Source organism: Centruroides vittatus, unplaced genomic scaffold (assembly GCF_030686945.1).
Source record: "Centruroides vittatus isolate TY-2023 unplaced genomic scaffold, ASM3068694v2 contig_962, whole genome shotgun sequence".
Lineage (NCBI taxonomy): Eukaryota > Metazoa > Arthropoda > Arachnida > Scorpiones > Buthidae > Centruroides > Centruroides vittatus.
The window spans coordinates 519,051-663,229 of record NW_027122638.1 but is presented as its reverse complement, the minus strand read 5'-3'; the positions used below and the strand labels follow the sequence as shown (position 1 = coordinate 663,229).

The following is a 144,179-nucleotide window of genomic DNA, read 5'->3' as shown; positions in this document are numbered from 1 at the left end:
CTTTTTATAGAATAAAAGAGAAAATGAAATATAAATATATTATCAAAAGTGGATTTGTGTGTTTAGCCAGAAAAGTAAGCTGGATTAAAGTTTGAAAATTTATTCTTAAAGTTTACAAATGATTCAAATTCGTTCTAAACTTTTAAAGTTTTCAAGACAGCCTTGTGATTTTAAATAATATCGCATTATAGTTAAACTACTTACAGATAATTACAATCGGATTAAAGAAAGGTAATTTATATAAATGTAAAAATTTGCAACTGAAACAGATTTTGATACTGTTTAATGTCCAAAGTGGGAATTAAATTACTTTTTTTCCTCCAATTTGTGTTTAGGTAAAAGTAAATTACTTGTAAATTAATGAGTACTTTATAAATTGCATCCGATATCTCCAAAACATTTAAAACACACTTTAATTTTATTGAATTAATATATATCTAATATTAATTAAACGTAATTTTATCGAGTTAATCATATTTAATTTAATTTTAAAGAGATTATTAATTAAAATCAATAATGATTAATAACTTTATTTTTATAATGATTAAATTTTATTAAATTTATAGCGACGTTACTTTAGAAAAAATATTAATTAAAAGCATCCATCAAAATTAATTTAACTAATATATACATAAACTGATTAATCGAATGTAGATCGGAAGAAATATTACACGTAAAATTTAAATCTAATCTACATAAAACCGTGTTTATTATAGATCTATTTTATTGGACTAGAAAATAATTTTTTATTAGTAAATTTTGTCCAGAATGTGCTGAAGAATTTAGTAATTAAAATGTTTTTCACCTTTTCTTATGGAATATTTCATATAGTTTTCACTTTGATCTCAACATTTGAGTATGATTGCAAGAGACTGCTTATATTGTTATAATATTCTTTTATTAAAAATCTCACAAATTTTCTCGTAGAGATAAACCAGGAAATTTAGAAGTCCAGGATAAAAAATTCACAACTATTCCTGGTGATAAGGATAATGTTGTAAAAATATACTTATTTTTGCATTATCTTCCAATTATCAGTAGATATTTTTTTTTGTCTTTACTGAGCTCATCGCCTAAAATGAAAACTCGTACTTAGTGTGTTTAGATCAATTTTTTGGTGTGAAAAGTTCAAGTGAAAATGTCAATTGTTTAGGTTCTAGTTTTATTTTTCTTTTATTTATTCGTTTTTTCCACTTAAATGTATAAGTGGAAGGTCATATTAGTGGGAATCATTTATCTGTAGAGGAGGGGTGAGAACAATAAGAAGTTAAACGGTTTAAAGTGTAGGAAGTTTAAAAGGGTTGTACAAATACGAAGTTAATCAATCTAACAACCTAATTGTAATGAACTATAAAATTTAAACTACAAACAAATGAAATTCGTTGACAATTTAAATTTTAAGTTAGAAATCGTTTAACTCTTGATACAACGGAGTCGAAGAGATTTTCTTGGATTCTCGCCCATTTAACGTTTGGAAATTGAAATTAAGCTTTGGATTGGCTGAAAAATTTTAACTGTAAACAATTTTAAACTTGAAATTACATCATTTCAAAATTTTAAATTTACTCCCAATAGTATTTATTATTAATGCGAAAAAATTGAAATACGAGCATATATGAACTTGACTGGTTACGGGTAAATTTTCCAAGCCGCGATGTTTTAATAATTATATCACACACTGCAGAATTCCACACAGAATTCCACGCAGAATTTTGCATACATAAATAAAAATGTTTGGGTAACAAAAGAAATATTTGAAGAATGGTTAAAGGCAGACGAGTCTAAATTAAAAGAAATTGTATAATAGTATTGTTTCTGGATCACTGTCCAGCACGTTTCCCGATACAAAACACTTCTTACAAAGCATAAAAAATAGAAGTGTTTTTTGTAATCAATCATAATTTTAAGACCTCTTACAGAAAATTGCTGTTGAAGAGATGAAAGGAAAAGAAAGAAACTGAAATAAACATTTTGCAGGTTAGTACAGTAGATTTGATATTTTATTGTACAGTACTGAAAACTGTAGTAAAAAATTTTTACTTTCAACTTTAAGGAATTAAATTACTTAGCATTGTCATGGAGAAAAGTCAGTCTAGAGACAATCAAAAACTGTTTTGTCAAATTAGGTTTTTCTAACGAAGAGACTCAAACTGAGACATGCAGAAAATGATTAACATTGGAAAGATATAGAGTACCCTAATGTTACTTTTGACGATTATGTAGCAGTAGACGATGAAGTTCCGACTTTAAATATGTTGAGTTTGGCCCAGACAATTAAAGAAATGTCATTATTTTAAAAAGTTAGAGATGGAGAAGAAGATGATGATGATCCACTACGAGTGCCAATTTTAAAAAGTGCGCTTGATAGCTTAACCACTGTTAGACACTATGTATTAAGCACTTACGTGGTTCAAGAAAAGTTGAAGTGTGTACACCACTTAAAACTATTAAGGAAAGGTAGTTTCCAGTTACACGCTTTTTATTTATGTATTTTTTTCAGGAAGTTTCTACAAAAACATAACTAACTACAGTACAACCTGGGTTCTAAAGTCTAATATAAACTTTTTAAAAAGAATTACTACGCATATTAATATCTCTGAAATATTATTAAAGTTTAATTTTTTATTAATAAAAATTTTACTGCTGCAGTTTATTCATATTACAGAATTTTTATTTCTTAAGAAATGTATTTAAATATAAAAGCTTCTTAAAATAAAGGCGTTTTGTGAAAGTATAATGAAAACGATATTATTATGTAAAATAATGTAGCGAACAAAACTCGAAAAAATATAATATAATGTAATATAAAGAGGAAATTAAAATACATTTAGAACACAGAATTTTTCTTGTAGCGTTTTTAACATTCATATAATTCCATGGATAATATATTTATATGGAAAATATATATAGAGTTGTCTTACTAGTCGTTCGGATTACTGAAAAGATCGAATTAGTGGGATTATTTTAGGTCTACACACAATTGTTTAAAGGTTTTGTTGAGTATATATAAACGCTCTGTTAAGTAAACCCAGTAGCTGAGATTTGAAACGAATTTTCTGATCTTTTTTTTTTTCTCGAAACTTTTAAACTTGAGTGTAATTGAGAGAGTACACGTTGTAAAACCAAATACGTTCTCTGAATTTATACTTATTTACTTCCTAACAAGGCCATAGATTTGGCTTCATTAGTGTTTAATCTTAAACTTTTTGTCTGTCTAATATCATGCCTACAGTAATTCAATCTCAAAATTGTGTTGCATTAAGAAAGTGCATTAAGCAGAAATTACAAAAAAGAAATAACTAATGAAGTTTTCACAGAATTAGGAAGCGACATCCTAATTTGAAACGAAAGAAAATATAAGGAATAATTCTGTGAATTTATACACAGCGAGGAAAGCAAAATCATTGACTTTTTCTACAGTTAATTATGCAAAAGAAAGATGTGTTATTTGTTTGTAATACTGTATCTCTCTTGAAAAGTTAATCTAATAATATCAAAGTGATAGACGTGATATAATAATATTAAATACGCAAAGAACTTTCTCTCTTTAAATACTTGTTATTTTTTAATCAAAGAATTAAATATAATGAAGCTAATTAATACAAGTGAAGTGAAAAATATGTCATTTGCGTTTTTTACCTTAATTAGAAAATAATACAGAATGCAATCGTTATGGACGAATACATCTAATAATATTTAGAAGAAAAAACCTGTTAATAATATTACAAAAACATTGTAATAAAAGAAAAATAATTAATCCGAACACTTTACTTAATGATAAAATTGGAAAATATAACAAATACTGGCAATCATTTTTTTGAGGATGGAATAAAATACAGGACGATGACAAGCAGCCAAGAAATTTAAAAATCAATTTCTAGTAAACGTACTTAAAGATGATTAATTATCCGTGTACCCAACGTTAAATAAATGGTTTTGCTTTATTAAAAGTGATAGCTTTCCACAACAAAAAAATAAAATATTTCATAAAAAATTAATGAAGCGAACTTGACAAAAACTTCGAAACCAAACAATTTTTCTAATGTGATAAATCGTGCATATTCATATTTGGTACAAAGGTGAACATGATTCATTAAATATGCCCAGTGAAACGTTATTTAACTGATTTATTTAGAATAATTCATTAAATAAAAATACTTTATATTTTCTAAGAAAGATGGCGTATCGTTTTTACTTTATTATCAATCCATTCGTCTCTCTCTCTCTCCATTAGTTCTTTCAATTTGTCAGTTTATCTGAATATATAAGTTAACGTCTGTCCAACGACTAAATTGGATTTATAGCCTACAATTTTGACCTATAAATATCAAATAATCAGATTATTTATACTTATAATATGCAAAAGTTTCTTGGAACTTCTTTAGTATTTCATTTATAGGCAATTATTTCAATTAGTTAAATTGAACAATTCCTAGAATTTTCATTAGACTTAATTGGAGATTTAATTTAAAATACTGTAGTGAAATTATTCGTTTTATTACGATTAAATAACATTTAAAGTTTTGTTATTGACGTAAGTTTAGCGTTTGAATAATTGTAAACAATAATAGATTATGTTAAGATATAGAGTGTTAACATCTGTTCGTGGACAAAATATGTCTAATATTACAAAAGTGTACACGTGGTGCAGGCTCGTTCCATCGCTAAAACGATCGAAGGGAATCAATTTAAGACGATTTAGCATAAAATATAAATAATCTCTGACTGTCAAAGATAAAGACGAGGTTGCAGAAATTCATACAAAAGTTGAGTTTTATATTCTTACAGAACGTATTCAAAACGTTTAACTTCAGTGGCAATACAAAAATGTAGACGATCGAGTTTGGTGTTACGGATGGCACAAAGCTTCCCTGCTGTCAACCGTGTCACAGGCCTGTCGTATACCTCTCTCCAGTTCGCCAACACCACGCAGCGTTGACGGATGCGCATCGTACACCGTTGCTTTTAAGTGATCCCATAGGAAAAAATCCGAAGTGGACAAGTTTCCGGAATATAGTGTCCAGGGAATAGGGTCGGATTGTCTTATTCAGTTGCCAAATCGCTCTGTGAGCCGCTGACTCACATCTGTCCGGAAATGAAGTGGCGTGTTGGCATCAAACCTGTTGTAGTTGCGCCAAAGGCAAGACGTCGAGCCATTCGTCCACCGTCGTGTTTAGTATCTTCAGATATCGGTTACTATTCGTGATACATGCTCTGTCCAATAACACTTTTTAAATGAATTAATCTTTTGCTCTAGATAGATATTTAACTATTAGTTATTTTAGCGCTGGAACAACAAAGCACCGCACAGATATGCTATCGTAATGCTAGAAAGATTTCTTTTGCCACTGGACAAATGTTTAAGTGGACATCCCGAATATCAGGCACCTCAAAGTAATTAACAATACGATGGTAAAATATACAGGATTCGATTGAATTTTTAACCATAGAAATTATGTTAATTTTTGTTTTTTCTTTTACGGGTAAAGTATGGCGCTGAGTAAGAAGGAACATATATAAGATATTACCATAGTAGAAACCTGAGAAGTCGCAGAAGAGTATATTCAGATTGTTGTGTGTATGATTAGTTAGACCTCTAGTGCAACCTGTTAAATTCTTTGATGACTTCACATTGAATGAGACCCACTGAATTTGTTCCTTCTTAATCAGGGCCATACTTTACCTGTAAAAGAATAAAGATATGTATAACTCCTATGAATTCACACTTATGGAACATTCTGTATGTAAGCTAATCATTTGTTTTTCATTAATAAAGCAAAATATTAGTCAAATAAATTTCTCTATTTAATTTTAAGACTGATTAAAAATCGAATAAGTATATATAATTCAATAAATTAATATTGTTTCTTATAATGGAAAATATAATTGGCAAACTGAGAATAGAAATGAAAAGAAAAATATGATTTTCCCTTTAAAAAGATTTTAATTTTAATAAATTAATATTTATTTTTTTAGTTTTTGACATATTTTTATTTATTCTATAATTTTTTTAAATATCGTGTTTACAAGTCATAAATTAGGAAAGTACATCTAAATAATTTGTCTTATTTGGATTGCAGCCAGGCAAACTGGATTAAATCCAGACGTGATAAATTTTAATTTAAGTACAGTTATCCTGTATTAAATGATTGAAATAGGACCACCTTAGTGTAACTCAAATCTACTGACGTGCATATTGACGCAATAATATAATTTAATTATTATATATTTAACAATATACATATAAGTAAAGAAATAAGACAGAAGATTTGTCTTATCATATAAATATCATAATTTATTTCAGTGTACTTGAAAATCAAAAGTCTACATTAAATATTCAGGTCAATTAATCTCGTGAAAAATGTCCGATGCAGAAGCAAACTAATTTTTCCAAATTTTATTGAGCATGTAACTTCTGCTTTGATCATTCTTATCAAAAATCGACAAATATCGGCCATGCTTCTTATCTGAATAGCTTTGATAAGAAAGAAAGAAGTGAAGTTATCGCTTGTATAACGTTCCTAAACTTAGAAAATTTAATTATAAATTTCTGGAGAAAATGTATGGAGATTTAAAAAACAAATAAGTCATAAATAGCTTAAGGTTAAAGTTATCTGAATATCAAATTTAAATATTAATTTGGAAATAAAAAACTTGCTGGAATATATAGAAGTTGGAAATTTATAATTTTCATTATTTTTAAAGAAACTGTAAATATAATGAAATCAATTTTAAATATTTTAATTTATTTATTAAATTTTGATCATTGAGTTAATAATTCAAAAGTTTCTTATGCTTATATTTTAATGATATTTATATATCATTAACATATAAACTGTATGTGGAAAAAACATCCTTTACAATATTTCTAATGTTTCTTTTGTAAACCTAATTTCAATGGCTCTTTACTAGATTATCTTAAGATAAAATTCTATTAAAATTATATTATTTAAACGTTAAATAATCAAAATAATTAAATAATTTCGTTATTTGTATTTCTCGACAGCAAAACTTTCGGCACATAATCAATAATATACAAAACTGTTTTCAAATATTTTAGTCTTTGTAAGTTTTAAGAAGAAAAGCTATTTTCTACTACTGACACATATTGATAATTATTGGAATTACAATAAATGAAACTATTTACAGCACCCATTTATTCTATTAAAATATAATATCAATGATATAGTATTTTATATCATCATATGCATTATACATTTTAGTGAATTAGACTTTGTAAATGTAAAATAATGGAAAATGTATTTCGAAAAATGAATTAAACAAATAAAACTAAATTTCATTAATCTGATGCAAAATAAATTAGACATCAGGTTGAAGCATTGAGTTACGTACTCGAATACATCATTGATTTCTTTCATACGATAGGCTGATCACGTGCAGTTTTCCGGGCTTTCTTACCTGTATAACACCTAAATAGGTGTTAGTTTTCCATAGAATCCTTTTAAGAGGCACCCCGCTTTGGAAATCCTCGAATGTTACATTGCGTATTCCATCAATTTCATCCTCTTATACGTATTTGAGTAGCCTCTCTTTACAAATTTTCGACAACCAATCAAAGTAATGAATAATGACAATTAGGGTAAAAGTATAGCGAGGTAGACCTGATAGTGACACTTCTGGTCGCCATTTTGTTTGTAAACGCGACGTTTACAAACAAAATGGCGACCAGCGTATTTAAATAAAAACTTTTTCACTCACCGTTAACATATTTCTAATTCCTTACCTCCAATTTCATCTTTGGGTGTACTATAGATTACCACCTATGGAATTTCAGGACTTTGAATATGTATTTGAACTCAGGGGACCGAACCGAGTTCAACGGTACCCTACTTTTGGACCGAAGACGAAAAATAAAAAAGTTATCATACTTTTTAAGTTACCATACTTTTTTAATGCTCTCATACAGACGGCACCGTAGTTGCTAGTACTGCCATCTTGCGGTAAAGTCTGCAAACCATGACGTCGGACTACGGTCATCTCCAGTAGGGTTAAACACGCGATACGAGAGCGAAGAGAGCTACGCGACTTCCGATCATCGCACGATCGCCATTTCGGTTAATGTTACTTATGACAGCGAACATGGTGGCCGTTCCCACTGTTCGTGCTTCCGACTGACCTCCCGGAGGTGAGCCGCCGGCAGGCCGCCATGTGCTAAACGTCACTAGTTATTGATTCACGGTAGTTCTTGAACAAAGTAAAAAAAGGGGGAAACGTCTACTAAAGGCAATTTTAACGGCAAGCGACGCGACTCTCGATCGCGATAGCGAGGCCGACTCAGCGGAGAGAGCGACGCGACTCCCTATCATCGCGCGATCGCTGGAAAAAAAGTATGATAACTTTATTATGTTTCGTCTCCGGTCTAAAAATAGGGTATCGTTGAACTCGTCTCGGTCTCCTGAGTTCAGATATATACTCAAAGACTCGAAATTCCATAAGTGGTAATCTATAGTATCCCGTCATTTTTTACCATCGTAGAAACCTTTTCCGCGTTATGTCTACATTCTTCTTCTTACGATTTTCGGATTTACTGGTACTTATTTTCATGGCTAAAGGTACAATTCCTGGTTTTCTCCAAACTGAAACACGTCTCTTTCCCAGATAAACCTTATTCGATGCTGAATGAACATGTCAAAACTTTCTTCTGGTTTTGTCCTTTTGCTCACATCAGTCTCGTCGATTTCGACCACCTTTCCGGATCCACAAATTTTCATTTGGGACAAATTAGCCTATGAAACCGTCATAATGTGTAGTATGAAATCTGCCCGGTCAACAGCTGTTCGATTACTCACGCCCGCAGCCGAACGTATTATACATTTCATGAAAATTAGATGCGAAATAAACGAAAAAATAGTTCTCAAATTTACGTTTAAATGTCACCAAAAACAACGAACTGTTCATCTTGCATTTATGACATCTAAAAGAAGCAGAATCACGATCTTTTCAATAATTTACGACGACCGTTACATTTCGTATAATCTGCATGTGCATTTACTTTACTTTACTTTACTTAAAGGAGGTAGAGAGCTGTCTGACCTTTATGTCAGACTTTTGTCCTAAAGAAACGGAAAGAAGAAATTAGAAAAGAGAAGAAGTTAGGTGGAAGAGGAAATAAGGAAGATAGGAAAGTGTGAAGAATAAGAGCAACTGTGGGCCCCATGGGACCCCACGGGCGTTTGCATCGCTTATGATAATCATTAGAAAAATCTGCATGTACAGGTTGCAAACTTAATATCTGAAGAAATTTTCTTATCAACGTCGATTTCAGGAAATTCAATTCTAAATAATAGAAAAAATCCTTTGAAGTCCACTTAATACCATGATGACTGTTGAACTTTAACTAATTCTGTCATTACAACAATAAAAATGACTAAAACAATACCGATTAAAGATTAAAATACAAAACAGACTTGTCGAGATTCCGGAAGTGCCATCATCATGTTTACCTTACTACACTTTAACCGTTATATTTTTTTAGTAACACATGGCATCACACGCGATTTTAACTTTGATCAAATGTGATAGTATTTGAATATTCATTGTTTTTATACCTAAATACATTATGCACACCAATTGTATGAAAATTACAGCATTTTATTTTTCAATAAAACAGATTAGAAATGTACTAAATTTTTTATTTAAAAAATGCCTTTGGAAAACGAGTACGTCTTATACGCCGCAAATAATGCATATATGTGTGTGTGTAGAAAGATAAGCTACAATGATTGCAATGTAGAAAAATCGTTTCCTGTTTTAGTTGATAGTTGTCTTAAATAGAACTGATGGGAATCATATTTTAAAAAAGTATTTTGTTGAAGACAAAAATAATGTTAATGGCTAGCAAAAAAGGTAATTTTATCAACCGTCCAATTTTCATTTAATGAAGAAAGACTAATAGACCATTTATTCTTCATTTTTACTAGTGTATTATCTAAAGAAAATGCTCAGACGACCTTTAATGTTCTTTCTAACAATTCAGAAAAATTTGACCTTAATATTTACAAAGCAAAATAAATAATTTGAATTTTAAAATATATCAAACGTATGACTTAAATTAATGTATATTTTAAATTAATTTATATAATTGTAATTCAATTCCTGTTTGTAAATATTTAAATAGGAAACAAATTTCAAATGCTTTAAGCACTGCGTATCGCCTTTTGATATGTATCAATGTAACAAAATTATTATGTTAATATCAACGAATTGTGATGACGATGACAGATCTTAGAAGTAATTAAAATTCCAGAAGTTTGTATTTGTTACTAATTAACATTATGCGTTTCAATTATACGATTTGTATAAATAATAAAGCTCGATAATAGATCTTTGTCTATAGATTTTCCAGAATATTACTTTGTGGACTATTCAAAAGAATAATTATATTTACAAATTTCAATAAAATATTTTCACAGACATGAAAAGACACGTGACATTCCAATTTTTAGGACGAGTGGATAAAACTACTGAACATTGGTTGTTGTTCAGGAATTCGTGCTAATCAACTGGCTAGCCACGTGAGGTTTTCATGGTTCTCTTCACGCTTCTAACATCTAAATAGGGACCACTTTCCCATAGAATGTCTTCCTGGGAAGCATTCTTTTAGCACTTCCCTCCATACGTTGCGTTATCGTATCCCAGAAACAAAACTATTTGCTAGTCTCATGGTTCAACAATATTATTCAGTATATATGGTAAAAAGTTGATTCAGATGAACTTTATAGGTGCCACGGTAAAGGCACATCATATATCAATGTTAAATAGATAAATATTATAATAGGAAAGAAGCTGGATTGGATTTAATCGATTGCATTAGGCATTGCAGTTCTTGGGCGATCTGCCAATGGGGTTCTTCTGAGATAGTTTTCTAGTGAAAACTAGCCCTTATTTAGGTGTCAGACACCTGAAACTCTGGAAAAACTCCACGCGGCTAGCCTTTGACCTGATGCAAACCCGCGACCAACTAGAGTCCAGGTAACCTAACTCAATAATGTTATCCAGTCGGCAACTGGTGGACGAAAAAGTTGAAAAATGACACAATTTTTAAAATTAAATCTATTATTTATAAAATAAAATAATGTTAATAATAATACGGCATGATCCGTTTAGGTGGGGATAAGTCAAAGGGTGTGTCATAATAAGCATTAATTGTATAAAGTTGAAATTCTGCTACAACGATAAGGAAAAGTGGGCTTCATTGGTCAATTTATTCATGTGACAAAAGTAAAAATGGCACTACCATGTCTTTTACGATATTTTTAAGAACTTGTCTTTTTCCTCAAAATTAAGTCTGTTTTTTTGCCATTTATAATAATTAATAATATAAAAGTTATTTTTTAGTAACACTTTTTTACACATGTCGCCACACACGATTTTAACTTTGATCTAGTGTCGTAGTATTTTTCTAATTTAAATATTTTTTTAAATGGAGATTTTTATAATAATTCGACAAAATTATCCCTTTAAAGCTTTTGTTATTACCTAAACTTTATATCGAAATATAATTGAAAATTATCGAACTTCTTAATGGTCCCCTTAACCTTCTGTTCGTGTGCCGTGTGTCTGTTCGAGCAAGATCCCTTGCCAGCACTTTTTAAATTGTGAAGTCTTTTTCCCATTTAACTGTTTGTCTAGAGCAAACTGTATAATCGTCCCATTTTGAAATCGAACGTTTGAAAAACTAAGTTCCGAATTTTTATGAAAGAGAAAATCGGTAATTATTGATTTTACAAAGATATCAATTGATTAAATTTATCAACTGAAAAATATATCTGCCTAATTATTTGGATAAATATATAAAAAGAAGAGAAGTTTTATTGACAGAATTTCTGAAGTAAAAATCAAAATTGGCCGATCACATTAGTATATCCAAATGTCTTTAATAGAAGAGTGGTGGGAGTAAAATAAAAATAGTTACTTCTGCAATTCGTTGATGAAGAAATTCGACATTATTATTGTTATTATTCAGTTGGACTTCATCAATATTTAATTCTACAAAGTGAAATATTTATTGATTTATGAAAATTAACTGGCTTCCACCATAGATGCAAATATCGAAATAAAATTAGTCTGTATATCCGTCTTTAGTGTTCTCAAACGATTAATCAATCTTTACCATTTTTTACATAATCGAATTGATAAATGATATATTTAATAGACGATGACATTTTAATTAGGCATCACACGGAAGTTGGAATGTAGCCTAATTCCTTTACAACACGATTATTCGCTTTATAAGAGAATCGATGATTATTATTTTGTATATATGCTCAAATTCTCATTAAATATAACTAAATACGGCTTTGCATGGTCGGATGGCCAAGAAATTAAGTTGGTAACCTACCTCTCTGTGGAACCCGGAATCGAATCCGGACTAGTTGAAAAATCCAGAAATTTTTCGGGGGTGGTCCATCCGAAGATTTCGGGTCCCGTTTCCCTCTACCAGCTCTCCATTATGGGCTTGGCTGAGAATGGAGAGAGATAGGGTCCGTATGTCGAAATTTTTCCCTCAAAATCTTCAAAATACACAAGGTTTAAGCACTAAAACGTTACTAAGACTAACGTTTTTAAAACTTGGTTTGGGTTTGGTTTTATTCGTATACGACAACGCGACAAATGGGCGATCTGCCGGGGGATGCCTCCCGGGAGGTCTTTTATGGCAAACTGACCTCTATTTAGATGTTACTAACGTGAAAAAAAACAAAGAAAATCTCAAGTGGCCAGCCTGTTGGCGAGTCGCTAACTCACGAGGGTTTGTTGCAGGATCCAGCCATTAATTTTATTGTTTTTGCAAGATTGCGCATCATTTTATCACATTGTTAACATTTTCGGCTAGTAGTAGATCAAATATGTTAAGTATAGCTGTTCTTTTTATCACTGTGTCTAAATTTGTGGCGACTGTTCTAGTAATTTGAGTCTCAAGTTCTTTATTACGTAGAATTTATGAATTTGTTTTTTGTTTTTTACACAAAATTCGTATCATTCTCCCTCGTACATCCTTTTGGTAACAAATTATGAGAAAATCCCAGTTAAGACTTAACGATTTCCTTTAAAAAAATAAATAAATAAACTGATTATTGTGAAATGTTCACAATTAATATTGAATTCTAGGGTTGAATTTCGAGGTAGACAGTCTGCTTTATCATCTCTCTTCCTGCCTGATATTTGATCTCGAAACTGTATTGATTGAGTTTTAGTGACCATTCGAACAGTCTAGAATTTGATTTCTCGATAGATTTGAGCCACTTTTGTGCGTGATAGTCCGTTATTACAGTGAACTTAGTATTATATAAATAATGGTCCCTCGCCTCTACAATTACCAAGCTCTATTATGTGACAGTTGGTTTGGTAAGGGCAATAATTTTCTAGAAAAATATCCTATTGGGGGAATTTTCCATCTTTTTGTTTTTGTATCAGTACTCTTCCTATCTCCACTTTCCTTATATCAGTACAAAAGTTGCATTCTTTCCTTGGGTCGTATATCGAAAGTATTGGGCCAAACATGAAATGAGTTTTGACAACTTCGAACGGATTTTGACAATTTTCTGTCCACATAAATTCCGAATTTTTCTTAAGCAGTTGATGTAGGGAAGATTACAATTTCGATGTATCACTTTTCCGAAGTATTTTTGTAATTGTTTTACAATTTAAGAAAGAGAATTCCTGTATTGTATTATTATTTAATGATATTAATTTATTTTTAGAAATAACGTGGACCAAGTATTTACATTTACTTAGTTTTAACTTCATTTTTTCTTTTTCGAGGACATTTAATACAATTAAAGATATACAGTACCAAATGTTGACCATAAGGTTTAGTATGTATCAGAATATCGTCTAGATATATAATTGTAATTTAACTCATGCAAATTATATTTATCCAATAAAGTATATATTACACATTGCAATATGGCAGGAGAATTTTGAAATCCGAAGGACATCGTGTAATTAGTAATCGTGACAAAGAAGGTTTAATGGGTACCTTTCGGGTTAATCTTCTGATTACTGAGATTTTTAGGGTCTTTAATTTATGGTATATTATTCGTTAGCTCAATGTTACTCTATTCTAGTTCTAAACATCCAATATCAAATTTTTTCGTGGAAAACACATTATGAAATCTGTCTTGAAGTTGAACTAACTGTTTGTTTTCGTTTCTGTTCACTTTATCTCGAATATATGTTTGATCTTTTCTCTCATTGACTAGTTCTAGTAAAGAGACATTTATTTGGTCTTGTTGATTTATAATTTTTCTCTGGTTGTGCTTAATTCGTATTGATGTCCTATATTATCTCTTCTTATCTCAAAAGACACTTTGAAATACTCTCTATATATTGTTTTATCTATACTTAAGTTAAAAAGCTTTAGTAAATCTAGGCCCAATAGGAATGAGTCGCTACATCTCTCTAATGCCAACAGTTTTAACCGATTCGTTATGGTTAAGTTTAACTTGACTTGACCCAAATACGTAATGGTGGTTTTTCTTTTGTTTTTTCTGTTTCTTATTTGAAAATCTTTTTGTTTAATTCATTTGTAATGCGTGCGTTTATAATAGAAACATTCCTTCCACTGTCGTAGATTCCTTGCAAAATCAGACATAATAAGCGGGGTTTGCTTGGGTCAGTTCTCTAGTTTAGGATGATATTTTAATTCTTTCACACGCATTCATATCGAAATAGTCTCTTCTTTTGGTTGCATTTGTGGTATTTATTGATTTATTGAATAAACCATCTTCGTTTTGACATTTAAAACTTCAATGATATCTGCTTTTATAATCCATTTTCTCCCAGATACGACAAGGATATGGTGGTTTCCTCTGAGCTTAGAAGTTTCAGGTTAAAACGGTCGATGGTATTATATCTATTCGTCTTCCTACATTTAAGGTTATCCTGTGTCGATGTACTGATTTCATAAAATGCGAACAGGAAGTGGGTTTAATTGCAATAAAATATTCGTATAGATTCGAAGATAGTCCCTTATATCATCATGGATAAAATTTGCTCTTCTACTAGTTCAGCTAGTTATTTACCTAGCCATCTTTCATCCTGAAAGTAAACTTTCATATCCAACATAAGTATTTTGCCATCTTAATTCTACTCAAAATTTATCTATCATCTTTAATCGTTTTATAAAATTTTCGATATGTACAGTACATTATTATTGTTTCACGTAAAATATCATAATTTGGGCTTATTCTGATTTCCATTTTCTCTTCTCTCAAATCTACTTCTGCGTTCTCTGCAATCTTTATTGCAGGGCCCCCATTTATGTATTTTGCCTCAAGCTCCTGCTACCCCTATATATATAAAACACCATGTTATATGACTCCATATTATATGACTATAAAACATCACATTCAGTAGTATATCTTGTAGTGATGATTTGTTGTAGTGTTGAAGTGATTAAAAACATAGAGGAAGACATTATATTGATATAAGATGCTGCAATGATTAATTATATGTTTTCTTATTTAAATCCACTTAGAAATATAATTCTGCGGCTGCATAATTATCAGATCAGTATATACTTTAATAAGATAAAATGTATGTAACTCAGTGCGCTTCAAATTGAATAAATATTTATGATTTTAAATATTTTTTTAAAATTAGTTTTATATAGGCTATTATATATAAGGCAAAATAAAATAAATAAATATATTTTTTAATATTAAAGCTGTGCAGAGATCATCTGTTTATTATAAAACGTATTCAGTAAAAATATAAATTAAATTATTATCAATTTAATCTGGACACATACAAAACAAAATTGATATAAAGTTAAGTAATTTGATAATAACAACACAAATCAGATTTCATACTCTTATATCTGTTAAATGTCTGCAATTAAATCCCTTGAAAGTATAGACCAAGCTTTTGTCTAACAGGATATACTCTTAAAGAAAACTTGTAAATTATACTGATTTTTTTTCATACAAATATAAAAAGATGAGGAATTTAATTTTTAAAATTCTTTTTGCTATCTCCTAGACTATTACTTATTAGATTTAATCTACAACAAATCTTTCTAGAATGAATTTTTGGCAAGAGAAACTTCGAATAGCTGGATTAGATGGCATTTTAAAGCTACCGAATTCACTTTAAAAGCTCTTTGAAAATGGATAAAACTTCTTTAAACTCGTATAAGATATTCGAGAAAGTTTCGTCATCCATCTCTGTATTTTCAGCCGATAAGTAAAAGTTAAATAATGAATTATCTATAATTTATTTATAAATAAATTATGAATCACTTTAAATATTTCGAGTTAATTTGGAAGTTTTTTAAAATTAATCAAAATTTTTGGCATCAACAAGTGAAGTACAATTGAATAGCATGAATAAAAACATAATTGACTATATAAGCTGCAGGTTACTCAAAGGGGTAGTAGAAGGCAGGAGACAAAAATTCATTTTAAAATGAAAAAATCATAACAAATATATGCACTAAAAAGGGGGTTCAGAAATGTTTTGGAAACACTGAGTTATACACAACTTAACTACGCATAGCCCTTTCAAAACCGCTTAAGCTCTCGAGTCTAAATAAATACAAAGGTATAATCAATTACAATAAGACGTCAAAAATAAAACTAGCAAAATGTTATTTTATACGATTTTCAATCTTTTAAAATACTCTAAAACGTGACACTCTTTTACTTTACGATACTCGATACTTTACTAGAATATAACGACTAAACTATAAATCAAAAGAGAACTTCGTTATAGCTTAGGATAGTTTGAAAAACTCGTGAGTTTTAGTTTTAAAAAAAACCTTCTGTGTTTACGATTATTATAAAAATACACTCATTAATAAAACATGTAGCACTAGACTTTATAAAACGTAAATAATTATAAAAATAATTTAAATTCTGTAAAAGATAGAAACTGAAGAAATCATTTTAAGTATTCGTGATTAATAAAAATTCTTCCATTGAAACAAAATTATTGAGTTTATTCCAATTATAACAATATTATATATTATTTAAAATTGAAATTAATTAATTGGTTAATTAAAGAAAGAAATTTACTTCAGTATTAAATACAAAAGTACTATACTTTCAATATAATGCTTCACTAAGATCCGATCATTTAAAATTATTGACGGAAACCGTTTATATATTTGTGGAAATTTTTAAATAAATAAAATTTTATTAAGAACAGCTTTGAAAAGCATCTTGTCTTTTATTATAAACATTATCTTTTTTTTTTCAGAACAAACCTCTCGACTTAGAAGACAGTGTCAAGTGCATATTGTAGTTTTCATTATTCTTTTAAAAAGTGGCGTGAAAATAAAATGAAAGAGCTACGTATAACAATTTATCAAACTGCATCATATTTTCATATATTGCCAGCAACGATAGTTTTGACAGACGTTTTAAAAACTTCTATAATTATCCGCAAGTCAAACACTCCAACGTGTCATCAATCAAAATATTTTTCCCCATTTTTAAAACAGTAAAAAAAAATAAAAAATTTAAATGCTGCAGGGAAACCACGAAATATTTTTAAAGGAATAAAAATTCGTACAATAATATTTTAGCTCGGGGATAAAATGCATTATTCTTTTATTATATTTGAAGTATCAATAAATTTAAATTCTTTAGAGATTTATTCTCCGTTTTTGAAGTTAATGATTGCTTAAACTTTAAATAAAAATTTAAAAAATTAAATCGTACTGAAAACAAACAAAATATAAAGAAAATTAACTTAAAAAAAATCTCTTCTAATTTTAGTTTTAAATTATCTGATAAAGTTTATCGAATAATTAAGAACAGTCACATTAAGGTGACGTGAATTTTAAGTGTATTTCATATATTTATATATATTTATAAATAATATATAATTATTGTTTTTGGAAATATATGAAGGTATTAAATGTGTTGCACAAATATTTAAACTAAATATTTTTATCAATGTTTTATGGAATCCATATTTATAGGCTTGTGATGGGATTAAGAAACTGGGTGGTCTTCATTTTAATTAGACGATAACGTTAACATTTAGGAAAGGATTCAATTAGGAGATGATAACGTTTCATTATATTCCTCTTAGTTTCGTTTAAAACATTTTCCAGATGTTTATATTATCGCGTGTATTGTGAATTGAATTAATGATATGAAGTCTGCTTGAAATATCAAATGTATGGTTGAAAAATAAAAATTAGTGTTTAATTTTTTTCGATTTAAAAAACAATTCATTGTAAGAAAATGTTTTTAATAATCGGCAAAAATATTGTTATAATTGTATTATTACTAATAAAAAGTAACAATATAATTTTAAAACATTAGGGATGTCCTCATCCCTTTAGATCTCTGCGCGCACACGCACACACACACAAATGTGTCTCTAATAATTCACTGTCTTTTCAGATAAATGTGTCTGGTGGGGTTGACCGAAGGAAAAAATATATATATATAATCTAAAGCAAAATTCGAATTTCATTCTTTTAACGATTCCATTCTACCCCATGAGGACCAACTCAATTCGAAAGAAACCTGTCCAATTGACAAAATTCAAACCAACCGTAAAGCCCATTGTGTGATACACAAATCTAAATTTCTCCTGGTGAAAACAAGTCGTATTTCACATCTTTATCTAAGCAACTAACTTATATATGTTTTATTATATATATAGACTTTTTCTTATTTATTTTTGAATTGAATATTAAAATTTTTCAACTTTTCTTCTAACTAATCCCAGTTAAAATGCAAATATTGAATAAAATGTTGAAGAAATTTATTTCTTTTTGTGACAATAGGGCTATTATTTATAGTTACTTTTGAAACAACAAATTCAATATTTTTCAAGTTAAACTATTTATTTGATAAGATGAGACTATTGAGGACAACTTAAGTACTATTTAAGAACATTCGAATTCTTGCACAATATATATCAAATGTAACCTGACAGAATTCTTTCGTTTCGTCGAAGATTATGGTAAAGATTTATAGTTTAGTAATGCGATATATACGTTATGTTGAAAAACTTTAAAGTAGATTTTATTAATGTAAAATTATTATTGTTTACGATGCTATTTATATAAATGTTTATAACATTTAGAAAGAAAACAGAGTTTTATTATCTAATACGGTACAGTATGCCCATTTGTAACTCAGTGCTAGAGTAGATAAAACCACTGAAAGTCGTGGGTTTGCGGTTGACCAACAGGCTAGTCATGTGGAGTTTTTCGGGCTTTCGTCACATTTGAAACACCTAAATAGGAGTCAGTTTCCTGGGTGGCAACCCCCTGCGAGTTGTTTTGCCGTATACAAAACAACTTATTGCAAGACAGATCAGCAGGTCTCATATTTTTACAGGACTCTTGAGAACATTCGTTACAAATTTCTTATTCTAATTCATTCTTTATGTATTAGGAAAACATGTAAAAGGCCCTACAAATGTAATTGTCTCATGCTTCTTCCGACTTCTAAGATGCCCTGCGTATGCGTTAAATGTGCAATAATTTTAATTACTTTTAAGTCTTTCTAGCATTAATTTTAGATAAATTATGATTGGTTGAACGGTAAATGATATAATCCGAATTACAAAATCGTTAAATTAATTTTCTTGTTTGAACAACGGAAAGAATTTTTCCGTTTATCAGTTCTTATCGCGATAATTATGTTGACTATTTTTATACGATTTAATAAACTAAAAATCAAATTTTCAATAATTAGTTACGGTTTTATTTTTATTTTAATTATTCACTTCGTTCTATTTAATTACAGCTAAATTCTTAAGGTAAATTCTTCTTCAGTTGCAATTAAGAAGTACTAAAAGGTAAAATAAAACATTACAAAATTAATTATTCAATTTTATTTTAATTTAATCTTGGAAATAAGCACAAAATTCACATTTATCTATAGATTTTTATAAATATTTTTCATGTTTCGTGTGATGAAATTGGTTTTTTGTTACGCTTTATTATAATGAAGTAAAGGAAGTACACATCAGTGGAAAGGAACTATCACTACTTCTACAACGAAGAATGGATTCAGTTTATATCTGATCTTCAGATATGACTTTTTTTTTTTATCTGTAATAACAATAGCTGACGATCAATACCATCAAGAATCTCTCCAGAAAATATAGACCGTGAACAACTTAGTCTATTAATATCTTGGAAATAAAGCAGTAACTTTCTTTCCTGGCATTATTAGAAAAATTCTAGTTTTATCTAGAACACTTATTGATTAACTGAAAAATTTTTAAACATATCTATTATAACTATTTACAATCTAATGTTTATTCTAGAACTTAATTACATTTAAATTTAATTACATATTCATATCTTAGTATAAAATTTATATGAACGTTAATTATAATATTTTTAATTAATTTAAATTTCAAGATATTTAAAACATTCAACAAACATTTAGAATTAATTTTATTTTATGTTAATTTACACGTAATATACGAAACTTCTATAGGAAATATTGATGTAAACAGCTGACTTATCTTTAATATTTTTGTGTAAAAATGATTAATTTATTAAATATATTTAAACCAGGAATTCTCGATTTATTTTAAATGCAAAAATATATTAAATATAAGAACTGTTTATGCACATAAATTAGAGATAAGTTGGCGTGATAAGAAGATAAAAGTGAGAAAAGTTGGGATGATTGTTGATAAAGAGCAGTAACGTTGGCATCATGATAAGAACCGAGCTCGATAAGATTTATTATAAATTCCTCACATTAATTAAGTGTATTTAATTTAGTTAAATTTAATATTTAAGATTACTTCCAACACCAGAATCATGGCTTAATATTAAAAGCAAGAGAACAGAGAACATTATAAATTTTGATTTTCTTTCAAGTCTTATCCACGCTAGAAAAATATTTTTATGCTTAATAACCTCATAACCTTTTACTTATTTATTTAATAAATTAATATTAGTTTTAAAATTAAGTCCAATGACGTAGTATAAATATAAATTATATTTTAATTATAACTTAAAGCATTTTGGAAAATAAGTTGAGTAAAGTAAACAAGTGTGGCATTATTTTAGAGTTATAAAATTTATAATATTTATATTCTTAAAATTTTAAAGTACACAATTTAAAGTTTATTATAAATAAATATGTTAAAATTTTACTTAATTAACATCTCTATTAATGATACGATGAAATTAATAAGTAGTAATTTGATATTTATTTTTTTATGTGCTACATTTTTATTAATAATAAAATAGAATTATCTCACTTTTATAGGATATTATGCCTTAAAGGTTTATTAAAAATGTAATTTCATTTTAATAAAATTTGATTTATTAATTTATGAAAAGTTTTATAATACTCCTTAAATTAGAGTAGCCATTTTTATGTCAAATTTTAAACCTTTATTGGGGAATAAATAAGCTATAAATATTTAAAGAGAATGAATGAAAATTAACATATTTAAACATAATTAATACCTAACTTTATGTTTTTGGGATGCAGTTTTTAAATTTCGGACCTGTGCATTCCACCATTGTCTGTTTGTCCTTCGTTAACCTCGAGAATCTCTCTTCGTTATTTATGTATAAGCCCTTATATATAAGAAACTGAGCTTTTCATATCTGATCTCGATTTTCATCCATCTAACTCAGTTCTCGAGAGTATAATGGTTTATGTACGCCTATGTTATTGACTGTAACCTGCAGTCATTCAACTTCTTTACTTTAGGAACAGATAAATATTTATGGGGGCAAGATCAAGGGAATAAATAAATTGAGTAAGTGTCGTCATGTCCTTGTCAGATATTCATTAACTTAATGAGAAACAACTGATGAAAGCTGAAGGGGAAGTGCAACGACGACGTTACAAAAAATGGCTTTCAGGACTGCTTTGACAAGTAATATAGACGTTGGCAAAAATGTGTAGCTACTTTAAAGGTCATGAAAGAGTTTCTGAGTGTTGTTTAGAATTTTACAGTAATTAAGAATTAATGTCTGACAGTTTAAGACCTGTGTGAGAAGCCGGGGGTAAAGGGGAACCCTTTAGACCGCTTAGTCGGTGACAAGTGGTTAAATCCGCTCACTTTGTCGTCGGATGGCTTGATAGGAGGGTGTTGATGCATTCGAGTGGAAAGCGTGATGGGTGCGCCGATAGGGTGTTCAGAGAGACAGGTAGATCGTTTAACAATTAGCAAAAGTTTAATATAACCATAAGCGAGAATTCTACAGAATTCTACGAAATACAACTCGCGTCAGCACGTCACTCGCGAGGTTCTCGGGAAGTCGTTCCCGTTCTAACCACGTGGAGTGAGAGAGTTTACATAAGGCTAACAAAATACCTCTGAGAAAGAGATGTTGTTGTACTCGATTTCCTCTGGAAGAATATATGAGGTACTAAGGTGAGCCTTGGTTTATGTCGATAATTGGCGGGACAGGAGTCTTCTTCTAAGGGGATATTCACTCCGAAATATGGCGAGTGTGTGGCGAGGCTGGAGATGTCTGCCTTGTGGAGGTCTGCTGAGTATGGGCCGACGGGTAACTGGTGAGTAGAGCTCTTCTATGCTCTACGAAATATCCACCCCGACTCGAGTTCCATCCTCCTTTTTTATCCGATTTAGCCTGGAAAAACCCATCAGGTGATCGGATGTTTAGCGACGAATCTGCAGGTGTGCGGTCAGAGGTGAACCGTTGATGACGTTACGATGTCATTATATGGAGCTGTTATTACCATATTTGGTTTGAGACTTGTATGATTCGTCTTGTTTACTTATTCGACGCTTGGCTTTCTCCTTTAACAATAGGTTGTTTAATTTGACACTCGATTATTATAATTCTCGACCAGTTGTTGATAGTAAGTGTGATATTCAATTCATTTTCTGTGCGATGTTTTCTTAACGATCGCGATGGAAAGATAGATCTAAAAATTTCCTTAAATAGCGCAAAATCGCTCTGCAATCTTCACACGTGTCTACGTGATCAGATTTTTTAAATGTAAAATTGTATTCAAGCTACCTTTATAATCAAGACCAGACAATTTGTCCTTTCAAAGTTCTTGAATTCAAGAATTGTAAAACAGAGTTCTAGATTCAAGATTTTGAAAGCTCCAACCAATCGAGCTAAAGGATTTTGCTGATGTGCAGGAAAGAAAACATAAAAAAAATAAAATAAAATGGTTGTTAATTATGGTCTAATTTCTGAAACACGGCTTTCAGATATTATTACAAGAATAATAAAAATATGGAGTCACACAACTGGCACAAGCATTCTCATCAATGACAATAAAACAAACGACTTTGAGAACTCAATGTTCGGTTGGATATTCGAAAATTTCTTAACTCCCGAATAAAAGTGGAACAATCGACATCAACGGTGTTGATTCTTGAAACTTTGCTACTTTCTTGGCGCCATATCTAAAGTACAAAATCTGGAGGGAAGCCAAAAATGCCATCTGCAAGTACTGTCAAGTGTGGTGTAGAAAAGTTCGTCAAAGTATTGTTCATTTATTGAATTTCGAAAGTACTGTGTAACGTGTAAACAGAATATATTTTTCAAATTTTTCTGATTCTAATTTTTTTATGAAAGAGATTTAATCCTGTAAACTTTAAAATTTCTCATGCATGAAATTAAGATAACAGAAGGTTTCTGAGGTAAATTTTATTAAAAAACCTTCGGTTTGTTTTTGTTTTATAATACTGTCAATATGTTTTTTGGGTCTCGCCATTGTTAGATTAAGGATTTTAAATTTAAAAATATGTTTTATTGTAAAGGATAAATATTTTATATAGCCATTGTTTACACTTTCACTTTTTGTGTTATCTGTTGCTTGTTTCAAAATTAATTTCGTGCTTACTTTCGATTTTCTTCTGGTGTACAGCCTACTTATGTTATATTAAAACACACATTAATGATCAGAAATACCCACTTCACTTTTTAATTTTAAAACCTAATAAATTTATGAATTATAAATAACTTTAATCAAAATTACAAAATGAAAGTAAATATTTTGTGTTTTAAACATTTAGTAACAAAATAGTTCTTTATTTAAATTTTATTTGAAAAATTAGTAGGTTTGATAACAATTAAATTATTTATTTTGATGCCTTAAACATTTCATCACATTTAAATTAACTATTTGGTAATCGTGATGATTTATAAAATTTTATGAACTTATTAATATTGGTAATAATTGTTTAAGTAAGTGATTAAATTAAATTTTACGAATTGTTGAAATATATGCTATATTAAACTTAAATGAATTTAATTGCTTATCACACCTTCACATAAATTTATAAACAATTACTTCAATAAAAGCAAAATATTTTTGTGCGATTTGTTGAAAATTATTTAATACTTAAGTAAAACTATTCTTTAATCTTTTTTGTAGATTTAAGGATGAATTTGCATTAGCATCGTCCATCACTTTTCCTTCTCACAGAGGGATTGAGAATTGACGTGCTAGCTCTCCAAATTGTCCTATTTTTATTAAATTGTTTGATTGATTTAAATTATATATTTTCATCTAACTGCAATTAGTTTACATTTTTTTACTGCTAATTTCCAACTTTTCTTTAGCCTGCTTCTACTTTGCTTAGTTTCTAAGTGTCTATCCATCGACTAAATCTTTTTCTCATTTTCATGCATCTACCCACGTGTACAAGTCACCTAAATTTATTTTTCATAAAGTTTTTTTAATGTTCCTTATTCTTAAACTTCCACATAAATTCTCCTTCCTAATTCTCTCAGTTAAGACAATCCTACACAAATCTAAACTTCCTCTTTTCTAATAGTTGCATCTTTTTCTTTTACCTGAGATTTCTTTCATTCCCTAACATTCAGATCCAAACAACTTTGCAGTTGTAACAAACCGTCTTGTAAAACTTTCCTTTTAGTTTAACTTTTACTTTTATCGCAAAGAATTCACTTACATTCCGCCATTTTTTCTACCCTATACACCTCCTAATTTCTTTACTATATTTGTGTCTGCTAACTCTCCTCTACCCACTAACATTGATCCTAAGAACTTAAATTTCTACACTCTTTCTGTTTTCCGATCTTCAGTAACTAATTTGCAGTCTTTCTTCTTACTACTAAAGTTAAAGTGTATGAACTCTATTCTTTCTGCAAATCTTTAACCTTCACTCTCTAATCTATATCCTTGTCTATCTCATCTATTAACTCTTCTTTACCTTTCACTAACTAGAAATATATCAACTGCAGCAGTTTCTACCACGACTATATTCCATAACATTTCATTTAATACTAATATAAAAAAATACCTTCCCGAACCTTGCTGGACTGAATCTCTATAATCTATCTTTACTTGAGTTTCTGACTTCTTACGTATTCCTCTCATATTCTTCCCTTCCTCCGAAGCATATAGTGATACTCTCCATATGAGACTTCTAGGGGCGCTAACATAAGCTTTTTCTATATCTATGAATTCCACGTTGAAACTTCTCTATAATTTCTTTACTAACCGCAAAAATTGATTCCGTGCTCTGATCTAACGGCATAAATACAAACTGAATTCTACTTATAATCCTAATCTTATTATCTGTGATCCTGTTCCACAACTTCATTGTACGACTCATTAATTTAATTCTTCAGTAACTACCACATTCCATTACGCATTTTTTCTCTTCATTGCTCTGGCATTTGGTTCCCTATTGCTACTCTAACCTAATTAATTAATTAATTAGCCTCTTTATCTTTCACTAAACCTATCTTTTCTATATAAGTTTTTCCTCAAATTTTAAGGTAAATCTGCACTTCATAATTCAAACAAATGACTAATATTTTGTGACTTTACATAACGTTATTTAAAAATTAATGATTTTTACTACTTTCCGATAAATAATTTGTGATTTAAAAGCGATAAATTTGCATTATATGATACTTAAAATGTAGATTCGTATTAAAAAAATCTTTAATTTAATTAAATATTAAAGAATTTTAAATGAATTTTCAAAGTAAAATAAATTTAAGTTTTAATTATGTAAATACTTTGAAATGTAGATTATTACATTAATATTAAATACGCTATTACATAATTAAAAAACAAGTTAATTCTTAATATTCTACATATATACTTTTCAATAATATCGGTATTATATAATCATGAATTAAATCACATTAAAGTCGAACACAATTAATAATTAAATTACAATTTCCCTAAGTTTTTTAAATATAAATTTTGAAGAATATCTCTGGATCAAAAAAATAATTTAATAGTTGTATTTTTACACAGAATAGAATTTAAATAAATATCAGGGTCAATAAATTATACGACATCATTATATATTGCATAATAAACATTCATTTATTTTAAAATATATTATTAACGATTAACGTTAAGATTTGAAATTAATTTATGTATTTAAAGCTTAAAATTCATTTAAAAATCATTTACGTCAAATATTATAAATCATTTTCTTATGAAGGGGTTGGAATCATGTTATGCTTCAAGTAGAAGGGTTTAAATTATTGATACTTGAGATATTCCATCCATTTTTCCTCGTAAAATGCATTTCTATCTGGTGAAAAAATGAATTAAAAATTAATTTTTAATTAATTAAAACGTTATAAAATGAATATGAAAACTTTTATGATTTTATAAAAAATTACCATCGAGCCTAGGTAGGAAAAGATTTCTAAATCACATATAAATGTATATGATTAAATTTTATGCATTAATATTAAATTTTAGTTAAGTTAAACCATGTAGAATAAATTCTTTTTAATATCAAATTTCTTGAATTTAAAATTACGAACAATTCGACATCGAAAAAAATATATTTTGAAGGCCTTGAAATGTCTTGGTTAATGAACTGAGATCGCTTGTTACAAAGTAATCTCAAGCTACTTATAATGCAGTTCTATAATGTATATCATTACTGAACACGAGAATAAGGATCTATTTTTTGAATAAATTAAAATTTGGATATATTATTATATCTATTTTACTGATTTTTCAAAACAAAGTTTCGAGCAATAAAAGAAATAACTAATTCTATTTGTATTATTTTATAACTGTAATTTAAGATAAATGCATTTATTTTTGATTTTGTATATATTTAATCATTTATTGGGTTGAGATCTAAAAATTGCAGACATAAATTCCCACTGACATTGTCTGACATTGTCTGACGATGTCTGTTCTTTCTTAATCTCCAGAACGAGTGAGATAGATGACCAGCATGACTCTGTTGTTAATAGGTAAAGTATGATGTACAGGGGCAAGACACTAGTAAAATGGAGAGCATATAAACATTGTAACTCGGTATTGTGACGATGTCACAATAAATAATTGCTCGATAATTAACATATTAAAAATACAATAATTATAATTTTGATTAAAATGAATTGGTCACTTCAAAATTAATAATGTTTAATCTTGTCAATCTTCATTTCGGAAATCAGGTTTAAATAATTAACAAATTTAATTCATACATGTTACAACTCAATTTAAACCCATTAATTTAATGATGATTAAAGCCTATAATCCTGTATAATATAGTTTGAAATTATATTTAATCACATGAACTACAGCTCGAATTTAAATTTCCTTCTTAATAGCAGAAACTTATTCGTGTTAAATTTTTTAATGACTCCAAAAACTTAATCCAGTATATGTTTTCTAAATATTTATAGCGTAAATTTTAGTATTGAATCTTGAAATTTATTAAGATGAATTCGAGTAATTGTTAATTATTATTAAAGATAAGACTGAATTAACAAATACATTAATCGCAATTAAAGTATTATTGTCTAGAGAAGTATTTAGCAGTCGAAATGACATTTCAGACATGCGGAAGACAGTTCCTTAAAAATTAGTGCCAGAACTCGCCACTATGGTTGTTTTAGCGCTGCAACTAACGGAAAAGTTTCATTGAAAACATGTTACAAATTTATCAGTCTTCACACTGAAAAGCACCAGAAAGAATTATGATAAGCTGTTGAACACACTGTTCATCGCCTATAGGTGTTACACATTCAGCTTGGGGGCAAAAATTGATTTGTATTTTTTGCATTGCTAAGGTGTAGCGTCTTGTAGAAATAAAATGTTTCTCGCAGCACCAAAAGTGCTACAGTTGCAAATTTTGCTACTAATTTACTAAATTTTTTGTGGAAATGTCTTTCATATGTTCTCAACTGTTGCCATACCAAATTTGATTGCATTTTAAGCACAAAATATCTCTATGCAGCGTTGAATAGGGGTATAAAACATTTTATTAAGAAAAAAGTATTAAAATTAGCAAACATTAGTTATATTATAATTATATTAAACAGTGTATACTTTTATAATTTTTTTGAAAATTTTTTCTTATGCAACAGCTGTAAATTAGATAACTATTCAAAATTTATGGCACAATCGATAATTATTATGTATTATAGAGTAGTTAACAGAGTTATAAAAATAATCTTGTGTAATTTATTTATATTTATCCTTTCACTCTCTAAACGAATTAACTTTTCAGATCATTTGAATAAATGAAAGTCTTCTTTGAAGTTTTAATAATTGATCCAACATATTACAGATTAATTTTATTTCCTATTCTAGTAATACATTGTAAATATATTTACAGCAACATAAAGATGAAATGTTTGTTAGTAATAAATGTCAACTGCAATTCTAATATATTAGAAATTTACTGATTGCTTCTTTTACTAAATTAACAATAAAATAATATAATTTATTGAGAAGTTTTATTAATTTCAAACAATGAAAGTTTATCTTAAAACAAAACTACACATATTCGTGTGTTAATATAACACAATATTAATGCTAAAGATCACAATTTGTGCTAAAATAATACAACAAAATGCCATAATTAATGCAGAAAAACAATGAAAAATGTAAAGAATGCAATAAAATGCAGTAGATGATACCCGTCCCAAACTCGTATCAACAGATTTGCATTGTCTTTAGCTCCAAAAGTAGTCTATAGAGCAAAAATAAAAACTAACCCAATCTGGCAACACTGCATTATGAGTACCCGTACAGTATGGCCTCTTTGTGTTCGTGTTCCAAGAGAAGTTCGACTTTAGAGGCAAAATATCCTCAAAGAAATTGCTCGGATTCCAAGTTGTTCAACTTCTGGGACGTTTGAGTTTCGAGGTACCGCTGTAAATTCTATTTTTAGTAGTTGGCAGTATAAAAATCAATCATCCAATCATATGAATAAAACAATTGTTTATAATAATATAATAATTATTTATAATATAAACCCTTGTTCTTTATTATTTGATAAAAAGTGTTTTAGTGATAGAGCGCATGACACAACTGTTCACTAAACCCTCAGACATTATCTAAAAATAAGTGAACTCTCTTTCAACACTTGATATAAAAAATGCGTATTAATCAAGATTTAAACATTGATTTGTCCTATATAAAACAAACTCTCTTATATATTGACGAAGGACAGACAGGCAAACATCCAGACAGACGAATAGCAGTGGAAATGTATAAAATTGTAGCCAATTAAAATAGACACGTTACTTAACAACTACTCAATCTCAATAAAAATAAATTCAATTTTATGTTTATATTTCGTTATTATTAAAAATAAATGAACAATTTTTAAACAATCTCAAGAAAGAAAATTAAGATTAAAAATTAAACTGTCTAAAAAAAATTAATGGAAGAAAAACTAAAATAAATTGATAAAATAACGAACATTTTAATAAATTTTAATATGTAAACTTTTTCTGTGGCAAGTATAAAATTTTTTTATACTTTTATAATAAATAATCCTTCTTCGTTTAGTTGAAGTTCTTATTAGAAGAATTTTAAAAATAACCTGTAGATAAATTTTGTTACGATATTCTTATGAATAATTCTACAAAATTTAAGAAAAAATGTATTACCACGATTCTTTAAAATGTAAATAAAAATTCATAGCAGAATTTGCTTATCACTTTATTCTTAAATTAAATTTCACAATGCGTTTTAAGTGAATGAATATAAGATCAACTTACATTTACAATAATAATCGTGCATTTTAAATATAAAAAGTTTAGAAACTTATAATACTTTTAAAAGTGTTAAATATTTCAAAATACTATGACAAACTTATGAAATTTTGAAATCACTTTTATAATATATATATATTTTACGAGAGATACTTCAGAATATAAATATTAAAAATCTGCTTATACTTTATACTGAAAACTTAATATTTTATTTAAATATTTATATTATATTTTAATAGATTTCAAGCTGTATAGGAAAGTTGATACATTAAAAAAATCCTTACTAATGTTTTAAACATAACAATTATTTATTGTGACGTGGTCATAATGCCGAGCTGTAATTTTTAAAGATATTTTAAATTTATTTAATTTTAAAATATATGCTCTCCACCTCAAATTAGTAGTATCTTGTCCCTGTAAATCATACTTTTCCTGTTAGCAACAGAGTCGTGCCAGTCATCTGTCTAACTCCTTTAGGGTGAAAACTTTTGAATTGAAATAACGTGACTTTTGGTTTAAACCGAATGTTTGTTTATTGTTAATCGGGTCTCCTGCCCTTAAGCCTTTAAAACCTGGCCTTCACTTTCATACTCCGTTTATAAAATTTAAGATTTTAAAATTGTAGCCCAATAAAATATTTTATTATAATTAAGAGTTAATTTTAGAAATATTTCTTATGTATTTGAATTAAATAAGACAAAAAAAATAATTTTAACTGTTTGTGGTATATTCCAACAGATATGGAGAAGAGTAATTATTATTTTACTGAGAGGGGTATTTTTTTCAAAGTAATCATTACAAGTTTGTTCAGATAATAAAGACCGGAAGAATGTTTGGAATTGTAGAGTTTAAAATAATCTTTACCAGAAAATACATCACTTCATATTTCCTGACAAGTAGGGACTAAAGAACAGCGTGTTATAAATTGCATGGAGTGAAATGGGTCGAGATAATGACTGTTGCAGTCTCTCTAGAATGCAAATGATAAATGTATAAAAACTAACAAAAAACTTAAATTTACACTCCAGTCAGATGATCACATTTGGATCGATTTCGTTTTCTTTCGTTACCATATTTTTTATTTTTATTTTTTTTGAAGAGAAATGTATTTATAAATAATCCCTAGATGCTTCTGGCACATTTCGAAAATTGACAATTTAAATGGCTCATTAATTTACATTTCTTTTGAGAACACTGGAGGTTTCTTGTAAACATTTACTGTTGTGATATTGAAGATTCGATTTTAATAAATTAAAAAAATTTTAAAGTAAGTTTTAAGAAATTAAAGATTAATCAATTAATGGTCTGGAGCCCTATTATTATATGGCTTTAAAGTTTATAAACTTTCTTCGACTATTCCGGAAATTAACTTTGTCAATAAAATATGTAGAAGTAAACTTCGGTAACGGATTGCCCAATAAGCGCGTGAATAGGGCCTTATCGTCTCGGGGAGCCTCAAAAGTTACATAGCATAGCACGACGATAATATGCCTCTAAAAATTTAGTGAACATTTATTAAGTGTATGTTATAAAAGAATTTGTTACTATTTAAAGATTATATTATCTTTTTAATTTAAGAAAGCTCCTTTACATAAAGGGCCTTATAACAAGATTGCGCATAGGTCTTCAAAGGAACATTATCTACTACTGATAAAATTTTATACGTTCTTTTACTAAATATGAATAATTAGAATTATATTGAATAAAATTGTGTTATTGTTAATTAAACACATTAATTTATTAAAATAAATTAAGTTTTTAAATTGAAAATTCATGTAATAAACCTAATAAGTTTTATTTAAATAAACCTGCCAATAAACAAGCAGGCGTAGCAATATGAAGGCTGAATAGATTTATCTTCTTGTTTACCAAGATTGTTACAATCGTGTTTCTTAAAATTAATCTAAATGGAATTATATTATTTGTAATTTTAAAAATACTTTTGCAATTAATGTTGTAGCACTTAGTATTACTTAAAAGGAATTTTTGTCATGAAATTTTAAAGAATTTTAAAAGAATGTTTAAAGTTGAATTAAAGTAGGTACAGAATAAAGCAAGTTCCCTGTTTCGCTTTTTCTCTTCACAAAAGGAACATAATAAAATTAGAATTAGTTGAAGCTGGAATATCCCAGATATAAACTTAATTTTGTGCCATTTAAACTTTTCTCCTTCTAGTTTCTAAAATGTTAATTTAATTTAACTATCTTGTAAGAAATATTAAACAAATAGACTTTAATAAAATAGAATTTTTCAATAAATAAATTTACAACGTTTATAAATAAAGTAATAAATAATTTTTAATTTATTTAAGTGTGTTTTCTCCAATAAACAACAAATAAATTTATTTTCCTACTGACTGTCATGCAAAATATCAGAGAGTTAATTAAATACTTGGAAAAACAATTTTTGATAATTAATTTATATAATAATTTATACTGGTTGACATAAAAGATATTTGTCGTCTATAGAAGAATTTTACATGTATTCTTTTTGACTTTTTTCCAAATTATCCATCTTTTCTTTATGAATAAAATGTATTATTTTTCAGTTTATGTTTGTATAAAATATAAAATAGTTTCAAGAAGGCATTGTCACATTTTCTCAAGCTTTCTAGAAAGTAATCTTGACTTTGAATGATATACTTGTATTTTATTCATAAATTCAAAGGAAAGAGTATTAAGACTGTAATAAGAGCCATCTCATTAAAAAAGTAATACATAAAATATTACATAAGTAACGAGAAATTATTGTGACATCGTCACAATACCGAACTGCAATTTTTAGTCATTTTCTAATTTAAAAATACCATGTGACTTTCGGAGCCTCTAAACCCTAAGCTTTTCATATCTGGTCTCGATTTACATCTAACTCTGTTCTCGAGATTAACGGTCAGACATACAGTAGGAATGTATATGTCATTAATTTGAGAATTGCAACCAAACATTAGAAAATAGACTTGCTATATTATTGTGATTTATCCATTACTTTTCATATAAACTGTATAACTTTTTAAATTTGTTAAATTAATGACTGTAAAAGCATTTTAAAACATAACTTATATAACATCAAGTAAACACTTTATATAACAGAATAAAAATATATTTATTTATAAAAAAAAATTTTATAGATAAATGTTAGATGACGCGCCTGTTATTCCGTTTATAAAAAATAAATTAATTTAAATAAAAGCTGCAGTTTGTCCCAGTAAATTGCTTTCATTTATATCAAGTTTCCCTATAAATAAAAACCGGTTAAATAAAAAGTTAACCTTAATGTCATCTCTTGTTACACAATAAACAGACTCAGAAATAAAAAGTTGTAACTCAGTTACTTCAGATGAAGTATTTTATAGAATATATATATCTTTTCACGGAACCAAGTAAATGTTATCGTTCTTCTTTACACAATACAAGTTTCCTTTTTATGTACTTTTTTTACAGTAATTTTCTTCTATTTTGATGAGATATAATAGCTAAATTAGTTGACCTTTCATTTCTAATTAAGTGTAAAAATCACTTCTAATAGGTATATGTTGTCTTTTATCATATATATTATATAATACACCAACTGAACAATGGGATACTTACGTATATTATAAATGAAGATAAATAGTTATAGGTCATATCATATATTTCTTTTGAATCGATAGTTTCATAAGATTGTTTTTATATTTGAAAAGGGCGTTTACTTACTGTAACATCATTACAATGGCAGGCAGCAATTTCTAATCATCTGTTTTTTAAAAAATGACGTGACTTCCAGTCCTGACTGGAAGTTCGTATGTAGTGGGCAGGTCTACTTAAAATCGAAACCAGATATGAAAAGCATTGTAAGCTTTCCATGTGAGATCTCGTTTCTAATATTATCTTGTCCCTGTACATGAAACTTTTCCTAACAACAATCGAGTCATGCCGGTAATCTATTTAACTCTGTTCTTGAGAAAATTTTGAATTTAAATCACGTGGTTACCGGTCTAAACCGAAAATTCGTACATAGTTCCTTGGGGCCTCCAGCTTCTTAGTTTACTTTATCTGATTTCGATTTCTCTATGTATCTCTTTTCTCGAGATTAATAAAGGATGAACGAACAGGGACGACAGTGTGAACGTAGGTCTGCAATTTGAAAACTGTAGCCCAACAAACAATTTTACAGAAAAAAGTTGAATCGATTTTATTTTATTTAAAGAAGTATAATAAATTGAACCCATCTATAATTAATGAATTTTATTTTAATATAGAACGAATACACTTCTTTCTTTATATGATAAATTACATAATCAATAATAGACAGAAGGAAAATTCTGCTAATTTTGTTTAAATAATTATAGAAATTCTGCAAATAAATAATTACAGTTTGACAGATATTTTGTAGATAAACGTAGATAAATATGAAAAAAGAGTTTTTACTATTATACGTAATTTCCCTCTGGATTTGAGCAAAATGTTTTATTTTATACAATATTTGGCATTGTTATTCTATCTACTGATTCTTCTATAATTTACCAGAATTTATAATATTTAAAAAAAATCTTTAGGAGAAAATAAATAAACATTTTAATACTGTAGTGTTAAGAAGTGAACGTCCTGTTGACAACTTTTAATATTAATATTGGTCGTAATTTAAAATATATTTACTTAATACACAAAAATGTCGGTATATATTGCACATAAAGAGAAATACAATATGACTTGATTATTCCTTTACATCTTTAGATTATATAAAATCTCTTAAACATGAAATGTTTTCACAAGAATGGATATTCAGAATTAATATTTTCCTACTTCTTCCATATATTACTATTAAAAATTAATTAATTACTAAATAAATTTATTTAGACATTTTTCTCATAAAAATTTATTTCCAAATTTTTCTTCTAGAATCATTATTCATATTTATAATATTTTTGAATAAATCTTAAGAGAAACGTAAACTGCAAGAATCCTTTAACAACAGATACATGAATTCACAACAGTGTTATTGAGACTCAATATACCTTAAGTATGAGGTTGCCAGATACATGGGGATAAAATCTGGAATACTTCAATTCCAGGACATGCAATAGATGTGTAATTTTACTCTGCCAGTGAGAGAAATAAATTTAAAATGTTAAAAAAGAAGATGCTTTGTTGTAGGAACAGATTTCGGAATGAAATCCTCCTATATCTAGAAGGCAGTAGGGAAAAATCCAGGACAATCCCGGAAAACCTGGCAACCCTTCAACACAACAATAAAATCAGGTTCGTTTGCCGATATATTCAATATTGTCAAGTAATATGTACAAAAAAATGTAATTTAATATTGTATTGTAAAATATATCGTAAAAAATTAGAAATTTAGAAGTCGCAACGTAAAATTTACTTAAATTAAACTCACAAATATTACAATTAGATCTAACAGAACGTGCTTTTAAAACACTGTTCATATACAGTACACAAAGGTAATCAATTGCATTACAGTAATTATACAAATTAATCTTTAATTTAAAATATAATATTATAATTTAAGATTGATTTAATAATTGAAAACCTCATAATCTAATACATAATGTATGTTTGGCATTATAATTAAATATCCGAAAATTTATCAATTTAAGACGAGATTAATATTTAATCTTATCCAAAATTGATGAAGATTAATATTTTTCCATTTATTTAATATCAATAAAAATTACTTTAATTTAATATTTAAATTCGTTTTAATTATGTATTTAACTTTTGGGCGCTTTTCCAGGCAACTTGCCCTTTGGTATATTGAAAATGCTCCAGAAATAAAGCAAATTTAGCTAATGTTTTGAAATTATGAGAAATTATTCACTTGTATTTTTTAAATTTATAACATTTTATACAATTATTTTTAAAAATACGTCAAGTTGATGAACTTAAATTTTTAAAGTTGTGCTTAAATTATGTCTAACTGATAAGACTTAGTCATGTTTTAATTAATTCCAGAGATAATGTATGTTTTTAAGCATTTAATTGTATTGCACCGGAAGAGATCTAGCAGGCAAATTTAGTGTTTTAAATGAAATTAATTATAATATATATACATGTATGTATATACAAATTACACACATTTAAAGTAGGAAAATTTAATTCTTTCAACCTGATTTTAGTTTAAATATTTCATTTTCAAAACATCATTACCTGATATAAACATATCGAATTTTAAGTTATATTATTTATTTGACATTTCTACAAAGAATTCTGACAAAAGCTCTACGGAAATCCAAATTGAAAACAGTATATATGACCGGGTTCAAGGCAGAGTTAATATAACCTAACCACGTGATAAAATTTACAACTCGATCTGAAATGAAACAATTGTTACAAAATGGTAGAATAACATACATTAGGAAAAATGGAAGCCAACATAAGACGAAAACACCCATAACGATTCCTAAAACTTGAGCGGCTCTCCTTTCTTTAGCGAGAGATATTCTTTGCTTTTCTTCCATATATTTTTTGACACTCGATGGAGCAGACTGTACAGAATTTCCTTTAGTATTACCGTTTACAGAAAAGGCCGTTTCTTTGTCCTGTGGAACATCAGATACTTCGTCTTGAATTGATATCGAACCGGGATAAATCGAAGTGGCTGAATTTTCTAGTTCCTTTTGAACCATAACGGAGAGAGTTTGAACAACTTTCTCTTTCGATTTATCGCCTTTAGTGATTTCTCCCGCATTTCGAATTTTGATTCTTAATCTTCGTCTAGCAGCTTGGAATATCTTACAATAAACGCAAGTCATGATTATGAGGGGTATGAAGAAGGAACCGCTAGCTGAATATATGACGTAACCTCTTTCTGCTGTCAATTGGCATGGGGTGTCTTCGGTAAACATGTCGGGCCAATCGTTCCAACCAAACAGAGGAGGAACCGAAATTAATCCACTTATTACCCAAACTAAAAATATCATAGTCATCACTCTATTTAACGTCCTCTTCCTAGCGTAATTAAGAGGGTCGTGTATGGCCCAGTATCGATCGAGAGCTATGGCACACAAGTTAAGTATTGAAGCAGTACAGCAGAGGACGTCACACGTTAACCACATTTCGCATACTCTTAAACCAAAAACCCACTTTTTCATTATAGAATAAGCCACGTTGAATGGCATTACGAGTACTGCTACGGTAATATCTGCCACAGCCAGGGATACGAGAAACATATTCTGTACATTCCTCAACGGTTTGTACGTGAAAACAGATATTATAACGAGGATGTTACCTACAATTGTACAGATGATTAAGATACCCAAGATAAACGCTGTAGTTATGGCTTCTGCTATAGAAGTATCGTTTATCAAAGTGATCGCAGTTTCTTCACTTTCTATTTCTGTACTATTTTCATTGAAAGTGATAATATAAGTGAAATTTTGGAAGTAATCAGCATCATCCATTATTAAATGCGCACCTGAAATTAGAAAAACAAACGAAGAAATTAATATTTTAATACAAAAAAATTTTACTTAATTTATATTATTAAAGGAGAATAAAATAAAAATGTATTTTTAAAATATATTTTTAAAATAATTTTCCAGAAACTATAACGTTTCTTTTAAATTTATATTAAGAAGAAACGTTAATTTGACTATTTTGGGTGAAAATAAGTGAACTGTAGCAGGAGTTATTAATGTGCGTAATTATGGATTAAATAATAAGAACATAATTAATTTTCAGTAAATTAGTTTTAAAAATTACCTATTATATCATTTACTAAAAATCAAATTACTTTAATAGAATTGTCTATTACATACTTAAAAAAATCTCTTTATTTTAAATTAATACCCATTATTTTATATTATTATTTTTTCGTTAATCGTATAATTTTCGTACTATAATTGTAAAATTTAAATATGTGAAATAAATTATAAAACTGTCAAATTTACATTCGTTATTAATTTACAACGTGCAATTATTTATTGTGACATTATCACAATGCTCTCAATTTTAGTAGTGTCTTGTCCCTGTACTGTACATCATACGTTTCCTGTTAACAATAAAATCATGCGGCCGTCTATCTAAATCCGTTCAGCAGAAAACTTTTGAATTGAAATAACGTGCCTTCCGGTACAAACTAAATGTTCTTATATAGTTAGTTGGGGTTTCCTACCCCCATACTTTTCATATCTGGTCACGACTTTCTTCTATTTATCTCCATTTTCGAAATTTAAGGAAGTACAGACAAACAGACACAGAGGCCAGTAGGACTTTATAGGTGTACAATTTTTGAAAACTGCAGCCCAATTATCTCTTTCTACGTTAAATTTTACACGAAATTCTTCATAACGATAAATTTAAAACAATTTTTTAACTTTAAAAACTGTTGGTAGAATTTTTTAATGTATTGAACATAACACAGAAATTCAGTTCATATTATATATTAAATACAATTTTTTACTATGACAATTTTTCGACAAACTCCTGAACTTCATACGACAAATTTTTTAAAAAAATAACGTAAATATAAATGTTAACGCTATTGTATAGCAAGACACTGTGATATTTTAAAAGCTTGATTAATTATATATAAAAATAAGTATAGTAAATTTATCATTTTTATTTGTATTTTTTTTATAACGACATTTATATAAGGTACAGTACATACAGAATCGTTTAAATGGCACTATTTCCGTTTAAAATAGAGAAGTAAACCAAAAATAGTTTGATTAATGTCCAAAAAATTCCCTCAATGGCATTTTTCTGAAGTCAGTTATTCTCTGCATTACATGGCGTGGGTTAAAATGTCTTTAATTTAAAAAATATTCACGATGAAGACATTTAAATTCTTTTTCTTTTCCTATGAAGATGTATAATTTTTTTGGTGTAAAGTTAAAAGCATAAGCTTTCTATATACTTTTTAAATGGTGTAAATTAATACCATTTATAGTGAATTTATAGTCTCATTCCTATTTAAAAATAAATCACTACTTTATTTTCTAAACTAGAAAATAATCAAAAATATGTTTTCGGGTGTCTTCTAAAATATAAACAAAACGACTCAACTGCTTTTTGATAAAGAAATAATTTTTAAAAGAGATTGTAGAGTGTCACTGACAGACATCATATAGCTAACGTACACCTACAGATATCTTGAAAATTTATATTTATGTATGTGGTGTCTATAGATGGCTGGGCAGGGCGGTAAGAAGCATATGCAGAACGCAGTTTAAGAAAGAATACGAAGAGCTTCTTATGACATATAATGATGTATATTTAATATGATATAGAAAACGTTATATGTATACCATTATATGATATATATAACGACAACAGAATGATGAACTTGATAAAGGATGCTGCCATTTTCAATGAACTAACAATTTTATATCGATAAAGAGTTTTCACAGTTATAGCTGAATTGTGTAACAAAAAAGTTATTTATAATAATATTTACATTGCTGATCTTAAATTCATATTAAAAATAACCATTCTGACCAATACAATAGACTAGAAAATGTTTTTTTTTATTAAACAGAAGGGTTTTAAAAGCATAGACTGTATTGTTCGAATCGAATTTTTTAAATTAATTAAATACACTTAAAATTCTGATGTCAAACAGAGATTAGTGTGAAAATAAGGCCTAAATATCCAGGAAGAATATAGCGGTAATTTAAATAAATTCAAGTCAGTTCAATCCGACAATACATTAAAAAATAAAAAAAAGTTTGAATTTCTTTCAGGAATTAGAAGAATGAGATTAAATATGATTAACAAAGTGAGATTTGTAAAGGAAAAATCAAAGTAAAAATGAGTAAATAAAAAATAAATGAAAAATTTAAATAGGCTTACGAGATTTCTGTTTCAATTAAGGGGGAAAAACAAGTAAAACGTTGGTTGGAAAAAATATATTTTCATTAAAATATTATTATTATATTCTTCTGTGATTTTAATTAAACGATCAATTACTCGATAATCACTAACGAGTAAAGTTACGTCAACTAAATGTTTGACGTAACTTTACTCGTTAGTGATCGAAGAATAGTTTAATTGAGATAATAAAGGAAGTTTAATGATTAATATTCCATACAGTTTATACTAAAATACAATTTATAATTTAATTTCAATTAGTTCATTTATACATCTTTAAATCAATAACAACATTCGTTTATAGCACGGAATTATTGTTTCTCGAAATCTATATATATATATTTAATAATAATAATAATAATCAGTTAATGGGAAAGTAAGAAAATATGTAATATTTTCAAATAAATTTCATGATTGCCTTGAACTAAGATTCTTGGAAACTTAGAACCAACTCTTTTATTGAGTGAACTGATAAAGGAGACTGCAGCTGCTGTCCTCGTTTACACAAACGATATATTGTGAAGTAAAATAATTTATGTAGTATATGGATTCTAACGAAGATAAAGATCGATTACTTTATTTATTCTATAGATTGTTCGCAAAGTCCTACTAAAATGAAACCACAAAGTATGCCTTGCAGTGCGAAATTAAAGTAGAAGGTCAATGAAAACAAGTTAAAAACTGTGGTTATAAATTTACTAAACGTAGGAAGATCACATTAATATTAAACAAAATTAAGATATATATATAAATAATCATATAATATAAATTTGTATATATGTATATTATGGGTGAATTCAGATATGTATTCATTAGTTCATTTAATATAAGCTTATATTATCAAGATTCAAATTATATTAATTAAGTGGAAAGCTCATATCGAATATATATTGCAATTTATGCAATTTGATATTCAAGATACTTAAGTTAAATATTCCCAAAGGATCATATTATAGCTACCACCAATTACATAAGAATCGCGATTAGGAATTTCGGATCAATATCAATCAATTAGATAATTCATTTTATCTCACCCCACTATTTTAGCAAATGTTAATTATGTTAAAAGAAAATAATTAAAATTAATATTTTAATTGTGGTAATTTATATTATTAGGCCTATTATATTTAAGTCGATAAAACATTTTACATTAATAGAATTTATATGATTTTTTACACACTCGTCGCCTTACTTTAATAATGTCACTTAATGGATTATTTCGGATTTTCAATTTAATATTTTTCTTAGAAAGGTTTTGTGCTTATTAAATGTTTTCATCTCATTGAAAAGTAGCAGAAGAAATCCAAAGAAAATACAGAAAATAAGATGAAAGAATTATAATGAATAGGAGGATTTTCCGTTTGTTGAACTCTAATAAATATTATGATTTCTCCTCCCCTTACAATTTTTTCCTCCTTGTTTAAATAAGGATTGCAAATACATAATATTTTGTACTTGCATAATATCTAATTGTCTATTCACTGAAAATTTCATGCTAAGTTCTAATGAAAAGATTAAAAACTTTTTAAAATACTTCAAATTTTTGTAGTATTAACAAACTTCTTCAAGAATTTTCATTTTATTTTTTTTATAATATAAATTTATTTCCGAAAATAATGTACTGTAGATCATACTATTTTTTTTTTATTAGAAATCAGCTTATTTCTATATGTATCTGTATACATGTGTGTGTATGTTATACAATACTTTATATATAACTATTAAAAAATAATTATAACTAAAAATAATTTATGTTATTTATATTGTAAATGAGTAAATGTTTACATTATATTATTTACAATTATAAATAAATAAATAAATAGAATTTAAATTGTAAATTTCAATTTATTTAGCACATTAACTCTTCCAAAAAATTAAGTACAATATGTAAAAAATAATGTAAATAAATTTACGTCTTAACTAGAAAATTTGTTAAAGGAAACTCTGCTTATTCGAGTGATATTTATTTTACAGAAAATAAATAAAATAGCAAACATATTACAGAAAAATACGTATTTTATTTATGTATTATATATTATGGAAAAATACGTATTAAAATACCACGTTTTTCTCAGTCTATTTCTTGATTTCTTATTTTGATAGGCATATTTATACACTAGATTTTCCATTATAAATTTTTTCTTTCACGCTATTCCTTGTAAGAAAACAAATTGTAAACAGTAAGTACTTGTATTTCTCAACGAATCAACAGATTTGCGAGACGAAGTTGAAGATATAAATTGATATTATGAGTATCTTTTCTGGCAATATTACATCTACAAAGAAGTTATGTCACAAATGCGAATCTTTTATTTAAAAAATCCCGTGTACGTCACCTTAGAGACTATGTACGAGATGAATAATCGATAACTTATTATTTATAATGTATAAATTATGTTAAAATCGATGTTTTTCCAACGTCAGAAATGATTTAGGTCATTAAATGCTTTCGTTTTAAGATCCTATATTAAATATTCATTTTTTCCTTTGAGATATTTGCTAGGTTTTCTTTATGTTTTAGCGCAGAATTTTATTTATTAAAAGTAAATAAAAAGGAAATTTTAAAATAATATTTAAAAAATACTCGAAGGGAATAAGTCAATAAAATAAATATAATGTAAAAATAATCATGAAATTTAATATAAATAAATTCAAAGTAGTTTTACGATTGATTTGTTTCCATCCTGACTGTTATATAACAGAAGGAAAGTATGGCGATCAGTCAAAAATGACCCTCTCCAAAATTTTTACATTTCTGAACTCAGGGGACCTTGAAATGTCGAAAAGTGGAAAAAAGAGCTGAGGAGTTTCTGTAGGTATGGTTGTTAGTGTGTCTGTGTAGGGGGCACAAGTTTGTTCACGAAATTTGTAGCTTAATACGTCCTGTGTGTTTTGTCGAAAATTTCTGAAATTTTGCAAGAAGGTTTGCCTATTAGGAGAAAATATTTCTTAAAATTTTCAAGAAATCCGGATCATTGGTTTAAGAGATATGGCTCACGGGATAATATATCTCCCGAACCAACCTGAAAACTTGTGAAGATAAAGGTAGCAATTATTAGGAATGAAAACAAATAAAGAATGCGAAAACGTTCAGCAACAGCGAAGCCAGCATTTTCTTTCTTTTTCTTTAAACACAAAGATATATAAAAAGAGACGTTATTATTTTAATTCAAATATTTTATCCATATGAAACTTATAAACAATAATTATTTATTTTATAATTACTTTAAAATGAAATAAGAAAATAAGCTTCCTGTAAAAATATAACAATTTTATACTTTTTAAACACTTAAATAATGTTCCTAATACATAAGCTTTTATCTAGTGTAATCCTACTGTAATGCATTTTCTGAAAGTAATTATATTGCAGAAAAATATATAATATTTATCTTAAAGTATGTGACATTAATCCTGTCTTTAATACTTACTAAAAATTTGTACTTTACCATTTAATAGTAATTTCTATGCTATAAATTTTTGTCTACACTTACCATTAAAGAATTATTGAAATTTCTTTTAAATTATATTTTTAAACTTCGAACCATGCAATTAGATATCATTGTCAAAGTAATCTAATAATCTAACGAAATATATATATATATATATATGTACATTTAAAATTTATATTAACACCATAGGGACTATTATATAATCTATTTTATTGTTAACAGAAATTATTCTATTCTCTTAATGCATTTTCCACCTTGTAAAAATGAATCAATAGTTTCATATTTCGGTAATACTTTTATCAAATACGCCCTCACATTTTTAAAAATAAAAATTTATTGTTTTTCTATCTTTTCAATATAAAAGCTTGCTGAATCAATAAATTTCTAAAAGTATTTGTCATCCCTTTTAGCGATAAAAAGTATTTTTTCCCTCCTCCATTTTAAAAAAAATGATATGAAGACATTTTTATAAATGCGACGAGTTCATCTAAAAAGAATTAATAATTAAAATTTATTTTTCCTCTTTAAAATTGCTTAAATATTTTAAGTTGTACCCAAAACATTTTTTCCTTATATTTTACATTCAAAGGATCGAAGACATTGATCACAATTAACAGATGCCAAGGAAGCGACCATTTTATTAAATATCGTCAATTTTAAGAAGGAAAAAAATTGATAAAGTTGATGGTATTTAATATATGATTCTTGCTGTTAATTGCAATATCCTGACATTTTGACGGATTTTTCGCCAGCGAAAGTAGAAAATGGATTTTGGAATTATTTTCATAAACTTAGAGTTAAGAAAAATAGTTTAAGTTTAAATATCTTTTGAAATTAGTTTTTTTGAGTTAAAGTATAAAAAAATTTAACAAAATTTTTAAAATTATGTTGTAATTTAAATTAATTGGCATCTCCGGCTCCAGATACTTAAATCGATCGGACATAGACAGTTAAATAGGTGAAAATCGAGACCATATACGGAAAACTAAGCCCCTAAGCTTCCATATCTGGTCTTGATTTTAATATACATAACGAAGGACAAACGACTAGACGAACGGTGGGAATGCTTAGGTCTGCAATTTGAAAATTGAAGCTTAATTAAAGAGGCTACTATAGATTGGTAATTTGCTTTTTGTCTATATGTCACAATATAAAACTAAAGCTTACGGAATAGTTATATAATATAAATAATTTGTATAAAGTAAATATAGAAAAAAATAATTATATAATTTCTGATTTTTACTAATTTATGTGACCAAAAAAAAAAAATTACTTCTTGAAAGCTCTGAAAATCACTTAAAGTGGCAAATATCTTCAATTGTCTTCAGAATCTGAAAACAAAAATGCCAGTAATAACTCTCTTAATATACAAATTAATATTACTGGAGGATATTTATTTAAATTTTCACATTTTAGCCTTATACAAGCAGATCTATTCTGTTTATTAAACGATTTGGAAGGTCATGTTATTAAACAATTTAAGAGTATTATATACAATATTTATTAATTGAATTAACTCTATTCTTTAATCTATAATTCAGAACTTTTCATCATTACATTGATTTGCTAATCAAATTTTAATTTCAAACATATCAATTTTAAATGTATTGTTAAATGTCAAAATCATTTCTCAATATGTGTCAGTTATAAATGTATTCATTTCAAACAATTCACACAATTTAATTCTAATTTAACAGATTATTCATAATCTATATATATATATATATATATATATAATCGAGACAAGTTGATAATAATAATAATAATAATAATCAGTGCAGAGCCCAAACGGTTAGGAGTTAAAATTTGAAATTTGGTACACAGTTAGGGTACGTCACGAGGACGCACAGTAAGAAGGGATTTTTCGAAATACCTCCCCACAGGGGAGAGGGACAGGATTAAGTCTTAACACTTCCATCAACAATGGAAGTGTTAAGTAACAATGGAAGTGTGAAGTAATAATGGAAATGGTAAGTAACGATGGAAGTGTCAACAATGGAAGTGTTACGTAACAATGGAGAACAAAAGAAAGCGACGTGCAAGATTTACCGGCGCTGGAGAAAAAAAAGAAAGAAAAAGAGTAATATGCTAGAACATATTCAATTTTCAAATTTAAACACATTAGTTCGGTTTTTCTGGACCTTTCTTCTTTAGAACATTCGATGAAAATTGAACGATATAATCAGAACAAGTCGTGAAAATCGAACAATATTAGAACATTCGATTTTCAAATTCGACCTTTCTTTAGAAATACTTAGTTCGTTGATGAAATTACTCTTTTTCTTTTGTGACTATAAAGTAATAATTTTAATCTTCGCTATCGTTACTTTTGCCCGAGCAACGCCGGGCCTACCTGCTAGTAATTACATATAAATTTGTTTTCTCATGTTCCATCTTGTCAATGTTCGTGTATTCTTATTATTTTCCTACTGTTTGAGAAACTTTAAGAATATATTCCACTTCAAAAATCACATAAAAGTTTCTTTCTTTTATCTCCTCTTTTCAGAAAAATATTTCTTATCATTTTTGAAATATCTTAAGATTTTACTTTAAGATACGATCTGACTATCGCTATGGAGGACCCGGGTTCGAATCCGGACGGTCCAAAAAACCAACCTTAATATCTCATGGGCGAGCAATTCTGGCACAATCTCTTACTACTCACATCCCGTTGTGGGCCTGGCAAATCCCACGATAAGTATAAGAAAGGGTCCTCTTAGTATCTGCAGGGTGGAAGGTATTAAAAAATAATAGAACAGTGTAAGTTCTTCCATATTCGAAGTTATTAAATCTGTCTGTCTTTACATGTGTATTATGTATATATTAATTGTCTTTAGAACTTCATATTATTCTTTCTAATTATAAAATTTACACTAATATTGATATTACATTTTGAAATAAATTAAATTTTCCGTATTTAAATGTATTTCAGTTACATATACTTCAGCACGAATTCGCCTGGAGAGATATTTTTTAAAGTTAACAGTCAGGCATTATTCTTTTCAGTTATCACTATCAATATAACAGAAGAGAAAAATTATGCAGTCGGTGGAAGAGCATATATTTTATCTCGTATGTATGGTAACAACTTTACTCTTAAATTTAATGTTCGGAGATGATTGCTCTTAAAATGGAAGCAGAAATGTAAACCATTTCGTAATCTCTGCCCTTTTCACGTTTGATATTTCGAATTTTCAAAAATATCCAATTTATTTTTTGAAAGTGAGATTCGATACCTAAAGAATTGAATATTTCGCGTGGAAGTCGTTTTCTTCAGGCATTCAAATTCAAAAAATAGGTAAAAATTGTTCTTTAAATTGTACTTCAAAACAATATTTGAAGTTTGAAACTTGTGTAAATAAAATATAAAACACGAACTTCCCCGAAAATATATATTTTATAGGCTTTTAATTCAATTAAACTAATCTTTTAATATGAAGTATTCACCGAGAATTTAACGAAAAAAAAAATGATTTTTATTTTATTAAAATGAAAAACTTTAATAACAATTTTGGTTTTTTAACCGAAAAATCAATTCTTAATATTTTTTTTCCGATTAAAATTGTTTCTCATAATTGAAATTTTACGATAAATCCTTGAAAAAAGCAGTCATTTTAAGCATAAAAATTTAACTTATTAATATAATTTTAACATTGAAACATTAAATTATAGCAATGCCCTTAAAAATCACATCAACATGGTTACATGATTTTATTAATTATTTAATAGTAAAGTTAAGGAATTTAAGCCTATCATGATGAATTAAAAAAAATCATGAATATATTATGACAATTATTTAATTCATCAATATTTTGTAAGTAAATTTAGCAGTTTTTAAATTTAAAAACCATCAATAATAGTTAATTACGTTTAGGTAAATACAGGAAAATGATAAATTATTTTAGGATTATTTTAAAGATAATAAACGAGACAAAAGTAATTAATTAACTTGCACTTCATAGAAATTTCAGCTTATATCCTAATTTATTTTAAACAATTCTTGATGAAGGGTTCGAAAATATGTTTATGTACGATCAGAAAAGTATTGTTCGCTATCTTCTTATTGTTAATCATACACACCACTTAAATTAACGTTTATATTGTGAGTCATACGTTGTTTTATTCTTTAGCTTAAAATGTTATATCCCATTGTAGTTTTTAATTTTATTTTCTAAAAAATAAATTAATACATTGTATTTTGTAATGAAGTATTTTGAAATGATTTAATGATGAATACCTTTAAACTGCACTCGTTCAAAAAATAAACATAACTTACTTATCCATAAATAAGTTAATAATCTAGATAAAGACAAGTGAATAATTTTCGTAAGAATTGAATTCGGAAAGAGCAGGAGCCATACAGTTTCATGAACTTCACGGACACCAGTTTGCAGGCGTGGGATCGCTCTGGAGTGGCATCATGCTTAATGATGCACTGAGCCCCATTAATGCGTGAGGTTTTGGTACTGTAGGAGCAGAGAAGCATACAGTTCCATGAACTTGTGGTAAATAAAACTCTATTTATCCCTCCAGATTGCAAAAATACCAAACACAGAAGTACTGTGTTTGGTATTTTTGCAATCTGGAGGAATAAATAGAGTTTTATTTACCACAAGTTTAATGGAAAGTATTTAAAATCTGATTAGATTATTAGTTCTAGTAAAAAATATAATTTTTATTAGTTTCATTTCGTATTTTCGAAAAAAAGTAAAGTCATTTAAGCGCGGGTTTTTTATAATCAGTACATTCAGCTTGAAATTTGATTTTAGCTTCGTTCTTAGTTGTGAAATCACGAAATGTTTCTTTCTGCGTATTTATTCTTCTACATTTAACATGTATTTATTAAGATACATTCGCTTTTGGATTAGTTTTTGTTAACTTAGTTGTATCTGCTATTGATAATCTTTTACGCTTTTTGTCATGTAGGTAACTTTTTACATATACATAGATATACAGAGCAATTAATAGGCCTAATTTAAAAATTATACTAAAAATTTCTGCAAAAGTTTGCATGACTTTTTTAAAAATAGTTTTTAGAATGCGCTGCGAATTTCTCGTCAATTTATTTTTGATAAATAGATGGAAAATTCAAAACTGACAAAATTTCATGCTATGGTGTTATAAAGCTTTTAAGAATTTATAGGTTCCTAAGAGAAGATTTTATTCATTTATTTCTGAAAAATTCAGAAAATAGCATTTATACATAAATATTCATATACAGTGCTAATATAACCTTTAATATTTGTAAGTATTTATTTAAAGCAAAACACTTATTAGACAGCTGACTTAAAAACATGGCTAAGAAATTAATTAACATTTTTCTAAATTCGATATCGTTTGTGGTTAATTATTATGAATTATTATTGTAACTATAATCAGTAGTTTAGTGATGTATTGAGTGTAATTTTATTACTAAGTGTAAATAAAGTTACAGAATATTAATATTTACGTTATACTTTTGCTATTTCCTATCATTATATTTCTATCTTATAGTTTTTATACTTAATTTAACAGTTCAAAAATTCGTCTTATGGGCTAAATTTTCAGAAAAAAGTTTCTAAAATTAATAATCTCAAATATTTATTTTTACACGCAAAATAAGTCAAAAGTTTTGAAATAAATTTTTAATCATTTAATATATTGAAAAGAAAAAAAGGAAAATGCAGTTGCAACTTGAATGTCACCAGCAGCATAGGTCGACTGTTTACAGATCATGAATAAAATATTAATTTATTATATTTTGACGAATAACAGGAATTTTTAACTTGTTTGGAAGAAGTTTTGAATCCTAAAATCTTTCTTATATCTACCTGACTAGATTTCGTTATATATTTAAATTTGTAATTTCACATATTTCACAAAATAGAAATCTTTAAATTGGCACAAGAAGAATATATAAATATCAAATTTCAGACATTATCAGGTGTAATTTCCATTTTGTTCGTAATAGAAAAAGATAAAAAAAATGTACTTTAATATATCTTGTGTACATAAAATACGTTTATTATATATAAGAGTACCTTTTTTATATATCTTGTAGTTTAATAATCTTGTTAAAGTTTATATGGATTTCAAAGAGGAAAAATTCTAGAGAATTTTTTTTCTTTGACCTCCATATAAACTGTAACATGATTATTAGGATATTTCTGTTGCAGTTATTTGTTTGATGAATAATATACGGTGATATATTAGTGAGAATTAAAAGAAAACCGATGTGTTTAATAGAGTATGAGGCATATTGTTAAACAGTCATTGCGAAGAGTTCTTAAAAGACTCCACCGTGACGACAGGTTATTTGGTGATTTAATGTATTTTTACTTCCTTATTCACTTTTTATTTTCTCCAAATTGTCAAAAATACAATGTGATAGATAATATTTTACTTTCGTTTGGAACAATCATGTTATTGAAATAAAATTGCAATTCATTGGAACTGTATTTGGGTTATTTCCAACTCTATTACACTAAGTGCATTATACTGTTTGATCACTTAGAGGTTTTCAGAAATGGAAAATCTAAATATTGAATTCCACGGGTGTACCAACTGCAAATTATCGAAGTTTTGTTCACATGAGTTTATATTTTTATCACACAGCCTGTTGTTTTATATCTTATTATGTGACAGTTACAGTATAAAAATTAGAATATGTGAAATTTCTTACATACCTTCCAAATTAATACAAAATCAATAGAAGGAGAAAATATTAAATGCAAAATTTACTAGAACCGAAAAAGAGAATCTCATATGTCACCTACATATGGCAGTGCAGAAGTTCCTTCCTCTATTTCTCACAAAATAGGCACAACACTACTTTCAAAATTTGTTTGGATGACGTTGTGACGAAGTACCACGCAATATTGATTCCAAATAAAATCAACTATATAAAAAATTCTCAAACATTTATCTATCACAGACACAGAGTAGATCACGTACAAAACTTAACATGATAAGTAGTCACAATGTAAAAATATGAATGATTATATTTTATTTATTCATCATAATACATTACATTGTTAGAAGTTTTGGCGTAAATTTATGGGCAATTATAAATTAGTCAGTGTAACAGGTAGCTGTAAAAGTTATCGACTGCCAGTTTACTGCTTTGACCATTACATAATTTGCTCCTGTAGTTACTACTTAAACTATCATTAACTAGTCATGATTATACATTTACTTTATAGTCATTATCATAATTCGATTTAAAATTTTTACCCCTTACCAACATCATTATTCTATTATTAGTTGTTCACACTTTGGCTTTTTATTCATATGCATACTTTTCGCACCATCTAATTGCTGTTTCCTTATCGCCTGTAATGAGATTACAGGTACATTTGCACGTTGATGCCAGGTACTTAAGCAATTCTCTTTGGCTTCTTTCCTCCTACTAAGTAGACTAGTGGTTTTCAGCCGAGGTGCCGCAAAGAAACTTTAGGAATGACAGAAATACAATGGTAAACCCTTCTTACATGTATTGCTAAAACTATGAAAAGAGTAATAAACCTAATAAAGGAAAATGGGTGCTGCGAGAAAAAATTTCATGTAAAGAGTATTCCATGTGACAGGGTACGTGAAGAACATTTTGTAAAAGTTCACACGTCGCATCGCTTGATTTCAGCAAAAGGCACGTATACGATTTTATTATTAAATGAAATTGCCCTATTTTTTAATTTTCGCATTGTTTTAAACCTGATCCATGTATTAAAATTACATTGAAGTTGTTTAACGAAGAAAAGGAATGTACAGTATGATTGTTATTATTTTAGGATGACCTCGGATTTTTCTTACTTAACACTCGGTAATATATTCACTTTTTAAATATAACCGTTTTTAATATTCAATTTGCACCACAATAAATAAACAATTTTACAATATACTGTTTATTCATTTTCACCCCAATTTTTCACTCACTCGCAAAGTGTTCTGATTGTGGAGAAATAAAACAATTTGTCCTTGTGTTCTTAAAAAATATTCATAAGCCAAAATTACAAAAATATATAAACAAAACATTACATTAATTATTAACTTATATCCATATTAGTTATAAAACATCAATATAGTAATTCAGTTCTCCATGAAAATGTTAATGCATTAACAATTTTCTTATTCTAGTTTCGCTTATACATAGCTTTTAAATGCCTACTTAGTAAGAGTATTACTTATTTTCCTAATCTGTAAGTTTTTTCAACAACACTACATGGAAACCAATGCTAAATATATTTATTTATAGATTAAATTTTTATTTGCATTTGATATTTATAAGTAATTATATTTTAAAATTTTCTCTAGTATCTAGTAAGCTAATTGTCTGAAATACTTAAGCAGAAGTATATGTAATTGTTTCGGTTTTATCTATAATGTATGAGAGAGATTAATTCAGAACGAGTGCTTAATATTGAATATAACTTCAGAGAACTTTCATTTCAATTGTTTGAAAGTATGATAGGATTATCTTGTTTATTTGTGTATTTTTAAATATATATCTTGTGACGTAATTGCTTGTACAAATCATATTTTATCTTACATTACGCTGCACCATATCTTAATTAAACTTTTTTACTTGCGACTTCTTTAGACAATGAATAATATATTCTGTAACTTCCGTTATTATCGTATACTATAATACAGTAAACTATAATACAAAGATATAATATAATGTAATATTTACAGATTACTTCAAAATAATTCAATATAAACACAGAAATACGTCAAATGAAATTTTAATGATTAAAATAAACTTTAAGAGCCGTAAACGTTAACTTTCAAAGAATAGATACAAATGCCAAAATATTCTTTCATAGAAAATAATTATATAAATGAATTTATTGTCATGACTGTAAAAAGGCACCTTATTAAAAGCAAACATACCCTCTATCTGTCGGAAAAAATAAGGTATGTGTGTTTAAAAATTTATTTGTAAATAATACCTGAGCAGGCATTATTGGTTACTTCTCATATAAATTAACAATAAAGAATTTATTTATTAATTTGGTAATCGTATTGATTAAATTAGAAAATGTTTCCTGTAAGAAATTGCATTTATGAAAAAGACAGACGAGAAAAAGAGATGAGGAAGCGAAATAAGAGAGAGAGAGATTGCAGTGCTACCTGCTCGATTCTGGTATAAATACACTTTACATCTTGTTTAATTGTACTTTTGAACGACAGTAAAAATTTGCTGGCATTCAATAGTGTTTTTAAAATAATGTAGGCAATACAATAGCATGAAGTTGACGTATTATAAAAATGCATGTAGATGTACAAAGTTGGATTTGGAAATGAAACTTAAAAAGTTCATTGGGTCATTACAAAAATCCTAAAATATTTTTGCTTTTTTAAAGTACTATTCGTGTTTCATTTTAAATTCCTCGTAAAATCTGTTTTGTTTCTAACTCATAGTGTATAAAAAGGAATCTCAGATTTCAAATTCTTTTCCACTTCGACCAAAATTTTGAAATATTATCTATTTATTTTATTTAAAAATAGAGTAAACGATTTAGCCAAAAACAAATTTAGTACTTTATAATTTCGAAATTTTTTCTATTAGAAACAGTTAATACACCAGATTTATTTTAGTTGAGCTTATAATACACAAGACGTCTTATATATAAAAATTTTGTTTTCGTCCATTTTTCTAGACAAATTAAATATAAATATGAACATAATAACATATTTCTTTAACTGAATTTATTTGGATAATTAAAGATACTACCCCAACAAGTAGGCGACTATTAATGATTGCAGCAAGATAAAGAGAACGAGCAACTGTTTATTGTGACATGATCACAATACCGGATTGCAATTTTTAATTATATTTTTCTAATTTATGTAATTTAAAATATATATAGTCCGAAATCGGCCAAAGTGGGAAGTGTTCGGCTAAATCGAGAAATGCCAATGTTGCTGTAAATTGACTGGCCAATGTCGGATCTTGATTTTGGGATTTGGCCGGCCAGTTTGCGAAATGGTATCGGACGATCAGAAGAAAAAGCCATGAGCAGATTTTGGTAGGTCTGTATAATTGCATACTTTATAGTAATTATAAATTATAAATTATCAAATTCAATTATGTGTTAAGCTTATTTATTAATCATAGTAAATTATCAATCTCTACCACACTTGTTACGACAGGATGAACTTTTATGAGATTTCGAACCGTTTGTTATTTTCACATTTGCAGCGATTTGTTGCACACTTAATAATGCAATTGCATCGAGTATAGCCTTGGTCGTCTGTTAACGATTGAGGAGATGCAACAGTTTGTAGTAACTTTTCTTCTGCGCCAACGGATTCCAGTCTGAGCAGTTTCTTGAGCAGAATGGAAAATTCACTTCTGGACTACAGTTGTGTGAAACTCCAGAAGTAAACTGGAATCTATTCATAAATAAATTTTGTTTTTTGTCTTGAAAAAAGGGAGAAAGAGGAAACTTTTTTTATTTTGTAAAACCGATAAGAAAATAAAGATAAAAAATGTATGTCCATAAAAGAGCATGTTTAAAAGTAATTCTTAGAAAACTGAACTTCTCGAATTAAAACAATAGAATGATGCATGTCTGAAGATCGACCATCTTCGATTGGGATCGAATGAACAAGCGACGTTGACTCATCCTGCGATCTGGGTTCGGATACACTAGATAATGAGTGAAGATTAATTAGAAAGTGGGGATGTGGAGGATCGACCAATCGAAATGATCGATCTGGGACCCAAAAAAGTTTATATAAATGACCAATTTAATGACACGAAGAGCTTCGCCGGATTTTTTACTGTATGGCATCCTCCGTAGTGAAAATATTCTCCGTTTCTCCGACGCTTAAACAACGCATATCTCTAGATACGAACTATTACAACTGGACAACTATACGGTTGTCCAGTTGTAATAGGGCGTAACAGTTGTCTAACTGACCAACTGTCCAACCGTCCAACAGCGCAGTCACTCCACCGTCATCATCCCGTTCTCGAACAGAAGATACTGTTTTTGTAAGCATTATTTATACAATAAATCGGGAAAATTGATTGAAACTGGAGAGTTGTCTCTGTCATCAACACTCCCGTATACGCTTTTGCACTGCTCGGATAACCTGTCACCATGCTCGGTTCAGCAGTTATTTGAGAACACCATCATAGCGAAAGCAAAAGATGTGCGCCTACTGGACAGTCTCGCATTATCACATCGAATTTTGGCCAGGGATTATCCGCCCCCTCCCGAAATGGCCGGTCAAAGTAACATATAGACTGGTCATTTCAAGTATATCGGACCGTAGCCACAGCTCTCGGCCAAAGTACGATATGGACAGCCAATTCGAGAACTGGCCGAACTTCGGGCTTTGGCCGTAACATATACACTCTACTTCAAATTAGTAGTATTGCCCCTGTACATCACACTTTTCCTGTCAGCAATAGTCATGCAAGTCATAAGCAATTTTAGTTATCATATAAAAGCCTTTAAAAAACTTTTCCTAATTCAAAACTTATTCAACAGAATATTTATATTAACCAAAACACTTTATACATGATAATATTTGATGACATATTTTAAAAGCGTTAAAAATAAAGTTTTAAGAATTTAAATAAGAATAATTCATTTTGTCTTCCCATAGAAGATATAAATTAATTCTACGACATGATATAATGGCATTCTGTTAATAAAAATATTATTAGGAAATATTTTAAATTAAATTTACTTCCAAAAATTACAAGAAGTTGTTACAGTTATTGCATAAAAATATATTTATATTAATCAATAAAAAGTTTGACAATTTTAGTTAGTATTGACTCTTATAATCTCGAAATACACGAAATAAAATGAAAAAAATGTAGTACAAAATTATTATCCTTTATTGCATTCTAACGAAAAATAAAATTTACATAATGACTGCATGAAATTTTATAACACTGCAATAACATTACCTAAATTTTATTCAATAACTTTATGGAAGTAAAATTAATTAAATGGAATAGTTTTGACTTTAGAAACTTAATCGATAATTAAGACTTTGTTAATGAATAATGATGAATAATAAAATTTTCAATAGTCCATTATAGGAGGAAATTCCTATTTTTTGAGATCGTGGAACATTCATTCCTATTTTTTCGTTCCTGTTTAAATTTAATAGATTTAAAAATATTCGTATTATCGCTCCTTTCATAGCTTTAGTTTTAAATAAACAGACGAATAAAATATGATTAAACATTAGAAGTAAGGTTTGCATTAAAATGCATTTTCTCCTATTTATAGTTCTTGTTTTTATATTGATATGCTTTATCTTCGACAACATGTTTCTGTCGTCCTAAGGATTAGCTTTTTTCTTCCTTACATTTATTCTGCCACACATTATTCTGTCCATTCGGAGTACACTAAAGTTTCTTCAATAGTTGTAAGTGACATTAAGCCGTCTACTCAAAGTCTTATGCACAATCTAGACACTAATTTCTTAGCATTCAATTACTAAATTAAATAAATAATTTATGACTAAAATTCTATTCGTCACTGAACACGATAAGAAGTTAATAAAATTATCATTAAAGCACGTTCTATTACAATTGTATAAATTCAAATAAAATTTTAATTATAATTGATTAAAATATGTGTAAAATTAATATAAAAGTTAATTTTTTTAATTGTTATTTAAATATTTAATCAATATCTTCACTGTTGAATCATATGTTGCCCTCTCTTAACCATTCAATTGTGAAAGCTGTATGAAGTGTCAAACACTAAAAAAGCTCTTTAAAATAAGTAATATTATACATTGCATGCAATTAATAATCTGCCAATTAATTCGTTGTTTTATACTTATTAATTAGTAAAAATGAAGTTACATAGAAAACTGTCAATGACACCTGGAATGTTAACACTTAGATGTGAATAATCTGCTTGTATATAAAAGAAGATATTATGTTTTCACGTTCAATATTTTAAGAAAACAAATATTGAGAAAAAAATAAAATTTTTATATAAATATCTATAAATAAATAATATAAAAAGTAGAGAGGAAAAAGTAAAATTTATCTTATTGTCGAGGGTAAAAGAAGCATTCTATTGTGAGGAATATCACTTTTACTTTTTATCCATGCCAGTATGATTGCAATGGATAAGAAATTAAAATGACATTTTTCACAATATGCAAAAGTCAAACTTATTACAGATACAAACTTGTCTCTTATAATGTTACACTAAGAAAATTTCAATTTTAATCACATCAAATATTTATGAATACTCAGAATATTATTAATTGGATCAGAAATTCGGTAATTTTACGACAAATATTTGTTATTTCATATGCTATGTCGTAATATAAGATGAAATCCGAGATAGGAAAACACATTAAAATAAATGAATTCAAAGCCGGATTAAAAATAAACAGAAACTGTCTACTTTATTGTACAAGGAGGAGAAAGTTATCCTTATTGTATTTAGTATTTTTATAAAAGGTAAATTATTATTAATTTAAATTGAAAGTGTATATAGAAATAATAATATCTGGTATTTCAGTTTAAGTAAACAAAAGTCTTATTTTAGTATTTTATATATTATTGTCTTTATATCTAAGTTATACAAACCCCACGAGAAATTTATTATAGTTAGGAAAGAAAATTTAATATATTAAAAATATTGACAATTTAAAATAAAAATTATAAATAAATTAAATTTAACGTTATAATTTCTATTTTTTATTATGAAAAATTTCAACAAGATAGAAATTAATTAAATGATAGGAATAAAAACACCGTCAAACTTTTTAAAAAAATGAATTTTCACTTTGCAAATATAAAAATTCGTTAATTAAAGTGAAAAAGTATTTTCTTATGAATTTAAATTCATATTTTATTTATTTATTCTAAAATACATTACACAATATAAGTTATTTAATAAAATGAATTATTTAATTTGTTTTCTGTATACATTTACTGCAAATGCGTAAGAAATTATTACTTCACATTAAATAATATATTTTATTTTATTCTATGTATTTTAATTTTAATAATTTAAAACTCTTAATGTTTTTGGTTGCCGAAAACAAAAATAATAAACGTGAAAAGGTCGTTTGAAAAATTAAATAACTATAAAAATAAAACAATCCATCAATTTTAATACGTGAAAATAATGAATATCTACGTAAATATTTTTCTGCAAAAAAGAAAAAAAAAAATAAATTCTGTCAGCAAATAGTTTTGATTATAATCACTTCGGATAAAATAAAATTTATCTTTTAAGTAAATTTTTCCCCAGGTGAATTATCTAACTGATTACTTTCCTTCTTTCATTTCTCTAGAACAATTTTATTCCTTTTAAATCCTTTCTTGTTGCATGCCTGATTAATGAAAAATCATTTTTGTTCTATCAAGTTAAGAAAAAATAAATAATAAAATATCCAAGACAGACATTACCGTTTGTTTATGTCAGGAAAAATCGAAGGTAAACTTATCCTCTTCCGCAAAGAATTAAATCCTGGATTTTCAAGGGAGATATCAGATTTAACTATATACCGATACTTTATTCTTTCATGTCAGAGGTGGAAATTCGCTTTTCTTGTTTTGTTGAATTCCCAACTCTTCGAATCAATATAACTGTTGGTATAAGAGATAAATGAAAGAACGAGCATGATATCGTCTTTTCTCTATACTGATTGATGTGTTATGTTTCAATTAATAAATGAATTACTTTCTAAACTATCGTTGTTTCTATTAACTTGTTTGACAAAGTTTTGTAATATGATACAATATTTTATTTGAGTAAAATATAATCGACCTTTAAGCAAATCGAAGAAACATTATATATTTGCAATTTAATAAATTCCATCGATTTTTTTAAAAGAATTTCTATTTCTTTTATAATCGTGAGCATATTTTTTTGCATCAGTAAATCAGTTGTTATGAATACTTCTCAATGATAAAGCATAAAATATTGTTAAAAATAAGAAACATTAAAACTTAAAAAAATGTGATAAGAGTCCATTCAATTTATGGATTTATTGATTTTATGTCTATTGTGAGTAAATAAAAATTTCAAAATGATAAATATATAATATGATAGATAATTTTTTGCAAATTTGACACACAGCTAACTCTAATATTAGTTTTAATGCATAGAGATATGATGAAACTAATTCTAAAATATTTTATTATGAAATTTTAGATTATGATAGCCCATAAAATATGAGATTAATTCTCTTTATTGATTAGTTAGAAAAAGATGGAAGATACCAGAGTAATACGATATGCATATTTTTTACTGTTCTCTGGGTTAATATTTTATAAAAAATAGAATAACACTAATAAAATAATTTTCAGTAGGATAAGTATCCTTACGATAGTATCAGTAGGGCGTATGTCTCCTGTACTGCCCATGAATGCGCCTATGCCTGCCAAAATGGCATCAAATTATGCACATTACTCACAGTACAGCGGTACCAGGTACTTCGAATGACCCTTGCTTCAAACGTTCCAGAGTTCGAACGCTAAATTCGAAAGAAGTTCGACCTTTATCGTACTTACTGTACTTTTACAATAATTATTATACATATAAAAAATTAGTTTATCTTATTAAACTAATTCTAAATATAACTTTAAAAAAACATTTTTAATGTAATTTTATGTAGTTTTGCTTATAAACAATATTATTTATTAAAATAAAGTATGAAAATTATATCAAAAATATAAATTGTCAAGTGTATATGAAATTTTAATGACGTCTTAACAAACTGAAACATAGATTCAAATCTGTTTAAACTTAATAAATTCATCTGTGAAAAGCAAGAATTTACCATTAAGAAAACAAATTATAAATGAAAATAAGAATAATTTATAATTTTAAATTAAATTAAAATTTCATAACTTTTAATTATATTAATTTATTAAATTGCCAAATTTGACATTTAATTTTTCTAAATTTATTTGTTGAACATGCAAAGAAATGTCTTAATTTAGCAAATTTTATTTAAAAAACGGAAATATAAAAACAAAACCAAGAAGAATTTATCTCCAAAAAAGTTGAGAATGAGAAAAACTCGTAATAACAATCTTAATTACGAATAAAGCAAATAGTTTTTTTTAATATTAAATTTAACGTAAGTATCTTGTGTAACAATTTGAAGCATGTATATTTATCTAGAAAATTAAGTTTAAAAAAATATTTTAGTGAAAGTTAATGCTTGCTCATTTGTTTAATGCACTTTCCATGCACGTTAACTTTCATATATCTTGTGAGTATTAAAAAAAAAAAAAACTAAAATGACATAAAAATAAATTTTATATCTTTTCAAAATAGGAAAGAATATCGATTATATCCTTAAAAACATTTTTATATTTATATATTAATGAGAATTTAATAAATTAATTTAGTTTATACACTTAGAAAATTAATAGAAAATTTGTATCACTGTAATTTAATCAGGTTATTACAACTGTACAATATTTATTATTTTTTTATATGATAAAAATATGTATCATGCAATCTGGTTAATCTGAACTTATCAAATTCGAACCAATTTTGTTTGTTTTTTTCCTCTAAATTAATCTACCAAAACAAAAATAAAGGGTATTTAATTTGTAAAGTGATAAACACGTACACATTTTAACATAAATTTATGTAGCAAATAACATTGTTTAAAATGTATTTTTGTCATGCTTCCTTTGCTTTATAACATATAACACAAATAAGCCAAACATTTTTGTAGTCAATAATTACGTCGGATTAGCGAGAGAAAAAATAATTCTACAGTCGAACCTCCAACAACGTCCACTTCTAGATGGGAGCTAAATCAGAAATGTTTCTTTTTGAAATGCGTACAAAATAACCTGTAAATGACAGACACACCTCCGAACAATTTTACTCTTTATGCTCTGTCGGTGGTCGTTGTTCAAAGGTTTGACTGTACTTGGATAATTTTAAGACAAGTGAAAAGAAAAAAAATAATATTTGGTATCAGAATTTGCAACTGATGAATCTCGAAAGAAAATTTGGTGTAAGAAGATATTCCGTGTAACAATAAAAAGAAATTAAATTAAATTAATGGTCGCTATGAAAATCAATTCAGAAGATTTATAGTACTGCTGATGGTTGAGAAATAAATTTGATTATTTTGTAGAAGATTCAGCTTTAGGAATTTGCCATTAGAAAAATAATTTATCACCCAACTTTTTGAAAACTTCAAATTTTAAAAAGCTCAGAATATAATTTAAACGAACAGTATAGAAAAAAATGATTGCTGTATTGACAAATATAAAGAGAATGTTACTAAATCAAAATTTTATATCATAAATTTGCAGAATATTTAAATACTAGCATCGACATATCTTACGATAAACGGTTTAAAATCGTATTAATTTATAAGTCAGCATTGTATAAAAGTATTTAAAGAAAATTATTATAAATTTTTATATGAAGTATCAATCTTTAAGTATAATGATAAGTACGAGCTAAAATTATTGTGACTTCGTCACAATTCCGAACTGCAGATTTTATCATATTGTTAATTTATTTAATTTAAAATATACGCTTTCCATACGAAATTAAAAGTGTTTTGCCCCTGTAAATAATACTTTTCCTGATAACAACATAGTCGTGCAGACAATCTATGTAACTACGTTCTGAGGAAAAGTTTTGAATTGAAATGAAGTGACAGGGCCTTCTTCTTCTACTCATTCCATGCCTGTTCTTGGCATTTATATATCTCTCGCCATTCTCTAGATTAAGAAAAGACAGACAGACAAACGGACAATTTTTTTAAAATTGTAGCCCAATAATTTTTGAAACATTTAAACCTTAAAAGACTTGGAAAAGTTTTTGTGGTATCTTAAGAATAGAAATATAACGCTTTCTGTTCTGCTCCGTACAACCAGAAAAAAAGTAAAAATAACTATTCTTCTATACTCAACAGTGAAGATAAAAAAAAAATAAGATACAGAGAAGAAAAGGATAAAGTTTAATGGAGATAGAAAATAAATCATGACCTCAACTGAAGACAACAAGAACGATAAAAACAAGTTTCCCTTTATTTCATTTTCTTAATGACAGCGGATATTTCGGGAATCTTGTTTATAAGGTCTAAGTTATAAATAATTGCAAATTATTAAAAATTAATGTTATATAATAACAATTTTAATATCATTAAATCTAAATATAATAATTCGTCGATTGAGATCTTTTCAGAAAATAAAGAATCTTTTATTCAAGAATTATTGTTTACATTCACGATGATTTCTCTTTATATATCAAGAGTAAGCTTAAACGCTTCCATATATATTTTATTTTGAAAATAGGATATTGATGAAATATTTTATAGGTTTCATTTGTATTTTGTTTTACAATATAATGTCGTTTATTTTATTTTGAATTTACTCTCATTCTTAAAAATAATAAGAAAATTGATTAACGTATACTATCGTTAATTGGAATTGAAATTTTCAAATTGCAGACGTATACATTCCCACTGCGGTAAGTCTGAATGTATGTCCTTCGTTAATCTAGAGAACGGAGTTAAATGACTGGATTATTATCAGGAGAAGTATGATGTACAGGGGCAAGGCACTAAAATCGAGACTCGACATGAGAGACTCTGACTGTACACGATATTCCGGTCTGGATCAGCAGTTACATGTTTTTTAAATTAAATGACGATTAAAACTTGCATTACTGCACTGTCAAGATGCCATATACTTTTAACTAAGTTTTTCTTTTATTAATACTCAGTAAAATGAAATAGTTGTAAATTTAAAAAAATAATTTAGTCATTATTAATATAATTCATTTACTAAAAATTAATAATTTTTTTTTGATAATTTAACAATTAAAAGTTAAATAGCAAAAACATAGTTTAATTAATAATTCTTACAAAATAAAGAAATAAATATTATTACGGAAAAATATACGAGTAATATTTCGGAATATATTCCGAAATATATACATTTTTATAATATTAAAATTTCATAATTTAATATTTATTGATTCGCTCATAAAAATAAATAGAGACTCTCGAGTTTTGAATAATGTATTATTATCAATTGAAATGCTTTATCTCAACTTTAGTTTCAATAATTCATTTTTCAAATATGTTTGAATTAAGAAACGAAATGACATAAAACAAGAATTCGACAAAAGTCAAATGGCCTTAGAAAAATATCAAGAAATCTCACAGGAAAAAAACATATTTTAGAAGTTAAAAATATCATTTTACAAATAGAAAAAAAATACAGTTTAGTCTGACATTACTTCCTATTTATTTATAATTCAACAAACAATAACGGTTTTCTGAAGATAACGTCCTATATTATTTATACTGTATATTGTAATTCCAGAATGCCATAATCATCATCATCATTTCTATCTACATAATTTATAAATATATTTATTAAATTTCATACATTTCAGTAGTTTAAAATGGCAGTTATATATAACAAAGGAGAAGTATGGCGATCAGTCAAAAAATATCCTCCTAAGATTTTTACATTTTTGTACTTAGGGACCTCGTAACGTCGAAAAATGCAAAACAATTTTGGAGTTTTTTTTCAGTACGTAATGATGTATTGTGTGGGGGCGATTTTTGTTCCCAATTTAAAGCTTAATAACTCCTGTGCCTTTTGTCGAAAATTTCTGAAACTTTGCAGGCAGATTTAGATGTTAGGGGAAAATGTTAGTAGAAATTTTCAGGAAAATTGGACTATTGCTTCGGGAAATATGGTCCAACTCCCTTGATACCTCACGATTTCATCTGAAGAATTATGAAGACAATGGTAGCAATTATTAGGGATGAAAACAAATAAGAAATGCAGGAAAAAACTGGCAAGAACATTCCCAGTCTTTTGTTTTAGATTTCGGAGATACATCTTTTAAATATAACACAAACAGAAATATCTCAATATAAAGTTAAAACTTTACTTTCAAGTAAAAAAATATAAAATTGAACTAATAAATATGCAATATATTTCTAAATGTACAAATTAAATGCATGATTTGTAACATTAATTTTCAAAAACGTCGTTTCGTTTAAAATGTATAAATTTACTAGTTAATGTAATAACTTAAATTTGATTTGATACATTAACTATAAAAAGTTTAAATTTATATAAATATTTACAAATAATTATGCAGAGATTTCCTTTAAAAATGATTAAATAAAACAAAAATTTTACAGTTATGTTTATTTATGAATGATATCAAGTTACTATTGTTAAACATTTTATAAATAAATACAATAATAAATATGGCGATAATTAAAAGTAACCGGGTGATGCTATTTTCGCCATTAAGTGATCTTGTTTAAAGTATAACTATGAGATGATGTTAGATAAAAATTGTTTCAAAACTTATCCGAAACGAACGAGCACTTATTTATTGTGGTGTGTGACAATGCCGGGGCAGCAATTTTTAATCTTATTTTTAATTTACTTCATTTAAAATATATGCTCTCCACCTCAAATTAGTACTGTAGTGTCTTGTCCCTGAAAATCATACTTTTCCTTTAACAATGGAATAGTGCCGTTCATCCATTAACTACTTTCAGGGGAAAAATTTGAATTGAAATAACATGACTTTCGGTTTGCATCGAAAGTTCGTATATAGTTAATTGAGGCTTCCTGCCCCTAAGCTTTCCATATCTGTTCTCGATTTTCATCTAATTCCGTTCTCGAGGTTAACAAAGGACGAACTGACAGACGAACGGCAGTGGAAATCTATAGGTCTGCAATTTTTAAATTGCAGCCAAATCATAAAAGGAAGTAATAATGTAGCATATATTCATAGATATTCGATGTTATAAGTATTATAGAATCACCATTAAACTCTTATGTATGTTTTATTAGATTACTTATTAGTAGAAAAAAATTAAATAAATTGAAAATTTTCTAAACGTAACAAATAAATAATTAAATTGAAAAGTTTATAAATAATGTAACTTTAATTTAAATTAAATTATTAGAAATTTATTTATTCTTTATTTTTAAATACGAACCACTTTAGAATATTTAGATAACTTTTTGTTTTTGGCTATCATCATCAGTTTCCATTAAATGCATTAAAAAATTAATTTATCCCCACTTTTTTTGCACAACCAACCGATAGAATTGAAAAATTTACAGACACTAATAGATGTTCAGTATTGATTCTGAAATGCTGCTAAAAACAAAATAAAAAAAATAGGACTAGTGTCATTGTGAAGAGTATAAAGTCAATAAGATAAAAAATGAACGGTGTTCAAGGAAAAGAGTATCCAATAATAATTATAAAAGAAATATTACCGAAGAAAAAAGTAACTGGATCTTTTGCAAGTGAGTATTATTGGCTTAAGTAAAACTCAAATGTGACTTGGCATTGCAATCGCTTATTTTTTGATAGTGGTTTTGTTTTCTTTAGTACGGTTAAATTGTCCCAAAGACTTTAGAAGAAAAAAAATTAAAATTTTGAAAGATATAGTTTAATAACAAAGATGGCTCACTGTAAAAGTTCTAGTTAAACAATATAAATTTAATTAAAAAGTATTAGATGACTAACAAACATTGCTGATTTTCTTGTATTTGGTAATTAATGATGAAAAAATATTGATGTATATATGTAATTTTACCATAAAAAATTAACAGAAAATGTAAAGAAACAAGTAAAAAATCCCCGAAGAAATCATTTATTTTAATGTCAACCTCTGTAACAGAAAACAGATAATAGGTACATCAGATTATATTATGAGACAACATCGACCATAACCATTACTCACTACAAGCGAGTTGTTGTTTTATATAAATAAGTTACAACATCTTGAAAGTGAAATAAAGATCTATATAATGTATACTTTCGAAACGATATCGTTTTAAAAAATTAAAAAGTTTTAACTATAAATTTTGAAAATATCGAATTTAACATATGTGACTGTGTTCGATAACCTACAATTGCTGTATATAATATGAAAAATAAATTAAAAATTATGCTTTTGGTGATCATAAATTATAGTGGCAATTTTTTATTCAATATTAAAAATAAGCTTAAAGTAAAAACATTATAAAAGCAAAGGAGTTGTTGTTAGGTTGTTAGGTTTTTCCATTAAATCAACTGCCAATCTACTTCTGAAATCTTCGATTAGAAAGTATTTGAGAAAGATGAAAGCTATATATCTTGAGAATGTGGGTTTAATGTGAGAATTACTTAAAATAACTCGTGAATTGCAGATATATAAGAACTTGGCACTCTCTACGTAAAGAATGAAAATGTTTTCTTCGTTCCACATCGTGCCAGAATTTCCAAAATAAATTTTTTGAAATACCATGAGAAATGAAATTTAAAGACTGTAGTTTTTTCTTATATATTTCGTCAATACTTGATAAAAATTTTTATTTATTATAATTTGCCTTAGATAAATTTTTATTTCGTTTATTGGGCTGCAATTAAAAAAAATTATACCTATAAATTTCCTCTGTTGCCTGTCTGACTGTATTTCTTTAATCTTGAGAACAGTGTTAGATAGATGAAAGTCGATACCAAAAATGGAAAGATTAGGTGCAGGAGCCCTGAGTAACTATATACGAACTTCCGGTCTAGACCGTCACCTCGTTTCAATTGAAAAGTTTTACCCAGAATGGAGTTACATAGATGACTGGCAAGACTGTTATTATCGGAAAAAGTATAATGTACAGGGGTAAGCCAGTACTAATTTGAGATCGTAAGCATATATTTTAAATTAGACTGATTAAAAATTGTAGCCCGGCATTTTACAATAAATAAAAAGAAACTTCATTAAATAATAAATAAATATTAAAAACAATGGGATCAGTTATTATTATAATGTTAAAAAACAATAATTTCCAAAAAATTATAAAAATTCTTTAAAAATAAACGAGTTAAAACCACTCTTCTTTGTCCGATTTCGAATGAATTAAAACAAAAGATGGACACTTATTATGAAATACTTCTTACTTTATTAGCCATATTATCCAAAAAAGAGTGATTTTAACTCGTTTATTTTTAAAGAATTTTTATTATTTTTTGGAAATTATTGTTTTTTAACATTAGAAACTTCATTAAAAAATATATATAAAATAGTCATAGACTACTTTTTAATGTGATAAATAATTTTCATGATAACAAAGATTTAACAACTCTTTAATCAGTGTTTTGTGCTGAAAAATAAAAATCAAGCAAAAAGTTTCTTAAAAATAAATAATGAGATAGAAACTATTGCATGGATTGTAGCTTGCATGGAGGAATTCAAACGAACGGGAATAAGCATCATTAACGATTGAGTGAATGTGTCTTGTATGCTAAAATCAAAGCTGAAAAATAGTTTCAGTTTGAAAGAAATTGATGATGATAAAAAAAAATAATTCATAATACAATCTAGATTATTTGAAATTAAGAAACTGTACAAGAACGTTATTATTTTTGACTGACAAGATCTTTCAAAATAAAGATTTAGCAAAAGTGTAAATAACTTGTTTTATAAAACTTTAATTGTGTCATTACTAAAATTAAATTCACAATCTCTTCTGTTACAAGTACAGTATATAGAAGCTCCAATTAAACGATACCACATAGCAAACAGAGACAGAAAGAAAAAGGTCACAAAATCAACATAAACATTTATCTTCCTTATTTATTGTTATTTTCTTCAGATTAAATAGAAAACAAGTCAAGTTTGTCACCAAGAAAAGTAATTTATACAGTTAAAAAAATTTTAATAACCACACATGTTATTTAATTCTTTCTTGCAAAATATTATAAAATTTCATTTAAATATTGCATCAAATATTAGTGTAATAAAGCTACGTTACTATACTTGAAACACTCTAATATGTAATTATACGGTATATTAATTATAATAAATAACAAGCAAAAATTATTGTGACATCGTCAAAATGCTAAGTTACAATTTTAATCATATTTTTAATTAATTTAAGTTAAAATATATGCTCTCGATCTCAAATTAGTAGTGTCTTTCTCCTGTACATCATACTTTTTCTGATAACGACACAGTCTCCAGTCATCTATATAATTCCGTTCAGGAAAAAATTTTTGAATTGAAATCACGTGACTTCCACTCTTCCACTCTAGACCGGAAGTTCGTATATAGTTAATTGGGATCTCCTGTCCATACGCTCGCTTTCTACTTCTCCTCTCGAATTTAATCTATTTCACACCATTCTCCAGATTAATGAAGAACAGACAAACAGAAAGACAAACAGACTGATGACTGGGAATGTATAGGTCTACAGTTTTTTCAACTTGAAGCCTAATTATATATTGGTATGTTTTAATTTAAATGTTACTACCTGCGTGTGTCTAACATTTCTCAGACATTTGAGAGATGGGAATTGGTAAGGTTGGTTTGGTGGAGGGTAATAGATACAATAGTCTTAATAAGTAAAATATTGACCCGAGTATTTACAATAATGAAACATCAAAACACAAAAATATTATCCAGGGTAAAGTGAAAATGATGTGGGATTTAGGGGTTTTTGGAGAATTGGAACCCACAGTATTTTTCCTCGTGTTTTGAAGAATAATCTCGCCAAATTTGGGTGGGACTATATTGAACGGTATAGTACTTTTTACCTACAAGCATACATAAAAAATCAAAAGAGGACGGACTTTTGGAATGGTTGGAGACCGTCACATTATTTTTCGTACGTGTCAAATACATTCATGCCAAATTTAGTAAGGATACGTTAAATCGTGTCATTCACCTAACAAACACATACAGTATTATCTAAATTAAAGCAATAATATAAATGGCACGGTTAACGGCAAGAAGGAAGTCTATTGAAATAATTAAAAACAATTAATAAAATGATTATTTTCCATAATATAAATTGGATTTTTGAAGTTCAGCCGGCGTAAACATGTTAAGGCTTCAAATATATCCATTAAAGATGAGTTTGAATTGCAATACCAAAGGAATTGAAGAATGATGTCCCAACAGAACAGAACATGAAAAATCATGAGAATCTGTATTTTTATTGTGCGCCATCCAATAGACTTTATAATTATTTTCTTCGATCATCTGCACATTAATGTCAAGCCAATATTTTATTAAAATGGGTAAACTTTAATTAAAGTTGAGTACTTTTTAAGGAGCAGATCTAGTAACAAATAAAAAAATTTTCTTCTATATTCAGCAGTGAGAAGTTGTGTAGAAGCTGTAACAGAATTACTAATTTGACGTTATAAATAGAAACTCGTCCTTTATCTTTGTTTTAAAAGCAATTTCCTTCATCATCACTCAATTAAATCTTTAATAAATGTATATATTTTTTAAAATATAAGCTTTATATATTATTATTATTAATATACATTATTTAATAGCTTTTCACTAACTATCTTGAATATTTTTTCATAAACATCAATGTTTAACTATTTTAAGAATTAAATATGTATTGTTCTTTAATCCAATCACAACAATAAAATTTAATAATTTATATCATTTTAAACAATAATCATTAAATAAATAAACAACACAAATAAGAGATTGTTAATATTTTTTATTTTAATAAATTATTAAAATTAAATTTTATAAAAAGGTTATGTTATAATCACTTAAAATCATAATAATTTATTAAAGATTAAATTAAACAAAAACAAATTAAATTAAAAGTAAAATAAATAATTAATTGCTGATTATGAAATTTCAATATTATTATATACAAAATTAAAAGTATAAAACAATTTATAATTTTTTTTAACTTTGTAATTAAAATTTAATATCGTTCAGAATTAAATAACTCAATATATAGTTTAAAATGAATATAATATTAACCTTTCTAATTAACGTTAAAATGAGGATAATTAGTGATAATGAAAGCTGATTAAGTTCTTCAACAATACGTCATTACAGTTATGTACTTTTAAACTTTAACGTTATCTATTATTAAGTTGTTTTGTAAGATGAAGTCAATAATAATGAAAATATTTCTGGCACCATTAAATATGTTTAAGAAAATTATAACAAATTAAACTTTTAAACTTTAAAATAATTACCGAGTAATGTAAAATTTATATATAAAAAAATAATTATTATGATGTTCACTAGACAAGATAACAGCGATAATTATAGTAATACATCAAACATTAATTTTTTCAGTTAAAAAATTGATGAGATGAAAGAAAGTTTATTAATCCAAAAGGAAATTTTTTACTGTATTTTTTTATTTTTGTCTTAAGCAGTTTTTTTTAAATTCGAAATTCTATTGGGAAATAGCATTTTTCGATCTCAACTAACTTGCTATTAAGAGAATCTTTTTTTTCCCTTCGGCCTCAGGACAAAACATTATTTTGAAATATATGAAGTATCCTTCAACAGAGTGAAAACGTAAGTTCCGCTTCAAACATACTTAAATTTGAAACGACGAAAAAATTCATTTTTTTATGTTATTTCATTAATTATTCTAACACATCTAAACCCAATAATTCTATAGAAAATGTTAAAAAGATCTACGCTTACATTAACGTCTAACTAGACCTGAGAGGATTCAAAATAAACAAGCGATAATGGCACTACTTAAGTAAAATAAAAATAAAAATATTAAAATAAGAGCTTTAAGATTTAAAGTAAATTTTTCAAAATTTACAGAGTAAATTATTAAATCTACTGATATATGTATATTTATTAATGAATCTCTTTAAATGTTATGAAAATTCCTAATGATTTACTCAAAAGGATAAATAATTCATTACTAGTTTTATAATTTTGTAATAGTCAAGTAGTTTTATTAGCATACAAAATAGTGTTTACAATAAACTTGTGATACGATTGCTGGCCTGTAGTGTTTGTGATTCCTTTCTTCCTTGACGTAGCGATTCTTAATATAAGTAAGTAGTCGTGGACGAGTTAAATTACTAAAATATACTCGAAGGACAAAAAGAAAATAATATAATATAGTTCATTACTATTTTAGGATAAAGCTCGGAAGTAAAACTGCTTATAAGATGCATCATATTTATTACGCATTACTTTCCTTGAAATATAAATCTTTTAACAATAAATATTTTTAAAATAAATGTAAAGAAAACAATTATTTATATTTAGCACGTGCTTTAAACTCCAATTTTTTTTCAATTTTCTTCATAATTATATACAAAATTTAATTATTTTTATTTAGTTTTCTTTCTATTAATAGTCTGTAGCCAAACAGATTAGCACTTTTTTCTTAATTCTGTGCATTGTTAACTTAGTATGGGCCATTAACGAGTACATAAAAAGAAATTCGCTTACTACGGCTAAGTAATAGAAGCTTATCTTGCTACTAATATAACTACAAAATTAATGAGTATTACCATCAAATTAATTAAAAATTGAATATTAAAATATATTTATTGTTTTCAAAATTATTATAAATATTACAACAACCAAAAACATTTTTTAAATTGTCATTAAAGGGTGTTTAGAACAATTTTCTTGGCATTGTTATGAAATTTATGCTATAAATATTAAAAATTCTACAATAATACATGTCAGATCTATGAATTATTTACTTGAAAACAGATTAAAATTTCAAGATGATATTTTATTCTGATAAAGAAATATATTTACGATCGAATTTTATGATAATTTTGCTAAATTACCACATGCGTATTATTTAAATAATTATTCAAACAGCCGTGGATAATTATTTGAAAACAACAATAATTAACAATGTGTTAATTAACCGACAATTTAACGAATGAATAATTTTATTTGTTAATTCTATTCATTTTATGTATATATTTTTATATTTTTCACACTATTTCCATTAGTTTACTAATTATTTTCGTTTTAATTAGTTTGTTTTATTGTTAATAGATTTAAGATTTCATGCTCAAAATTCTGTTAATAACGTTAAATCTATATTTGAATTAAGATTTTGTAAAAGTAAGACTATTTTAATTACGCTTCTTTATATAATGCGCATTTTATACTTTAAGGAGAAGATAAATTATAAGATTTTATCATTTTTCAATTCATTTAAAACTGTAACTATCATTTAAAGTAAGATTTGAGCTATTAAATTCTTAATTTAAGCTTCTATTACGTAATAATTTCCTATTGTCCATTGCACGTGTGCTTGATTATAACAGTTGATATAAGAGGAGTTTTCACATTGAAGACAATAAAGGGAATGAAATGGAACACGAATTAAATTGTCATTGAATTGAAGTCGAAATACACACTTTCTGGTGAAGTCTAAAATGCTTCGAATCGTCATTTTATCATCCAAGAATTACAATACTATAGAATAATTAAGTTACTCGTATATTTTCTTTATGGAGAGTAGAGTGTCTGTAATCCGACATATATCAGATCGGCATTACAACAAATTGTGGGATTACTGGATTTCGTATGTACAGTATGCACTGTACGTACTGGACAGTAAAAATGCACTTGGTTTACGGGTTAGTTTATCGTACTAATCACAGTTGTGACTGTCTTGCCGGCTGCATGTGCAATAAACATCTAACGAGTGACAGTATACACGTGCATCCGTCGTTCGTACACACCAACAACGTCTTACGTACAGTACATACACCAACAATGGGTAACACGAAAAGTTTGTGTGCGCAGCGCTGAGCAATGTCAGATTACTAGATGTGTCGCCGAGTGACAGACTATAGAGACTCTACTGTATATATATTTAATGGGTAATTACTAATTGTAAAGTCGTCATAATGAAGGGCCGCAATTTTTTGTCACAATGCTGTCAATTTTAGTAGTGTCTTGCCCCTGTACATCATACTTTTCCGTTAGGAATGGAACCATGCCGATCATGTAACTCCGCGTAGAAAATATATTTGAATTGAAATAACGTGACTTCCAGTCCGAAACAGAAGATCACGTATAATTAGTCGGAGCCTAAATGAATTTACCTTTTGACATCTGGTTTCGAAATTCATCTATCTGACACCTTTCTCGTGATTAAAAAAAGACAGGCACACAGAAGAATTGCAGTAAGAATTTAATAAAGGTCTACAATTCTTAAAAATTTCAGCCCAAAAACATGTATTGCATTCTATGAATAGCCACAACTTCTAATAAGTGTGATTTATCAATAATCATTACGAGAGTGAAGTGAGTATATATTTATGATACATTAATTAAACTTTCATCAATATCAATTTTATATTTGTTTTTACAATTATATCGGAAGTATTATATTAATTTTTTTATAAATATTCTCTACGGGTGCTTGTTGATTTGAGAAACAAATAAAAATAGTTATGCAAGAATAACAATTATTTTTCATTTAACAGCATAGTTAAATGAAAAATAATTGTTATTGTATGACATAGTTAATTGCTGATTGTAGACATTATTTTAAAATTATTCTCATCATATTTAGTAGATTTGAATATAAATTTTTGATGAAAAATTATCATAAAAATACAAAAGAAAGTAAAATCAGAAGGGACAGTTTCCAAGCCTGATATGTTGCTGGAGAAAATGGAAATTTCTGACGGAGTTTTCGCTGTAAACACGCCATTAAATGACAGCAAAGAAACCTTTTGTAGGAAAATTTTGATTTCTTTTGTGGAGTAAACCCCCGGGCACTCCTTGGATTTAACGTTAAGAAAAAAACACACACTCTTTGCCGTATTTCAAAGCGTATGTTTATTTTATCAATTTAAACTATAAATAACCCTTAGTTAAAACCATCTTTTTAATTTAACATATTTGTAAATTAATCGAACCAATTTACTTAACTGTGAATAATGTGATAACTAATTTTAAATTTGAGTTGAATATACATAAAGTATAATTTTGTTAAGTATAAAATACCCAAAGATTTCCATAATTTATTTAAATTTCTCTCCAAAGATTTATAGTTTGAAAGTCTTCCTGTTGTTCTATACATTTTTTTCTGATTACGATTCAATTTTCAAATTCCAGGCCTATAAATTAGGTCCGTTTTTCCTTAATGATACAGATGAAAATCGAAACCAGATATGAAAAGCTCAGTGCCGGTACCACTATTAACTATATAAGAACTTTAGGTTTAATCCGGAAGTCACATGACTTTTTAAATTAAACATTGCAGCTGGCATTGTGACGATGTCACAATAAGTAATTGTCCGTTTAATACATTAAATGCGAAAATAATAATTTAAAGAAAAACTTAATAGCTAACATCAATGGGAATTAATAAATAATATTACACTAAAATTTTGTTTAGTGTTTTTTTAGATTAAAGCAGCCATTTTTGTTGTGAAATTTTTTGGTAATTTTAGTAATATTCGGTAACATTATTCTTATTAAACGTATATATTTTGTTATTAATTAATATTAATCATAAAACTTTACAGAATAAATATTTAAATTGAAGTAGCGATATTTGATATTTGGCACAGTTAATGTTAGGTATGTTTCCCTCCTAAGAAAATCCCCTAAAATTAAATTAAATTTATATTCCTTGAACTTATTTATTAATTTTACATACTGAAAACTTACATTTTTAAATAAAGATTGATTAATTTTAAAACATCTTTACGTATATTTTAAAATAAAATAGCGTTAATGAAAAATATATTCAACTGTTTACTTTTACACAAGAACTACTGTTACTCAAGACATTATCATTATTATTTAAGAAAACTAATTTCAGTTGTATTTGGAGTTTTTCTGCTGCTATTCTTAATTTCCGCTTGTTATCCCATCTCATTTAAAGGAAAACACAGGATAACAAATTTCTAAGTCACGTTAATTGTAAAGTTACTTTCTTTTACAGATGTAACTCTAATTTGTATCATTAAAATATCAGCACCATCAAACATGCAATTAAAGAAAATTTCTACGAAGAAAATTTTCTATAAAATAAACAATTTTTTATATCCGTGACATAAATAAAATATAGTTTTTATTTAACTTTTGTTTATCTTTATTACACTGTAATAAAGTCAGCTTTTGAAGAAAGACAATTATAACAAGCAAGAATGATTTGTAACATCGTCTCAAATCTGGGCTGCAATTTTCACTCATATTTTGTATATTTAATTTAAAATATATGCTCTCGATCCTAAGTTGATAGTGTCTTGCCCCTTACATCATACTTTCCCTCATAACAACAGAGTCATGCAGGTCATCTATCTAACTCCATTCTCGAGATTAAGGAAAGCAAACAGCCAGACAGATGCCAGTGGGAATTTATATATCTGTAATTTAAAAACTGCAGCCCTGAAATTATCATATCTTTTATATGTAGTTGGAATTTTAGTTATATATTTTAATTTTAACAAATGTTAAAAAATTAAAAGCTTTCCTGATATACTCCTGAAGATATTTTATTTTAAATATTTACATTATAATAAATTTTACAAGTAAAATTTACATTGTCATTTAAAGTAGAAGTAAACGTGTTCTTTCGTAATATGTAATTTCGTTGAATTTATGGGAAAATTTATATTACAAAACAACAGTTGAAGTTACTATTCCATATTAAACGATATAGATACCAATGTATATATTTTATATTTTCAAAATAAAATATTTAAAAACATAAAAATAAAAACTGTAAAGATATATTTATGGATGTAATAAGATAAATAAATCATTTTTAAAGATAAAACCAGAAACATAAATGTATCAATTTATATATTATGAGTGAAAACATAAATTAAAGATAAAGTATTTATATATTAATAATAGTATATTTAATACATTTACTACTGCAAAAAAAATAAAAATAATTAAATTAATCTGCGGTAAATTTCGGTACAATTCAGTTGGGAATCACTGATGAAAAACTAAAGAAGTTTATATTATTTGCTTCTCACATACAGAATTGATATCAATGGTGTATTTATTTATATAATTTGAATTGAAAATTTATTTATAAAATAAATAAATTTGAGGAAAATTCCACGTTTTATATGAGAATTACTCATACAATAAGCCACTAAAAATAATTATTTAAAAACTCTTATTGGATAAAAATTAACAATAGATGATGTTTACGTTTATATTAAATGTAATTAAATATTCTACTGCTTAATTATTTTAGATTATAAGTAACTCAATAAAATTTGCATTTTCCTTATTGCATTCATTCATAAAATATACATAAATGCCTTTACGAAAAGTTATCTCTTGATAATATTTCTATAAAATATAAATATAAGTTCAAACACTTTCTAACTGCGATTTCATTATTTTTTAAATAATTAACTATATTAAAACAATTTTAAATATATAAAAAATCTTAGTTTTATTACTCAATTTAAAAATTTATGAATTTATTTCGTTATATTTCAAGTTCATTTTTTATATATATTATTATATTTTAATTATATTGTATTGAGTACAAATTTCCTTGCTGTGTGTATTAAGAGAAAGTAACTATTATTATTTATAATATGTAACATTTTAAGCAAATAAAATAATTTTATCTCATTTACGTCACGTTTAATGGCTAAAAGGAGAATAAAAAAAACATTTATTTAGTAAAAAGTTAATAAATCTAACTACTGAAGCTAAACGCATTTATTGATATCAAAACACATGTTTAGAAATAATTTATTTGCATGAAAACAATAAAATTCCAATAAATGTGTTTCCTTGACATTGATACAGAATTAAAAAACAATTTTCAGTCTAAAATAACTAATTACAGGATAACGACTTTTAAAAAAACGTTCTACTTTCTGTTTATGAATTTATCCATTACGTAGCCATTATGCATCTTAATCATCGTAAAATTTTACAAAATCCATTTAAAGTTTTTCTTAAAACATAGCAAAGGGGTCGATTATTTTATATAGAACAATATACGAATAGATCTTTCATCGTGTTTATACACTAAATTATGTCATTAAACAGTACAAATATTTGTTTTATCGTTGTAATAATGCTTTAATTACGTAAAACAACCTTTGAAAAATCGAAAAGTAGCCTATTCTTATTTTTAATGTTTTACTCAGCTTTTTAGACGAAGTCTTAAAAAATTAGTTCATCAACTAACTTTAATTTAATATATATTTTTTATATTATAATGAAATAATTACTAACTGTACTAATTACTTTTATTTAAAAAATTCGTGAAAATCAATAACGTTGAATGTTATCTTTAACATCATATTTGAAAAATTAGATTAAGCAATTATGCAGGAAAGAATTTGTTTATCATTAATCATTTTATATGTTATATAATATTTAATTTAAAATAGTTAGAGCTTCGAACCAGATTTAATTAACTAAGACGCTTCTGTACATTTATTACAGAGCTCACTCCAATTTTATATCTATAGTACAGTAATGGGTGTGATTTTATGTTGTTGAATTCGAGATAAACTAATATTACATCAGACTGTCAGCAATCAGTAACATTTAGTTGTGAGTTTGGAATTAGTAATTGGTGAGGATGAGCTTAGGCAAACAATGTAATGTTTTCACTTTGAATTCGTGTGTTGAATCCGGAAATGAAGGTGTTTAAAGAGGACACCTCGGTTTTTGATGTGAATTTAAATTAAATTCAATTAGAATAAAATATATTTAAACTGAATTAAATTATCCGGATAATGTACAGAATATTTAATAACGTTTCTTTAATTAATTTAATCAGCTTTAATGAATAAAAGTGATTTTTCGCGGAAATAAGTTTAAAAAAATTTTCTCGAAAATATTTTCTAAAATTATGTATGAACTTTTCAGTATTTTAAAAATGTTTTGCTTAGAAATATTATTATTTTTTATTCGTTTTTTACGCAAAAACATCGCAGTTGCTGTAATTTACAAACAAACAAGAGGAAGATAACTAATGAAATTATAATTTAAAATAAATTTTTCGAAAAAAATTTAATTTAAAGTGGAAAAAAGTCGTCCCCACTGAGAAAAGGTACAATCTGCATATTTTTGAGCAATTACACGAGAAAGCTTTCACAAAAAAATGTTAGTAAGACATATTTTCTTCGGCAAATCCATTCTGTTTCAATATTTTTGTTTTTCAAAATATAGATTTACTACAGAACATAAATATCCCATACGCTGATTCGATTATAATATATATAACATGAAAAACGTTTATGTTTATTCGAAAATAATTTAAAAATGCACTTTTTATATAAGTTATTTACAGAATATTTACCTTAATAAGTTTTATTTTATTGTTTATTGTTTCAAGCACAATCGCATAAATTAAGAGCAATTCAAGTATCTAATTAAAATTATATCAATTATAGAATGGTTATTAGCATGTTAAATATTTAAGAAACATACTATTTACATAATATATAACGTTCTAAACATATAATATTTTAATATATCTTCTAACATTATAAGCTTCAATTTTTTTTACAATGTTTTTACGTAATTCTTCTTTCTTCATACTACAAAAGGAACTTCTTACATCTTTGTCTTTCCACATGATATTGTCATATGTGTTTAGTGTTTCCAGTAGTAAAACACTACTGGAAACACTAAACACAATGCAAATGTAAACTGTTTATCTTAGGGTGTTATTATTTCTTCGTTTTATATGTATACTTTCCTCTTTAATGGTCTATTTGCTGTACATTTACTTATATCATGTGTTCTATATGTCTGCATTATGTCTTTGTTCCCTTTGTCTAATCTCACGATTCAGAAATTTTTTCTTCAATGCGTACCTTCCTAATCTTATCTGCATCTTATCACGGTGAGAAAGTGGACAGGTGATGCCTGCAAAATATATAAACAGGGCTTACTAGTATATGGAGAATGCGCAGATGGCGTCAAGAAAACAAGACAACAGCCCACCAATGACATTAAATCAGATTACTGGAAATAGTTTTAACAGTAACTAAAAAATAATTAGTGTTACGAGGACACTAAACATAAAAGGAAACGGAAACAGAGACTGAATTCAAATCATGTGATTTGTATAATGCCACTTATTTTGGTTAATAGACCTGAAGAGATCTATTCAACTAAAACAAATGTGAATTATCAACTGAAACCAGTCGAATTATCAACTAAAACAAGTGTGACATATATGCAAATTAGAGAAATTTCTTCAGATCTATCCAACCTGCATATGATATGTCACACCATTATAAGGTTTTCACCAATTAAGGTGTGGCGTATCATATGCAAGTTCAAAACAAAGTTAACAAATCAAAGTAAGACGAATGATTCTTCTGGTGTAAACGTTATTATACAAATTTTTCGTACGCTTTAAGTGCTTTTTTTAGAGGATGGAACATAATAAAACAGAAGTATGAAGCCGAAATAAATCAGAATGACTTATACTGTTAGAGAAATCTCTTAGCTGAATATTCTATTGCATCATTAATAAAATTTTTTAAATGTTTTATCAAGCTTTCTCTAGAATACAGTAATTTATTTCTTCTTATTTTTTATTTAAATTATCATAAATCACTCTTTATCTAACTCAAGTTTTATAGATATGGCGTAACATCCCACAAAAATTTTTGATAGTTTAATTATAAGTCATCATTATCATTTAATCATGCTTGCAATTGACAGGAAGTTCTGCAGCGCGTAAAATATCCATTCTATTGTCATCTAATTTTATATGAAGTAGAAAAAAATTACAAAAATTTGTTATTTTTGAAGTAAATTCTTTTTTCACCGATAATGAATTTGATTTCATAATTAATTAAACTTGTAATCAATCTAAGTGCCAGAAGCATTGTAAATTTTATGTTTTGTTGGTATCAGCTTATAATGTAAGCAGCTACCAAATTGAATTACATGTTTAAATCACTTATTTTATTGTGTTTACAGTTAATACTTTATATCCTGAAGAGAAAAGATAGGTTCTTTTTATTATTTTAAATTTATGAGTGTGTTTAATAAAGTAAAGCATATAACATTAAGTGGAAAATATATGTACATATTTATAAAATAAAATTCAATATTAATATATTATGAAATTATTCTTTCAAACAGAGATTCTCTTAATCATTATATGGACCTAAATATAGCAAATTTCATTAAATTAGATTCTGTTAAATTGAAGCGCATTATCATTGACCTACAACCAGATGTCATTATAATGTATCATACAGTACATTAGCAGTTTAACAAATAATCACTTTTCTTTTTATAACTACTGATCATAGAGTAAACTTTCTATCCTATAACTTCTATTCGCTTCTCCTTTATCTTATTTATAAATTTTAAATATATAATACAACAATTATTGAATGAATTACGTGTTTACACACAATCAATTCAATAATTTTATTAAACATTTCGATACAAATCTCCGTAGTTGCCTACAGTAATTCTTTCATTTAATTAATCTTAATTAACTATAATAAAATGTGTAGGCAATTAATTTGTCAAAGTGCAATGTCTCTAATAAAGATAAACTCGAAGACACTACTATTTTAGCAACAGTTTTAATAAGTAGATTCTTAATTGAATCTATTTACTAAAGCTCTTGATACTGTGAAATTTGTAAAATAACACTTTGAAAAGTTTATTTGATATTATGTATTTTATTTCTCATTTTTAAGTAATTTTGTTTTAAACAAGAACGGATCGGGAGGGTGAAAATAGAAGTGATTTACCCCTTGAGATTTATTTTATTTGTAGCACGAGCTTTCATTATCAGCATGTTTTCGGATTTATTGGGCTGCAATTTCAAACAATTGTAGATCTATAAATTTCCAGTGCCATTTGTTTGCCTGTCTGTCCTAACTTAATATCGAGAATGGTGTTAGAAAGATAAATCAAAGACCAGATATGAAACCATAGGAGAAGCAGGCCTTCGAATAACTATATATGAACTTCCGGCCTAGACCGGAGTCTCGTTATTTCAATTCAGAAATTTTCCCTGAACGGAGTTATATAGATGACCGGCATGATTGTGTTGTTACCAGGAAAAGTATGATGTACAGGGGCAAGACACTACTAATTTAGGATCGAAAGCATATATTTTAAATTAAACACATTAACAATATGAATTAAAATTGCAGCCCAGCATTGTGACGATGTCTTCCGTAATAAAATAAACACAAGTTTTTAAAACAGATGCTAAGACTTCAGTTATTGGGCTTACTAAAAAATAAAATATACGTAGGTTAAGCTTCCAGTAATAATTTGAAAATATAATTAATAGGTTTTATTGTTTGTACGAATCAAAACTATTAACCATTGTCACTCCTGGTTACGAAGAGATAAAAATTGACATTTAAACTTATATCTTAAACTGTCCAAATATCTATAAAAATCGATATGATTAATATATGATCCTCATAAAGGTTCTAAATAAAGATTAACTTATACTCGTATACAGTAAACCCAGCTAACACAGACTGATAGGGGTCCTAGAGGAATATTTTAGAACATGAATTTATTGTACAGTAATTTATTACGATCAAATATACACAGAAGCTTTACTGAGCTGAGATTATACTGTTGAATTTACTACTATAAGAAATGACCTAAAAAATTCATGACAGTAAAGTATACAGCAATGTTTTGTAGTAACTTACCAACTATCAAATACAATAGTACAATTCACGATAAACAGCAGAAATTTAATGATGTAGAAAACATTCGTTAGTTATAATTACTTGTTAATTCCAATTTTTCTATTGTCAAGAAATTTTAAATTATTATTACGAAAAAACAAAATCTGTGGGGGTTAGCTTGAGTCTATTTAGTATGTATTACAAACATAATTAAATTAATTAAAATGAAATGTTATTCTAGAAAAATATTTTCTAACTTATGTCAATATATTTAAGATGAAATATTGCTAGAAATTATTACATTTAGGTTAAAAAATTACACTTAAAAGTTTCATCATTATTGTGACAACTACATCCATCTTGAAAGCATAAATTTGCATTTAGAATAGTTTCAATTCTTTTTTCGTGACTTGTTCTATAACAATTTGTAAATTGCTTTCTTTAACTTGTATTCCTCATCCATCATTACAGATATTCTAATTGGTCTTAAATAAAAATACAAATTAATGGTAATTAATTTAACGTCATATTTTATCGAACGAGCAACAAATTTTACTCTTAAGAATGATAATTATTTTCATATTTATATAAAATTTGTTATGAATGTCGCAATTAATTTGAAGTACTCAGAATAAATTAAAGAAAAAAAAATTATTTTAAATAAAATTAAAATTTTGTAAGATAAAAGTAGAGTTAGAAGAGATTTGTAAATCAAACAATATATTTCTATTTTAATAAAAATGAAAGAGAGAGAGAGAGAGATTTCAGTTTATTTATTGATGTAAAATACTTTTATATAGATCTATCTTATTATTTTTTCGTAATTTGCTACTTATTTCGATTGTTAATATCGTTAAATTTTTGCATATTAATTTAAAATATTTCTGGGAATTTATAAAATATAAACTTTTTGACAAACGCATAGTGAATTATTTATTTCATACAATTTTTCTTCTGTCGTTTCTTTCTCCTCGTTCATTCTACATATTCTTTTGTTGGAATTCATAAGCATTTCACCATTTTAATGTAATATTTAGGAGCTCAATTCTTGCGAGAAAAATATATATTTTTTTAATAAATCTTCAGTCTTATAAAATTGAATAATTTAATTATTTGTATACGTCTACTTACAATAAATAAAAAATCAATTATCGTAAGAGAAAAAGATTAATTTGATTTATCGAAAAAATTTATTTTTAAAAATAGTAAATCTAATGTTTTGTTTTTGTTATATTATTATTGAATAATAAATATATAATTCATTTTACTTTATAGATTTTGTTTGACTTAAAAAAAAGTATTACATTATTTCAAAGTTTATGAAATTTTTAATAAATAAATAAATATATATATAAAATACCGAGAAATATTCTCATGTTTAAAGCTATTAACAATAGAAAAATAAGTTATATACATCTGATTGTAAGAATGTCAACAGGAATATATAAACAAACACGTATACACAAGTTTATAAATAAAATATTATTTGCATTTGCTTATAATAATAATAATAATAATAATAATAATGAAGTTAACAAAGTTAATAAGAAATTTCAAACTTTTAGAAATTTAAATTATTTATTTTATTTATTATTTTTTCTATTTGTTCAATGTTTACTTAGTTAATTAGTATTTCAAAATTTTTACATAAATTTACTTATTTTAAATCTTGTTGCTTTATTTTCATATTTAATTTTCACTTTCACTTTTAAATCAGACTTTCATAAATTATTATAAGATATATATATAAATATTTTTAATTTATTTATACATTTTGCATTAAGTATACAATGATCATATTTCTGTAATGTAAATTATTTATCGAGATCTTTTTACTACTTTCCTTATTCAATGGTAATAATCTGATTTGTTTATTCACGTTCGTGCATAATCTGCACCTTTATTCTGTTTTTGTATCAAGTTTGGACACAAGTTTCTATAACTGTGAGTTATCTGCCAATGATACTGCATACAAGAGGATACATTTTCTTTCGTTTCCAATTCTACTCCATTCTTGTTTCCAGTTAAACTAGAACTTTTCTACACACGCACACACACATACGAGATATAAACTTATACATTGAATACCTTTGTTTTCATCCCCGTTGGGAAACTATTCCGACATAAATTGATTACACTCATACTGAAGAAAGCTGCATTATGAGATTGTATGACTTACTTTCATTTACTTCGACTTAATAAATTACACTCTTAATAACTTCAATTATACATCTATCATGCTTATTGAGGAATAATTATGAGCAAATTTTAGTTAAATGCTTTTATTTTTCTTTATATTTTTGCCTCCTAAATTCCGTTAGTAGCTCTCAATCGTGTCAGAGAACACGGGCATTGTCACTTTGATCTCGTGTATTTCGAAAACTAAGTCATGGACCCCCATTTTGTATTACATTTTGGGATTCCTCATTACAATTAATGGAAAAGAGCAAAGTTTAATGAAAACCGATCGATCAAATTTTGAGGAAAAATATAATTCTCTAAGCCACATAAATGAGACTGTGTTAATATTTTACCTCAATGATTATACAATTGAAACGAGCAATTATTTATTGTGACATCATCACAATGCACTCAATTTTAGTAGTCTTGACCCTGTGCATCATACTTTTCTTGTTAACGATGAGGTTATGCCAGTTATGTGCCTAACTCCTTTTAGGAAAAAAATTTGAACTGAAATAACATGACTTTTTGAAAAAATTGCAAGTTCCTATGCAGGTGACGTGGGCCGCTCTCCCATACTATTTCCATGTATAGTTACGACATTCATCTATCTAACACACCTCTCGAGATTAAGGAATGACAGACAGACATTAGACAGTGGGAATTTGTCTACAATTTTTTCAAATTGTAGTTCGATCATAACATACTTTTCGTTATTACGAGTAACTGTGTTTCATTCTTGGCTTCTGGGAATCAATTTTACAATTTCACACATAGAACATGTTTATTCATTCTATTTTAAAGATTTAAAAAGTATAAGTTTATTTCAGCAAACCGTCATATACATAATTATTAATTCAGCAATATTTTGACTACCTAAAAACTGATGTAAATATTAAATTTGAATAAAAAGTTTTATCATCAAAAATAAAATTTTCACGAAATTATAATAAATAATTCAGTTTGCATATTATGTAGACTAAGACTGTTCATAATTATTAAAAATTTATGAATGTATTTGATTATTCTTAGTTTTTCGGTGTATGCAAATGAATTATACTGGGTATTATTTTATATTTTCTTATTTTTCCTTTAAATGTAATTTAAATATTTAAATACAATAAATCAAAATATAAAAAATTATAAGTTAAGTAAGGTCAACGTATTCATTGAATTACAAAAATAAATTTTTATAGAATATATTTAAAATTATAAAAGTTCTTTTTAAATTTCTGATCAGAAACTTTAGATGTTTTTAAAAAAAATTATCAGAAAGTTAGACTTTTTACAATGGGTTGCAATGTAAATTTCTTTAAACATAGTTATTCAATACACACGTACTGGTGTATACCTATCAGTATACCTGGCGAGTATTCCTAACAGCAGCACGTATTCAGGTATACTTGCCAGGTATTCCGGTACATGTGTACCTGCCTTAAGAAGTTTTGTAAAATCTATGAAATTTACGATTCTTGATTAATCAGAAATCTGTAAACAGTTCGAAGTGTCAGAATTTTCTAATCAAAATTTTAGAAGTGAAAGGATAACGAAAGAATATGATAAAATATGAAATTTTATTATAATATTTTTTTAAAATTTGGTTTATTGTAAATATTTTTGTTTGTTGTCATCAGCTTTCGAATTTTAAAAACTGTTTGTTTAAAATAAATATATTTTTTTAATGTTTATAGTCAAAGATGCCCTTAAGAAATCATTGCCTTAAAGCTTCGTAATTGTAAATTAAATAAATAAGTTAATAATTAAATCATTGTATTGATAAGAATAAATTAATGGATCTTTATCATAATACTTTTTTTAAATAAAATAAAATCATTTTTAAGTCGAGGCATAAATATAGAATAAAAATTATAAATTCTTACCTATATAATATTAATTTTAATATGTAAAATTAATACATGCATATGCTTCTTTATTGTTACACGTTAGCTGGAGTGATTAGTTATTAAAATATGTAAAAAAGTTTTACGATTATCATGGCTATTGAATGCAAAATTATTGAGATTTCTTCATTAAAAATTAGTAAGATAGTTCCACTGTTTCGTTGTTTATGTTGAAATAAACTTTAATCAATTATTAATATAATAGAATTAAAATAAAAAATATCGAACGAATTAATCATTATTTGATCAATTGGTCTTCACAACTTCGTTTATATTAGTCTTTCAATGAGCATATCGTTTATAAAAGTGTCAAAATGACGAGTTCAAGAAAAATTTAGAAAATCGTTTTGATTACTGAATAGAGTCGATTTTCGTGAATTATTTGTAAGTATATATTGATTAGTTAGCTATTTCTGAAGAATGTCTACACATCGAAAAGAATTTACTGTACAAACCTTAAGTTTTAAAACTATTTTAAAGTTAAAAGTAACAGACTTTCGACTATTGTGCACCACATACAAACTAAGTACATTCATATCGTAGTTAAATCTATAAATTATTCAATTTAGTTCAAGGAGAATTAATTTCTATTATAGAATTTCATTAATTATTTTTATTGGTTGATTACATTTAACTAAAAGATTGAAAAATGATTAATGGTCTCTGAGTAAAACTAAGAATTTTCCATGGAATTTACGTTTGTATTAAAGATTCCAGAATTTCATGGAAAGGTAAATTCTGGTAATATACTTTGTGCGGGTCCGAAACAATATTTTTTCTCACATAACTAGACTAGGTCTTTGAACTTCCTGTTTTAATAGGCAGCAAAGTATTGTAGTAATTGCAAATGTCAAAAGGTTAAGACTATTAACAGAGCTTTGTTTTCGCGTAGAAAAGCATGAATTAGTTTCATCCAATTCTTGTTTATAGAAGATTTCCATGGGTAAGTCTTTTTGATACTGGAACAATTTTACTTTCAGCCAGTTTATATTATCTCCGGCATCGTCAATTTTCCTATTTAAGAAAATTTTCTCTTACAGTTGTTTGAAGTTAAGAAATTCTCTGTTTTCCATCTCTATTAAGTAAGACGATTAGCGACGAGCTTTTTCCGCTGCTGTCGTCCAGCATTCTGGATTGCACAGTGTAGATTTTTGTGCAGCATACTCTATTGCAGAATTTACGGAATCCACTTCCATGGACGAATGACCAGGGTTCATATATGGTAATTGATGACTCAACGCAAACGTACACAAATGAAAGTGTTGCATTTCGATTTTGGAAAGCTGTTGTATCAGAAAACACAGCAGCTTCTGTTCGGTTTGTAACAAGACTTTGAGATGCTGGTAGAGACAAGTCTCCATTTCTGACGACTTTTTTCCTCCCGTAACCTCGTCCTATATCTAGCTGTAGTTGAGCTGTCGTTCAACTTTATAACTCTGCAAACTGTACACTATAATTGTAGTTAATCAATTTCTTTTTTAAGTAGAGTTAGCCAGGTGGCAAGTATGGAGTCAAAAGAATTTCCCCGAAGTCAACACAATTAACACTAAAATCGGAATTTTCTTTAGCTCTATACTTGTCTTCCTTTTGAATTTTTCTCACCTGTATCTTACAGCGAATAATATTGTTATATTCTTCTTGATTAATCTGTTCATTTTCATCATTTAGAGCTTTAAAGCTCAAACAAAAGTCACACTGATCTTTTTTTGAGTGGAGGAATCCGTGGTTAAATTTTGAATTAAGAATTTCTCTGTACACGCTTTCTTTCACAGGATTCTTTCACACAGTTTCGCCTCACGAAACTTCAGGTAATCATATTATAGTTTTCTTAAAACATAGATTTCCACAAAGATTCTGCCGCTTGGTCGAAGCTCGACAATAGGGATTCGACGACAGGGAGAGATTTAATGTGTTCCCAAACCAAATTCTTTCTTTCCTCTCTAATCTTATTGACCGATACCTTCTCTCTCCTTCTGTCTTCCATCAGAGTTCCTGGATCTGTCAGTTTACTAAGAGACGTTCTTATCGTCCTGTCGCTTATGTCTAGGGTTGAAAGAAATACTTCTTCAGACTTTATCTGTTTCCCGTGCCAAGTAAAACTGTTCGTAAACATATTTTGGCATTTGCTCTTTTTAACACAAGCTGTTTTCTGTTTTGTCGTTAAACTCGACACATTTTGAGCTGCGAAAAATTTCTGGGACGATAAATCACGATAGCTCTTGTGTGCATCAAAAATTTTTTTTCTTATTGTCTCCGTAAAGTCTATGCACTGAAAGTACTACATTTACATTCTACAAATCTGAAGTTTCTGGCAGAGATCGTTTTTTTCCTTTTTGACCTCGTACCACTTTCCTTCATTCTGCAACCTTTGACTTATATTTTTCTTACAGTTAGATTGATCCTTTTTCTTTTTCTGAGATCTATGTTCTTTGCTTCCAAACCTCTCTTCTGGTTATCTACAGTTTGACTACATCCTCCTTCTCTTGCAGCTCTAGATTGATCTCTCTCTCACTTTGCCGTTCTATTTCTGTCATCTCTTCTAACAGTATTTCGTATCCTTGGCTATTCCTAACTTCCTTTTCAGTTTCTTTGTTAATTATTTCTTACATTTTAGAGTTGCTTAAAATTTCCTGTAACAAGTCCTCTTTCAATGGTTTCCATTTTACAATAAGTGCCGCCTGATTTTCTTGCTCTTATTAAAGTACAATAAATTGAATTTGAAAGTTTATTTATTATTTAAAGCTTTACAACCTCTTGAAGAAGCAATAAGTTTTTTTCATAAGTAAATAGAAATAACAATGAAAACAATATTTTGTTCCATACTTTCTCACTTTCTTTTATGGATGAGTAGATTCCTCGTTCCTCGCTAGCTGATTCTGCATTAATTTAATCATTGATTGGAGAATAATTATTTGATTCTGCATTTTTATTATATTTTTTAATTTTCGCAATTTTTCGGAAGCAGATTAACATTTAATGTAGTCCAAAAACATTTTTAAAATTATGTGTATTACAATATCCAATACACAACCCAGAAAATCAACGATGACATGTTATACAGAAAAATTAAACCCGATTTTTTATATAGTTGATAGAATATGACGTTTGTCTCTATTATTAAGAATTATCATCTTTAACACGTAGAACACAATAGTTGTATAGTAACATACGACAGTTGTGCTCTATAGCCTTAATTCAGAATTTATAGTATACAGCTGTTGTAACTTACGACGGCTTAGTGCTATTTGTAAGTTAATTAGCAGTTACGTCTAAATATATTTTTATATAGGGAATAAAAATTCAGTATTCAGTACACTTATGCTCAGAAAATACAGTAGTTTACATTTATATAAATGCAATTATGGTCGTAACTCAAATTACATAAAAATGTCAGTTATGACATCTGATAGACGATATACAAGATATAATAGACAACGTTTGCAGAAGATACGCTTTCATTATGTTAAGTACTATTAGGTTTTGTAAGCGAAAATTCAACATAAACAGTAAAATTTATTATAGAAAACAATAATCATGCTATATTTTTAATAATATAATTTATTTTTACCCTTAATAAGGAAACTTTCGTTCTAGCATATTCGTTTCTACATAAGCTACTGTATCAAGCAACTACTACTGATGAAGTGTCATGCTAGCTGAATTATCAGTATCTATCGATCATCTTAAAAGCACCATTTACTAGTGGCAATATTATTAAATCCTCAGTCTTTTATTACTTTAGTACTTATATTGAGTCATCTACTTGTAAAAATCGTTCCCTCAAATCAATCATATATTCTACTTCTTTATAAAAGTTTAAATTCTCATATAAAATAAAATTCTAAAATTTAGATAACATATTTACGATTTATGAGAAAATTTCTTTAACAACTTTAAATATTTACGAATATAATATATAATTTATTATTATATATTGAGAAATACTTATTCAAGATATAGTGTTTCTAGACGAATATTTTAATAAAACTCCGTTATATAATACGTATATTTTTTAAAAAATATATTTTTATCGATAGGATTACATTTTTAACAAATGTAATAACACGAAAATTTGATTTTTAAATAAATTCTTTTCATATCTGGAATTTCTCAAGTGTGCGTGTTTTTCGATTGAATTAAAGAGTCTGCAGATGTCTTGAGGCATAAAAAATATATTAATTCTTATAAAATTGTTATCTATTGATTAAAATAAGTATTAAGAATTAAAGTAGAAGAATATTTCATTATGTTTTTAGATTTAATAAATTGTAAATAGCCTTAATATTATTTTGTTTACTTTATGGGCTTGAACTTTCAAGCATTATAACTTTCACATTTTATATTAGAAAATTCTATAACTATACTTCTGCAACCAGTTTGGACTTCTAAAATTATTAAAGGTTTATATTTTACAGTAGACATAAAGTAGATTATTTGAAAAACGTTATGAGAAATACAGAAGTGTAGCTTTTCGACCTATAAATAAACTACAGTATATTTAATAACAATATTTTAAGTCTTCAAATATTTGACTTCTGTTCTTTGCTGGCCGAAGAGATTGGTAAATTTATTTTCTTAATTGAAATAAATTGAGGAATTGTTTTGTCATAACAAAAATTATTTTATTCCCTTTTTAAATTAAATCTAAACCAATCTATTTATGAAAAATTCATGTCACCTTCAATAACTTTAACAGGAGTAGTAAAAGTTTTTATATGAATTTTTTTATTTAGATAAAAACTTTTAACGTAAATTTCTGTTATTTTTTATTAATTTAAGACAGTTCAATAAACAAAATATTGATTTTTGATACAATATTTCTAGTTTTAACTATACATAAGAACTTTTTAATTTGCATTTGAGGTTGACAACTTTCGCATCTTATTCTTTTAAATGTTCTTTACAAACAATTCTTCAACACGTGTTAAAAACTTTCCTTTCTTCTATCTTTGTTTGAAGGACAGTTGGAACATCTTTTCCGTTTTTCCTCTTCCGCCGCAGTTGTTTCTTCCGCAACAATTGACATCCCACACCGCATCATTGCACTTCTACTATCGACTTGCGGAGATTTCTGATTGTAGAATATTTTATTTTCATGTGGGGTTCCATCAATTTTTGCATAAATATTTTAAGAACATCTATCTTTTATCACATCTGTTTGAGTTGTATGTGTGATTCACCGATGCGTACAATATGTATTCATTGAACCATGCAATCTGAAAAATGTTTATTGGATGTATACTGCTATCCAATATCATAGTATCAAAATCACTTTTGCTTGAATGTGTTACAATCCAAGATTTCTTTGTTTTTCCAGTACAACAGTAGCATCTTGACGCAGGATTAGTGATGTTTTTAGATTTGTAACTCACTATTGAACATCTGTTGCTAAACCCAAACACACCAGAATGAATTGGTTTTTGTTTATCATGTCTCGCAATGAGTGGAACGTTTTTTTCTGTGGCTCGGATTGTTTCAACAAAAATTTTGTCAAAGAAACATCTGTTGACAGCTCTTTTACAATGTTGCTAGTCCTTTTTCAATAGGTGCACCTGTAGCCGTCCCACAGTATATTACTCGTTTGGATGGGTAATATGATATTGAGTCTGTAACCGAAAATATTTTTATACTTTTCTGTTTTACTAAAAACGAACATGTAATGATAGGACAGACACAGCTTGCTCGTCCGCATTTAGGATAATTCCAGGGCTGTAGTCATCACTGAAATTGGGAATAGAATGTCCCAATCTAACTAACCGCTGCTAAACGACCAGTCTGTTAGCCTAGCCTTCTTGCATTCTTTTGTCAACAAATCTGACACAGGAGATAATATCTTTATATTAATTCATCTTTGTAATATAGATCTGAATGTTTCTATAAACAGTTCCCCTATTCGAACAACATAAGATTTTACACTTCAAAGTTCAAAGGTAGTAGCAGGAATCCAAACAGTAAAAGCTCAAGATCAGTGAATAGTATGCTGTTTCAATGGGGTCTGGAAGACCCTGCTTATGAAAATTTGAAATCAAAAACAAATGCATTTGGTAACTACAAACAATAGTAAAGTAATACTAAAAAAGGAGAACAATTTTTTTAAAATTTAAAGCACTATGTTTAATGAAAATAACAAGTACTGAATCTAAAAAACTCAGATTATGCGTACTAAGCTTAAAGTTTTTTTAATTAAACAAGGTTTTTAAAATCCGTTCATTAAATACGAATTATAAAAGTATTATACCATGTAATATATTTATTATTATCGTTATGTAAATATTTACATAACGATAATAATACTGAAAATCCTCTAAATGTTTTCTCTTTAGCCTGAAAAAATCAATTACTGATTATCATTTTGAAATTTATTCCAAGACATAAATATTTGTATTTAAATCATTTGGGTATTGAAACGTATTATAATCCTACGGGAACCTTAAAGATGAAGTGAATCTATAAACTGTAAAAAAGAAAACTCGATTTAACTGAAGAATATTTCATCACAGAATAAAGTTTGAAAATGTAACATATAAAATAAATTTTATAATATATAATATATACAGAATAATGCAATTTGTTTTATATTATAAGCCCGTCATAAAGTACCATATATTTTTTTATACTTAATTATTTCATATCCACGCAAATATTGTTAAGATCAAACGTATTTTTTTATAGCAACACTGAAGTTTTATTTTAATTGAATTTAATTAAAAGTATACAAAATTCTATGGTGTAATATAAGAGAATTGTTTTTAAATGTTAAAATAAAATTGAGGCTATTTGAAGTTTTAAGTCATTAAATGAAACTACTTAAGAGGATGAAAGTCAATGAAGAATTCGATCGATAACAACTACGCTAATTGATGTTCCCGATATTTTAGATTTCACACATTTACTAAAGGACAATCTGAAATTGCTCCAGAGTAAAATTACAGAAAGCTTAAAGATCAATTCTGACAACGGATAATCGCGACTTTAACAATTTCCTAAAAATCGAAGGAATAAAAGTCAAAAATATTTTGCATATTATCGAATCTAAATTTTTAAATATTTACGTTGAGCAGTTTAAAAATATACATAATTTCAAAATAAATACAAAAATAATTTAGAAAATTCTCTTATTATAGAACGACATTCGAAGATTTACAGCCTTTATACATTTTTTTTCCTCCCGAATAAAAATGTGTAAAATTGCATTAAAAAATTCATCTGGCTGCAAAATTAAAAAAAAAAAAAATAAATAAATTGTAAGATGATAAAAATTCGAAGAAAACTTAATTAAAATATACATAATTTCGGGACAGAAAAATAATTTGGATTTTTTTAAACAAAATTCAACTCCTCATTTCTTTGAGTTCTTATGGTGTATGGATCTCTTCTGTTTCTCCCAAATTACGCACATTTTTAATTAATTTTTCATTCAAGAGTTTTATTATTATGATAACGACTTTACTCTCATATTAAACAAAATACATAAATGAAACATTATGCAATAATATTAAAGTTTTTAATTTATAACGTGTTGAAATGTATAGGAATTTAGTAGAATGCAGTAGAAGTAAGTAAAAAGTAGAATAATAAGTATTTTAATGCAACGATAAACAAAATTATTCAAAAAATGATTACTAAATCAATGTGCTGGAATTTAAAAAAACTTGTACACCTATAAATTCCTACTGTCGTCTGTCTGCTGTCCGTCCTGTATCTCGAGAAACGTGCAAGACAGACGAAAGATGAGAGAGGACCTGTAAAGAAGAGCAGAGGTAAGCCTTGATTAAAGATATAGGAACTTCCGGTAAAAATCGGACGTCACGTGATTTTAATTCAAATACATTCTCCTGAACGGTATTAGATCAGCTTGACTTTGTTGTTGACAGGAAAAGTATGATGTACAGGGGCAAGACACTAGTAAAATTAAGAGCATGTGACGAAAATTGGAACTTGGCATTGTGACGATATCAGAATAAATAATTGCTTGCTGCTTATTAGCTTTCCTAAACATACAAGAAAATAATTATTTCACAGATTCACGTATTTATAATAAATGAAATAAAGCCTTAGTTTTTTAAAATATCTCTATTAATATCTCCTTAAAATATCTCTATTTTGATGTATTATATAAATCAATTTTAGATTTTAATATCGATTTAATATCGATTTTCATATAACAGTAGAGTCAATGAACGAAGTGTTTATTTAGATACAATAGCATTATAGCACACATAAGAGAATAGTGATACTCAAAAATTACAGTTGAATTATTTTTAATCAAATGAATTGTTTTGACTTATTAAATTGCGTTTATTTTTATAAGTTTCTATTTCATCAGTAATGCAGTAAGTTTTTACTTCCATTTTCTTTTAGAGATCTCCTGCAGAAGTGAAATAAGAAATTTCAAACATTATTATTAGAACATCACATTACAGTTTAAAGCCAACCTCTGAAGAAATAAACATAACAGTTTTTTTGATTATTTTCCAAATTTATTGTATAAACAATGCATTTTCATCGAATCATAACACTTTGTGCTATAAGTGGATTTTCATTGATCATATCTCATCTTTCTTTTAAGAGAATTATTATTTTTTAAGTTAAAACATAAAGCGAAAGAATTGGTAAACTAAATCCTAAAGATTATCCAACTTTCCGAAATGTCTCATTTATAATTTCCTCTTTCCTACCAGGAAATTTCTATCATTTAAGCTATGAAATGGTTTCGCGGAAGCAAGCAATCGGAATCTATAATTACCACTCTTAACATATAAATTCGGTACTTTAAACATCTACTTTAATATGAAAAACGATTTTATCCTACAAGAAAATTTATTTTTGTAATTAAAAAGAAAGTTTAAAATTTAGCTTTATTTCTAATATATTTTTCCTCCTCTTCTAATTTAATAACATTTAGTAATAATCGAATTACATTATTTAATAAAATGTATTTTTGGCAATTTATAATTCATGATTTTGTAACTTTGATTTTCATTTAGGAAACAACTTAGCAAGAAATCTTTTGTTTTATGGAATAGTTACTATATTCCGATCGGTACAGGCATTAAGAAAATTGATCTTCTACAGGCACTAAGATACTGTGATTAATAGCGCCTTTAGTGGTTAGTATTGCAAGGTTGCAGTTTCATTACTTCAGTGTTTAGTAGGTTGCAGGGATTTCTTCATTCAAAGAAACGGTTTCTTTGATAACGACATTCATCCATCTTGAAAACTTTATGCTTGTTAACAATCGGTATAAAAAATAAAACTAAATATTAACGATCAAAAATTAATTTTAGGCTACGTCGTCACAATGCTGAGCAGCAATTTTTAATCATTATTTAAATTTAAGTTAAATATAATATATGCTCTCGATCTCAAATTAGTGTCTTGCCCCGTACAGTACATCATACTTTTCCCGATAGCAACAGAGTCATGCCGCTCATCTATGTAATTCCATTCTGGGGAAAATTTTTGAACTGAAATTACGTGACGGTCTAGATCGAAAGTTGTATATAGTTAACAGGGAACTTGTGCTCCTAATCTTCTCTTATATGATCTCGAATTTAATCTATTTAACAAAAATTTCAAGATTAAGAAAAGACAGAGGGACGACTGTAGGAATTTCAAATTGCAGCCTAATGAATATACAATTTTATGTTTTAGGAAAATATAAAGTTTTGAAGAAGTTTACATAATTTAAATAGAAATATTTTGTTTTCAATTTTAGTTTTGTGTATTTTCTGTTTGCAAAGCTCCTTTACAAACTAAATCTATGATTCTGATATTACTCTATTAAGCATTATTGTATATTTGCATGTTATGAAAAGAGTGTACTAAAGAAAAAATACATTCCTTTATTCATTAGAGATGAGATTAAAATAGAAGGTATTGATTTATAAACTTGAAGATATTACCCAGATAATTTAAAAGCTTTGAAGTACACGGAATGAAGTAGGTTATATATCATTTCTATGACGTTTATAATGAAAAATGGAACTGAAATTTATTTTTCATAGAGAAAGCCATTAATTTCTATAAATAAAATTTGTTATTAATTATTACATTTCGTTTTGCATTACATTTTGTTATAATAATTATTTTTTAAACTATATTTCATTAATAAAAAATATATTTTTTACTAAATACAGCACTCAGATAAGTAAAATCGAATCTTATCCTTATATATAGACTTGGAGACTCAATAGTTTTTTCAATTCTCCAATTTTCTTGTCGCTCTTATTTTATTTTTCAGAAAAGCTGCAGATGTCAGGTACTCCAACGTGAGATTACCTGCCACCTGCAGACAGGAGGTGAGTAATTACACCTGTCTCAAAATTCCTGTGGATACACTTGAAGTGACAATAACAACAACTTTAAAATTTTTATTTGAAAATATCCCTCTAGCAAAACAGTAAATCAATACTACTTTCGTATCAATTAGATTAATTGGAGGTAATTAATTAATAAGTCATTAATATTTAATGTAAAAATAAATTAAATTACCGAAAGAAACGCAAAAATTAAATTACGAATGTCTTCTTTTTGTTTTAAATATTGTGGAATAAAATCAAATAAGAAATTGAATATTATTATTGATTTATATATTCGATTGTTAATACTTTTACTGTTTAATATTTTCACTAATTGTTAAACGGAATGAGAAATTTATTATGAATAATAATCATTATCCTTAATAAATTAACGTATTTTTAGGAATATCCCTTGCAAGTTTTCGTAATAGAAATTTTAAGATCACTTATTTTCTTAATATATAAACTTTTTATTATAATATAAATAAAAATTTCGATCACAAAGTTATTTTCAAACTAATTAGCTTAAAAAATATGTTTTTAAATAAGTAATTTAATTGTTTATTTTCAATATTACACTTTTTCTAGATTAACTTTATATACAGCTGATTAATACACACAATGATTTTTCAAGTTGGGAACACTAGTGGCCAAAACAGCTGAACACTGGTATCTGGCGGTGAGTTCACGCCCCACCAATGGGCTTGCGAGATTATCTAATATCTTCACATGTCTAACACCTAAATATGGTTCAGTTTTCTATAGAACTTAGTAGAGAAAATCCTCCCGAGAGGTATATCGGCCAAATTTTGCGTTTCCTTATTCCTTAATCCCAATCTTTCAATCATCAATAATGAAGTTTAATAAATATTTTACTAGTTAGACATTTTCTAGTGAATAGAAAGCATTTTCTTTTTATCTATATAAGCTACTTTTATTAAAATATTATACATCATTCGAATACATTTACGGTATTAGGTACGACGGTTCTGTATTTGAAGCTAAAATATATCATAAAACTTAATTAAATTTGATATCAAAAAGTGTGTTATAAAAGGAAAGAAGGCTTTCTTGACACCAAAGATATGTTTTACGTCATATGTATTCCCTGAAATTAAAAAAAAAACAGTTTTTAGAACGAAAAATATCTTAAAAAGTAAAAGTCCACACAAGTGTTATTTTAAAAAATCCTAAATTATATAATAATTTAACAACACTCAGTGAATAATTTGTTAATATAAATATTTCAATTCGAGATAGAAGAAATGGGTTTATTAGAGTAAATAATTATTCTGATGCTAACGAATATTCTTCTTATTAATGCGGATTACTATATTTGTTCCAGTTAAAGTGAGTTATTTTAGCAGAAAATAAATAATAATATTTTAATTTTCAAATTTGAATTCTAAAATTATTAACTTATTAAAAGTTTAACTTCGAATAGGATGTAAAAATTCCAGGTTCCAGTAGTGGTGCCATTCTATACGCAAAAAGGACAATTACCTGATGCCCCACAAAGGGGCTCCAAAACAATCATTTATATGAAAATATTTTCCCAAAAATTCTTGAAGTAAACACTGTACACAGGACCACCTAATTCAAATTCGCCTGGGCCTCGTGAAGCCACTGAGTTCCAGTAATTTCTTTCCATTATTTTTTATTTGTTTGTTTCGGCCACATGAGAACTAATGAGATCTTTTTAAATGATATCTACAATGGAACGGCTGGGGGTGAATGATGAGATTCGAATACCTCCTGAATCTGGGTCCTCTAGAGTGGTAGGCTGATGCATAATAAATTGCCAGAAGTCAATGATGATTTTAACAAGTTTTTCGTTATTATAAAATATTTATGCCAAATTTCAAACCTATTTTTACTAAATTTCCATAAATAATATCAGTATATACTTATTTTTAATATAATAATATTATTATTATTTCTATTTTATAAAATTTTCACGATAATATAAAGAAACGAAATATCTTTTACTTTGTTCTATGCATTTAACATATATGTAAGATAATAAAATAATGAATTTAAATAGTTGTATATAAAAAAATACGTGTAAAAATGTTTTATAGTTTCTGCTTATTTTTTCAATAAATTTATAAATATTTAATTTTGAATCGATTTAAATTTGGATCATTTATATTCCGTTATAAGCCTATTAATATTTAATTTCTATTATTCAATTTATTTCTGTTTTTCGTATGTATAAAATTCTTTCATGTGTTCCAAGAGCGTGTGATACAATTTACAATTTAAAATAAAGCAATTCATAGAAAATATTTTATGTAACACCCTCTCTACTTTATTCATACGACTATTCTTCATAATAATATTTTTAAAATAAATATAGTCGTTAATTTTAATCATAATTAAATGATTTTTCGAAAATTTAATTAAAAAGACTCTTATTTATTTGAGAAATTTATGAAATGAAATTCCTTAAATATATTTAAAACTAGCAGATAGGCCCGGCGTTGCTCGGGCAAAAGTAACGATAGCGAAGATTAAGATTATTACGTTATAGTCAACCTTACCCTTTTCACAGAATGCAAGAATTGGGTCCCCTGTTTCCAGACTAATTAGAGAATTTGTAGATGGGTCTAAAAATATGTTCGATTTCCCGCAAAAACGAAAAAAAACTGCATCTGCGTCTTGCACGCCGCTTTCTTTTAACACTTCCATTGTTACGTAACACTTCCATTGTTGACACTGCCATTGTTACTTGACGCTTCCATTGTCACTTAACACTTCCATCAACAATGGAAGTGTTAAGGCTTAATTCTGTCCTTCTCCCCGTGGGGAGGAATTTCGAAAAATCCCTTCTTAGTGTGCATTCTTGTGACGTACCCTAACTGTGTACCAAATTTTCAACTTTCAACTATTAATCGTTTGGGCTCTGCGCTGATTATTATTATTATTATTATTATTATTATTATCAACTCGTCTCGATTATATATATAGATACTGTATTATTGTTGTGATCTAAAATAAACTTAATACAATTTAATTTTTTCCAAATTGTTTTTGATGTATACGAATAATATTTCTACATCGTTTCGTTATATTATCTTATTTGAGGAAAGTTTTTAAATATTATATGAAGAAAGTCGATTGCTAGAAAACTAAAACAATAAATTCTTAACTATATTATTGAAAATACTACAGTATATGTATATAAGCTTGGCTATTGGTATATATCAGAAAGTGCTGGCAGTATTTTCCAGTTTCGTTCACTTAGAACTTTTATCTAATCTTATTATTTTGGTCGGTTTCTTCTATAAATCTATTTAAAGAGAGGAGATAGAGGGTTCAGAATAAAAGAACCAATATATATAATCGTAGAACAGTATTAAAAAGTCGACTATATGAGAAACTGGTTTCTATCATCAATCATGTATCACCAAGATTATCAAAAATGTTATGAAGAAAAATAAAAATAAAAAAACCAAACTGTTGAATAAGCTTAGCAATATCTGTATGAGATTGAAGACATAAATGTCAGCAGACAGACAAAAGTAAGGTAAAGAATACGGCTATTATATATATATGCATTCTATATATTAATGTCCAATTCATGACGACATTGATAGTGGTATTTACCTTTTATATCATTAGTGGATAGCGTTATCGATAATAATAATAATTTGATTTAGAAACGTAAAGAATTAAGCTATTGAGAATATTTCATAAAAATGAGATTTAAAAAACAGGATTAATTTATAAAAATAAATTTTATATAATACGTATATAATTGGATTACGAAGTTTATATACAACACAGCTTAAGAATTTAATCATTTTAAATTATTTAAAGTAAGTTTTTAAAGTGTTCCTGAATATAATAAACTATTTATAATGTTAAATTATGAAAAAAATTTAAGTAAACACGAGAGTTTTTACAGTTTTAAACAGCTGAAATAAAAATCAACAAACAAAAAAAAAATTGAAAATGCAATTTAAAATGTTTATTATATTTTGTTTAGATTTTATCAGAAATAAATGTGACCATTTATATGTAATATTGTTTGTTTATAAACTGTATGTTTAGATACTATTATAGATCGTTTAGATCTGTTTTCAAGAAATAAGTAAATAAAAATTTTAAAAATTTATATACGACCATTAGCAGCTTTTTTTTTTCTCCTTATAACTACGAGTAATATGCGTTTCTATAGTTTAACTTCTGTCTATTTTGCATATTTTATATTTAAAAATATATACTTTCTCTGAGAAAATTGCAACTGAGAATTTATATCTACAAAAGAAAGCGTCTTCTAGAAAAATGACGTATTTGAAACAAAGTACTGATTTTATGAACAATTTATAAAAGTTAAAATGCTTATAACTATTTCGAAAACAATTAAGTTCATAGCTTTATTTTAATTAATCATATAATGACATTATTTCCGGCAATGACGTATATGCTAAACACAATCTACTCGGTAAATACGCCATTACTAAATTGAATATAATTAAAAGTTAAATCGAGTTAATTGAAGATCCATGATAACTTTCAAATAAAATTGTTTAAATCTATAATAAATATTAATAAGCTTAATACATTGGTTTTAATTATACTAAGAATTTTTAATACGTAAATAATAACAATGTGCCTTCGATATAAATATTCAGATAAAAGATCTCAGTGGCTGAAGTGATAAAACCACAGAACATTGGTAAGGTTATGGATTCACATCGCATCAACAGGCTGACCACGTATTCCAGGTTTCTTCACGTGTCGAACACTAAATAAGGTCCAGTTTCCCGTAGAAATACTGTACTTTCGGGTGTATATTTCTCCTCTCAGATCGCCCCCTTATCCATTCTAAGCCAATCAGGTAATAGAAGAATCATATATGAAAAACTTTATTACGGTGAAAATTCGTTGGTTTATTTAACAATTCTCTATATAATTCTATTATGTTCGGATCGGATTTCTTCACAAAATAACGTATTGACTGTACTCTTCAATGCACTTAACTATATCAAAATATATACTTTAAGTTTATTTGAAAGTTGATACTTAGAAATATTTTAAAGGAATAAAATATAAAGTAAATGCAGTGATAATGTTGTAGTTTTCTCTTCACTACTGATATCTAACAAATAAAAACATAAAGTTTTCTTTTTTTTATATTACTACTTCTTATCTTGATGTCAAAGTGTTATAGCAAAAATCCAATCCAGCTGCAGGCAAAAACTCTTAAAAAGACAATTCGATCAAAAATTTCAAAACAGTTTTGAATTGTTTTTATAACTTTCATAAAAATAAATTCACTTATAGGGGCGAATAAATCCACTATTTTTAATCCTCGACATATTTAAAATATATATAATTTTATTTACTTTGTAAGATATTCAATAGAATAATAATAATAATAATAATATGTAATTTGTTAATAATTAAATTAATAATTTTAATTATAATTATTAAATATGGCAAAGGTACAGCAAAATTCAATTAAGAACACGCGATTTCTAGCAATAAAGCATTATCTAAAGACTTCCCGAATGACTTCTAAAGAATGTAAGACAAAAATCTTTTACATATATTTGAACAATCTTATGTAAGGTTCTCATTTGTCAGATAATTTACATACGATGTCTGATGCAAATTTATTCTTTATTTCAATAGGCTGTGACATGTTTGCGCTTTAAAACTCCTCATCACACAGGACAAATACACCTTAAGACCGAACACAAAAAGGGGTTTATAATTTGCTTGAAGTTTTATCGTGTAATGTAAACCTTGTATATTCCTTAATTAGTTCCGTTTTTCTTATTTGAAATGCATTGGGACAATGTGGTGAATGAAAAATATACTGTGCGTACAGCAGAATTCGTATTTGAATTTTTACTTTCCCGGTTCTATATAACGATTGGTCAATAAATGACCCCCCTTAAGATTTTTACATTTTTGAACCTTGAAACGTCGAGTAATGCAAAAAAATTCGGGGGTTTTTTCTGTATGTATGGATGTTAGTGTGTGTGGGGGGCACTATTTTGTTTACCCTCTTTGAAGTTTAATGACTCCTGTGGTTTTTGTCGAAATTTCTGAAATTTTGCAGCCAGGTTTGTGCATTAGGGAAATTGGTGCTGTTAAATTTCGGTGGTTAAAGTTCGATGAGGTGGGCTCGGGTCGTATCTCGAGTAGGCATCGACTTAATGACGATTTTACTCGTTATTAGCATTTATAATTTATATAAAATCCATTCCTACTCTCAAAATTAAGCTTTTTCAATTTTATAATAACTTAAAAGAAGTTTTGAAATAAAATATCGTAATAAATGGCGCCACACGCAGTTTTAAATGTTGCCGGGAAAGTTAAACAACTCGCTGCTGGATTTTTTGACAAACGATAGATACCCTACATAAGGTAGCTAAACATACATAAATGAAATATCTTATTCATCAAAGATGTAAATCGAAAAAAATTATTGAATTTCACGCTAAGAATATAACATAAATGATACTATTGTCATATATACCTTTGTTTTGAGATTTTATACAAGATATTTTGTTGAATACATAATTATTTATTAAAGCATTTGCTTCCCGAAACAAAGGATTAAAGAATGATAAATGTTCTTACCAGATGTATATATGTATATATAATACTTTGATTAAGATTTTCATGAACTGATACGAGTAAAATATATCAAAACGTTAGAATTTTTATTGTAAATTATCTATTTTTCGATAAAAATATTAAGAATTATTTCCATAAAAGATGAATTAACTTAATCTATCTTCTTAATTCTAAGGAAACGTATAAATACATTTATATAATATTTAAAATTAAGTTAACAGTAAAACAAACTTTGATAAGAAGAGGATTTTAATTAGTTAATATTAAATTTTTCCAATAATTTTCTATTTTTAAATTGACATTGCTAAGTGATACATTTAATTGACGTTAATACATTTGTATGAATATTAAAGTATGGAATTTAAATTTTAATTCGATATTTTAGAATCCTATTTATTAAAAATCAAACAAATTCCAAGAATTTATTTATTTTTAATTAATAATAAAAGATTCCAAATAAAATCAATTCGAACTGAAGACAATAAACAGGAATATATTTAGTAGTATATAATAAATTAGAAATTATTTTGTATCCATTGACAAGAGAATACAGGATTTCAGATCAAAACTCATGTTTTAGTTGAAAACAGAGAATCATTGAATTATAAATTTTAAAAGAAGAGAAGAAAATGCAATTTGGAAGAAAATAATAAAGCAAAACAACCGGAAAGAAATACTGGACAACTGCAATTCGAAAAAAAAAACAACCCACAAGTTGTACTTGAATAGGCTTTTGTTATAATATATATAAATCAAAATATCGATTATCTTCTATATTTTATTCAAACTAGTTTTAGTTTTTAGTATTAATTTTCAATAAATAATTTTAAAATATTCAAAAGGATTTTTCTCTTCAAATATTTTAAAATTGTTATATTTTTATTTACACGAGAAGTAAGCTTGTTAAGTAAAGTAATTTAAGTATTTCTTGCTTCGAGATATTTTATATAAAATTTCAATAAGAATATAAAATATTATATAAAAATACATTTAAATATTAACATTTTAAAAAAATAAATCATTTTAAAAACGTTTTACATAGATTTTTTCAGACAATTTTCTTTGAAAACTGCTTAAATCAATATAATACAATGGGAAAAAAACACTTTTAAATATAAAAATAAAATTAAAAATGACACAAAAAATTATATATAAAGTCTGTTAACATATAAATTCAACATCTGAGGTCTAAGTCTAATTTTCTAATTGTTATTAACATTTGGATAGTGTTATGGAATATCGAGTGTTAAGAGAATTAGTATCAAATAAATTGATATATTTGTTTATGTATAACAAATTATTGATGGAATAACTTCAAGAAGATTTCGTATTTTTGTTTATATCCCTAATAATGTAGATATAAATTGAAAAATAATACAAACTAAAATGTATTCGAAACTAGGTTAGTGTGATTTTAAAATGACTACAAAGATTTCCTTCTAACTGATTTAATATTATTTGATAGATTTAATACACAATTTAATTAAAAACAACCGTGAAATATATTTACCAATTTAATTTAATATGTCTAATTTGTTTTGCTTTGTATTTGTTTTATGCAAATATCTGTCAAACGTAATCGAATTTTTCTTCAAAAATCAAGCAATTAAGAGCTATTAAATTATTGTGTATGAACGAAAAGTGTTTTGTAGGATTTAAGAAGAATCAATTCAGCAATAGGATGGAATAATACAGCGATTCTTGAGCTGTATTATCAGAATGTTTCAATTGGTCTTCCTCTGTGAGAAGTTAATATCATCCAATTGGGAATAAGTACTAAAGAAAAAAACTAGAATAATTTAAAATAATGACCAAAGAAAAAAGATTTGAATTATCCTAATGATATCAGATCAACACTGGAATGACTGTATTTTAATTAACAAATTATTAACACGAACTCGTGTACTGTTGTTTAACAGGAGATTATCGTGTATGCTTAGTTCGAAAAAGTAATGAAACAAAATGATTATTTATTGTAAAATTAATAGTAATATTTTATGTGTTACGTAGGGTTATTGGCCACTTAAGAAAGTTTTTATTTTAAAAATTCTATGACGCAACAAAAATTAAATTGGGAAATACATTTTTGCTTTGCAAAATTTCCAGAATATTTTTAATAAAACTGTTATTAAAGAGTTTTAAATTGGAAATGTCCAATTACTATCTGGTTTCCAATAACTGTACCGTTTATCCCTGTTCTTTTTACAATGATGTAGAAAAATGTTATTAAAATATTAAATATTATTTTAAAAAATAATTCAATGCTATTCATATTGACTTTTCCTCCATGAAAATAAATTGCTTACAATGAAAAATTATATATCTAGTTTTTTTATTTTCACAAAAGACAGATCTAATTTTAGACTTTACATTTTCAGAAAAAAAATCAATTTTCTTATAAATAATTCAACTTTGACATTAATTTTAATTCTTTTTTAAACACATTTTTGTAATTCTAAATGAAATAAAAAAATGTACTTTAACAATTAATTCAAAAAAATCTATTGAATGGCAGAATTAAACAGCTTACGTACAATTCACAAAATCAAGGTTTAGATAATACTCTTTTTACATATTTATTGCTTAATACAATAACTCTGAAAGCTATTTATGGTATTTTCTAAGAGAATAAATATTCTAGTTGAATCAGATGACTTTATCAATTTTATAATTTTCATTTTTGGCGGATGAAATAGCAGAGATCATAATTTTTTTCAGTTGAAGAATAGTCACAATGCGAAGTAGCTACGAAGAGATAAAAGTTATTTCTATGCTTTAAAATCTTTTATTTATTCTACTAATTCTTTTACTATTCCTAATAAACTGTCTTATTTTATTTACAGAATTATAAGGAGAAAATTCAAACTGAAACTGTTATTAATAATATTGAATTTGTTGTATTATATATTTAAGGCGGCCAAACTGTGGCTCTTCTATGCCATTATTACTTTTCTATATATCTTCACTCTCTATTACTCAAGATAGGGGTATACCTATGGTTATATGGTTATATTCTCCCCCACCCTCTCTCTATATATATACTTATAGTAAAGTCGACACCTACCCTAATATATACATACACTTATACATTTTATAGGTTATATATAAAATACAGTTCCAATATAGGATACGTGGTGTGTGTATGGATCCTATCGTGACAAGGTTGGTGGGCCACCTGTTGTATACATTCCTTTTAATTTAAAATTAAATAGCCAATTTCATAATAAGCGATTTCTTGATTTAACAAAAATTATCATTAGGTATTGATAAAATTACCGATATATTTAATTTTAGTATTTTTAAGTGAGAATAAATGATTATTTTATAATAGACTTAGACGTTATTTATAGATGTATCTAAATAATAACTTTGAATATTTCTTTTACATATAAATCTAATTGAAGTTAAAAATATCTGTTACATAATCTGGAATAACCAATTTTATAAATATTCTAAATTTACTACCTACTAAAAAATCGTTTAAAATATATTTTTTTCCGATAAATATGAAAAATATCGAAGAAAACTTATTCGATTAAAAAGCAACCAACTTTTTGAGTCTATTGATTTTCATTGGAATCGATATTTTTGTAATTGTTAATCTCATCTCGTAAATTATATTTTTAATTTTCAAGTATATTTATATTTCTTATGTTTCTTATCAATTATTTCGCTGAACTTTGATTTAATTGCTTAAAAATATTAAGAAGTGCACGACAATTGTAATCAATAAGCTTATATTTTAATATATATTTTTAATGCATTTTTATTTCTATCATTTGTTTCGATTATTTGAATTTAAATTTTATTTCAGCGTTTCTTCGTTTATTTATCTCAGAAAGTAATTTTTTTCTTTTAATTATAGAATTAAATATGCTAATTGTATTTTTTATATGTAATTCAAGTGTCAAACATTTTCCAGTAGATCACTTCTCTGTTCTAAAATAAATCTACTGTACACGATACAACGTCATAATTATTTATAATTTGTAATAAATTACAAATTCTATAATTCCTTTAATGAATAATAATTTATTCAATGAAATTTCGGCCACAGGTGAATCGAAGTTAAATAATTCTTAAGGTTTAAGCAATGATCTAAATCAATATTTATTATTTAAATAAGTTTTCGATTAACAAGTATGAGACGTTCTCAATGATCACTCTTTTATAATATGATGTGGAATATAGAGAAAAATTAACATAAATTTGCATAAATATTAAACTGAGATAAAGGACATTAACTTAAACAATAACTAGAAATTTCAAGACGTAACTGAAGTGAAAGTTGAATTATGTATTAAAAGTTTCAATTTAATTAATTAGTTTATATGCAAATATAAAATTATTTACATTTATTTATAAAATGTTACTTTAATTTTAAGATAAGATTGAGTTTGAAATGTTCTGACAGAAGTAAATATTGAGAAAGATTGAAATTGTTTATGTTATTACCGAACTCTCGATGGATTTCACTTATAACGATTTGCTCATAACTCGCTTCTACTTAAATAAATTGTATATATTTTATTTTTTATGTAGTTAAATATAAAATATTTTATTATTTTTTTAATCTAATCTCTACATATAGTGTATATATATGTATATAATAATTAAGCAAAATCCTCTAAATTTTAATGAAGAGAAGACATCATTTATTAAACTAATGATTTCATTAAATTTGAACTTTTGTAAAAAAAAGGTTAATTGAGTAAAATACTTCTTAATTTTCATGTACATTAATATAAACATTTACGTTCTATCGGGGTCATAGACACTGAGTTAGTCATTAATCACTTGTAATCAATAAAACTAGATAAAACATGTATGAGTTTCATTGCTTAGAAATTAAATTGTTTCAATGAAAATTTTATATCACATCGCGAAAAGGATTTTCACTTTTTTCTATTTAATAATAGAATATAACAACTACAACATATATGTATATTAGTAATTCTCTTTCAAGATTTGCACTTACATTTCCATTAGGTTCTACGAATTTTTTCTGACCTAAGTAAATATTTTAAAACTTCGAAAACTTTACTTGAAGATAATTTAGATCCAGGATTCTAAAAATACACCGACCCAAGTTAGAATTCTAGAATTTTTTTTTATTATTTTGAAGATTCCTTCTGTTGATCCGCTAAAAGACTTAATATCTTCTTGGTGCTATGGATGAAGCTTAAATTCCAATAGGTGGTATCTACGATAAATGGAAAGCTTAGGAGTTTAATATTATTTTCTATTTTATATATAATATATGAATGAGAAGTGTATCTTATTCCGAATAAACCAATAAGATTTAATTCGATTTAAATTACAGAATATAATTGCAAAAGTAGATAGAACTTGAAGACGGGCGATAAACTTAAATTTACAACTTCGTAAATCCATAGAGTGAACGGGCGAAAAGTTTCATAATTCAAAAAATTTTGTTTCTATTTTATTCTTTTATTTCAAATAGAAAAATTTCATCTTTTATAAATAAAAAATATATATATATTTCTTACAAAAATCTATTAACCTATTTTCAAAAATACAATACATCATACACTTGTATATAATAATATTTCTTTTGCATGAATAAAATGATTAGAATGAAAACTTGAAAAATAATAATTTTATTTTTTAATATTGAATTTTTAAATGTAATTTTTATCTTTATGGTTTCTATTATGTAAGTTTAAATTATTTTCAAGAACAAAAATGTTACGACGTTAACTGAATATATTTTAATACGTGGACGTATTGTTAAAAGATTTTTAATCAATACAGAAATGAAAAATATAAATCAAATTAAAGAAAGTTTTGTATTTTTTCTAACAAATAAAGCAAGACGAAGATCTACAGCATATCATAGCATTGTACAGTAAGTGTATCATTCTTCGAATTCATTTATTAGTATAAGAGGGAATGAATGTTGTTTGCGTGTTTCAAGGAATAAAAATATTAATTAAAGTTTACGAGTAAATAAACAAAATTTGGGTAATTTATATAACCGATTTTATATTTAATATAAAAAATTAAGCCAGAAGTACATCTTTTCGATAAAATTTTTGCAAAGTAAATCATTTAAGTCACTCACGCAATGAAAAAGTCCAATATCTAAAAGCAATTTTGATTTTTTAACGTTGAAGTAAAGAATTTAATTACTTGATTTTCAGTTTTTACTTCCTTAAAACTATTAATAAAAATAATGGTATATTATCATTTTTGTAAGTAGTTAATTATCCTATAAAATTTAATCGTTTCTTTACCTTTAATTTTTTTTCTTCAGATTAATGTTTTATAATTAAAATATTTTAGTTTATCCGATTTTTTTCATTCATTATTTTTTCGGCCACGATGTTATAACAACGTTCTTTCTAACTACAGTTATAAATAATCCTACAAGTTTATCGCATCTACATGAAACTTCATTAACTTTTTGACGTGGAAACAAGAATTTTTCCACTCTAAAAAGTACAGAATGGCGACACATTTTATAACTTTTGAAAAAATAAAGTTAACAAAGGCATAAATATTACACAGATAGCAGAAAAAATTCAATGTTTACTAAATAGATGTTTTATCCTCTCTTTTTCTTTCGTTTATTTTTCTTGTACTGTCCTTAAAGAACTTTTAAGTTCAGCAACTAAGTTGTTTTCAAACAGTTTGCAAATTTTAAGGAAAAATGTCAGAATTTTGAAAGCCTGCCATATGTTTATTTTTTATTATTTATTTATATTACATTTTATTTTTTTAAAAGTAAAAGACTGTATCTTCAGCTTTATGAAGATACGTTAGTAATTTTCTTATTTGATATTGAAAATAAAGAATATGTTTGTTTATATATGTAAATATATATAAAAACTGTTGATGTTTTCCTTTCATAAATAGCAATAATAATGTTGATATGATGCGAAATGCGTTAAGTCTATGATCCATAGTTTTGATATTCTCTAATCTAATGAAAACTATATATATATATATATATATATATATATATTTTAAAACTATATTTGCATGTAAATTTAAAAATCTTTATTAATTTTTTTTATTTCAATATTTGTATAAGGTTTAGCAAAGAAATTAATTGAATTATTAAAAATAATAATTTCAAAATTTAAAAACATATAAAATATTTTATATGCTTTAATTCTTATTGTACTGTACTTAATTTCTATAAAAATGGATTGCAATATATAACGATAAATAATAAATTATGGCATTAACATGAAAATAAACGTCTGTAAATTATTGTTACTTACCATTTAACTAAGAAACATTTTAGTTTAGAATAACTGATAATGCAAACGTATTTAAAATGTAAAAATATTTTAAAAAGAGAGCTCCTTCCGTAACTTAATTCATCGATTTAGGGAGAAATTTAATCGAAATAACAGACGTTGAAACTAAATTTATAGAATAACTATTGTTATTTTTCCTAATATAAAAATAAACAAAAATAAACTTTTTTCATGCACAGCACGGAATAAAAGTATTTGAAAAATTACCAAAATGTTTTAAATATCAATTCAATACAAAATAATTTTTACATTTAAATTTAAAAATATTTAAATGTAACCTAGAAAATCTTTCATGACTTAAGAAATAATAACAATAAAATGTTTTTAAAACTTTAATTTTAAATATAAATTTAATACATCAAAATGCTATGTAACGTGCTTTATTTACATATTTAAATTGTATTTTCATGATGTTGAGCTTTCATATATCTATACTTTATCTTACACAGAACTTATAAATTACTTTATTTCGTTTTTAATTTATATTATTAATTCCCCACTGAACATAATCTACATAAAACCAGCTTATATTCATTTACAATAGAGATGTGTATGAAGAATTTAACTGCAATATTTTAAAGAATTGTTAAAGCAATCATAAATATTACAAACATTAACTAATGATAAACATTTATAATATATAATCCTAAAGGTTCCATAAATTCAGAATGTTTTCATACTTAAGTATATTATTTTATTCATTTTTTCCCCTCAACTAATCTTTATCATCTATTAATCTTACAAGTAAAGATACATCATTGTACTTTACATAATTCTTTCTTTTCAGTTGGGATGTGGTGTATAATTTCTAAAAAGTAATATTCACGATACACAATACCAAAATACATCATTCTTTTTCTCAAGAGATTCTACTATAAACACGCTATTTTACTGGAACCATATTTCCTGGTAATTCTACAAAAACTAAAATTTGTGTGATAGGAAAATGCAGTTCAGTAGATAAATAATGACAAAAAATAAAACTTTAAAAAAGTCTTTAAATTGTAAGAAACAAATCAGTAAAAACAAAACTGTTTCATTTAATTTTTTAAATGCATTGATACAGAAATTTCTTGGGAGTTTTAGGAGTAAACATACGAATGTAAAACATTTCTTGCTTAAAATGACAACTTTCAAAGCGTCAAACACATCTTTTTTGGTGTTGTACTCCTTTCCAAACTGGAGATTATCAAAATCCAGATATAAATAGTAAACTTAAATAGGCTTAAAACGTAAGTTCTTGTTTGCATTAAACTTACACAAACAAACTTACTCCTACTACTTAAGGGATTATTAATTTTTTTTTTAATCCTGGAAATATATTAGTAAATACATATAGTAAATTTAGATAGTTAAATCTAAATTATTTAAAATTATTATTATTTGATATTCTTATAAAATAAACGTTAATAAACATCAAGTTTCAAGTAACGTCAACAAGGAATAAAAAGATAAGTAATTGAACCGTGAATATGTTTAATTAATGAGAATTAATTTATTTCATTTCGTATAAAATTTTATAATCTGCTGAGAGCTGAATTTGAAAATTTTCTCGTTTTCTTAATTATTGTACTTTATGAATTATCATCAAAATTTAATTGTTTTAATTATGGATTTCGTCGTAATGCTTTAAGTATTAATTTTTCTTGATTATTGTTAGAAATTTTGCTTGTTTATCGTCAGAAATTCTTCTTGAGTATAGAAAATTTAATAAAATTTCTTATAACAACGTAAATACCTAAAAAATTAAGGGTAAAAAATAGTATAAGCGTACACATTTTTTTTAGTAGGTGGATTTTCTTGGCAGTTCCTGAGCAAACTTTATATACGGTATATAGCAACGTTGTGCATCTTTGACAGGTTACAAAATATTCTGCTTTCATCAGAAATTCTCTTACACAGAAGAAAGTATGTTTGTAAAAAAGTATACTAACATTTTTTCAATTCCTCCTTTTTCTTATTTTGATATTTCAGTAATTTTTTCTTCTGGGTATAATAAAAAAATTGTTAGATGTTATTCCAATTTTTTACACATTACCTTTCAAAAACATTTTCATTACTTTTTACATATTGTAAATTTTGATAAACATTTCTTCTGCTGAATATATACATGTGCTGAGCATCAAAAACCTATTAAGAAGACGTCTTATTCGATATTTCTTTCTAGCAATGTTTTAAACAAAATCTTTATTTTTTTTGATTTTTTTTTAAAAATTGAAGAATATACAAATAAATTATCTTTTTTATAAATGATTTAAATTTTTTTCTGATTTTTTTCAACCGTAAAAGAATAATTAAGCTTAATATGATATTTTTATTGACGAAATTCTAAGCATGATAAATGTGAAAACTTTTAACATTTCTACAAATCTACTTATCGATAAAGCCTATCGTATTGAAATAAATTAGGAAAGTAATATTGATTACATTTTTATTGATTTTTAAAATTCTATTTTTAAATTAAATTACACTTATTAAGTATAATCCACATACAGATTTTCGCACATATTTAGAACTTGTTTAGAAGAATTTTACATTTCAAATATTCATTCACAAATCAAACTTTTTTTTTAAATAAGAAAACATAAAATATTAATTTTTATTAAAGATTAGAATTTAAAAATTCGATTCTAGGAATTGAAAATATATAATCTGCTATTACTTAACGGTAACATTATATAAAACGATTAACTTTTACTAATGATTCTGAGCTAGACATATGATCTAATATGACATCCCCTTAAGTTTAATAAAATAGAATTATTTTAAAGTATAGTTTAAGTGGGAGTCAAAGGGTGCAGCTTTTACAGGGATAAAGATATTTCTATCAGTTAATGAAAATTAAATAGAAAACTATTATATTACAATATGATACACTTATCAACTGTTCACCTAGCTCTTTTTCCTATTTTCAGGAAGAAAAACAAAAATTAATGAGGTAGATTTTTAAAATGAAAAGTTAATTTATTTTTCTATGTGTTTTACATTGCAACGAGAACATTATTCTATTGATAAATTAAAGAGTGAAGGTATAAATTTATATTTAGATGGATTATTATTTGCAGCAACATCACCTTTATCTCTACAAAAAAACAATAGAAAGTTGTGTTACATTCTTTTATTAATAAACGTACCCAAAATTATTCTATGAAATACCATATTATATGAGTGAAATTTTGGTAAATATCATATTATATTCTTGTGCCAAATTCGATACAGCTGTCACAGTTTATTATAAGATAGCAATAGATTAGACAGTAGTAGTTCAATTACCCTGTTGTTAGATGTTTCATTATCGTTGCTTGGATCCTTATTTGTTAGATACCATATTATATCTCAAGTAACAATTTCATTTTTATGAAAAATCTTTTCTATTTTCTTACTATTGGAATACGTATTATTTTCTATCCCTGTAATATTCCGATAGAAACGTATATCAGCAATATAAAATTCAAAAATCTCTGTACGACCTTCAGACATGAATAAATTTAGACATAAAGAACATAAAAGAAATTGCTAAAATTACCGTTACTGCGAGGTTTCTTCTAAGTAAAGAAACGAAAAATATATAGAATTTTCTCGAAAATGTTTTAAGAAATGCAAAGAAATGTTCTAGACACTTAAACGAATTATCTAACTTAATAACCATTTGAATATTTGAATAAAACGAATTGCTTCAATCAAATAGACATTTCATTACGTTCCTGACACAATATTTCAAGCGGATAAAAGTTTTTCTCCCTGCTATCTCTAAATATAACTCATCATAATGTCAATTTTAATTATTTTCACACAAGATAAAAACGAATAAAAATAAATATAAGCGAAAAGCATAAAGGCATAAAAACAATAATGGCAAATCAGCATAAATTTATCATGTCGTGTTTACAGTTAAAAGTTTTACTTTTAAAAGTTAAAAAATAATGAATAATTTAAGGATAAATTAGATATAAATTTATAATTTTTAATCAATAAAATATTACACAACTCAAATCTCAACAATTAATTAAAGAAATGATCTTTAAACAGTATAAAAATGTCCAGGATAATTGAGCTACAATTTGGTGTTAGATAGAGGAAAGTCGAGACCAGATATGGAAAGTATAAGGGCATGAGAGCCCGGTTAACTATATACGAACTTCCGGTCTAGAGAAAAAGTAACTTGATTTCAATTCAAATTCTCTCTAGAACGGAGTTATATAGCTGTCCAGCATGACTCGGTTGTTATCAGGAAAAGTATGATCTACAGGGGAAAGACACTAAGATCGAGAGCATATTTTATAAATTAAATAAATTAAGAACATTATTAAAATATTACAGTACGGTATTATGACGACGTCACAATATTTTTGTTCGTTGTAATGATTTTATTTTTGTTTTACTCTTAAACATTTGATCTTCAAGAAAATTAAGTTTTATTCAGTTCGAAATATTAAAACATAATAAATGTTAAAATATATTATTTATATTAACTTTTATAACCTACCCAATTAAAAATAATTGCCAATTTAGTAAAGGAATAATCTTATTATTTGATAAATGACGTGATCAACGTCGTTAACTTATATTTTTAATTTTTATATTAATAAATCGGAATTAATTGCATTCAGATATTTTACAGGACTGTTGAAAACAAAATAAATATTGAATATGAGGAAGTATTTTAATCAGAATGATAAACTAATTAAGTTATAATCTTAAGTAAATTCAATTATTGTAAGATAAATAAAGATAAAAATGAATATTTCAATTTTATCTCGATAAATTTACTTCCTCATGTGAGTATTTAATAGCTGTAAATTTGATTTTGCTTTGGTATAGGAACGTATTTTGTGATACCTCTCGTGAGGATATTTTCATAGGGATACAATTTACATGAGAATAGAATTTCAATTTTGCGTTTATCATCTAAGAAAATTTTAATAAAGGTTATTTTAGGCACTATTTACGATACGTTAAGACTATTTAACGTTAAAACGGTATAGCCAATGCAAAATTCGTGCATTATATTAATCTCTCTGATATAATTTAGATTAAACGAGATATAATATTGAATTATCTTTATACAATAAATAAACATGATAAAAATTTTAATAATAATAAGTATTTTGCTTTAATTTTTAAGTAAAAGATTATTTTTATACTAAAAATAATATGCGGGAAAATAAAATTCTAAAATTAAATATGCAATTTTCACGGGAAAATGTAAGAAATGGTAATGATAAGTGTTTTTCTTCACAATAGTCAATAAATAAAATTATAGAATCGCAATTATAGTGTATAATATAATATTTAAAAATGTAAAGCACCATCATTTATATATTCTCGTGTTTAAAATGGGAAAAAATTTAGTTATTACTCATGGAAAAATAATGAACTCAATCTGACAAATCTGATAAAAATATTTTTCGATTGATATACCAATCACAAGAAAAAAGTAAAAAATAAAAAATTCACTAGTTATTAAAAACGCGGATTCTTGGACTAACTCCAACATTAATAACTGTTTTATTTTTCTTTTTTTCTTTTTTGTTATTAAAAACGTTTATAAGCTAGCAAATTATTAATTTAATAACCTTTAATGCAACCAATACAACGACAAAATAAATAGAAAAATGCAACAAGTTAGAAAAAATATCGTGCAAGAATGATACTGCTGTATGTATATATATTTAAATTCAATGATCAATATTAATTTTATAAAATATATTTATATTATTATACTTTTTCCTGTTTTAATATTTTCTGAAATTATATTCTATAATCTAAATAAATAAAAATTTATTACTTATTTATTTCGGTTTTTTTAGTGCTGGAAAGTGAAAAAGTATAAAATCTTATATTCTATTCTTACTTAATTTTATTATATTTAAGAATTTCTAGTTTCAGATGTGTTTTTATATAAATTCACAGTTGTATTTTTCTTTAAATAAACAAAACGAAAAAAAAAATCTAAGAAAATCCTAAAAATTGTTGCCTCCAGTTATAAATTGACGTATCTTTGTTCATACGGTTAAAATAAAAAAAATAAAATAAAAACAAAAAAAAATTCCTTTATCAACTGAGTTTATAAGACCTAAAAAAGAATAATAATAAAAATTTCCAGTTTTCTACAATTCATTTTTATTACAGTTAATATTTTTTTCAAAAATCAAATTTTCATATCAGATTTATAAGAAAATTTATATGAAAATTTTTATAAAAATAAATTTAAATAATATATCAAATGAATTAACGCAATAATTACAATATATACGTAAAATACAGAAACATCAGTCGTAAACAGTTAAAAATATGTTGCTTATAATAACTTACAGACAGACGGATAATTAATAAATATTTCTGTGCTTATTTTAGAACGTATAAGGGTAGAACTTACTTAATTGAGGCAGTTGCGTTTTTCTGTGTAGAAATCCAACATAGAGAATAAAACACGTTGTTCTCCTGTAGATAGGATACAATACATGTCCTTACTTGCTTGGCTTCTATCGCTGACTGAGCCGTAGGTGTCTTCAAGTATATTGCAGTTCGATCGCTGTCTCTTTGAGTATGCGCAAGGTGCATGCCATTTTCAAGAGCATGAAAGATGCCGTGATATCCTGAAAACTTCTCACCTTTATAATAAAATACAACTAATATTAAAATATTTAAAATTCCTCTAACGATTTTCTAAATATATATATATATAATTCCATCTATAAAAATTAATCTCGTATATAAATTGATTTATATTAACTATTTAATAATAAGAGATAATGAGTTTATATTAAACTACATCCAGAAAATTAAATGTTTCGAATTTTTAAAAGTGAAATCTTTTATAAATATAATTAACTTTCAATAAATAATATTAAACGAAGACAGTTATATAATATTTTCTTCTTATATAATAAATTAAATGAGTTTAAAATGAATTCGTTAGCGTATAATTAATAAAGTATAAGAAAATATTTAAAAGTACTAAGCACGGATTAACGAACTGTTGTGAGAAATTCCTCATTAACAAGAGAAGACTTTAGTAATTTCGTAGATCTGGTTAAACCCCTATAAGAAATTGATTTAGATTAATTTATATAATTTGAGGCATGGAAGTTAAACTAATTAATATAATAACAGCGAATATAATTATATCTTTTTAATTACACATAAAATTTATAAAGCCTTTATACTTTTATATAATGGAAATGTACGTGACTTGAATTTTAATTATTTTACCGTTAAGAAAGTAAAAATGCACAGTACATTCTATTTGTTGCGTAGAGAAAAAATGGTATTGAATTTTAATTCGTTATGAAAATTTAAGATGACTTTTGAATGAAATTATGAAAAATTTGTCGAAGAAGCTTTTGTTTCTACCTGTTAAGCTATTATCTAAGTATGATTGAAACAGTTAGCTTTCTCTCGCTTATCAGCGATTGACTTTGACAGATTAGGATATGGAGTCTCACTTCAATAACATATTATCACAAGCAATTAATCATCTAAATAGAAGCAGAAGCTTCAAAACTCAGTTCGCTTGACCTAAATTAGTTTAATTCCGAAAATGCTCTCATTAAGACACAAAATGCTTCATGCTTTTATAAATTTAAATAAAAACATTTTCCCTTCAATTTAATCATAAAAAATTATAAGTTTTTTATCTCCCATTTACGTCAAAAGCTATAATTGATTGTATACTTAATATTATTATAATAAATATTTTATAAATATATGTTTTTTTTACAAATATTTAAATTTACATAAATAAATTATTTAATGCGATTAAATTCATTTTAAGAATAAAACATATATTCGTTATTCATCAAAGAAGTTTAATTTAAATATTAATTTTACGTGACATTTTCTGAGAAAAGTAACATTCTGATTAAATACGTAATATATTTTAATTTATAGAAAGAAGTTTTAAAGAGTTTAAAAGATTCATATCACAAATTAATATTAACCTGATTTATTAATTTGTTTCTAATTATAGTAATTAAATCAAATTTTACACTTATCAGATACATAATTAAATAAGGTTATTTTAAACTTTAATTAACTTTTTTAGAAGAACAACAGCATGTAATAACCAGAATAATTAATCTTAGAGGGAAAACAGTAAAATATTTTATATTCTGCAGGAAGAAATTCAAATCATTACAGTTCTTTTTATAAAAAAGAAAAATTGAAATAAATGATCATTTTCAGCAAATATTATTGGAAAGGTTAAGATATGAAAAATAAATTTTAAGATAAAATTTCGCTAATTTCCTTTCCAGTTCTTCGCTGCGTCACAATAAAACAACAAAAGAATTTTCTGAGTAAAATTATTGATGATAGAACATTGCTGAAAGTATCGATTGTTGCTGGACGTCAGTAAAACTAAAGTATGATATGTTTGTCAAAAGACATATGTCTTCACGGTTTTTGAATTCATGTATTTTTTTCTTAGTTTCCAAACATTTTTAAACGTCATTTATAAATTAAAAAAATTGTAATAAATTACATCCATAAGCAACACGACGTCTCATATCAATTTATAAACGGAGACAATAGAAAGTAAAAATTCAGAACTGGAAGTTCTTTATTTCTAATTTATCATTTTTTCTTGCTTTCTGACAAAATAAACTAACTTTATATTTGATTTTTTGGCCGATAAATCTGATTTGTAATGCCCTAAAGACGAAACAAGTTTTTTATGAAGTCATATAGATATATGTTTTTTTCTCTCGTTCTTTTCTATGCAGTTGATGTAGCTAGAAAAGAATGCAACGAAATCTACAGTAAAGTGTTTTGAATTCTAACATACTTTTATAGTTATCTTCCCATCGTCTATTGCATTTAGAAGTGTATCTATGGCACATTATATAAGCCGCACCATCAGTCATACAGTAACAATGGCTCCGGAATAAAAATTGATAATAAAAATATCAAAAATCAAATAAGACATAAAAACATTATATTATTACATTTTGAAGATGTGTTACTACAATAAACGAAAATAAAGTATTAGATAAGGATGGCATAAATTTTATTATCGCTTTCTTTCAATGAAACTTAAAAGTAACTAGAGACTCGGAAGTTAATAAAATATTCCACGTGGCTTATCTCTGTGAGAAATTCATGCTAGGATTTTTTTTCTTAAATAAAAATTATAATCGAATAGAAATAAAACATTTTCAGTTATATTTTTTCCGTTACTTAATGGTTTTCTTTAGAATTCTTGCATTCAGTGTCAATAGATGCCGCGAAGAATGATTGATTTTACTTTAAGAGCCAAAGTTATATCAATACTTTATATTGAAAGCGTTGGAATATCAATGCTTTCATAATATATATAATAAATTTAAATATTTTATCAAATATCGTTTAATTATCTTTTCAATAATATTTTAAATTTAAAAATAACGATAATATTAATATCCCTACGTCATGCACTTCATAAATTCGATCGTTTATAATGATACTTATAGGATGTGTTTTAGTGGAAGCAATGTTTTACACTATTTACGTGTGATGTTTACTAGAAACAACATTTTTTAAGTTTTTATTTAGCTAATTAGCATAATATTTGATTATATGATGCGTTTAACATTTATTAATTTGTCTCTGTGTTTCATTAATGGGAGCAGACATTTGAATATTTGTTAGAATTGATAATGTTTTCACGAATCTGTATTTCATAAACGATATTTTGCAAACTAATTAATGTAATTAAGCAGAGAATAGCAATTAATCAATAAAATTTAATTTAAATTTCAAAATTCATGCAGAATTATAAAACTTTTATCAAACTTTTGTCATATAAATTCGTATATTGAGGGAACCGATTTAAACGATGTTTCCTATAAATTATAGAAAAATTTACTTTATGATAAAAAAATCAATAATAATGAAAATTTCAATATTTATATTTTTTAAATATTTATTTAAAAAGTAAATATTAAAAAAGAAATTTATAAAAAAAATTGTATATGAACGTATAAGCAAATATTTTATTTATATTATATTATTTCAATTTATTTATTTTTAAATTAACTTATAAATCCATCGACATTAAATGTGAATAGTGTTTTTAGACTTTTATTGATAATTGATTTATTGATTATTGAATGAGTTTTGCTATTTAATCCTTCGTCAGTTGCTTTAGAATTTTTAACATTCGTCGCCCAGGTGATAGGTTTACCTCCTTTTATCGTTCAATAAGTTTACGTCTGCTTGTTTAATATATTGGGATATACAAACATGTTCTGTACAACGTTCTTAATAATGTAAAATAAATAAATGATCAGAAAATCGTTTAAAGAATGGGTATATTCGTTTCGGGTTACTCCACATGTGTACAGTATACATGTAAAACTCTACTCTTGATATTACCTTTTGTGTTGATTAAAAGTATTTTTGAAAATTTGTAGTGGAATTACCACGATAAACCAAAATAAAATGCCTTAATTTCCTATAAAAGGTACCAGCATGTACAGGTTTTACAACCTGTTTCAATCTGGCTCATCCTAAACTGATGAAATTTATCTATCATGCCATATTATATCAATATATTGTACAAACACTTAATAATATTAATAAATAACATTAAAAATCATACAGAATACTTGTAAATTCATAAATTTATTTATATATATATAATATAAGTATCTAAATTTTATAATATATATATATATATATATATTTAGATACTTATATTTCAAGATAACTTAAGTGTTTATTCACTTGAGTAGCAGTGTTCATCCAGGGAAATAAATTTCAATTAAACGATTAAATATTTACTTAAAAACAATATGGTTACTGAAACTATGGGTGGCTTCATTTATAATTCGTTAAGTTTTATATACAGAATAAAACAATGGGTGACACGTGTCACGCGGGTGACTAACGATGGGTTTTAATTTTGTTTTGGGAATTGCTTTTGTTTTGTTAATTTTGTTTTGGGAATAGTTGTAATCCTAAATAGACTTGTTTATGGCTCTAGAAATGTTTAGAGTAGTAAATTTTAAGGGAACTTGATGAATATTTCATAGAAACTTTTTATTTTTGTAATTCGGAAATAATTTACTGACTAGAAATAATTTACTAATCAAATTATTTTCACTTATAAAATCGTAATTTCCGTTTACCAAAAATTAGATTTAAAAAGTTTCTAGCAACTCAGCATTTTTAATTCTTTTTTACAACTTTTTCAATCTTAATAATTTGCATCGTCAGAAAGAAATCATTGGATTAAAATAAATTAGTATTTCAAGTCGAACTTGGCATCATGAAAACCAACTAATCTTTAATTCTGTACGTGAAAAACCAAATAAAATAATTTCACTACAAATTAAAGAAGTAGAAAATTTAAAACTTTTACGATAATCAGTGGAAAAAATAGAATAAAATAAAAAGTTAAAAACGAATTAAAACAATTTTATTAGTGAAAAATGCCTCTAATTAATTAAAACAAGTTCCTACTTTGCATATCTGTTCATTAGTCTATTATTCAATTAGTTTTATTTCTTATTATTATTTTTAAAATTATAATAATTTGTATATAGACTTTTTAAAAATTTTAACAAAAAGTTGTTGATTAGAAAGAGTTAAGAATTTAATTTTTTATTTAATTTTTTAAATTATTTAATTAGATTTATTTATTTATTTGAATAATTACATGTTTATTAAATTAGATAGTTTCTTATTTATTTCTTAGAATCTTTATCAAAATTTCTTTTCGCATAATTAACAATACAAAAAACAATACAAATAGCTGAAAGCCGAAGTTTAACTCGCATAATATCGTACATTGTTTTTATATTTACAGAAGTCATTAACTGGATAATTCAAGCTCTGTCAATAAAATTTAATTCTATTTGTTCTAAGTTCTTAAAAATAATATTTTTAATACAAACTTTTTGTTGTATAAAATAAATTTGTAAATAATAATTATACTAATTTTAATATTTTTTTCATATTTATTAAATGAAAATTATACTAAAACCTTATTTATTTATTAATTATTGAAATATTTATATTATTTTCTTAAATTTAAATAACATTTATATTAATATAAGACTATTGTTAAAATATTAATATAACCCTGTATAATCTTACATTATTTATTCTTTTATTTCCTTACGGAAAAAATATATAATTGCCTATTAAACTTTTATCTATCGGAGATTATTAATTATTTATTTAAATTTAAACGTAAATTATCTTTGAAACTAAAAAAAATTTAATATTTATGTTTCATTCATAATTTACAAACATTATATTATAATAATTATTTTATTTTTTTGTATGTATTTAAAAATGTGTTTTCTTTCCATTATTTTAGCAGATGGAAGTGTTCAACATATGGGACTGGCATCACTCCAAGTAAGTAATAAATTAATCTCAGTTTTTGTTGTCAAACTTGTCTATAAAAACACAGCTTACAACAATCAATCATAAAATATATCGACTTGGATAAGGATACTCCAATTCTTTTTCCAATATGTCATCACATAGGATTGAAGTTTTTGTATATAAAAAGCAACAGTTTAACTTATAATTGTCAAATAATGCAATTGTATATTGCTACTTACTTGTCTATAAAATCATATAATACACTTTTATATACAGTACATAAAATTTCAATGCGTTATAAATAAATCTGTAAGAGTAAGCGAAGGTCGTTAGAGAATGAAATTTGATTTAGATTTTAACTTATTGGAGATGTATTATATTCATTACAACAGATTTGTATAAAGAATTTAATTTGAGAACTATATATATATATATACCAAACTGCAATCTGTTAATTTATTAATTACAGAAAATTTAATTAAATCATCAATGTTACATTGTATGTTAATTTCATATAAATAAGTACAGTGTAATTTTGTATTATTTTCATTATCTTAAAGATGTGCTATACAACAAAAATTTCTTAATAATTCAACTAAACAAATACAAAAAAATAAATAAATAAACAGATAATTTTTTTGGTTAACAGTATCAAAGGATAGAAGAAGACTTTGATATACAGTTAATTTAGAAACTAACGTTTGTAGTCAGGGGTAAAGCTAAAGTAAGAGAGATTTTAGTTTACATAATTTTGAAAATAGATTCGTTTATGTCAAAAAAAATTTTCTCTTCGCGCCATTGAATTAAATATATATAATAAGATACGTTTGAAAATAGCACAGTAATATAAATCAGCTATATTTAGAAGACACGACTTAATGAAATTTATTTATAACAATCGCATCTAAAAACCTGATCACATCTTGCTCCATTTTTAAATAATCGCCTTACACTGCTCAAATCTTACACCAATTTTAAAGGAATTATCTTAATGTTAACCTTTCATCCGTTGTATTTCCATAATGATTCGATGTTAACCTGATAAATGGCAGTAATTGTTCTATTAAATACCTAGAACGACAAATACTGCATCATATTCATTTCAATCATAACAACAAATAAGAGAAACTGCAGCTGCTAGGTCTGCAGTATACAGGGTACCCTAAAAATCGCCATATATAGGAAAATTCAAGGAGCATTATTTATTGTGACATGGTCACAATCCGAACTGCAGTATTTAATCATATTTTTAATTTATATAATTTTAAAATACATGCTCTCCACCTCAAACTAGAAGTGGCTTGCCCCTGTACATCATACTTTTCCTTTAACATAGAAGCGTGCAGATCATCTATCTAACACCTTTCAGGGGAAAAGGGGGTTTCTTTTATCTGTTTTATATTGTATCTGATAGTTTCAAATGTTTAAATGTCATGGACGATATACTCGAAAAATATTGATTTACGAATATTGTGACATATTTGTATCAGATAAGAACTCTTACTGATGTTGTAGGTCGACATTACTTTTACTTAGTGATCTCTACTTGATGTTTGAATTATTGCTTTTCTTCCTGACAAGATGATTTTGTGGCAACAACAGATTGTTTGGTTGGTTCATTTATAACTTGTTTACACGGTGGGACTCAGTATCGACGAACGCGTACAAAGACAATTTAACGTGTATTTTTTTTTATTTAATTAGAAAAATGTAAATGAATGGCCTATAATTACATTAAATTTTTAAAATATTTTTATAGATTTTTTTCAACTTTCTTGGAAAATTATTAAATAAAAAGGAAAAATTTTATGATAAAATATGTTAAATTTTCTTATAAATTAAATTAAAAATAAGCAGCTTACTCTTACTTATTCGTGTATTAATTAAAAATAAATATGGTTATAATTATTTTATTCTTTTTATTAAGTAAAAATATTATTTTAATATTGCAAAGTGGCTAAGATTTATTTTAAAATGAATTCTATGGGCTTAATTAAAATAAACTTGGAAACTTTAATTATTTTTGTCCACCGATATAAAAATTTATAATTATCTATCAAGCGAAGGAAATAATTAGCATTTTCTTTCAAATTAAAATTAAATATTGCAGAAAATTCGTTTTTTATTTGGAATTTTTTAAGCGAATTTGTTCTACTGTAAACAACATCATTTAATAGAATACTTAATAGAAACTTGAAAAATATGAATAGTTAAGGCTTTTACATTATATCAAAAATTTCTTAATAATATTGAATCTATAAAAATTTTATAATAAAATAGCTTAATTTTACACTTGTTTATACCTTATTCCCTTAGTGTATAGCTTAAAATTTAATTTCGTCTTCTCATTTTAGTGATTAAATAAGTAGTTAGCATTTTAAAAAAATTTTAGAAATTTTTAAGACTAATTTTTATTTAAAAAATTAATTACATATATCAAACTCTATTAATCCAATTAATTATGAATCTGCAAATTTGACTCGTATATAATCAGTCTGATTTCACGGGATTAATCTTTAGGTTTTAAAAATGTATTTCTTTTAAACTTTGACTGAATATTTTTTTAAAAATTAATTAATTTAAAAGCTTAAACAATGCTTAATAAAGCTGAATATTTTAACATATCGTTTATATTAAAGAAAATGCCATCCGAGTAATTTGTGAAACATATTTTTCAGCTTCTAAGCATATAACCTTTGCACTTTTATCAATATTGCTGGCATTAATCAATAATAACGCTAAATCTGTCAACTCTAATGATTAATTATGTATATATATATATACATAAAAACATATATATATATATATATATATAAACATAATTAATCATTAATTAGAATTAAAATTAATATTTTCACTTTAAAAAGTAGACGTTTTAATGTTATACTTCTTATCTTAATATATAAAGATAGAAATCATATAATGGTTAAATTTTCAATTCAAATTGTACATTTGTGATTAAATCATTAAAAAATATAAAAACAAAATTAAGAATTAAATTAATTGAGATTTTATTCAATAAATTTGACACTCTTCACTGATAAGCAAGAAATGAAATTAATAACTTCTGATTTATTATAAGATAATGGCAACTTAACTTCGAGTAATGAAATTAATTGTGTAATCCAATTACAGAATTCTTACGAACAATTCTCATTTTCTTTATTGGAAATTATGTAACAAGGATATTAACGTTATAAAATTCTTTATTTTCATTTTATTTCGTATACAAATTGAATATTCATTCATAAAGAATGTGAATGATAATGCCGTCTTTCATAGAGGTTATAAACAAATATAAAATATCTGAAAGCTTATTACCCGATGATAAGAATGTTGGGAAATTGGAGAATAAATGACAAGAAAGTTGTTCAAAATGACATCTAGTACTCGGTTGGAAAAGTCACGACTCAAAATCGAAAAAAAAATATCAAGTGAAGCTTGTTATCGATCGAAAAAGCACAATTTTCTAATGTTAACAGTTTTCGCCATTGCGCTTGGAAGCTTTCAAAATTTGAATATTTCGAATTAGATCTACTACTTTTATTGAAGAAACCGAATGATTGTTAAATCCTTTAATGTTTCTGACGTCTACTTGATACTAAAATTTACATATGAATTTTTTACGTGATAAATAATGTAAATGTTTTCAATGGTGAAGCATTATATATACGATGCCAATCAATGTGTTTTACGGTGTAGTAAAAATTAGAAGAAAATAATAATAATTTAAAATATATTTTTAATAACTATTATTTGATTTATCGCTTAAAATAAATAAAAGAGAACTTATCATAAATAGGAATTTTTCTGCACAAATTGCATCTGAGATGATTTAAATTACACCCGCGAGGAAAATAAGGATAACAAACACAAGAAAAAAGATAAAAGACGAATTTGATTCGTTTCCTTGAAGAAAAAGAACCAAGAATACAGCGGATAAAGTAATTTGTAAGAACTCTATACAATAAGTAGATATATATTGCTAACAATAATAAGTCGATCATTATCATCGATTTTCTTGTTTATCCCATTCTTAATTTAATTGGTCCAGTAAAATGAAACAACACGAGGAATAATATATACTATTTAAGGATCATGTTATCACCAATTCGAATTTGGAATGAATCCAAAACATTAGCTTTACTTTCTGCACGACAATAAAGGATTAATTTACTACGTCACATCGACAACCATGGCTAAACATGCGTGAAATAAACTTTTCTATAATCAAAATAATGTTTTATAGTTAAGTAACTTTCGATTAAACTTACATTCAAGCTGTAATTTATATATAAAAGAACTTTCTTAACTCTAATACTACATAAAATTGAAAGAGTTACAGTACTGAACTAAGTTTAATATTTTGATTTATAAGATAAAGTTTACTTATATAAAATGCATATATAATTTCTCAGCAAAGTTTTAATGAATTGTTGATGTAAATACATTTTAAAAAAATTCAGTAACATTGATACTTTTACAGAACAGTATTATTTGAAATAATATATAATTACATCCTCGTTTAAATTGCAATTAATAAGAAATAACTAAAGTTAATATATAAAATTGAATTTAATTAATTATAAATAACACATTACTGATAAATACAGTGAATTTAATAGTTTATATAAAGGAATTTGATATAATGTATAATTATAAATTAATATTTAATAATAATGATCTTTAATTAATGTGTTTTAAGTAACGAATTAAAAAACTTTACATTACTCTGATAACTTATTTATATAGTATTAATTAAATATTCATTATTAAATAGTCATAAAAAGTTATCAAAATTACGGGAAATAATGCAGAAAGTAAAGAATAAAGAGTAAATATGTTAAATATGTGTTAGAATGAAAGGAAACAATACCTACAGGAAATTTATTGCTATGAAGTAGAAGATAGAATGCAATTCGACGATGTATACACATTTAAATAGAGATGAAGCGATAGAAATCAAATATTGGAAATCTGCTGACTGAGAAAAGGTTGCAAAAAAGGAAAATTTTCATTTAAATAGTTTGATAAGAGGAAAATATACGTATTCGTATATATTTATTTCTTTATTACATTACTTTACTTTATTCTATTATATAAAACATAATTTCCTCTGTATAATTAATTTTCTAGTCTATTAAACAATGGCACAAATGCGAACTTACAATAAAAAGATTTAGGATAATAAATTAATTTCATGTTTTAGATGTAGTTGCCGATATACTCAATTCCGTTTTCATAATTAAATTTTAAAGTATTAAATAATAAAATTCATAGAAATTATTAAAATTCAGTCTGTATCAAAAGTAAATTATATCAATCTGATAAAAGTTTCGATAAATATTTTTTTAAAAATTTAACGAAAATAGAAAGATCATTGTATAAAATATAAATTAACAATAAATATTTCATTGCATTTATAAATTCATTACAATGAAACCTGTATAAAACGGACTCTCTCCTAAATGGGAAAAATTTGTACATTAAAAAATCGTTCTTGTTTTCAATTATTTTCTCATAAATATGTACTTTATCAAATGTTAAGCAGTTAATAAAATGATTAATTCTGTGATATTTTACTTCTTAAATCTAAAATTTTTCACAAATGTGACTTGACATAATGAAAATAGCAAACGTTAATTTTTGTGATGTCATAGTGAAATCATTAGTGATTGTGTAACTGACGACATCATACAGCTCGTTATATGATGTTTCGTCACGTAAAAATGACAAATTTTTAAAAATACTTTGACATTTTACACGAAAAAAAGTATGATTTCTTGCAATAATTGGAAGATAATAAGATCTACATACATACTCTACATATAATAATTTAAGAAACAATGTAGACAAAAATAACTGGAAATTTTTCATGTTATAAAGCATTTAAAGACTTACTTATTCTAATTTTTCCATATTAAACATAACAAAATTTAAAATATTCAAGAAGAAAATTGCATATTCTATTATAATAATTTGAAAAGATATAGAAGAATGAGTTATTTTATTTTTATTTTTAAATCTATCAAACATTAATTCTCTATTCAAATAACGTGAGATAATGTAATTTTAACACGTACTGTCAAACTTAGAAGCAACGTATGCGATATATCTATTATATAAATTATATATAAAAAAGTATTTTTGTTATTAAATTAAACAGTTTTAAAACGAAAGATGCTCCTTTCATTTTATAATTAATTCTGTATTAACAAATAATTCATATTTAAATTAAAACAATACAATCATAAATTAAACATTACATTTTTGTATACTGTATTTTATAATTATCACTAATTACATAAGGTAGATAAATATTAACTCTGACTATTATTCAATATACCAAATTAATTAGTAAAAGAAATATTAAATTAAATCTACTGTCAATATTTTAATATAATTTTTATGCGAAATATCAATTATAGATTTAATGTTGTAGAATATTTATTACATAATAAAGTACTAATCTATCAGTTTTATAATATACAGTTGGAATGAAATGTTGAATTCATGTACCGAATTTTATGTATATTTTTTGCCTCAAGTGGAGAAATCAGACTTATATACACTCCAGAGAAACATTTCTCTATATATATGCCAATATTTTTATTTATGTATGTTAATATCTTTCCCTTCTCTTTATAAAATATGACGATTTTTCGTTTTATTGTACATTTAACTTCTGGCAACGGGATCAATTCATTCACTAGAATATGCAGGAAAAAAGTTCAAAATTAAAAAGTAAATGGTCTTCAAAAGATGCTATTGCTATAGATTTTGCTTTTTTACAATCACTATTTAACGCCTAATTTATTTCGATATAATAATCTTACATTTTACTTAATCTTGTAATTGTTTGAACATATAAAAGAAGTAACTGGAATTGCGGAAATTAATTAAGCATTTTCTTTCTTCGTTAAATTTGAATATTTCTTATTTTTGAGATTTATTTTATTTTTATTCAATAGAATAGTGTATGGGATCTTTTCCTGTATGATCTTTCTCGTGTATTGTAGTTAAAAAATTAGCAGAATCGACCCTCTCTTGTGGAATCGTCTTCATGTAAATATGCAAAACTACTAAAAGAAATGGGAGGAATGATCTTTGTCTTCATTTTACTCGGTTGAAATTTGAAAGAATTGTAAACCTATAAATTCCCACTGTCGTTTGTCTGCCTGTCCTTTCTTAATCTCGACAATGGTGTTAGAAAGATGAAATTTGACAGCAATTATGAAAAGAAGGATAATGAGTTTAAAATTAAAAAGTAAATGGACTTGAAATATGGGAATGATTCCCCGATTAACTATATACCCATTTTCATGCTAAACCGGAGTTTCGTCATTTTAATTCCAAATTTTTCCTTGAACGGAGTTTTATAGATTACCGGCATGACTCTGTTGTTTACAGGAAAAGTATAATGTACAGGGAAAAGACACTACTAATTTGAGATCGCGAGCATATATTTTAAATTAAATAAATTTAAAATATGATTAAAATTGTAGCCCGGCATTGTGACGATGTCACAATACATTTTTCTCGTGAATATATAATATATAACCGAGATGAGTTTATGATGATAATAATAATAAGTGCAGAGCATAAACAGTTAGAAGTTGAAAGTTGGTACACAGGGTTTTCTTTTTATCTCTTTCCGCCATATGGGCACTAAGAGGTTCTCTTAGGAGGCCCGTTATGGGTTAGGCCAGGCCCACAATGGGGAGGTCGGGTGTTGAGGGACGGGGCCAACATATCCGAACGGACCAACTCTTCAAAAACTTCCTGGGGATTTTTCGACCTGTCCGGATTCGAACCGGAGTTCCCCAAAGCCGTAGGCTGCTACCTTTATCGCTCGGCCATCCGGCGGTCGTTACACAGGGTACGTCATGAGAATGCACGCTAAGAAGGGAGTTTTCGAAATTCTCCTTCGCGGGTAGAGGGAGAGAGTTAAGGATTACCTTGAAGAACTCTGCTTCTACTGTACTATTTTATTTGCGGGTTTTTGCATCTTTGCAGGAAATCGAACTTATTTTTATACCCATCTAAAAATTCTCTAATTAGTCTCGGAAGAAGAAAGACCTAATTCTTGCACCCGGTGAAAACGGATAAGAGCGGCTATAATCTAATAAACTTTATCTTCGCTATCGTTGCTTTTTGCCCGAGCAACTCCGGGCAAGCTAGCAGATAAGCTAGTTTAAATATATCTTCTTTTAATTTTATCATTACAAGTTATAAAGTTTTAAAATATAGTCTATGGATGTCAAAAAATGCTTTAAAATACAATTTAAAATGTAGAAACATCCGACAAAAAATAGTCCACATCGCTAATATCTTATTGTGTTTTTGTGGTGCCAAAAGAAATATAATTAAAAAAGACTTTTAAAATTTATTTCTGTCTTCTTTAGAATGCGAATAATTTTAATTAATTATTGTATTTTTTCATATTTAATTACAACAATAGCAAATAAATAGAGAGTAAAAGAATGAAAGTTTAACAACAAAAATTTAAATAATTTAAAATTACTTTTTATCTATAGGTTTTTCTGAGTGGCGAGAGTTGTAAATTAATTAGTAAACAATCATATTTAAATAAGAGTTTTTAACAGGAAAACAGTGTGACCTAAAGTTAGTTAACCAAGATGTGTTTTCAGTTTATTTAAAACCAATTCTGTTTTGTTTTCGTGATTTAGTTGGTTTAGTGGGAGAGATTAAACCAAAAATATAATATAAACATATACATTAATTAACTGAATTTTGAGTCATCCTCAATATAAGGTCTCTAAAAACCTCACACAGTTTTTAAACTCTTAAAAGTTTAAATTTGATATGCTAAACATGTATTAAATACACATTGCTTATTCATAAACAAACGTATGTTTTATAAATGAATATTTTAAAATTAAAATCCGAAATTAGATTTCGAAAGTAGATATCATTAAATTTTATTTTATATTAAAAAATAATCTTATTCAAGTGATTAAGTCCGAATCATCAAAGTATTAAATAGAGAGAGTAAACAACTCATATATTTTAAACTCATCTTTGATTAATGAAGCTTATAAATATTACATGCAAAAATAGCTGAAAAATTATAAATTATAAATTAGAAATCATCTTCAAATATAATTAAAATATATATTTAAAAACTGGGAGTTTTTAAATTGATATTGATTTAACAAATATGGTAATACTGTCAGGGCCGTCGAGAGCTCTTATGAGGCGCCTTTTGCTCTGAAATGACCTCTTTTGCCAATTATTTTTAACAAATGAAACGCATAGAATGTTTCTTTATTAAACATGCCATTCATATTTTTTTCTTTGTAAAATTAACATTAATATTTAGGGGTCGGGACATGCCCCATGAAGAAACAGCGCGGATCTTTCCCTAACCACTTGTGCTGTCTCTAACTCTTTTTAGGGAATCTCCTTCAGGGAATCATTAAGGGTCCCTAAATTTACTTCAGATCTGGAAAGTAAATTCCCAGCTCCCCCTCTCGATAATTGTAAACAATTTAGTTTAAATAAGCAAATAATAATTATATATTTCATACAACTATTATAATTACAATAAAATAAACATGATTAAATTAAATTTTGATGGCCAGACAATAATGTTGAGTTATTTTTTTGTCAAAATATTTGTACGGCTTTCCAATATCATAGTAATAAATATTACAAATATCGTTTTACGTCTTCTCGTTAATTATAATTGTAATTTATATTATTAATTTCATATCATGAAATTTTTTCTATATTATACTTTTTAAGAAAACTAAATTAATTTTTAACAGTAAAGAGAAATCAATATATATATAATGTATTTATTCGGAGAAAAAACAAAGAATAAAATATTACAGATTAAAATTCTTATGTATGACAACTGGATTTTATAAATTGCACTTTCAATAATAAACCTTAATTAATAATTCAAAGTTATATAGGATTTAACACAGTTTAATTAAATAACGTATTAGCATTAAACATTCAATGAAATCTACTGACAAAGATTTGACCACGTATATCAATATTAAATTAAGATTTTAATCATAATGAATTTAATTTCATTAACAATTTCATTAATTTTCACTCAACATCCCTAAAAGAAACATTTAAAGTGAATGCTTAACAAGTTCAATAATTATTTAGCCAATTATCACCCTCCAAAGGGTATCACTATGGAAATTAGTTAAAGTAATTTTATCAAACTTTCTCTTTTTGAGAATCTGAACAAAGGTCATTGACAACATTCAAAATACTTCATTATCCTAATTGTTAATTTCCTTTACCCCTTTTTAATTAAATGTATTAAACTATTACACAATTGTTTTTTGTATACAGAACGGCAAATATTTTTTTACAATTTTCTGTTTCAATAGAAATAAATATTTTTACTCTATCTTTCTGATAATTTCAAATATACTTAAACTCATTAAAGAGCTAAAATGTACGTTATTCAATAAAATATTTGTGTAAAAAATTTTAGAAATATTGAAAATTTTCATTTTAAATTATTTATTAGAAATATATATATTAAGTTTTCCAAACATTTAATTTTATAACGTGTGTTTAAGATAGGAATTCTATTGTCACTACTCTGAACTTTCATTTTATGTTTGACATTAGAAGTGTAGAAGTCAGAAATATCACTGAGAAGATAAAAGGTCAGAAATATCAACGAGAAGATAAAAGGTCAAAAATATCGTTATGATAATGTTTAAAACAATACATTAGCTTCATAATATCTAGGTTTTAGATATTACTGTTTATATTTTATTTATTTCTTTATGTTATTACAATATGAATAAAAATTCTTTTGTAAGAGGCAACGACTTTTACTTTATTGTAACAATCATTAGTAAAATTATAAAATAATTGTATAACATGACAATATGCTAGAAACAGGGCCGTCGAGAAGAAGTTAAGGATTTTCCCTGGGCCTAGAATAAACTTTCTGGTCCATAATGATCATTACTCTTACAAATTAATGTTATGTAAAAATAACGTTAGCGTATAATTATTTATTGTAACATCGTCACATTACCGGGCAACAATTTTTAATCATAATTATTAGTTATTAGCTTAAAATATATGCTCTCCACCTCAAATTAGTAGTGGCTTGCCTCTGTACATCATATTTTTCCATTAGCAGTAGAGTCATGTCGGTCATCTATGTAACTCCGTTCTAGGGAGAATTTTTGAATTGAAATCACGTGACTTCCTTTTTATATTGGAAGTTTCTGTATAGTTAATCGACTCCCCTTCTCCCTAATTTTTCCAAAACTGTTTTCTCCTTTAATTCTCTAACACCGTTCTCGAGCTTCAGGAAGGACAGGCGGACATACGAACGACAACGGAAATTTATAGGTATAAATTTTTCAAATTGAAACCCGATTTATGGCAAAACGGGGACTTCTACATCTTGACCCCCATATAAGCAATTGATGGCCCTCATTAGAAAACTTAAATATCATTATGTTTTCACTTATTGTCTCGCAATCAGAATATAAGAGAAACTTGTTCTCTAAGCACTTTATATAATGTATTTAAATATTACAATATGTAGGTATTATTTTCTGAATTAATAAATCATAAATGTTTAAGTATATCATGGTTCTCCCCTGCACCATTGCTGTTTGCTATAGTGATGGATGTACTAACTGAAGAAGTGCCACTGAAGGCACTATGGTCTATCACGTACAGCGATGATGATGATTTGTGTGTTGAAACAAGTGAGTATGCTGAGAAATGGTTGGAAGATTGGGAGATGGCACTAGAAGATGGAGGGTTAAGTGCAACAAAACCCGAATTTATGTTATGCGGAATATATGATATGAGAAATGATGATGAACGACACATTAAGATGAAAAGTCAAAAACTGCTTAAAACGAAGGATTCGTCTATTTAGGTTCTGTCATGATTCGGGCGCACGTAGCGAGAGGATAATCAAGCCAGATTTCAAGGTTAGAGAAGAATGTCAGACGTTCTCCACGATAGAAAAAAAATCAACTAAGACTGAAAGGAAACATCTATAATTCTGTGGTACTGCCTGTCGTGATGTATGGAATGGAAACTTTGCCTGTAACTAAGAAAAACGAAAACTGCACTAGGAAAAGGCTAAATGTTGTTGAGATAAAAATGCTGAAATTAGCATGTGGAATGAGAAGGAACAGAATCAAGAATAGCATGATAAAAAGAACTTTGGCAGTGAAGAAAATCTGTAAGAAAATTAGACAGTGAAGATTGCGATGTTATGGCATATGGAAAAAAGTCCTTTGGATTATGTCAGAAAATGTGTGATGAAGATTGATCTTTCCGGAAGGAGGAGAAGAGATAGACGAAGGTCTGACAGTGTATATGGGGAAATAGTGGCTCTTGATTGATCGGAACTTGATACAGAGTGAAGCAAACGAAAACAATCTGCAACAGTGATTCCACATTAGTGGTACTAATAAGGTGAAGAAGAATAAATATTCGGGTGCACAAGTTCTTTAGCATGCTGCAGAGCAGAGCAGATAAAAATGATATAAGAACTACAATATAATTTAATTAATAAAAGTTTTAAATAAATCTAAATAATTAATTTTTTAAATTATTTCTAATCAGAATCAAATAAATAAATATTTTATTGACAACTTATTCACTATTGAAAATTCATACTAACTTATAATCATAGCATTATAATTTTAAATTTCGTAAAAACTTAAATAAATATATATAATATAAAATAATATAAATATGCTGTTAATATAAAATATAAACAAAATTAAAATTCGCTAAAAAGAACACATGTCTTTTCAATTTTATATGAATAATATTACCTTAAAAACTTTTGGAGTAAAAAAGCAAAAACAAGATAAATTGTCAAGTGAAAGTATATATAATTCCAATTAGTGGCCAATTTGAAATGAAGATATTAAGATTTTGATAGTGAAATAATTAATTACTTCACAATTAAAATAGCAATATCAAATGAACAAGAGGCAATACAGAGCATAGTTACTTTTAATGATTATTTTACATCTATAGCATTAAGTTTAATAAAATAAATATCCATTCCTGATTTAATGTTTAGTTTTGTACAGATATTATTCAATATTTAGAAAAAATAATAAATCTCTTGATATTTCTCAAACTATTTTTGAAAGATATTGCTTTATATAAGAAATTTCTTTATATTTTTCTTATAAAAATACAAATTAAATGAGTATTTTATGTTATTCATCCTAAGAACTTCAATATAAAAATAGATATAAGTAATTTTTACATTACATAACACAAAAAAACTAGAAAATAATTTTTCAAGATTTATTTGTATAAGTCACACTTTTATATTTAATTACTTTTCAGAAACGTCAAAATTTAACTGTAAAAACTGGAATATATTTAAAAATAACTAAATTTTTAAAATAAATTCTACAGGATATTCAATCAAATATTTTCATTAAAATAGAAACAAACCAGAGAGAGTGAAAGAATAAAAATAATTTTAACATATTATTAAATTGATTCCGAGATAAAGTCCTAACATTATGGTTTAGTATGACACGGACTATACATTGGCTCTCTTACTTAGCTGCTGGTCATCTAGATGCACCGCAAATCAAATAATAAATCATGAAAGAAATTTTATAAACAAATTAATTCGAAATCTTTCTATTTGTTTAAACTTTTTAAATAATTATAATAAACATATTATAAAAGTGTTGAACTTCTAACTAATTTCATTAATTCGCCAGATTCAGAATAATATTTGCTAAACACTTACTAAAAAACATAATTATTCTTAGGAGTATGGAGTTTCTCAGCTATTTTAAAAATAAGTATTGTTCTTTTTATTGTTCTAGTGCATTAATCATTGATTTAAAAAAGAGTTAGCGCAATCAAATTAAAATCGTTTTCTTTTATTCGGTAAAAGAACTTTCACTTCTAACAAAATCGATTAATTTTATTATAATACATTTAATTCAACAATATTCAAATTTATATCTCGTACAATAAAGTTTTAAAATTTTATAAATTATTGGGCTGAAATTTGAAAAAATTGTAGACCTATAAATTTTTACTGTAGTCCCTCTGTCTGTATTTCCTTAATCTTGAGTACAGTGTTAGATGGATGAAAGTCGAGACGAAATATAGAAGCGATAGAAGCAGGAGACCCCGATTGACTATATACGAATTTCTAGTCTAAACCGGAAGTCACGTGATTTCAATTCGAAAATTTTCCCAGAACGGAGTTACATAGATGACCAGAATGATTCTGTGTTGTCAGGAAAAGTATAATGAACAGGCACAAGACACTAGTAGTTAGAGAACGAGAGCATATATTTTAAATTAAATAAATTTAATATATGCGGCCCGGTATTGTGACTATGTCAGAGTAACTTTTGCTCGTTTTTAAAAAAAATCATATATTTAACGCTTGCTATCTTTGTTATTTTTAAAACATATATTTTGTTTCAATTATTTAAAAATAATAAATAAACTAATTTTAAATATATTAAAATTCAGTAATAAAATATTTTAGGATAAACGTGAATTATTCAATAGTAAGAAGAAATATTATTTTCCTGTATCGTTTCTAGTAATTTAATTCCCTTTTATTTCGGTTGGTGAATTTGAATAAGTGGATCGAAATTGTATATTATTGTGTTACAATATTTTATTACTAATTAATGTGAAATATAAATGAATCAGCTGCTATATATTACTTTCCTGGCTGTTATAGAATATATCACAAGGAAAGTATGATGATTAGTCAAATTTTGACTCCTCAGTTTTTTCATGCATCAATGTTTTTCTCATTTATCACAGGAGCCCAAAAATGTAAAAAATACTCATTACAAAATTCCGAGTGTTTCTCTCCACACGCACGCACACAGAAGTTTGTGTTTGTTTGTGTGTGTCTGTGTGTCCACGTCCATTTTGCGTTATACCTCAGGACTGAACGAACCAAAAACTTTCAAACTTGGCAGGGTTATTTCTGCATATGAGTCGTTTGTGCTGTTAAATTTTTGTTGTTAAAAGTCGAAAAGGAGACAGGAGAGGTCATGTGTCATATCTTGACTTAAAGAAAATTTTTTCGCTAGGAGCATTTATAATTCTTTCAGAATCATATTTACCTTCAAAATTAAACATTTTCACTTTTATAGTAATTAATAATATAAAATTATTTATTAATGAAATTTCATAACAGATGACGCTACACATAATTTTAGCTTCAAGCTAGTGGTTTAGTAATAAATACTTATCATAATTCAACAAAACTACTCTTTTCAAGCTTTATTATTTAATTGTTCTATCGTAGTATAATTGAAATTACTAGATTTTTTTCCTGGTTTTCTTAGCCTTCTGTTTCAGTGCCTGGCAATTCGAGCAAGAGCCCTTCCCAAGTTATATATACGTATATATATATATAAATATTTAATATCCCTAGGCATCTAAAGAAATGATATAAAAAAATAGATAAAATTTTCAATTAATTTTATAAATACATTATTATTATTTAACATAATCATGACAAAAATATAATAGCTTAAAATAATGTAAATACAGTCTGGTCTTTTAAGAATCAATCAAAATTAACTTCTAGCAAGATAATTTTTTTTTAGTTTTAATGAGAGAGAAAAAAAATAAGTTTATACGAAAATCTAACATTTTTCTAATTGAGAAGAGTAGAGATAATAGCAAAGTTTCAGTAAGACCAATAATGGCCGAATCGTTAATTATAGTAAATTCGATCAATTCTTTCGATTTGATTTTATTGCTAAGTGCTTAACATTGTCAGACACTTTGTATGGATCCAATTTGGGGATTACTAAATCATTTTTGGGCTGCAATTTGAAAAAAATTGTAGACCTATAAATTCCCATTGAAGTCCGACTGTCTGTCTATGCTTCCTTAATCTTCAGATCGGTGTTAGATAGATGAAAATCGAGACCAGATATGGAAAGCATACGGCAGGTGGCATCGATATGCGAACTTCCTGTCTGAACCAGATGTCACGCAATTTCTATTAAAAATTTTCTCCAGAACGGAGTTACATAGACGACGGCACAACTCTATTATTGACAGAAATGTATGATGTACAGGGACAAGCCACTATTTGAGGTGGAGAGCATATATTTTAATTGCAGCTTGGCATTGTGACGGTGTCATAATAATTTTTGCTCGGATCTGTTAATTTATCTTTCACGTAAATACGTACTTTACGTTACAATTACTTGTATGAAAATTCTACAGGAAAACTGTAGTTAATGTTTATACCATAAAAAAAGTATTGCCTTTGAATAATTTTAGCACTTTTAAAGCATTAATGTAAGATTCTGTATTTCTGATTTTCTACTTAGTTTCTCAACAGATGACTCAGTTTTTCCCTTTTGAATTGTTGCAAAAGTATATATATATCGGTAATAGTTATATAACTTTTCTTGTTATTCTTTTCCAGAATTCTCTTACAATAATATTTCTTGTTTGGATAGGATCCACTACTAGCATTTTATGAGATTTTTCCGGTTTCATACGTAAAAGGAATGATTTAATCTTCACATCTGCGTCAATTTCAATTGTTACGTTTGTTGTTATTTCCTGCTAAAAATAAACAGTCTAAGGTATCGGATTATCCAATTTATCAAGTTAGAAGCTGAAAATTACAATATTATATATATTTTCCTTAGCTGATCATAATATTTTCATTTAATATCAGCTATTCCTCTGTGGATACAATGTATTGATTTATTTTTCACAATAACTTATTTGTTTTCATTTCTAAAACTTTTTGTTTACATTTGTTTTTAGACATAATAACATTTTTAATTTTTTAATATTCAATTTAGAGAGTGATTATTTTTTAAAATGTTTTTCAATTCTGTTCCCTGACATTCCATTACTTCATTTTTTATCCACCCTTCGGAATGATAAGAAATTTATCCAATATTTAAATTGAATTTTAATTGTTAAAATCTTCTAATATTTTTTTTATTTTTAATATTTCACTTCATATTAAATTAATGTTGAAGGAAAATAGATTTTATAAACAATCATTAAGTTTATTTTTAAAAATGAAATTAATTTTTTAAATTTGTTACATTAGAATTTTTACGGTTTTCTTTTATTGTGTTAAATTGTTTTATAATTATGAATTATTTAAAATTTTAACCTGCTTGAAAACTTAATGTAGGCAAAAATTTTAAATGCATGTATTAACTTTTCACACATTTCAATTATTATTATTTAAAGAATGATTAAATGCAAGTAAAAATTTTAAAAATTTAAAAAGTGAAACTTGGGGTTTTTCTGTGTGAGTGTACGTAGATGTAGGGGGCAGGATTTTGTCACCCAATTTGAAGCTTAATAACTTTCGTGCCTTACGTCAAATAATTCTGAAATTTTTCAGGGTGGTTTGTGTATTAGGAAAATTGAGGCCGTTAAATTTTGAAGGTTAAACGTTAAGACGGCTAGGACATAGAAAGGAGTCACTTGACATATCCTGTATAGGTTCGAACTTATTATTAGCATTTGCAATTTATTTTTAAATAAAACTCTTCTTGACAATTTAAAATTAAGCATTTTGTTATTTTACAACAATAATAATAATATTAAAAGTTTTCGAAATAAAATTTCGTAACAGATGGCGCCACACACGATTTTAAAGTTTGTCAGGGAAAGTTACACAACTCGTTGCTGGATTTTTTTAAAATAACGTATTGACTTTATTAATATTATATATAATATGATGTAAATATTCATTTGAAAAATTATTTTCATTATTTTTCTAGATTAGATTTTAATTCTAAACATATATTTATGCTATCAATATATAAATGATTTCCAATTTAAACATAAATTTAAAAAAATATAATTTTCAATTCAGTAATTTATTAATTGCTTAACAGTTTTGGTTTAAATTTATTTACTAATATTTAAATAGTAATAATTTCAAACATTTATCGGTTTATTTTTTTAATGGAAAACTAATAAAATAATTTAAAGTACTGTATATGTACAGTACTGTACATTGTTCATACTGTGTATGCATTCATTATACTGTATTTATGTTTGGTAAATCTCTATTTTATCAATAATATAAACATATGAAATAATTAATATTTAAATTTTGAGCATATTAATTGCAGTTGGAATTTACTTTTAAAATTTTCATTAAGATAATTTTACAATGAAATAGAATATTGCAATATAATATAGAATATTGATACAGTATATACAACATATCGTATATATTCTATTACATATAAATTATATTTTTTAGAAGCTTTCATAACTGTCAAAATCTCGAATGTATTTCGAGTATATTGTATTTCAAATGTTTATATTCTTCTTAAAACCATTTGAAAATTAAAATATAAAATCTATATTTAATACAAGTTTTAATGACAGAATATTTATATGTAACGTATAAATTTTTTATTATTATTTAAACTTTATATACACCTCTCAATAGTTGAAGCTTATACGTACAACAGAGGAATGGTTATTCACACTGCTGTGTAAATAGCCAATGTCCTTCCAAAATGATGGATGAAGTGAGAAGTTGACATGGACATATTCATTCCAATCATTAATAATGCAGTGAGTAATACTCAGTTTGAAATCTAAGACGACATTTTATATCTTTCAGAAAAAAATTGAATAAAAATAATATATATTTTCAAAATAAAACTTGTTTTATTTTTGTTAAAATAGAACGTATTCAAATTTGTATTTTTCTCACAGTTCTGATGAAAACGTAACATTGTATTATAAGAAATATGGAATAAAACAATTCTAGATCAATAAATAATAAAAGCGAAACCACCTTGAATTTATATATATGCTGAACATTTAAAATATTTTTAATATTTTTTTGAAATGAATTTATACTTTAAATTATAAGAAGCTTTAAAAAAGTCTTCTTAGAGACGTGTATTTTGAAACATTTTAGATTTTATATCTCGTTAATTGTGATCTTAATAATACGAATCAACTACAGTAGACCCCCCTATAACACGATACGTTCCATGTTATTTGAATTCCGTGTTGTACGAGTCACTTAAATACAGGAGCCAATCACAGCCCGGCACGTGTGCAGTTTAGAAGCTACGACTGTTTGAAAGGTTTTCTTCCATAAAATTAATCGATTCTAGACTAATTTGACTCAACATTTCCGAAACACGTATAATTTTTTGGGGAATAATCCATATAACTATGCTATAAACAAAAAATTGTAGGATTACTTACCGAGTGTGCACCGTTCGACGACGCCATTGCTTAAGCTTGTTTTCGTCGCGGAGCGGCTCATCGAACAACGGGCGCATGTTTCCTGATAAGTTATTTTTCTGCGAAAAATTCGCTGAACTTCGGAAACATCATTAATATAAATATAATTTTTATGACCGTTGAATAATAAATGTTTTTCAGTAGGTCCAGTGCTCGTTTAAACTCAACGGTTTGTATCAATACAATATTTGCTATTGGTCCAGATTCGACCAATCCTGTCGTGACACGAGTCTGCGATGACGTTTTAGCGTGTTATACAAGTCTTTTTTAGCGTGTTATACGAACACGGTCGCAATTTTTACGCCGTGTTATACGAATCCATTTTATATGAACCCGTGTTATAGGGAGGTCTATTGTACTGAAAATTAATACATTTTAAACATTTTAATTTTGCAAATATATTTTTTATTAAAAGATTTCCTTTAAATGTATTTAAAGCATTTGTTCTCTTTGTTAAACACTAGTTTCTTTATGCTTTTTTATATACACGTGTCTAAACCCAAAAGCTGACAACGTTTGTACATGAATACAGAGGACTGTTGACAAATGCAAGTAAATATGGGAAAACTGATCTTATTCGACGAATAACACATGGTAATACACAACAGCTTGTGTAGAATTTCACAAATCATAGCAATAAAAGTAAATGTTTAATGAAAGCAATACATATAGCAGTCGGGCATGGTTGGAGAATGGATGAAAGTGCTTACAATACCTAGGTCTACCTAGGTATTGTAAGCACTTTCATCCATTCTCCAACCATCAGACCTGTCAGTCTGTAATATCTACATCTCAAACTGCAATGCGGCACTCACAGTGATTCAGATGTTTACGGTGATTGGTGACGAGCCTGTGATTCTGATTTTCTAGAACACCTGAATCACAGGTTCGTCACCAAATAATTCAAGTGTTCTAGGGGAGATTGGCCCACTCCTTCCTTGCAACAATCATGTTCGTTCTTAAGTTTTAGACATTAGTTTTACAGAGTAGTATTTTTAGTGCGTGTAGTATTTCTACAGAGCTTTTAAAATCATGTGTACGGGTATTTATGAATGATAAAGACAGTTTAGGAGTAATTTAAAAACTTAACCGATTTTAAAATAAATTGAGTAATATGTTTATTCGGAAGTCAAGAGAAAAATTTTGACAAAACAAATCGCTTTATTTGACTTCTTTCCAAAAATTGTAAACAAAATGTCAAAGATAATAAAATAGAAAACAAGAAAAATGTGTATTTCGATATTTTTAGAAACGGATAAAGCGTATTGAATAATTTAAAAGTTTTTAAATACATCTGGATTACAATCCCGATAACAATTTTTATATCATATAAAAATTAATTAAATTTTGAGCGAGAATTTTACGCATTCAACATCGATTTTACGCAATGTGAAAAATCATGAAACCAAAACAGAATACGAAAAGTGATAATGTGATATTGTCGTGTATACTGATAATTTGGTATAATTGGTATTGTAGATAAATCGTATGCAATTCTTGCAAACTGTCATTAAAGTTTCGTAAGATTTTAAATTGCTTAAATTTAATTATAATAAGATTATAAATTTGGAAACATCCAATGCGATTGCTTTCAGTTTACGTGAAATCTTAAGAATGTTTTATGAAAAATTTATTAAATTTCTACAGTCCAAGAGTCATTTTGGAATTGTTACTATCAAATAATTTGTATAATACAGTAAAACCTCGATTTATCGGACGCTCCCTCGCCCGTATTAGTCCCTGAAGTAGAGGTTTTACTGTATTTCTTTACAGTGAATGGGTAAGCTAGAAAATTGGGAGGATGCCAGGAAGACTATCTCGTCAGTATTAAATTAATATATTTAATACTATTATTATAAAATATTAAATTAACAATCTATATCTTGATTCCTACTTTCTTAATCACTAATCTATTTGCAGCTTTCCAAGGATAGCCACATTAAAGCAATCTTTGATGAAAGCAGCGATAGTAGCAATGTTAACGATGAAATAAAACAAGATACAACGGTTAATTAATAATAAATAATTTAATCAAAGATAAGAACAAATTACTTGATTTATTAATAAATAACAAAAATAAACTAGTAAAAATAATTTAGTATCAAAAACTAAAAAAGTTGGCAACATGTTACTTGTCTTTCCAACATTGTTCTCATCCATAATAATTGCCATATCTCTCGAACCAATGGGCCAATTTTCATGAATATTCTACAGAAGCTTTAGTCCAGATACACACGCCTTCTTGCAAAGTTTCATAAGTTTTTGGCGAAAGTCACAAAAGTTATTAAGCTTCAAATTCGGTGAACAAAATCGTGTCCTCATACATAGGAGAAACCCCTAAAATTTTTTCTTTCGTTATTCTCGACGTATCAAAATCCTGAATCCAAAACACGTGACTTCCGGTCCAGCTTGGAAAATTGTACACAGTTAATCGGGATCTCCGGTTTCAAGCTTTTTATGCCTGGTATTAATTTTCATCTAACTCCGTTCTCGAGATTAACGAAGGACAGATAGACAGTGCAGATCTGAAATTTGAAAATTGCAGACCAATAATTTCATAACATTTCATTTAAAACTTTTCATGCTACATTTTATTCGAATAATTAAATATTACGCATTAACTATTATAAAATAAGTTTATATAATGCAACATACATGTAGCATATCAAAAGATAATTTAATTATTATCTCCATTTTCGTAATTTTAAAAAATAATATTCCTTAAAAGGATTTTTAATTTTTAAAACTTTAATATTAAAAAAGAAATTGTCATTTAATTAAATAATTGACACGAATAATTAAGAGAAAGATGTTAAAGTCGCTTTTGTAAGAGTACAGTAGCAGCAAACCTTGCATTAATTATTATTAAACATTTGACTGTTTCTACTCTTTAAAAGATAACGTAAAAATAAAATAGTTGGGTTGTTCCAGCTTTCTTTTCATAAATGATAGATCAATAAACTTTGTATTTTTTTAAAAAATACAATTTTTAAAATTTAATAAATTTTTATCAATTTAAAATTATTCAGAACCTTTTCCGGAAGATTTACTGTGAAAATATTAATCGAAACTGCATGGTTAGTAATTTTAATTTAACTTTTTTCAACGTAAGGAATTTAATATTTTGTTTTTATTTTCCAACATTCGGCTGTGGATGTAAACTTTAGCCCAGTTTCCTTTGTCTCGAGCGTACAATATACTCATCATATTTAATTTATTTAACAAACAGTTGAAAAGTATTCTAAACATCGCTTTCAAATTTCATAAATACGTTTTCATTCCTATTTCAGCTCTGATGATTTTTACGAATAGTTGCAGTAACGCTCCAGTTGCTTTGCATTGACAAAATTTATAGCTACAAATTCTATTTTGTCATATGTTTTTAATCTTTTTACTTATTGTTAATACTCATTCTTTTATAGTTTCCTTATAGAAAAATGTATTTTTTTTTTCAATTTCTGAAATTCTCATTAGAGTAGGAAAATTAAAATGCAAGTTCAACTAAGATAATGTTTAATTTTCTTTAATTACTGAGAAGTGATTAATTCAGTTATTTTACTCTGATACTTAAATGTGTTAATATAAAGTGATAAATCTATATATTTTCTTGGACAGAATAAAATATAATGTCTTTGTACAGATGTTGTTTGATACTCGTTTAGCACTCGAGGATCAAGACGTACTGTACATAATTTGCTTTTTGCATCTATCACATTATAAGTAGTAAAATAATATTTTATTATTTGTATTTTCAAAAGTATTTTTTGCGTTATTTATTTATAGA

At 26.4% G+C, this 144,179-nt stretch overlaps 1 protein-coding gene across 1 annotated transcript; it reads right to left on the bottom strand.

The window, feature by feature from the left end:
- Positions 1-36,007: 36,007 nt before the first annotated feature.
- Positions 36,008-115,293, bottom strand: LOC136985364 (probable G-protein coupled receptor No18). The gene is made up of 2 exons (XM_067282635.1): positions 115,185-115,293; positions 36,008-37,330 (listed from the first exon to the last, which is right to left on the bottom strand). The coding sequence occupies exon 2, from the start codon at positions 37,314-37,316 to the stop codon at positions 36,099-36,101; it is 1,218 nt and encodes a 405-aa protein (XP_067138736.1). The 5' UTR covers positions 37,317-37,330; positions 115,185-115,293; the 3' UTR covers positions 36,008-36,098.
- Between the last annotated feature and the right edge of the window lie 28,886 nt (positions 115,294-144,179).

What these genes read in the sequence shown, in the direction of transcription:
- LOC136985364 (XM_067282635.1), bottom strand. Translation starts at nt 37,316, where the DNA reads ATGGATGATGCTGATTACTTCCAAAATTTCACTTATATTATCACTTTC.